Below are 142,276 nucleotides of genomic sequence, written 5' to 3' on the forward strand. Positions count from 1 at the left end.
CAGACAGCAGCCTTGCTCTGTGTGAGGAGGGCAAGGCAGGAGCCAATCAACACACTGATCTGTGTCACATGACTCTGTTGGGTCCTGTGCATAAACAGTCAATATGGCCACCACCCAAGGGGCAGTTTAGATTTCCACTCAGAACAAGTATATAATTTTAATCTATGGTTCAAATGTGTAGTCCTGACACTATCCTATGCCAAAGGGACCTCTTTTCTGTATTTTGCAAATATATGTGATGTACACTCACCTAAAGGATTATTAGGAACACCTGTTCAATTTCTCATGAATGCAATTATCTAACCAACCAATCACATGGCAGTTGCTTCAATGCATTTAGGGGTGTGGTCCTGGTCAAGACAATCTCCTGAACTCCAAACTGAATGTCTGAATGGGAAAGAAAGGTGATTTAAGCAATTTTGAGCGTGGCATGGTTGTTGGTGCCAGACGGGCCGGTCAGAGTATTTCACAATCTGCTCAGTTACTGGGATTTTCACGCACAATCATTTCTAGGGTTTACAAAGAATGGTGTGAAAAGGGAAAAACATCCAGTATGCGGCAGTCCTGTGGGCGAAAATGCCTTGTTGATGCTAGAGGTCAGAGGAGAATGGGCCGACTGATTCAAGCTGATAGAAGAGCAACTTTGACTGAAATAACCACTCGTTACAACCGAGGTATGCAGCAAAGCATTTGTGAAGCCACAACACGTACAACCTTGAGGCGGATGGGCTACAACAGCAGAAGACCCCACCGGGTACCACTCATCTCCACTACAAATAGGAAAAAGAGGCTACAATTTGCACAAGCTCACCAAAATTGGACAGTTGAAGACTGGAAAAATGTTGCCTGGTCTGATGAGTCTCGATTTCTGTTGAGACATTCAGATGGTAGAGTCAGAATTTGTCGTAAACAGAATGAGAACATGGATCCATCATGCCTTGTTACCACTGTGCAGGCTGGTGGTGGTGGTGTAATGGTGTGGGGGATGTTTTCTTGGCACACTTTAGGCCCCTTAGTGCCAATTGGGCATCGTTTAAATGCCACGGCCTACCTGAGCATTGTTTCTGACCATGTCCATCCCTTTATGACCACCATGTACCCATCCTCTGATGGCTACTTCCAGCAGGATAATGCACCATGTCACAAAGGTCGAATCATTTCAAATTGGTTTCTTGAACATGACAATGAGTTCACTGTACTAAACTGGCCCCCACAGTCACCAGATCTCAACCCAATAGAGCATCTTTGGGATGTGGTGGAACGGGAGCTTCGTGCCCTGGATGTGCATCCCACAAATCTCCATCAACTGCAAGATGCTATCCTATCAATATGGGCCAACATTTCTAAAGAATGCTTTCAGCACCTTGTTGAATCAATGCCACGTAGAATTAAGGCAGTTCTGAAGGCGAAAGGGGGTCAAACACAGTATTAGTATGGTGTTCCTAATAATCCTTTAGGTGAGTGTATTGTAATTAACCTTACTTGGCCTGTACATGTAGTGCTACCACCTTTAATAACCTGGTAAGGGTTGGATAACTAACCCATGAAGTTAAGCAGGCAGTTACAGTGACTATAAAACACCAGGAGGTGGCTATGGCTTACAAATGTCTCCTTACTTATGATAGAAATTTGAAATGAGAGGTGAGTTGAAACATGTGGCATGTACGTATGATATGAATGTATAAGGGTTGGGATAAATGTAATGGTAATGTGTAAGTGATGGAGACAGTGTTGGTATGTTGAAAAATGTACCTAGCATGTCACTTGTACAGATGGGTGTATTTTTGGGTTGGTATTATGGTGTAATTAGAAAATGGAAGGAAATGTGTCTGCAGATAAGGAAAGAATTGATAGAAATGATTAGTTTTGTGCAGTTTGACAGGAAGGCAGTGTTTTTTTCAATAATTTATTTAATCTTCATTCCTCCAGGTAAACCAAGTGAGGACAAATTCTTATTTTCAAAATCAACCCGGCCGAAACATTGATACAGTTAAATTACAAAGCACACTCCAGTAAGACACAGTACAGGGCATGTGGCAATTAAATCTAATAAGAGAGATGTATAAAATGACAGAATTAGGCAGTGCAATTTTGCAGATGTCAATCAGCAAAGAGTTAGGCCTCTAATGAAAGACGCCAGTGACAGAGCTGCGATTTGGATTAGGGCCGCAGCTTGCCCTCAGTCACAGTATCTGCCCTGTGTGGGTGGACAGGGTTCAGGATGTGGACTGTAAATGTTTTAAACATTTGAATGTTGTCTTTATTTCAAGATGATGTCATTCGCAGAGGAGAAGCATTCAATTCATTCACTCAATCAACTGATCAGACCAGGTCAGTCAGTGGGAACTGGGCTGGAACAGAAGACCGGGGACACTGCGGCCCCCAGGAGCCTGAGAGCCCTTCTACAGTCAAAAGACTAAGACCATCTTTACCCTGGAGTTGAAGCCACTACTGTGTATCTACAGCAGAGATTGGAATATTTCTCAGACACCCAAAACAGGCCCCTGTGGTACATTTAAAACACAAGGGCTGCATTTCAAATGTGTTGCCATCTATAATTCATGCTTTTATTTGGTATTTATTTTATATGGTAGAGATGAAATTTTCGTGGGTAGAGATGGAATCACAGTAACAGAGAGAGAGAGAGAGAGAGAGAAAGAGAGAGGGAGGGAGGGAGGGAGGGAGCGCTACACAGTTACTGAAGATTGTTGCTGGCTGCACTGCCAGCTCTTGGACAGGCCAGGTAACAGCACTGGACTGCACCTCTCAGACCAACTTGTTAACCAATTTTCATTACTGAACAGCGGCAGAAGACTCTGAGATTAAAAACAGCACCAACACACAGTGTGACAATCCCAAGCTTTTTATTGACTTTTACAGGAACTGTTTGTGTAGTTTTGTGATAATTGCAGCTTAATTGTGTGATAGTGTCCATTGCGATACATTGTTTTACATTGTACTACATTATGTTTGCTGTCCTTTAAACTGAGAGGGCAATCTCTGCCCCTCTCTCATCTCCCCCTACCCCTGTCTCTCCCCCCCATCTCCCCCAAATCTTTCTCTACCACTCTCTCCACCACCCCCTCCTCTCCCTACCCTGGTCTCACTCCCCCCCAATTTCTCTCTCTCTCTCTCTCTCCCATAGCCCCATGCTGGGATCGGCCACTCGTCCGATGAACAGCGGCACACCCGCTCCCTCACTCCACAGCACCAGGATGAAGGGATGGAGGGCGGAGAAGTGAGGGAGGGATGTATAGGAAGAGTTTGACGCTCCTTCCCCCACTACCCCATCCTCGGAGAGTGAGACCAGAGTACGGTGCTTGGAGTCGGAGAGAGAGAGGGGGAGGGAGGAGGAGAGACCACACAGGTTAGGGGTGTCGAAGAGATCCTCCAGACCTGAGATGAAGAGAGAGGGGTTGTTAGTACAGTATACACTCACCTAAAGGATTATTAGGAACACCATACTAATACTGTGTTTGACCCCCTTTCGCCTTCAGAACTGCCTTAATTCTACGTGGCATTGATTCAACAAGGTGCTGAAAGCATTCTTTAGAAATGTTGGCCCATATTGATAGGATAGCATCTTGCAGTTGATGGAGATTTGTGGGATGCACATCCAGGGCACGAAGCTCCCGTTCCACCACATCCCAAAGATGCTCTATTGGGTTGAGATCTGGTGACTGTGGGGGCCAGTTTAGTACAGTGAACTCATTGTCATGTTCAAGAAACCAATTTGAAATGATTCGACCTTTGTGACATGGTGCATTATCCTGCTGGAAGTAGCCATCAGAGGATGGGTACATGGTGGTCATAAAGGGATGGACATGGTCAGAAACAATGCTCAGGTAGGCCGTGGCATTTAAACGATGCCCAATTGGCACTAAGGGGCCTAAAGTGTGCCAAGAAAACATCCCCCACACCATTACACCACCACCACCAGCCTGCACAGTGGTAACAAGGCATGATGGATCCATGTTCTCATTCTGTTTACGACAAATTCTGACTCTACCATCTGAATGTCTCAACAGAAATCGAGACTCATCAGACCAGGCAACATTTTTCCAGTCTTCAACTGTCCAATTTTGGTGAGCTTGTGCAAATTGTAGCCTCTTTTTCCTATTTGTAGTGGAGATGAGTGGTACCCGGTGGGGTCTTCTGCTGTTGTAGCCATTCCGCCTCAAGGTTGTACGCGTTGTGGCTTCACAAATGCTTTGCTGCATACCTCGGTTGTAACGAGTGGTTATTTCAGTCAAAGTTGCTCTTCTATCAGCTTGAATCAGTCGGCCCATTCTCCTCTGACCTCTAGCATCAACAAGGCATTTTCGCCCACAGGACTGCCGCATACTGGATGTTTTTCCCTTTTCACACCATTCTTTGTAAACCCTAGAAATGGTTGTGCGTGAAAATCCCAGTAACTGAGCAGATTGTGAAATACTCAGACCGGCCCGCCTGGCACCAACAACCATGCCACGCTCAAAATTGCTTAAATCACCTTTCTTTCCCATTCAGACATTCAGTTTGGAGTTCAGGAGATTGTCTTGACCAGGACCACACCCCTAAATGCATTGAAGCAACTGCCATGTGATTGGTTGGTTAGATAATTGCATTAATGAGAAATTGAACAGGTGTTCCTAATAATCCTTTAGGTGAGTGTATGTTAGTATATGACCACTGACTGACTGCCTGCCTGATATTCTACATTCTACATTATATGCCCCATGAAAGAAAACCTGCATGGGCCCCACCTCTCTATGGCCCTCTCGCTCTCAGGGCCCCCTGAATCATCACCTTTTAACCCTTTACCACGCTGCTGCACTCACACAATACACACACAGTACACAAACACACACACCTAAACACACTTACCCAGTGACCGGAGCAGCTTTGAGTCAGACTCCCACTCCAGACTGAGACGAGGCAAGACCACCTTGGCAACCTGGGGGTCTGCAGTCACCATGGAGACGGCCAGTTTCCGTAGAGCTGTTGCCCCCCCATCCCCCGTCAGTCCTTGCTCCACCTCCCTGAGAGAAGCGAGGGAGGCAGAGAGAGGGAGGAGGAAGAGAGCACTGACTCCATCAGAGAGGGGGAGCCGGGCCACCTGAGATAGAGAGAGGGGTTAATACACTGATTGACTGATTGGCTGACTCCCCACCCCTCCCTCTCTCTGTGTACCTGTGCTTGGAAGTGCTCACTGCGCTGCAGTGTGATGTTGTGCACAATGCTGTTCATCAGGGGCACATGCACTCTCACCCCGCCCATGGCAATGAACTCCCCCACCTTCGTCTCAGAGAGCTCAAACCCCTCCTGCCACTGCCCTGAGAGAGCGAGGGAAAGGGAGAGGGTGGTAAGTAGAGTACGTTACAGTACCTCCTAGTGCAGAGCCAGCTCCAGTGCAGTGCTGTTACCTTGCCTATACACTGGGTGGCAGTGCAGGCAGCATAAATCCTCCGTAACTGTGTAAAGCTCCCTCTCTCTGTCTCTCCGTCTCTCTGTGTCTCTCTCTTGCTGTATCTCTCTCTCTCTCTCTCTCTCTCTGTCTCTGTCTCTCGCTGTATCTCTCTCTGTCTTTTTCTCTCACAGGACAACATAAAACAACAGCAACAACAACAACAGTAATAATAATAATAATAATAATAATAATAATAATAATAAAAATCACAGTATACTACTACTACCAATGATAACAGAAGTTTGAGTATAACAACAATATCTATAACAATATTAATAACAGTAAGAATAGCACCTCAGTACCATTGTAATGCGCAATGTCCAGTAGCAGAAGCTGTGTATTTTTGGGCACAGAGTGCAGCAGGTGGGTGATTTGCCCATTGGTCTTCTTCGATGCCCAATCATTGATCAGCTTCACGTTCACCTCAGTCAGAGGCTCAGGCGCCCCCTCATAGAACTCCTGCGTTTGGTTGATGAAGAAGTCATGCAGAATCAGCTCTAAGACAGACAGCAGGGACAGACAATCAGAGATTGAATCTGTCAGTCAGTCTGTCAATGTGTCAGTCAGTCTGTGTATCAGTGTATCAGTCAGTTAGTATTATGGTGTTGCAGTGTCAGTAATGTTACCTGGTGTGTAGTAGATTCTGGAATCTGACATGAAACTCTTGCCAAGCTCCCCTTCCAGCCTCCTCATCTTCTCATGGATGCAGTAAAAGTCCTGTGGCAGCGACAGTGCCCTCTCCAGCACAGAGCGGGTATGACCACGAGCTCCTGTAATGAGATGAGAGAGAGAGAGAGAGAGAGAGAGAGGAGAGAGCATCATAAACACAAAGAGACACAAATACACACACAAAGTTTTTTATCATCTCTTGGTGCTCTACAATACAACAGTGTGTCTTTCTCATTCTCTGTCTTTCTCTAAAATCAATGAAAATTAAATAAAGCTTTAATTATTGCATACAGTATACATAATATTGTGGACATAATGCCTCCTCCTCCATCTCTCCCTCCCCCATCTCTCTCACCCCTTTGTATATCCCTCTTTTTCCTTCTTCCTTCCCTCCCTCCCTCCCCTTCCTCCTCCTCCACTTCCCTCCATCTCAACCCCACCTCCTTCTACATGCTCCTCTCCCTCTCAGCCTCCCTTACCTCTCACGCAACCCCACCACCTCTTTCTACCACTCTCCCTCCTCCTCCTCTCTACTCCCTGCATCTCCCTCCCTTCCTCTCGCTCTCCCTCTCACCCAGCAGGAGGTGTGCCAGTGCTCTGGTGATGCTGACTGGTGAGAAAAACAGGTTGTCCCAGTGTCGTGTGCTGGCCAGATTGTAAAGCCTGAGGGCCAGGTGAGTCAGAGCCGCACTCAGAGTCTCCTCCCCTGAGGCAGAGGGGCCCTCCTTACACTGCGGCCACGGTGATGGGGGGTCAGCATGGCAATTGGGGGAATGGGATTCTGAAAAGAGAGCAACACTTACTGTCTGAAACACTGACGCACTGAATGACTAATTCACTGACACATACACAGACTGACACACTGACACACTGAATGACTAATTGACTGACATACACAGACTGACGCACTGAATGACTGAATGAAACAGACACACTGACTGACACATTGTCTCACTATCTGAGACAGTGACTTTCTGACTGAGACTGACACAGATACACTGATTGACGCACTGACTGACTCTTCCCTCTCTCTCTCACCTCTCAACAACAAATCGAAGTCCTCTATCTTCACCTCTGTCTCTCTCACGGCGTGACAGTGGTACCTGCCCTCATCACTCTTGCTCAGATTCGCGATGATCAGAACAGAGCCGAAAGCCGTGAAAGTGACACCCGGGAACTGGGGGTGGCCTGCGGGGGGGTAGAGGGTAGAGAAGAGCCGATGGGGGGAGGAGGAGGTGGGGAGGGGGCTGTAGGACCAGCTGAAGTTCGTAGAGAGTGAAGAGCCGGAGCCACAATCCAGCTGAAAGGATTGGCCAGCTTGACCATAGATTGGCACTGTACTGCCCTGAGAGAGAGAATTGAATTGAATTGAGAGAGAGGGAGGGATAGGGAGAGAGAGAGAGGGAGAGGGAGAGGGAGAGAGACAGGAGGGAAGAGAATGAGTGAAGATGGAGAGGGAAGGGGGAGAGGCAGAAGAGGATTATTATTGTATAACAGCATGATTAGAATTAGTAATAATAGTACAATATATTTTTTTACCTCTATGAGAAGCAGAACTGTGCAGAGACACAGTAAAATATACATCCCTGTAACTGAGAGAGAGAAAGGGAGAGAGAGAGATGTTTAATGACATCAGTGTATAAATCAGTTAATCTAATCGTCGCTCTCTCTCTGTCTTACCTCAGTGTGTCAGTGAGCGCTCTTCTGTCTCTCTTTCTCTGTGTGACTCTTCTGTTCTCTGCACTCTCTCCTTTTATCACTCTGTCTCATTCTGATCTGATTGGATGCTGCTATTGACTCCACTGAGATCAGAACGGGGTCTACTGCCAGCAGATTTCATAATTTCTGATTTCATCACAACTGATCTGAATCAAAGAGAGATACTTACAGGAAAGTATAGATTGTGTGTGTGTGTGTGTGTTTTTTTATGTTTAAAAAAGTGTCTCTCTGTGTGTGATTGTGGAGGGTGTGAGGGTGTTTATGCGAGCGTTTGTCTGTCTCTGTCAGTGAAGGTGTGTGTGTTTCTCTCTGTCAGTGTGCATGTGAGTGTATGACTCCGTGTGTGTGAAAAATTAATTTCAACAGTTACAATCCTTAGAGAGAGCGACTCTGGGCTGTGTTTGGGTTCACAGCTGAACCTCTTGATGTCAGAGGAATTAATAACATTTAATGCAGGTCAACAATCCTTGTTTATTGTTTCAAATTTAACAACATTTTCTTTTTTATTCTTTCAGTTCTATTTTGAGGTGCTCGCACCGTAGAGCTTCAAAAACATTTCATATGAATTTCAGAAAATTAATTTCCCTCAGGACCAGTGTTGGCATTTATTGTAATTCTACTTTCTTGTAATTCTGCCTCTTCTGACTTGTTGACCTGCAGCGCTGTGGGACACAGCAGCTCCCAGACTGCCTTGCGCTCCCGTTTCTATTGTTTAAAGTGGCGCTGTGACACTGTGAGTCTCTCCTCTATCTGTTCTTCTCTCTCTGTTAAACAAAGGCAGTGGAAGGGTTTGAGTTGTTCTAACTCTGCTTTCATCTGTCCATCTTTCTCAAACTTCCTGAGTTCGCTCTCTCTGGCACTAGCTGATGATCTCAGGTTAAAACATTGTACTGAGACAGGCCCGACATGAGCTGGACTGAGACAGACTTTTTCAAGGTAGTGATACATTATATATATATATATATATATATATATATATATATATATATATATACATATAGTTACAGGTATTGAGGGTTTACCAATATACAGCTCTGGAAAAAATTAAGAGACGACTGCAGATTTTTCGTAAATCAGCATCTCTACATGTATGGCAGCCATTCCATTCCATTCATATTTAATTTGGAATTTAGGAGAAATGTTGTCAGTAGTTTATAGAATAAAACAAAAATGTTACTTTTACTCAAACACATACCTATAAATAGTAAAACCAGAGAAACTGATAATTTTGCAGTGGTCTTTTATTTTTTCCAGAGCTGTAATTCAAATGTTCACATCTTCATATAAAAACATGCCTCTATTTTTAAGATTTTAAGAGTTTTAAGAGAGTCTAAAGAAGGGAAAGCTAGAAACCTTGACATTTAAACGATTTTGAGAGAATTGCTGGGACATTGGGACATTTCAATTAAATTTTGGATTCATGGTCACCATATTCTTTCAAAGTTGCATGTATTTTGTCATAGCACACTGTATTGCAGTCTGATGCGGTGCTTTCTCCAGCAGGATTATTGTGATCTTTTCAAACACTTTTAAATTTCTTACGGCTCCATGCAATTGATCCTGTGTGGCACTTTCTGACCATACATTAATAACTGTTCAAATTTAACCATCTAGGTAAACACACATATTCTTTCTTGGGAAAAGTTTCTACTGCATCTCTCACATCGATAGTGTTTGCCATTATTCTAGTTACAATTTCAAAATGCTGTGACTTTGCGTCTGGCTATGTAAGGGGATATAACAGTATGTCCATTAGACCAGTTTGGGAATCAGCTGCCCTGCTAACACACAATTGTGGCAATGTTGTGTGTTAGCTGGGTGGTGTGATGTATGAAACACTGCCTCCTGAATCTAGTTTGGGCACATGCAGAGGTGCATCTGAGCCACAGTGCAAATGCCCTGGACTAAAATTGACAGGTCAAGGTGCACCTAAACATGGCCAGTGGAAACAGGGCATAACACAGACAAGACTGGACTGAGGCAGGCTGGATGCCAGCTGGACTCTGCCTGGTCAGTGAGTGTGGGAGTTAATGGGAAAGTTACCACCATATATATTTGGGAATGTTTTGTGCAATGATGGGGCAACAGGAGTTCAGGAGTTCAGTGTCTCTCAGAGTGTGTGTGGATAGCGCAAACCGGGGAGGACACAGGTCCCGGTTAAACAAACATGGCAGATGGGACATTCCGCAACCTTCCAGAACATTCTATCACGTTCCGCCACACTGTGCAGCGCTGATAAGACCGGGACAGCTCTGGGAAGAGACACAATTACAACTCTTGTCCCCCACCTCCCTCGCCCTCGCCGTCTCTCATGATTTCCCTTTCTCTCTCCTCTCACTCTAACTCTCTTTCTACCTCCCTCTCTCACAACTCCAACATAACACATAAGCAACACAATACAGGGCAATGTTCTAAAACACATTTATTTAATAACTGACAAATACACCGATCAGCCATAACATTATGACCACTGACAGGTGAAGTGAAAAACACTGATATTCTCGTTATCATGGCACCTGTCAGTGTGTGGGATATATTAGGCAGCAAGTGAACATTTTGTCCTCAAAGTCAATGTGTTAGAAGCAGGAAAAATGGGCAAGCGTAAGGATCTGAGCGACTTTGACAAGGGCCAAATTGTGATGGCTAGACGACTGGGTCAGAACATCTCCAAATATGCAGCTCTTGTGGGGTGTTCCCGGTCTGCAGTGGTCAGTACCTATCAAAAGTGGTCCAAGGAAAGAAAAGCGGTGAACCGGCGACAGGGTCATGGGCAGTCAAGGCTCATTGATGCACGTGGGGAGCGAAGGCTGGCCTGTGTGGTCTGATCCAACAGACAAGCTACTGTTGCTCAAATTGCTGAAAAAGTGAATGCTGGTTCTGATAGAAAGGTGTCAGAACACACAGTGCATCACAGTTTGTTGCGTATGGGGCTGCGTAGCCGCAGACCAGTCAGGGTGCCCATGCTGACCCCTGTCCACAGCACGTGAGCATCAGAACTGGACCATGGAGCAATGGAAGAAGGTGGCCTGGTCTGATGAATCATGGGTTCAAGGTGTTGACTTCCCCAGATCTCAATCCAATCGAGCGTCTGTGGGATGTGCTGGACAAACAAGTCCGATCCATGGAGGCCCAACCTCACAACTTACAGGACTTTAAGGATCTGCTGCTAACGTCTTGGTGCCAGATACCACAGCACACCTTCAGAGGTCTAGTGGAGTCCATGCCTCGACGGGTCAGTGCTGTTTTGGTGGCAAAAGGGGGACCTACACAATATTAGGCATGTTGTCATAATGTTATGGCTGATCGGTGTATATAATAACAATAATTATTACAACAACCACAATAATAATCATAATCATAATGCAAAATGCAATAATGCAATTACATTTAAGGCAGTTTCATCCAGTTCAGTCTGGGAGTAACTGATTTCAGCAGTCTCAGTCACAGTCTCCCTCTCCCTTCATGTCAATCTCATTCAATGTCCTCTCCCCCTCCTTCTCTCAGATCCCTCTTTATTGCATTTATTTCAGAAGTTGTATTCCCCTCCCCCACTTCTTCTCCCTCCCCCTCTCTCTCACTCCAACTCCCCCTCTCCCTTCATGTCAGTCCCATTCAATGTCCTCCCCCCCTCCTTCTCCTCCCCTTCTCTGCCACTCTCTCTCCTGTCCACCTCTTCCTTCCCATTCCTCTCCTCTGTCTCACTCTTTCCCTCCTTCTCCCCCTCCATCAACACCTCCCCGCTCATCTTCTCTCCCTCCACACTCTCCTTCTCCCTATTCTTCCTCCTCTCCTCCTCCTCCCCTACTCCAATCTCCCCTGCCCCACCCTCTCCCTTCCCCTCTCTTTCTTTGTCATCTGCCTCACTTCCTTTCCCCTCCTCCTCCCCCTCTTTGCTCTCCTCTACCCCCTCCTCCTTCTTCTCCCCCTCCCCCTCCTCTTCCTTCCCCTCCCCCTGTCCATCCCTCCCACCACTTCCCCCTGTTTCCTCCTCTACTCTCTCCCCTTCTCCCTCCTTATCCACCTCCTTCCTTTCCCCCTCCCCCTCATTCTTCTCCCCCTGTCCATCCCTCCCCACACCTCCCCCTCTCTCCTCCTCCTTCCCCTCCCTCTCCCTCTCCCTCTCCTTTTCCATCTCCCTCTCCCTCTGTGCACGGGTGCAGTGTGTGTACAGGGCCTGCAGGTAGGTGAAGACACAGCGGGGGTCCGGCCTTCTGCCCATCAGCAGCATGTCCCCCACCTCAATCAGAGGCACACAGTCCGCCTCCCTCCTGAGAGAGGGAACGGCAGAGGGAAGGAGGTTACAATAGACAACAGACTGACAGACTGACTGCACAGAACCACAGACACACAGAAACATACAAAGACAGACAGGCATACAGACAGACAAACACAAATAGACAGACACTCACTCTGCCGTCTCAAAGGCCAGTGTGAAGTTCTTCTCTCTCTCGGTCGCTTTCAGGGAGGAGAAGTCGAAGGAATGAGGGAAGAAGTGATGAACAAGTGCACAGAATGCCAGGCCGTCTGCCCAGGAGGAGGAGAAATTATCCACAGACACACCCTAGGAGCGAGAGAGACAGAGAAAGCAAGAGAGCGAGAGATGGGGAGAGAGAGAGAGAGAGAGAGAGAGAGAAGTCCAGTGAGAAACAGAGCACCCCTCTCCGCCCAGGCACAGTAGGGAACTGCAGCTCACTGCACTGATACTGCTACTACTATTACTACTACTAATGCTAGTACTATTACCACATCTACTACTACTATCAATCTCTACTTCTACTACAACTACATGTATTACTATATGTACGAATACTACAACTGATGATACAAATACTATTACTACTACTAATAATAATAATGAGAGTATTGTCTGTACTGGGTAGTCCTGCGTCTTCTTGCGACACCACTGGAGGAGCCTCTCTTTGATTGATGCACCATCGGCCACGCCCCCAGCCCGCGACCTCTGCACTTTGAAATTGGGGACAACTGGAGCCCTGAGAGAGAGATGTATATATGACCACCTGACTGACTGAATGGACACTGCTGTACGCACACAGTGACACACAAACTAACTGACTCACACACATAGACTAACACATTGACAGAAACTCACAAATGCAGAAACACATGCACAAAGACTCTCATACACACTCACTGTGGACAGTTCTGTTGCAATTTGTTCAGGATCTCTCTCTTACTGGAGCCTCTGACTGAGCGAGAGAAGGTTTTGGGGTGAGAGAAGGAGGAGGGGGAAGCAGAGCAGTGTGGTGTCTGGGAGGTGCTCTTCCTCTTCTTTTTCTCTCCTTCCTCCTTTCCCTCTCTCCTCTCCTTCCCTCTTTCTTTCTCCCCTCTGTGTGCAGGGGACACGCCCCCTGCCTCAGGGTCCCCACCCTGTTCCTGGGGGGGTTCAGAGATCACTTCCTCTTTTGTTGCCTCCTCCTCCTCCTCCTTGGCCACGCCTCTGTTTGTTGCAGTGTCCAATCCTGCTGCTTCTGAAGCTCTGGACACGCCCCCCGTAGCAGCACCAGAGACCACGCCTGTTTCCTCCTTATTGGACTGTCTGTCAGATGCAGTCCTGGCCATTTCCAGGGAAGCCCCGCCCCCTCCAAAGTTCTCAGGGGCACAATTGGCTCCACCCTCCTCATTTACAACCCCACCTCCTTGATCTGAACGCATGCCCGCTCCCTCCTGTTAGTAAAGAAGTGGAGAGAGAGAAAGAGAAGAAAGGTAATTTTAACGATCCAGTGTGAACAGCGCCCTCTTCTCTGTACAGGCCCAGCAGGGGTACTGCAGCTCACTGTGCTGATACTGTTACTGTGTATACTGTTACTATTTATGCTGTAGCTACTGCAACTATTACTGTTTGTTCTGCTTTGGTTACTGTTTATATTGCTACTGTTACTACTGCTTCTGTTACTGTTTATACTGCAACTGATACTGTTGCTACTACTACTATTAATACAGAAATTACTATGAATACCATCAGTACATCAACAACAACTACTGCTACTTCTACTAGTAATCATCATCATAAATCTATTACTACTGCTACTGATAATCAAGGCCGGGTTAAGCCATCCCAGGGCTAAGTTTAAATTCCGAGACCCCCCCTCCTCCCAGCCCGACACGCCAACATACAGTATGTATTATATATGAACATCTCTGCACCCGCCGCACAACAGAAGAATGCGAGTTGCCAGAGGTCCAGTCACATCCTATTCCATAACTACACAGCACTCACAACTAACACAAAACACAATTCCAGAGATATTGGCTACATCAGTTTCACTGCTATTATTAGTAGTCAGGGTAATTTTGGTGTCTTTTTCAACAACTCATCTGTTTAGGCTTGCTATTGAAGTTGAAGTTGACGAGCTTTTGAGCTCCACTGTCATATTTTCTGATAGATTGATTATTTCACATATTGAAAGTCTGTGGTCACAACCAGACAACTGAACAGAAAGGCAGTGGGAACGCACACACATTTCAAAATCAACAATGCATGATAGCTACTACGGAAAAGCAGAAAGGACAAAGGCCCCACAACAAATACACACATAAATTCCTACACATTAAAATTTTTCCCGATGTCAACTGTGCTCTCTGGGGCCCCCTAGTGGCCAGGGCCCTGGTCTGCAGCCCCTGTAGCCCATTGTTATTCTGGGTTTGCTAATAATAATGAAAATTATTTTCACCTCTTTGCTGTGATTGGTGGGTTCCTGGCTTTCTGATTCCCCCTGGTCAGGAAGTGATGCATCACCTGCCCTGTGCTCCACTTCCTGTGTCTCAGAGTCCATTTCCCTTCATGAGGAGATTAGTTCATTACCCCATTGATAACACACACACTATCACTGTATCTCTCTCCCTCTCCCACTCCTTGCCCCTCTCTCTCTCTATCCATATCTTTCAGTCTCCCTCTCCGTCTCTCAAATTCAAACTCAAAATGAGCTTTATTGGCATGACAAGTTTACACAACTGTTGCCAAAGCATTTAGAGACACTATCTCTCTGTGTTGGTTTCTCAGTAGCCCTCTCTCTGAGACTAATTAACACTGATTATATTATCACACAGATTCCCCCCCCTCTATTTCTCTCTGTCTGTTCCCTATACCCCACTCCCTCTGTTTCTCTCTGTCTGTCAGTTCACCCCTCACCCTCCCTCTCTTTCTCTTAGTAATAAAGGTCAGATCCAAAACTCCATGCATCTGAAAATAGACTCTGACATACCGACACTGCTCTGACATACAGCTGTTACACTGACACACACTACACAACACCAATGATGCTCTGACATACAGCTATTACACTGACACACAATACGCGACACTGGCAAAACACTACACACAAATTTAAACAAACTACACAACACTGACACTCTACACTGCACAACACTGAGAGACACTACAAAACACTGACACACAGTACACTACACTGTAATGCATTGTACCACAATTTCAAGTATTCCACTATGGTGCACCAAACTAACACACATGGACACTGCACTACACTGCATCACACCACACTGACACACATATACACACAAGTGATTACAATAACACACACACACTGCACTGTTACAAAGACACTACAGTGAACTGAACCAGTACAATACAGTGCACTACACAATACTACAACGTATTACAACAAGCTACATTACAGTGTAGTACAATATACTTGTGCTAAAGTACATAACACAATGCAATATCACACCAGACAACCATAATAGAGTAACACAATGAGCTATGGACTCTGTCAATCAGAAAGATGTGTTAAAAAGTAAAAAAAGAGTTTCATTCTTACCTTCTGTCTCTCAATTGCACTGTAGTGTCCAATCAGTCTCTCTGAATACAATCACCTCCCCTCTCTGCGTCAGTGTTAATGCACTGTAGTGTCCAGTCAGTGTATTAATCCTGTCTCTCTCTCAGTGCAGTGCTAATGTACTCTAGTGTCCAGTCAGTGTGTCTGTACTGTACTGTACTAACCCTCCCTCTCTCTCTGATTGTCGGTCAACACAAAGCAGATGTCTATAAACGTCTTTATAAATAACTTATATCCCCCTTTCCCCCTCTATCTCCCTCCCCTGCTATCTATTCCGTTGCCCAAAATAAACCTCACCCTTTCCCTCTCTCCCTTGCTGTCCATGTCACTTTCTTCTTCCATCTGTCCTCATTCCTCTCTGCCTCTTCTCCTCCGTTTGTCCTTCCATCTTCCCCCCCCCCCGACACTCTCCAACTTTTATCGACCTTTCTCTGCATCTTTCTATCACACAATAACTGTTCATTCTGCAGATGAAGGGTGTTGATACATCACATAATAATACATAATAATAATAATACGTCATTGTTGTCTTCATTATCCTCAGTTTTATTTTGGCACAGGTTTAAAAATGACAAGAAACATTTTAGGATTCAAAGCCAGGCAGACAGTCAGACTCCCAAAGAAACACAGAAATAGATGGACAGACGGATGGACGGACACAGACAGACTTGTACAAACAGGTAGACAGACACAGAAAGAGACAGACAGACAGACAGTTATAACAATGTCAGTGTTGTTCCACAGTGGGGTGACAGCGCCACAGGCTACATTAACACTCGTCTGAAAAGTGTTTACTTCAAAGGCAATCTCTCCACCCCTCCCTGCCGTCCCCTCCCCTCCCTGTCTCAGTGCTAACTGCACAGCTCACAGCAGCACAACACAGTGTGTGATACATACACCGAGTGTGTTACAAACTGTACTGGACTCACCTAGACTGGACTGGACTGTATTCAATTACACTGGACTGCAGTATGGAGGGTCATTAGTGCTTATTTAAATATATTTTGTATTTGCAAAAGACTATAACTCTATATGTCTATCAAGTTGTCCCACAGACGGACTACCTGGCATTTGGTGTGCAGAGAATTGTGGGTCTCTAGTCTTATCACATTCAGATGACAAACACGGTAAACGAATATAGTCCTGAAAGCCAGTGATCGTATCTGAATCCCCCAATCAGGAAGCACGGAAACCATGCTGGAAGTGCGTGTCAATGCTGGCACAAATGATGCTCCTGCAGTGTGCTGGGATATATGCCATTACTAGGTGACACTGTATTGGTTCTGGATTATACTGTACTGGACGGGACTGTACAGCACTATACTGGAATGGACTGGGACACAGAGGCGGAGGCAGAGAGAGACAGGGCTGCAAGTCCGATATTCACACATTTATACCACAGGGGTCAAAATTCAGCACAACACAGGTCACAGGTTAAAAGGTCAAAAGGTCCCCAGGTCACAGGTCATGGGTGGAAGGCCAGAGGTCACTTCTCAAAGTAGGGCAGGTAGAAGAATCTGAAGCCCCTCCTGCCCCTGACAGCACAGTAGATAAAGATCACATGATAGACTGAAAGAGAAAAATAGAGAAAGAAAGAGGAAGAGATAATTAATATGACTGACTAACTGACTGATTGACTGACTGACTGACACATTGACTGACTGTTTTTTATTTACCTCCAGGAATCAACAGCAGGAACCCAGGCACAAAGAAAATGGCGCTGGAGACACCTGGAGGAGAGAGGGGGAGAGGAGAGAGAGAGATTAATTTACAGTCAGTCAGTCAAGTGTATCAGGCAGACAGGCAGATAGACTCCTTACCCGCAGAAGGGTTCACCTGTATGGCTACACCTGTGAATATAAGAGCTGAGAGAGAGAAAGAGAGAGTTACACAAAACCGCACTGTTCCTTTACATTCAGTCACAACACAGACACACAAAATGGCATCGACACACACTCACAAACACAGACAGATACACACATACTGACACATTGTGACACATTCACACATTGTTCCACACAGCCACACTCACACACACTGCTACACACATACTCACCAAGTCCAGTGATCAGCAGGAGGAATGAAGCAACCACGACTCTCCTGTTCTTCAGGATCAGAGGGTGACGAGTCCAGCTGCACAAGCAATATCAATCAGGGAGACACAAATGGACAGAGTCATGCAGACTGACAAAGGGACAGGGACAGAGAGAGAGAGACAGACGCGGACACTCAGACAGACTGACCTGAAGCACTCTCTGTAGGACAGCTGGGTGCCTGAGCTCAGTGTGCTGAAGGACCACTGAGAGAGAGAGACACTGCCTGCCTCCCTGAGAGAGAGAGAGAGAGAGAGACACAGAGAGAGGTTAATACATTACAATTCACATACTGACTGTCTGGATACTACAGTACATTAACACTGTACTGACACACACACCTGATTCTGAAGAGGTTATTGAAGGTCGTGTTTCCACAGTTGCTCAAACCATCATCATCATTCTCCAGGTTCTGGACAGGCAGACAGACAGACACACACATCAGTCATTATATCAGTCCTTGAGTCAGTCCATCATTCAGTCAGACTGGCAGTGTCTCTCTCTCACCTGGTACTTCAGGCTGCACTGCTCGCTCTGGCCAGTAGAGGGAGTATTGTTGTTGCTGCAGTGGGAGGCAGAGCTGGAGTTGGTTGGCCCAACATTGGCTGACTGCCGGACAAAGCTGAGGGATCCAAACCGACAAGTCCCATCAGCTCCCTCTCCCCCCCCACCCCCGCCACCCCCCGGGACCCCCTCCCCTTCATCCTCCTCCTCTTCCTCGGGGTCCAATGAAAATGCATCATCAATCGAGAACTGAGTCGCCATGACAACTCTGACAAGCCCCCACCCTCTCTCCCCCCTTGAGTACCCCTCCCTCTAACACCAAGGCAACCAGGCAGCCAATCACAGACAGTCAGACACTGAGGGAGAGGAGAAAAAAGATAATTATTATTACTGTAATTATTATTTATTTCTTAGCAGGCAATACATATTGTTATTGCTCTTATTGTTCTCACTCATCACAGGAACAAATGCCATTGGAAATAATGGTGGAATGTTGAGAACTTTGCTCCACGCAGACTGAAGTGTGACATCATATGGTCGAGATCTAATCCAGTCACACATCTGTTCGATAGCCAATCAGCCATGAGGATCTCCAGCCCTTGGAGGAGATGCGTTGATTTTACAATGTAATGACGATCACAGACAGAACCTTTGTCTGTTCCCCCTCAATAATTTGGATCCTATCTGCATGCTTGTGCTGCAGTCATTTCGCTTTACTGTCCTAAGCTGCCATGAATATTATAATTCATGGAGAAGACAGATTCCCTATCCCCCATCTAGAAAAGCCTAAGTCAAGGAAATGGGCTTGACAGAGTAGTAGTAGTAATAATAATAATAGTATAGTACTGTATAGATGCACATGGTACAGACACTAAGTGTAATCATAGCATATTATGATTATTATTAATTGAGATATGATGAGAATACCTGATCACACAGTGGATATAGCCATAAAGACCAATTAAGCCATCTTTGCATCATAACCCCTTTAATATGCAAACACAGGCCTAATAAGGAGAATACTTGTACAGGACAGACAAAATGCATCACCATGTACTGTACTGTCTGTCTGTACTATTTAAGTATGTGCTGTATGTGTGTATGTCTGTATGCACTGTGTTTCTGTACTGCAGTATGTATGTTCTGTATCTAAACTATACTGCACTGTCTTTATGTATTGTACTGTACTATGTCTGCATGTAGTGTGTATCCAAACTGTACTGGGTGTGTTTGTACTGTAATGTACAGTGCGTCTCAATTGCATTATGTATGTACTGTACTGTGTGTCTGCATTTACGGTGCGTCTGTACTGTACATTGTGAACTGTGTGTCTGTATGTACTGTGTGTGTGTGTTGCTCTTTGTCCGTGTCTATCTCTGCGCATGTGTGTGTGTGTGTGTGTGTGTGTCGGAGGACAGAGGTCCCGGCCTGTATGTCGGGTGTGTGGCTGTATAACAATGTCGGAACACACAGCTATAATAACTCGTACTCACTGCTTCCTCCACGGCTCTGCTCTCCGTCTCATCCGCAGTCCAGGCCCGCTCACTCTCCACTAGTTTCCGACATTCAAATTCCGCCCGTTTTACTCCCTCAAAACTTTTGTTTCCAAAACTTTTCCTTCTGCTAGTGATGTCTGGATCATGCCCAGGCTCACTCAGATACTCGAAGACCCGAGTAATCGATCGTCGATGTCTGCTTGTTACTGCGGAACCCAGGCCGCGAACTCACTCAGCCATCTTGAATGATAATACGATCTCTGTACTACACACACGAACTATAAATAACATGAAACCTAGCCTATAAAACGACTTATAGAAAATCAAACTAAAAACGTGTTGAATGAATAAATAAACTATTAATTTTTTAACATTATGTTTATTGGGTTTTTGTTTTAGAACAACACCTAGGCTACATTGCAGTAATTATACATAGGCCTATTATACAGAATATAATGCAAAATAATATAGCAAGGAAACAAATATATATATATATATATATATATATATATATATATATATATATATATATATATATATATATATACACACACATACCTATATGTACATAGAGATACACATACATACGCATATACCTATAAAAATATACATGAAAATAATAGCAAAATAACAACAACAACAACAACAACAACAACAACAACAACAATAATAATAATAATAATAATAATAATAATAATAATAATAATGATGAAATAATCCTAACAATAACGATAGGGTCCCAGTAACTTCATTGCTTGTCCACATTGAATTTCGTCTGCCAGGTGAATATTATCTAAGTCTCTTTGAATAGCCTGTGCTGCCGAGATTGTATCTGCTGAGCCACCTATTTTAGTATCATCTGCAAATGTGACAAGTTTGCTAACTATCCCAGAGTCCAGATCATTAATATAGATTAGAAAAAGCACAGGCCCTAATACTGATCCCTGTGGAACTCCACTAACAACCTCACTCCAGTTAGAAGCGACTCCTCTAATCGACACCCTCTGTTTCCTAGACATCAATCAGTTCATAATCCATCTACTTACATTACCATGAATACCTACAGTCTCCAATTTTAGGTCTTTAGTGTACAACCTTATCAAAAACTTTCTGAAAATCTAAGTATATCATAATCATATGCTTTCATGTGAGTTACAGCTGCAGTTGCATGTTCAATAAACTTTAATAAATTAGTAAGACATGATCTGCCTCATCTAAACCCATGTTGACTATCTCCAAGAATATGGCTTTTCATTAAGATGGTCCTCTATTTTCTGTCTAATATTTTTTCCAACATTTTACAGGTGATGCAGGTGAGACTGATTGGTCTGTAATTTCCTGGCTCAGTTTTGTCCCCTTTCTTGTGGATTGGTATGACATTTGCTGTCTTCCAGTCAGTTGGCACATCCCCTGTTCTAAGTGTCAATTGGAATATTTTAGTTTGCAGCCTATTAATAATTTCCCTCATTTCTTTAAGTACTGTTGGAAATATCCAATTTGGCCCAGGTGATTTGTTTGTTTTAAATTCTGCTAGTCCCTTTAGTACCTCCTCCTCATTTATCCTGATCTCTCAGAGTTGGACTGTACTGATTGTTAACCTGTGGCATGTTATCTGTTTTTTAAAACCTCTTTGAAATAATCATTTTGAACATTTGCCACATAATGTTATTTTTGAAGACCCTTCCAGTTTTAGCTTTTGGTGTTTCACTGTATCCTATATTGACCTCTTGCGTTTATAGTATTGAAAAATGCGCTTTGCATTAGTTTTAGCTCCAATAGCGGTTTCTTTTGATTTCCCTCTGCTTTCCTGATCACTCTCTTAACATCTCTTTGCAGTTCTATATATTCTTTATTTAGTTTTGTCTCACTCTATTTTGTATGCGCTATACAACATTTTCTTTCTCTTGATATTTTTTTGCATACTTCAATGAAACCATTTTGGCCAATGATTTTTGGGCCTCAGTTTGCTAAGTTTTGGTACACATTTCTCCTGAGCCTCAAGTAGTATATAGAACTTGTCTCTCCCAGAGGACTTTATAAGCCGGTAGCAGCCGGTGTTCAGCAGATCCTGTCTATGATTCAAAACCATTCGGATTGCACGTTCTGAGAAGACGCAGCACTCTGCATTTACCTGGGGAAGCAGAGCTTAATCTTTCTGTTAGTCTGCAATATAGTACGAAGCTGTCTAATTAAAGCTATAGTTTGTGTAGTAATTCAGAGAATGACTGGGGTCCAGCACAGGTAGATGTGAGCAGCAGATAGCAGAGTCTGCCTATGGCTAAGTATTACCCTGGCATAACCAGGACATAACCAACTGGCATTACTTTGAGCAGAAACCTTTATTATATTATATTATATTGTTTGCATAGCTTCCCCAGAGATGTTTGGAGTGGCTCCCTTGCAGAGATAATTAAGATATATGTGATTGACTTCATTTCTGGTAATAGACAAAGATTTTTTGCTTTCTACTTTTGTACAAGTCCATACAGGAGTGTGTGCACCATGGGTGTATTATAGTTGTCCTGCTTCTATTTTAAGAGACTGCAGCATTGGAAGTGGAGACTGGAACACCTGCTGCCTAGAAATTGTATCCAACTTACTGGTTTTTCCTCTTACAGCCCTAGGCAGCAGCAGCACTTGTGGACTGACACCTGGCAGATGAAATTCAAGGTGGACAAGTACAAAGTATTACATGCAGGTAATCAAACAGAAGTATTTACAAGTTGCCACAGACAGACACAGGAGAGTACAGGTGAGAGGCAGCCATCTTGTTGTTTTCCTAGTTTCAGTCCAGTCTTAGCATTGCTCATTTTGTTTTAACTTTGCCTTAATTGAAGTTTGCATTGTCTGTAGTTTGCCTTAATTGAAGTAAATTCAGTTCAGCTGCTGCATTGGAGAAAGTAAATAGGTTGTAGAAAGGAGATTTAGTCAAAGACTAGCAGGAATTCTGTTGCAGGAGGAGCCAGGTGGGGCCAGTTAGGTGTGAATTGGTGGCAGGTAGACAAAAGCTACTTAAAGCAGCTGTTGAGAAAGATTGAGGACTAAAAAACAGTGGCCAAAATGGTTCAATAGAAGTATGCAAAATATATACGAAGAGAAAGAAAATGTTGTATAGCACATACAAAAGGGATGGAGATGAAACAAAATACATAGAATATGTTGAGCTGCAAAGAGATCTTAAGAAAGGGATCAGAAAAGCAAAGAGGGAAATAAAAAGAAACATCTATTGGAGTTAAAACTAATGGAAATAGCATTTTGCAATACTACAACAGCAAGAGGTCAATAAAGGAGGAAGTGAAACAGATAAAGGGCAAAAATTGAAGTATCTTGTAAAGTGAACAAGATGTGGCAAATATTATAAATGAGTATTTCACAGAAGTTTTTAAAATGGATAACATGCCACAGGTTAACAACCAGTCCAGTCAAACCGTAAGAGAGATCAGGATAAATGAGGAGGAAATACTAAAGGGACTAGCAGAATTAAAAACAAACAAATCACCTGGGCCAGATGGCATATTTCCAACAGTACTTAAAGAAATGAAGGAAATGTATATATTGTTAACTAAAATATTCTAAATGACACTTAGAACAGGGGATGTGCCAGCTGACTGGAAAATTGCCAATATCATACCAATCCACAAGAAAGTGGACAAAACTGTGCCAGGAAATTACAGACCAATCAGTTTCACTTGCATTACTTAATACAAAACCATCTTAATAAAAACTATATTCTTGGAGATAGTCAACATGGGTTTAAATGAGGCAGATCATTACTAATTTATTCTGCAGCTGTAGATCATATGAAAGCATATGATATACTTTTCAGAAAGCTTTTGATAAGGTTCTGCACCAAAGACTGATCCTCAAATTGGAAGCTGTAGGCATTCAGGGTAATGTAAGTAGATGGATTATGAACTGGTTGATGTATAGGAAACAGAGGGTGTCGATTAGAGGAGTCACTTCTAACTGGAGTGAGGTTGTTAGTGGAGTTCCACAGGGATCAGTACTAGGGCCTTTGCTGTTTCTAATCTATATTAATGATCTGGACTCGGGGATAATTAGCAAACTTGTCACATTTGCAGATGATACTAAAATAGGTGGCTCAGCAGATACAATCTCGGCAGCACAGGTTATTCAAAGGGACTTGGATAATATTCAGTTGTGTGCCGACACCTGGGAGATGAAATACAATGTGGACAAGTGCAAGGTATTACATGCAGGTAACAAAAATGTCCACTATAATTACACTATGGGAGGAATAGAACTAGATGAAGTAACACATGAGAGACCTAGGAGTCTATGTGGACTCCTCACTTTCTCCATCCAAACAATGTGGGGAAACAATAAAAAAGGCAAACAGGATGTTAGGGTATATTGTCAAAAGTGTAGAATTGAGAACAAGGGCAGTGATGTTCAGACTGTACAATGCACTAGTTAGAGCTCATCTGGATACTGTGTACAGTTCTGGGCTCCACACTTCAAGAAGGATATCGCTGCTCTAGAGGCAGTTCAGAGGAGAGCAACCAGACTTATTCCAGGTCTGAAGGGAAAGTCCTACTGAGAGACTGAGGAACTGAACCTTTTCACCCTGGAACAGAGGAGACTATGTGGGGACTTGATTCAAGTCTTCAAAATCATGAAGGGCATCGACCACATGAAACCAGAGGAGCTTTTCCAGATCAGCAGGGACACACGCACCCGGGGACACAAATGGAAATTGGGCTTCAAGGCATTCAAGACAAAATAGGAGACTCTTCTTCACACAGAGAGTCGTCACAATCTGGAACAAACTCCCAGCGATGTGGTTGAAGCTGAACATTTGTGAACATTCAAAAATAGACTGGATAGGATCCTTGGATCACTTAGTTATTTATGGACACCAAACGAGCACGATGGGGCGAATGGCCTCCTTTCGTTTGTAATCTTTCTTATGTTCTTATGAAAACAAACCAGTGATTTGAGTTAGACTTGTGTTTACTTGCCTGTCTTTGCATTTCCCCAGTGTGGCCATCCTCCATTTTGGTGGAATGTGCTGGAGTTTTTTTATGGGGTCATAGTTAGGGGGGAAAGAAAACACGGAAAAGTATTTTTATTCATTTTAGAGTGGGGATATTAAAGGCATAATATAATTTTTAGTAATACTTTTCTATTATACTTTTAAAACTTTTGGATCTAGATTATAGTTATACTATTTTGTAAGTATGAATCTGAGATTCTTTCCGAGAAGTGTACAGCAATAGATAAAAGTATCTAAAAGCTAAATTTATATCTTGAGGATTTTGATTATTTGGATTATCCAGCAGTTTAATTGTAGTGAACATTCTATTAGTTTTTCCAATTTGCCAGCCCAAAAGTCTCCCCATTTTATCCCTGTGTTCATAATAATGCTCTCAAAAGAGCCAAACAGCAATTTCAGATTTGAGTGGTGAGTGTATTAAAGGCTAGTCATTTTGCTGATAGTTTTTGCTTTTAGGATTTAAAATGCCATTTTAGCAAAGTACTTTTTCCTTTATCTGCAGTAGAAGCAATTTATCTGGCCCCTTAGATAAGCCTTCATTATATCCCATAGGAGTACATGTGAGGTTGAAGGGTTCCGATTAGTATGCAGAAAAATATAAATATTTTCATTGATAAAGTTGGTGAAGGTAGAGGCATTGAGTAACCTTTTTGTATACCAGAGGTGGGTATAGTTAATGGAAGTGGGGAGTGATCTGAGATTGTTTGAGCTAAATATGCACAATGAGTTATAACATGTCCTTTAGTTGCTGGTAAGAGGAAGAGATCATGGCTGAAGTAACTATCACATGCTGATGGATTTGAGTTTGACAAAGATCAGACCAAGTGCTTTCATTCCCTTTTCAAAATGGCTACCCCCCTTGCATGAGAGGAGAGTGGAACACCCTACTCAGTCCTGCTTCAGTTTTGAGTGTTCAGAATATGTAAGGTACATCTCCTGTAAAAAGGCTATGTCTATATTATGTTTTTTTTTATAATTCAGTATTAATTTGTGTTTGATAGGGTGGTTAATACCTTTGACATTCCAGGTCAAGCAGTTATATAAAGCACAATTGGTCATGGTTAGATTCAGAGAGCAATATCAATTATAAAGCAATTCCCCTGAACCATAGTCCTAGAATGCTATCAGCCCACATGAAAATTTAAATATATGATTCTATGTCAATTGACCCGTAGAGTTCTTGGAGTTTAAAGTATCTTGGAGTATGATACAACCTCAACCCCCAAAGGATATAAAACACTGAACTAAGGCATATACACCGATCAGCCATAACATTATGACCACTGACAGGTGAAGTGAATAACACTGATAATCTCGTTATCATGGCACGGTCAGTGGGTGGGATATATTAGGCAGCAAGTGAACATTTTGTCCTCAAAGTTGATGTGTTAGAATCAGGAAAAATGGACAAGCGTAAGGATCTGAGCGACTTTGACAAGGGCCAAATTGTGATGGCTAGAAGACTGGGTCAGAGCATCTCCAAAACTGCAGCTCTTGTGGGGTGTTCCCGGTCTGCAGTGGTCAGTACCTATCAAAAGTGGTCCAAGGAAGGAAAAACGTTGAACCGGCGACAGGGTCATGGGCAGCCAAGGCTCACTGATGCATGTGGGGAGCGAAGGCTGGCCCATGTGGTCCGATCCAACAGACGAGCTACTGTAGCTCAAATTGCTGAAAAAGTTAATGCTGGTTCTGACAGAAAGGTGTCAGAACACACAGTGCATCGCAGTTTGTTTCCTATGGGGCTGCGTAGCCGCAGACCAGTCAGGGTGCCCATGCTGACCCCTGTCCACTGCCGAAAGCGCCTACAATGGGCACGTGAGCATCAGAACTGGACCACGGAGCAATGGAAGAAGGTGGCCTGGTCTGATGAATCACGAGTTCAAGGTGTTGACTTCCCCAGATCTCAATCCAATCGAGCGTCTGTGGGATGTGCTGGACAAACAAGTCCGATCCATGGAGGTCCCACCTTGCAACTTACAGGACTTAAAGGATCTGCTGCTAACGTCTTGGTGCCAGATACCACAGCACACCTTCAGAGGTCTAGTGGAGTCCATGCCTCAACGGGTCAGGGCTGTTTTGGTGGCAAAAGGGGGACCTACACAATATTAGGCAGGTGGTCATAATGTTATGGCTGATCGGCGTATATATTAGAAGTGTTTGAAATATAAGTATTATTATTAATGAAATTATTATCAATTATCAATACCCCGTTCTCCTCCTACCACCTCCGTGTTTCATACTGACCTACCTTCCATCTCTTCTTTCTCACCCTTCTCTGACTTTGAGCTCTCCTCACAGGTGTGCCCCAAGGCTCTGTCTCCTAGCACACTCCTGTTCTTCATATATATACACACACACACACACACACACACACATATACACTCACCTAAAGGATTATTAGGAACACCTGTTCAATTTCTAATTAATGCAATTATCTAACCAACCAATCACATGGCAGTTGCTTCAATGCATTTAGGGGTGTGGTCCTGGTCAAGACAATCTCCTGAACTCCAAACTGAATGTCTGAATGGGAAAGAAAGGTGATTTAAGCAATTTTGAGCGTGGCATGGTTGTTGGTGCCAGACGGGCCGGTCTGAGTATTTCACAATCTGCTCAGTTACTGGGATTTTCACGCACAACCATTTCTAGGGTTTACAAAGAATGGTGTGAAAAGGGAAAAACATCCAGTATGCGGCAGTCCTGTGGGCGAAAATGCCTTGTTGATGCTAGAGGTCAGAGGAGAATGGGCCGACTGATTCAAGCTGATAGAAGAGCAACTTTGACTGAAATAACCACTCGTTACAACCGAGGTATGCAGCAAAGCATTTGTGAAGCCACAACACGTACAACCTTGAGGCGGATGGGCTACAACAGCAGAAGACCCCACCGGGTACCACTCATCTCCACTACAAATAGGAAAAAGAGGCTACAATTTGCACAAGCTCACCAAAATTGGACAGTTGAAGACTGGAAAAATGTTGCCTGGTCTGATGAGTCTCGATTTCTGTTGAGACATTCAGATGGTAGAGTCAGAATTTGGCGTAAATAGAATGAGAACATGGATCCATCATGCCTTGTTACCACTGTGCAGGCTGGTGGTGGTGGTGTAATGGTGTGGGGGATGTTTTCTTGGCACACTTTAGGCCCCTTAGTGCCAATTGGGCATCGATTAAATGCCACGGCCTACCTGAGCATTGTTTCTGACCATGTCCATCCCTTTATGACCACCATGTACCCATCCTCTGATGGCTACTTCCAGCAGGATAATGCACCATGTCACAAAGGTCGAATCATTTCAAATTGGTTTCTTGAACATGACAATGAGTTCACTGTACTAAACTGGCCCCCACAGTCACCAGATCTCAACCCAATAGAGCATCTTTGGGATGTGGTGGAACGGGAGCTTCGTGCCCTGGATGTGCATCCCACAAATCTCCATCAACTGCAAGATGCTATCCTATCAATATGGGCCAACATTTCTAAACAATGCTTTCAGCACCTTGTTGAATCAATGCCACGTAGAATTAAGGCAGTTCTGAAGGCGAAAGGGGGTCAAACACAGTATTAGTATGGTGTTCCTAATAATCCTTTAGGTGAGTGTATATATATATATATAGAAATTCAACATAAAATAAAATTTACACTTGGCCAAAATTAAAAGAAGGACAAAACAGTGTTTCCAATAGTAACATTAGTGACCATATACTGACCACCATTTGTTTAATTTTTTGTGGTTAATGGATTGTAATTGATTTAGGTTGAGTAGTAATTTTGTGGGAAGGAAGGACACAAGATTGAGGCAAGATTGAGGCAATTCATCAATAAGATGTTTCAGTGGTTTATTTACACCACAATTTACACAATTTGTGATTTGGTGTGGTTTAAATGTAAAGAGGTTTGACTGAGAGAATGATGGTCTGGTTAAACACCCAAAAGAGTTATGCCGATTCCTGTAGTGCCAATGCAGAATTACAATTGGAAGTATAGTAAGACATCTTGCTGTGTTACAGACCAACCTGCCAAGTAGAGACACACAGAGATTCACAAAAAGTGTAAATTAATAGTATTCTAGGGCTATTGTCAGAAGTGGGAATACGCATCCTTAGACATGTGCAGACAGTCTGTGTGTCTTTACACTTTTTTATTAAACAGCTGGCAAAAGATCCCAGGTCCTACAAATATCTCCTAACACCAGATTAGAAAGTGTAGAAGGTGGAGGCCACAGTTGTGTTCTTAATATTATTGTAAATGTCCTTAATGTGTGTGTGTTTGTATTGGTGGGGTGTTCATCTTTTCACAACAGGAGAAGCATCTTTGTGCAGTAATAGCAGTTGATCACAAGAGGGAACTATTTCTCTGTCAGTTAAATTAAGTTCAGTTCAATGCAGTGTGGCCCTATGCAATCCATTTCCATCCCACTCAGCCTTATCCAGTCTCCTTCTGAGACGCACACTGCCATTCTCACACACATTCATACACTCATTGACTGTAATCACAGTAAGAACCAGCAATAGAACTGGATCAAGGGTAACAATGAGCTATGACTCAGCAAAGCAGTCAAGCAAAGCAGTTTATGCTAGGTGTGTAATATGTGCTGTAAGAAACAAATGTACGCTGGAGGTTTTCAGTATTGCAGTACTCAGTCCACTCCGCTGCTGCCCACAATGCACCTGTGCTATGTGTCCCTTTATCTTCATTAGTCTGTAGAGTCCATGGATGTCTTCCCTGTGAACCTGCTGAAGACCTTCCACTTGGCCTGAATACAGTGTGCACAGCAGCTGCAAGACAGTCTGTTACTGTCACTTTGCAGGCACACTGTCGCTGAGTGATCAGTTGCAAACGGCATCGCTGTAGCAGGAGATGAAGTTCGCAGGATACGTGTTCCCTATAGGGAATGGTCAGAGGTGCTGTATGGGACTGTTACATCATCATACATCGGCCCCTCCACCTTCACACAACTCAGCTACAGCATAACAACACAACTCAACACAAGTTATCATAAAGGTTGAATGGGCACACTTAGTAAAATATTACTTTTATTTTAATATCAGTATATAGGCATTAAATCATACTGACAAACTGGCTTTGTCGTTCTCTCTGAAACCACTCACTCTCTCTCTCTCTCTCTCTCTCTCTCTCTCTTTCTCTCTGTCTCAGTCTCTCTCTCTCTCACTGCAAAATAGGGATAAAGCACACACTGATCTAAGGAATTAGAAGAGGTCAGTCAGAATGTATCTCTGTGTTAAATATATAGTGTTAAAATCTCCATTCATATAATCTCAAAACTCTCTGCATAAAGAAATTAGAAATATCTCTATATAATTAGATGTTCAACCATCTCATAGTCTGTTTTTCATTCTATCACTTTCCTTTCATATTCCCTCCCTCTCTCCCTCTCTTCTCTCAGTCCCTTTCTCTCTCTGTGTCCCTCTCCCACGTCCCTTTTTCTTTATTTCTCTCTCTCTCCCTCTCCCTTTCTCTCCTCTACCCCATCTCCCACCTCTGCCCCCCCCTCTCTCTCTTCTGTAAGTCCTTTTCTCTCCCCCTCCCACTATCTCAGTGTCTCACTCTACTCCTCCTTTTGGCTCTGCGTGCCCCAGGTCCTCCAGTCCCAGAGTCCCCCACAGTCCTGCTCAGCGCTCCCAGCTCCAGGGTGGCTCTGAGCAACCAGGAGGACAGCTGCCTCAGGACCCAGAAACCCCACCTCTTCCAGTAGAAGATGGAGGGAGGAGGGAGAGAGGGAGAGGGGATACCGTTATTGCGCTCTCCCTTCCTCCCATTCTCCCTCCTTCCCTCTCCCCCTTCCCCATTCTCTCTCTCCCTCCCTCTTTCTCCCTCTGCCCCTCTCCCACTCCCTCCCTCCTTCTCTCCCTCTGTCTGTGTCACAGTTGCAATTCCCAGTCTCTCCACTAGAAGTCTCTGTACACTGCCTCTCAGGTCGCCCAGTCTGGAGATCAAAGTCTCTAAACTGCTGAAAAATGTCAAATTCCTCTCATCCTCCTCATTCATCTCTCCCTCCATCTCTCGCTCCCACCGGGTCAGCTGGGCCAGGAGGTTGCTGAGGGAATGCAGTGCCGTGACAAGCGTCTCTAGCCGCTCAACAACCGTCGCCCCGGGAGATGGTATGGGGGGCAGAGGCAGGGATGGTGGGGCATGGTCGCGGTGATCGAGGGAGTCTAGGGAGTCGTCGGTCAGACCATGTCTCTGTTTCTGAGACAGAGAGCCAGAGATTAGCATGGTGGAGTATAGGATAAATACACTGACTGACTGGTACAGACTGGTACAGCGTGAGGGTGTCTGTCCTGTGCAGACATGCCGTGATTTTGCGCACGGCACACAGAGCCACCTGAGAGCAAGGGAGAGGGTGTGTGAGGGAGAGGGAGAGGAAAGAGAGAGACAGGGAGAGGGAATGAAAGAGAAGGAGTGGAAAAGGAAAGTATACAATGTCTGTAAATACATGTTCATGTCTGACATGTATAACTGCTGTATGTATTCTTCCCCATCACCCACTGGAGCTGGATGTGGATGTTTTTTGGCAATAAAGCTGTTCTGAATTTGAATTGGATTGGAGAGGAAGGGAGTGGGAGAAGCATTCGTATTAGCAGTAGTAGTAGCAGCAATCAGTGGCGTAGGTTTGGTTTCAGAATCACTTTGTACTGCACTTATATTTTGTAAGTTGCCCTGGATAAGGGTGTCTGACAAGAAATATATAATAATAATAATAATAATAATAATAATAATAATAATAATAATAATAATGATAATAATAATAATAATAATAATAATAATAATAATAATAATAATAATAATAATAATAATAATAATTGGGGGGGGAGTCCCGTAATCCACTAGTCCCCTTGTCCCCCCTATCATTTTCTCAACATTGGGGGTGATGCGTCAGCAATAATAGTAGTAACAATAGGAGCAGTATTAGTAGAATAATAGTGGTAGCAATAGCAGCAGTAGTAACAATAGCAGCAGTATTAGTAGTATAACAGTAGTAACAATAGAAACAGTATTAGTAGCATAACAATAGTAGCAATAGCAACAGTAGCAGCAGTATTACAGTAGTAGCAATAGCAGCAGTATTAGTATACCAGTAGTGGGAATAGCAGCAGTATTAGTAGTATAAAAATAGTGGCAATAGCAGCAGTAATGAGAGCAGTATCTGTCAGACCTTTAATATGTAAATATGAGTCCAAAAAGTGTTAAACATAAACGCTTGTTAAACATAGTCATTATTGATATATAAAAGTGGTTATTTATTGCGTAGTCTGTTGCCTAGAGAAGCTTATCACCTTCGGCCTCATATAGCCTAGTACTGAACTGTGTAATACTCTGTAATGTTAATACGTTGTTTTAACAAGTATGAACTTTAATAGACTGTAGTATAGTGACCTGCGCTGCACTGTGCTGTAATACACTGTATTGTATTACCGGTGTGATACACTGCACTGTAACGTGACAATACACAGTAATACAACACCGCGCTGCGCTGTAACACGACACTAAAGCACAGCAGAACTCAGTCTGTACCGCTTTTGTACCAAATATTAAAAAATAATAATTACTCAGTTTAAATCACTTACAAACACCTCGGCGAGCTCCGTGGCGTCTCGGTGCATGAGGCGGGCGAGCCGCACCGCCTTGCCTGCCCCATCTCGATCCCTGTCCCGCAGCCGCCGAGCCCACCCCACCGCTCCCACCGCTCCCACCGCTCCCACCGCTGCGGCCATAGCGGCCACGGAGAGAGGGACAGAGGAGAGAGTGGAGGAGAGGAGAGGCGATAGTAACCCCAATCCGCAGGGTAGAAAGTCGTAGTAGTTAAGTGGCCCAGCGACAGATACAGTTGCAGAGAGACCGGTTGATGCTGTTGAAACAGACTGATAAACTCTCTCCCTGAGTTTCTCCCACTCTCGCCCAACGTTGTTTCACTTTAAAATCCCTCTCTCTTGCTTCTCAAGTTCACAGGCTGGTTTAGAGAGGGAGCTCTCCGCAGCTTCCAGATCCCTCTATCTCCTCCAATATCACATTCATTCTCTCTCTCTCTCCCTCTCTCTCTCTCTCTCTCTCTCTTTATGGGCTGTGTAAATGGAATCCAGTCCAATGGAGGGAGAGGTGAGAGAGGGAAGGGCAGAAGGGAGAGGAAAGGGAGGAATGGAAAGGAGGAAGAGAGAGAAGGAAGGTTTATGTGGGTGAAATTGCACATTGTTAGGTCATTGTTTAGTTTTATTATGATTTTTATTGTAGAATTGCTATTGTAACAGATACTACTACCACTACTTTAATTGCTACTGATACTGATACTACTAGTAGTAATATCAGTGCTATTTGTGCTGTTGCTAATCCTCAACTCTAATCTGATGAATAGGATCAGAATTCCTTTCAAACTCCCACACACTACCCCCGTGTCTCTCTCTGTTCTGGATGAAAGGCTATATGGTGTATTGTATTGACAAAGCCCTTCATGGTGAGGTCATGGAATGTGTGCAAGTTCTGGAATGTCTGGCAGGTCAGTAATAGGGGGAGTGGAACAGGGAGGGAGAGAGCACGTCCTGTTATTCTGCTCTAAATACACATATATATATGGGAGATATATATCCTTTAATTTGAAAGCAGCATAGCAGATTTTAACCTCCTCTCAGACCACTAAAAATATCCATTATACTGGGAGAGGAAGAGTGGACTGCAACCAAAGCTGCTAAATACGTGACCGCCTGCCCTGACCTAACGGACAGTGTGTGACACCATGCCTGCCACACACTGTCTGTTACTTGCCTGTTACTGTTAAATGGGGGAGGGGGGGATTTTATCCATATTCAAATCTATGGATGTTTTTATATACATTTGTATACGTTTTTGTTTTGTTTCATTTTATTGTATTATATTAGAATAGAGAGAGAACGGGAAGGGAAAGGGACCTGGTCTGTTTATATTTGGGCTGTGTGAGGGTGGGGGGAGGGGGTATATATGTGTCTTATTAAAATATTGTTTATTATTATTTATGTAATGATTTGGCAATACCAATATACTGTTGTCATGCCAAAAAAGTAAAATTTAATTTAATTGAATTGAGTGAGGGAGAGGGACAGGCAGGGTGAGAGAAGGGGACTGAGGAAGAGGGAGTGGGAGAAAGGGAGTGAGAGAGGGAGGGAGAGAGAGAGACTGAGGGAGAGGGAGGGAGGGAGAGAGAGAACATAATAACATAAGAAAGTTTACAAACAAGAGGAGGCCATTCGACCCATCGAGGTCGTTTGGTGTCCATCAATAACTAAGTGATCCAAGGATCCTATCCAGTCTATTTTAAAATGTTCCACATTTTCAGCTTCAACCACATCGCTGGGGAGTTTGTTCCAGATTGTGACAACTCTCTGTGTGAAGAAGTGTCTCCTGTTTTCTGTCTTGAATGCCTTGGAGCCCAATTTCCATTTGTGTCCCTGGGTGCGTGTGTCCCTGCTGATCTGGGAAAGCTCCTCTGGTTTGATGTGGTCGATGCCTTTCATGATTTTGAAGACTTTGAAGACTAGTCTCCTCTGTTCCAGGGTGAAAAGGTTCAGTTCCTCAGTCTCTCAGTAGGACATTCCCTTCAGACCTGGAATAAGTCTGGTTGCTCTCCTCTGAACTGCCTCTAGAGCAGCGATATCTTTCTTCAAGTGTGGAGCTCAGAACTGTACACAGTATTCCAGATTACTATTATTATTATTATTTTTGTCATTTAGCTGACGCTCTTATCCAGGGCGACTTACATTTGTACTCATTTATACAGCTGGGCATTTCGCTGGAGCAATCTAAGTGGAGTACCTTGCTCAAGGGTACAACAGCACTGCCTTCCGGTCATGAGTCCAGAGCCCTCTCCACTACTCCACAGTGCTGCCTTGCCCAGATGAGCTCTAACTAGCGCATTGTACAGTCTGAACATCACTGCCCTTGTTCTCCATTCTACACTTTTGACAATATACCCTAACATTCTGCTTGCCTTTTTTATTGCTTCCCCACATTGTTTGGACAGAGAAAGTGATGAGTCCACATAGACTCCTAGGTCTTTCTCATACGTTACTTCATCTAGATCTGTACCTCCCATAGTGTAATTATAGTGGACATTTGTGTTACCTGCATGTAATACCTTGCACTTGTCCACATTGAATTTCATCTGCCAGGTGTCAGCCCACAACTGAATATTATCTAAGTCCCTTTGAATAGCCTGTGCTGCCGAGATTGTATCTGCTGAGCCACCTATTTTAGTATAATCTGCAAATGTGACCAGTTTGCTAACTATCTCAGAGTCCAGATCATTAATATAGATTAGAAACAGCAAAGGCCCTAGTACTGATCCCTGTGGAACTCCACTAACAACCTCACTCCAGTTAGAAGCAACTCCTCTAATCGACACCCTCTGTTTCCTATACATCAACCAGTTCATAATCCATCTACTTACATTACCCTGAATGCCTACAACTTCCAATTTGAGGATCAGCCTTTGGTGTGGAACCTTATCAAAAGCTTTTTGGAAATCTAAGTATATCATATCATATGCTTTCACGTGATCTATAGCTGCAGTTGCATGTTCAAAAAATTCTAATAAATTAGTAAGACATGATCTGCCTCGTCTAAACCCATGTTGACTATCTGCAAGAATATAGTTTTCATTAAGATGCTCCTCAATTTTTAATATGTCTAATAATTTTTCCAACATTTTACAAGTAATGCAGGTGAGACTGATTGGTCTGTAATTTCCTGGCTCAGTTTTGTCCCCTTTCTTGTGGATTGGTATGACATTTGCTGTCTCCAGTCAGTTGACACATGCCCTGTTCTAAGTGTCATTTGGAATATTTGAGTTAGCGCACTATAAATAATTTCCCTCATTTCTTTAAGTACTGTTGGAAATATCCCATCTGGCCCAGGTGATTTGTTTGTTTTAAATTCTGCTAGTCCCTTTAGTACCTCCTCCTCATTTATCCTGATTTCTCTTAGGGTTTGACTGGACTGGTTGTTAACCATGTTATCTGTTTTTTCTTTTGTAAAAACCTCTGTGAAATACTCATTTAGAATATTTGCCACATCTTGTTCGTTTTCTAAGATACTTCAATTTTTGCCCTTTAACTGTTTCACTTCCTGCCTCTTGCTGCTGTAGTATTGAAAAAAGCTCTTTGCATTAGCTTTAGCTCCAAGAGCTATGTTTCTTTCTATTTCCCTCTTTGTTTCCTGATCCCTTTCTTAAGACCTCTTTGCAGTTCAACATAATCCTTGTATTTAGTTTAATCTCTATCCATTTTGTATGTGCTACACAACAACATATTTTTTTGCATATCTCTATTAAACCATTTTGGCCAATGATTTTGCAAAGTTTTAGTACAAATTTCTCCTGAGCCTGAAGTAGTATATTCTTAAAATATAACCATCCATTTTCAACTAACTCTGTATCCAGTGTGCTCCAGTCTAACTCTTCTAAGTGCTGCCTCATACCTTCAAGGTTTGCTTTTCTAAAATTGTAGACATTGTTTTAGACTTGGTCCTTGTTTTTTGAAAGTATGCCTCAAAACTAACCATATTGTGATCACAGTTTGCCATTGGTTCTCTAACTAGTGTCCCTCTGACTCTATCTTGGTCATTTGAAAATATCAAGTCAATGTATGCACTCTCCCTGGTTGGTTCCCTGACAAACTGAGTTAGAAAGCAGTAATTTACCATCTCAACCATTTCTATTTCTGCTTCTGTAGTCCCCACTGGGCTTTCCCAGTTGTCAGTGCTTTTGAAGATGTGCATCTTTTCTTGAATTGTGGCTGTTTGTTTTGTTGTTTGTTGGTGCTGAATGGTGTGGTTGCTGTGTTTTGGTTTCTCTATGTTGTGTGTCTTGGATTGGTTTTAATTTGTTGATGTTCTTTCTGGCCAGGACACTCCTGTAAAAGAGATTTTTAATCTCAGTGAGTTTCTTTTCCTGATTAAATAAAGGTTATACTCCTGGCATTGAGGTACAAATATTTCAGTACTTTCCTACTAGTAGTTTCCCTCTATTTTTCTAACCTTAGTGGAACATCTCCCATTGTCAGAGCTCCCTGCCCCCCTGGTCCCTAGTTTAAAAGATTTTCAATTACTCTGCACATACGCTCTCTCAATGCATTAGCCCCCCCTTCTCTTTAGATGTAGACCATCCGGTTTGTACAGGTCCCATCTATCCCAGAAGAAAGACCAATGCTCCATAAATCTAAAACCCTCTTTCCTACACTTAGATTTCAACCACGTGTTAAACTTTCTAATCTCTGCCTGTCTCCCTGGCCTGGCACGTGGTACCGGAAGTATTTCAGAGAAAACTACCGTGGAGGTTCTGCTCTTTAGTTTTGTTCCTAACTCTTTAAATTTGTCTTGTAGAACCTCTGTCCTACCTTTTCCTATGTCATTGGTTCCAATGTGGACCATGACCAGTGGATTCCCCCCGGCTTTGGCCAGTAGCCCGTCTACTAGGTTAGGGAGATCTGCAACCTGAGCACCAGGCAGGCAAGATACCATGCGGGTCTCCTTATCACTAGAACACACTGTGTGATCTACACCTCTAAGAATGGAGTCTCCTACTATAACTACCTCCCTCTTCTGGGGGGGAGTGGGCACCATGGTGCTCAACTGTCCTCCCATCACCCTCTGAGCTGTCACTGTCCAACTGAGTGTCCAGTAGTTGGAACCTGTTGGGCATTTATAGCTCTTGGGGTGTCTCTAAGGGATGTGCGCACCCTTTTCTGCGGTTACGACCTACTGTGACCCAGCAGTTCTCTACGCTGTCCTGCTCTAAGGTCTCGACTCTCCTAGGTTTTGGATGAGTTCATCCAGGAAGGCAATCATTCTGCAAACCTGACATTGTAGTGGCCACATGCTTCTAAATTTAGTAAGTTGTTGGTGCCCTAAACACCATCTCTTGGTTTTTGTCCCCTAATTCAACTGCTTGACATTTTTTTGTTACCGTGAAACAGCACAGCTCTTTCTCTGCAGCTGCTTAAATACCTTTGTATTCAGCTTCTGGCCACCAATTGACACCTCACTGACTCACTGACTCCACCTCCAGATTCCCAAACTAGGTCACCTTTCCTTCAAACTAGTCTAAACAACACAACAGCTGGACTGAATTAACTACAATTAAGGCAAACTAGGAATAAGATTTACTTCAATTAAGGCAAATCTAAAAACAAGATTAGGTATGGTAAGACTTTCTGAGAGTAAAAACACAACAAAATAGCTCTCTCTCTCTCACCTGTCCTGTGTCTGACTTGGGTAACTCCTAAACACTTAGAAAGCAAAGATACTGACTGATACATTTATGATGAATTCTCACAGTCCCTTTACATATTAGTTTATAGGAACTCATGTGCCAATAGATGGGTATAAGTATCTGTGATTTTCCTGGTGCATTCTATCATCTACGGGATTTTATAGTAGCCTTTAAACTTAAAAACATGAATATATGATATTTAGCATGTATAATTATAATTTATTAAACATGAATAATTAAATCAATAAAAATAATAAAGGCGAATACCAATACATTCTGAGCTTCATCTCGTTGTAGTTGCACCTCAGTGTCACACTGCCACTGAGAGCACTGATTACCTGAACGTCACTTCCTGCAACACTGAGAAACCCTCCTCTGAGGTATTAATGTAACCATAATTGCAATGAAGACTTAAACACTTTAAAAGTTACTAAAGTCATAGAATGGAACAGAAAAAAACACAGACACTTTACTTATACACAACTCCTAACACACAAGTATATATAAACCAGTCCTTTAAGGCACTGGTTCCCAAACTTTCTGGGTGGCGCCCCTCCAAAAACATTTGGGTCACAGCTCGTCTTATCCCCCCCGCCATGTCCCACACATTCATATTTATATTACCATTTATTTATTTTTTGAAAGCTCTAACGTTTACCAAGGATGAATATACTTTAAAAAAAAATTGCATTTCACTTTTCACAATTTTGCCATTTACATTGTAATCTCTCTATGCATGAACCTATTCTTACTCCATCTAGTACGGATAAGCCTAAATCAACGTATTTACAGAAGATACAGTAACGCTCTCTTTCCATTTATACAATTTCACTAGTTAATATATATATATATATATTAAGGATGAGACCGAATTGTCGAAAATTCAACTATTCATTAAAGATGGCCACTATCGACAAGTGAATCTAACATTCGATAGTTAAAATAATAATAATAATAATAATAATAATAATAATAATAATTTTATTTTAAAGCCTATAAGGTTGTTTCACTCTCTATGTAGTTTTAATGAAGATTGACGTGAGGGCGGGATTTGTTATTTCTTGTCTGTGATTGGCTGACAGTGACAGATCAACGCAACTCTGCCAATGGGATCGGTGGATTCTGGACCAATGGTTCCTTCTCAGAGGATTTCTGCGTAGAAATACTTTGACAAAATAAATGAAAACACTGTTAAGTGGATAATATGTGCAGTGGAATTAATATACCACAAATCTACAGCTGGTATGTTAACCAACCTAAAAGCCAAACACCCTTCTGTGAAACTAGCAATGACAGAAAAGGAAAGAGGAGCAACAACACATTAATATTACATACACAGCCAGCTATTGCTATATATTTTGTTTTCACTGGAAATTGAACGTACAGGTATGTTTCCGAATTTATTTAATAAAGTTGTTGTATTATTTAGGATTTTAAAATAAAGTACAGAACTTCTTGCAATTGCAAAACATGTCACGTTGCATTATTTCGCATTTAATGCGTTTCCAAAATATTGCAGCAGAGTCCTGGCGAGCTCGTTTCCCACTCGATGACATTTTGGAGCTGCAGGTTATTCTGATGTATTTATTTTACCGTAATTATCACTTCATATAAACTGCTGTGTTTTGATGTGAAACTAACCAATCAGCGGCTCACAGACGCTGCTGCCTGACATCCTCTATTCTGATTGGCCAGGACTGCAGATGGAAGAATCCAATAACCGAGACCCAGTTCCACTCCTGTGAGTCGGACAGTGCAGTTTGTCAAAGTGTTTAAAAAGTCGTTTCACAGAGATACGTTGATCCAGAAGAGACCAGTTTATCCAGTGCGATTTCAGCGGCGCGGCAATCAACAGTTGTCAGATGCCCTCGGGGATTTCTTGTGTGTCGTGTTGACTTTGTACCCGTTCAGCTCTTTCCGCGGCGCCCGCAGTTTGGGAACCCCTGACCTAACAGACAACTGCAGTAATAAATCATTCAGTCCAGAAATGCAGTACAATATTTTATTTACATTACTTTTTTTTTTTACAATATTGTAATAAACCATTAACAGTGAACATGTGCTTCTTTCCATAAGGGCATTTACACTGATCAGCCATAACATTATGACCACATGCCTAATATTGTGTAGGTCCCCCTTTCTGCCGCCAAAACAGCCCTGACCCGTCGAGGCATGGACTCCACTAGACCTCTGAAGGTGTGCTGTGGTATCCGGCACCAAGACGTTAGCAGCAGATCCTTTAAGTCCTGTAAGTTGCGAGGTGGGGCCTCCATGGATCGGACTTGTTTGTCCAGCACATCCCACAGATGCTCGATTGGATTGAGATCTGGGGAATTTGGAGGCCAAGTCAACACCTTGAACTTGTGATTCATCAGACCAGGCCACCTTCCTCCATTGCTCCGTGGTCCAGTTCTGATGCTCATGTGCCCATTGTAGGCGCTTTCGGCAGTGGACAGGGGTCAGCATGGGCACCCTGACTGGTCTGCGGCTACGCAGCCCCATACGCAACAAACTGCGATGCACTGTGTGTTTTGACACCTTTCCAAAGTTGTGGAATGGTTTACCTTTGTCTGTCAGAGCTTCAACATCTGTCAATAAAACCAGTCTCAAGACGTATTTGTTTAGTGAAGCCTTTGGAACATTATAAAGGTTCTTGTAAACAATATATCTAATTATTATTATTATTATTATTATTATTATTATTATTATTATTATTTTTAAAGCACTGTATTGTTTTATTGTAATTGTACAGTACAGCACTTTGGTACACTTTGTGTTTTTTAAAGTGCTTTATACATTTTGATTTGATTTTGATTTGATTCTGTCAGAACCAGCATTCACTTTTTCAGCAATCTGAGCTACAGTAGCTCGTCTGTTGGATCAGACCACACAGGCCAGCCTTCGCTCCCCACATGCATCAATGAGCCTTGGCCGCCCATGACCCTGTCACCGGTTCACCGCTTTTCCTTCCTTGGACCACTTTTGATAGGTACTGACCACTGCAGACCGGGAACACCCCACAAGAGCTGCAGTTTTGGAGATGCTCTGACCCAGTCGTCTAGCCATCACAATTTGGCCCTTGTCAAAGTCGCTCAGATCCTTACGCTTGCCCATTTTTCCTTCTTCTAACACAAACTTTGAGGACAAAATGTTCACTTGCTGCCTAATATATCCCACCCACTGACAGGTGCCATGATAACGAGATTATCAGTGTTATTCACTTCACCTGTCAGTGGTCATAATGTTATGGCTGATCAGTGTACATTTTAATGTTTTTCTTTTTAAGGTAATCCATATAAATCAAAATAAATATATCCCCCTGTGGTATAAAATAAGTTATCTAGAACAGTAATCATGTTTGTATGTATTGTTACAAGCACATGGTTTATGTAGAGATATTGACTGCACTTTCATGAAACACGTCAACCTTCCAGTAAAAGCCCCTGACTCATAATTGTGCGGTGATATTTTAACTTTAGTTAGTATTTATTGTATTGAATTAAATCGGTGTAAACCCCTTGATGAAAATCACAGTGTTCAGAAACATTAAAAAATACAACTATACTAAAAGTTATAAATAATAGACACCGGAACAACGTAACCTTAACATTTGGGTTAACAATAATAAAACGAGTCCCTTCTACAGTTCTGAGTTTGTCTCAATATATTTTTCGGCAAATATGATTATGATTATTATTAATAATAATAATAATAATAATAATAATAATAATAATAATAATAATAATAATAATAGGTAATTGCAACGAACTCGCAGAGTTAATACAGAGCTGCGCACTAAACACGGCTTATCTCCAGGGCACTGCCTTCAGTTCTAAGCAATTGACCCATTAACCCTAATAAATAATGCATTATAATTTAAACTGATGTCGGTTAAATGGCGATTATTGGTTCCTCCATGATATACACATTTTCAGTTGCACACCTTCATTAGGCTTTTTATGGGTCTTCTGTGCATTTAGAAAAAGAACAAAACAACACAAAAAAACAGCAGTTTTTCAAAACCTTTGTTTTGTTCTCCGTTTCCATTAGATTGCAGAACCTGTGGTGTAACGACAGCGGATAAAGAAGCAAAAGCGCCGAATAACGTGGAGTGTAGTTATAAAATATAGTTTTAAAATACATTGTTTACATTGAATCCGGTACAATGTCTGCTGACCCAACAGTGACGGTTATGACGGTTTGTAACTTATATCCAAGAACTTTTATGTAGTAATGCGAGATATACAAATGACACTTTTAATTTAGATGGTCTGTGTGGGACATCTGAAGTGTCGTTTGCTGGTGCAACAACACGTTGTGTTTCTTATGACTGCAGTACACAAGTCTCAGGCACTGTAGGCGCGCAGACGCCTCTATTCCCGTGTTCTCCGCTCCCTGCGCTCCTCCCTTCGCAGCGCCTTTAGCCCTTTAACCCTTATATTGGGTACAGCGGCGCTAGTGTTCAAACGCCGTCCATTTCCGTTACGAGAAGAATCTGCAGATCGAAAGAACCTTCAAACGTTCGAAACTTCTTACACAGTATTCTCGTCTGTACATTTTGCTATGTGTTTTTATCCAAACCGCAGATATATTTTTACCGTATGCGTGAAAATAAGAGCAGCGACGTCTATTTTCTAGTGTTTTTGTCGAGTTCAGCTCGCGGGCTAATGTTCCCCGCACGAGCAACGTACATCAGCTGAGACTTGAAAATATAAAAATCACTTCGTCATAACTGCTAGCTATATAATTCACATTTCTGCAACCAGCCGAACAAAACGGCAATGTAATTTATTCTAACCTTGTAAACACCCTAGTGCAGTGGTTCCCAAACCGGTCCTGGGGGACCCCCTACCCTGCTGGTTTTTGTTCCAACCGAGCTCTCAATGACTTAATTGAACCTTAATTGAAGTAACAATCTGCTTAGATTTTACTTTTTAAATTGTGTAAGAAAATAGTTGTTTCTTCAATACGTTTTTTTAATATAATTCTAAACTTAAAACCCCTACTGTTTAAAATAATTAAAAGTCTCTGATTTAGGAAATTATTAGTTCAATTAAGGGTTCAATTAAGTAATTGAGAGCTCGGTTGGAACAAAAACCAGCAGGGTAGGGGGTCCCCCAGGACCGGTTTGGGAACCACTGCCCTAGTGTTAAGGTGCGGGTGTCTTCGTCTGCAATCAACTCGTTGTCAGTGCAGCCGCGGGAACTCTCATATTTAACACTCACTCCGGAGGGTATGTAACTGGCTGGGTGACAGTTGTACAGAAAATAGCTCCAGAATCAACATTAACACTTTAAAAATAACACTGGAAAATGTGCTGTGTATTGATTTGTATTAATGCACTTTTTAATGATTTTGTAAAATGTAAGTAGCCCTGGATAAGGGCGTCTGACAATAAATACAATAACAAACAGTCAAACTATCAAACAAATAATAATAATAATAATAATAATTGCCTATGTACATTTATCAAATATACTATTAACTCTTATACTACAACCATTATTATTATTATTATTACTAATAATACATATTACTACTACTTGTGCTACTATTAGTCTTACACATTCTAGTACTGATAATAATGATCATAACTGATAATAAAATGGTAAACATTCTAGATGACAGAAGTATGTGAAAATACTTCTCCACTGTTGTCCCATTAGGTACATTTTATCTCTGGATCACCCTGATAGACGTGCAGTGCATTTAATATAATACACATAGCAGTACATACAATGAAATATAACAAAATAGATTATAAAAGAGATGTAAAACAATATAATACAGTACAATATATTACAGATAATGTACAATACAAAATAATAGAGCTTATACACAATACAGTACAAGATCATGGAGATAATATGCATTGTAGTACAATAAAATACAGCATCTCTATTCAGTGCTTCAGTTTTGTGTACAGAATGTAGTCCAGACACTGCCTCTCTCTCAGTCTCTCACCTTCAATCCCCTCCCCCACCCAAATACTCTCTCTCCTGTCCCCACATGAGCTGGCGCCGGGGGCCAGTCCGGAGGCTCTTCCCGTCCGGAGAGACTATGAGGCAGGGGTGGGCTGATGCTGGGTCAACACGGACATCCGCTGGAAAGAAAATGGGAGGGATGGAGGGCTCAGTACAGTATAATGTAATGAAGAGAGGAGCAGGATCAGATATGGTCACTTTATAAGGTAAAATTAACTTACTTGCATACATGCTGACATAGTCCAGACCTATGAAGACAAAAGGAGGGAGATCAGACACAGATACAAATACAGACACAGACACACACCGTTAACACACGCAGACACTCTCTCACACACATACTTTCACACACCCAGACTGACCTGTCAGTGCAGTTTTCACAGGATTAAATGCAAACACTCTGACTGAAAAACACAGAGAGAGAAATATTCAGTAGGTTAGTCAGTGCATTAAACAATCAGTCACTCAGTTTGTCAGTGTGTCAGTCAGTCAGTGTGTCAGTCTGTACCTGGTCTGATGGCTGCGTTCAGCTCCTCTCTGCACAGCCTCTGGAACTCGGTGGTTATAGAGGTCAGGGCAGAGGTCACAGCACCGAGGGAAACACTGACCAGCTGACAGACGGGGGGGGGCTGACTGACTGGACACCCTGAAGAGAGAGAAAGAGATGAAATGTGAATGAATGCAATGAAATTTATACAACAAACAGGAAACTTCCTTGTCCATCTAGCTCTCCCTCACTCTCTTCCCCTCTCCCTCCATCTCTCTCCCTCTCACCTGTAGACTGTCCCCTGGCTGTGGTTCCTTCAGCTTCCTGCCCCTCTCTCACAGCTCCTCCATCTCTGTCTCAAGTCTCTGTCTCATCTCTCCAGCCTCCCTCTTTCTCTCTCTCTCTCCCTCCCTCCATCTCCTCAATGAGTGATCCCAGCTGTTCCCTCAGTGTTGCCACCCTCGCCTCTAGCTGTTCCAGTGCTTGCATGCATCCCCCTTTCTCTTCCTCCACAGAAAGCTATAAGATGAGAGGAAAAGAAAGAGGGAGAGAGAGGGGGGGTTTAAATGGCTGAAAGAGAAGTGTGGAAAATTGCGGTGTGGAAGGGGAGAAGGAGGTGCTGAGATAGGAAGGGGAGGACAGACAAAGAATGAGAGACAGAAACAGAGAGACTCAGAGACACAGAGAGAATTAGACAGCAGCTCAGAAACAGACTTACACACTCACGCACACGCAAACAAACACACCCACACACAAACTCATTCACACTCTCACACATTCACATGCACATACAGTCATACACACTCACCAGTAACAGTAATCCCACACACAAAATGTGTCCAACAAGTTTACAGTTTACATTATCTCCCTCTCTCCTTCAGTTTCATTTCTCCAGTATCCCCACACTCCTCCCTACCTCCTTATCGGCCTCTCTCTCTCCTTCAGTTTAATTTCTCCTGTATCCCCACACCCCTCCCTACTTCCCTGTATGCCTCTCTCCTTCTGTTTAATTTCTCCTGTATCCACACACCCCTCCCTACCTCCCTATCTCCCTCTCTCTCTCTGACAGATACTCACTCTGGCTGTCTCAGTGGCTCGGCTCAGAGACTCCAGCAGACTCAGTCTCTCTATGATCCCCTCCTCTATTTTCTTCAGCAGGTCATTCATTTTCTGCTCGGAGGAGAAGAGAGGAGAGTAAAAATCCACGTGTGTGGTACCACCCGGTCCAGTTATTACAGTCCAAACCAGTACAATCCAGTACAGTCCAGTATTGTCTAGTTCAATCCAACACAGTCTAGTACAGTGTAATATGGTACACGCTAGTACAGCAGGGGTCTCCAGCCCTGGTCCTGGAGAGCTACAATGGAGTACAGTGCATTGCAGTCCAGCAAAGTCCAGTCCAGTATATATTCTCAGACTCACCTGTGTCTGTGTCTGTGTCTGTCCCTTTCCTCCTCTGATGTCCCTCAGTCTGTGTCCTCTGAAGACCAGGCTGTCTCTGTGCTGTTGTGCGTGGAGGACACAGAGAGACAGGAGACACACAGAGCAGGACACCAGAACCTGGGACTTTACAGGAGCTGGACATGAGTCACAGACCGGCAGGGTCTCCACCACCACTTCTCCCACTCTCACTCCCTTTCCTTCTCGTCGAGGGCCCCTCAGCTCCTCCACTATGTGATCCAGGCTGTGGTTCTTCTTGAGTGATGGCCGGTGCCTGAAAGTCTCTCTGCACTGGGGACAGGTTGCCCCATTCCCACTTCCACTCCAGTATTGCCAGATGCAGTGGCAGCAGAAGTTGTGTCCACAGGGCAGGGTGACCGGGTCAGTGTAGAGGTCAAGACACACCACACAACCCAGTATCTCCTCCAGAACACACTGGTCACGTGGCAGGGTGGCCATGGCCAAGGTGTGTCTGTCTGTGCTGTTGCTGTGGTTGTTGTGTGACTGTGGTTGGGTCAGGTTTGTGGTGTTGTTGCTGTTACTGTTGTTGTTCAAGTGAGTAAGTATTCACTGAGCTTTAAGCTTTAAACTTGGCTTCCCCCTATCATAGAGAGAGAGAGAGAGAGAGAGAGAGAGAGAGAGACGGGGTGGAAAGTCAACAACAAAACCTTTAAGTTGCTAATCCATAAAGCAACAATAACAACACAACACACAGTCATTCAGTCAGACAGTCTATCAGTTAGAGAGAGAGGGAGAGAATAATAATAATAATAATAATAACTTTATTTGAAATAATTGGGTGCTGATTGTCCATGTCTCTTTCACTGTGACTCGGTCACTGTCCCAGAGCAGAGCAGGGGCCCAGGGCACAGAGCACCAGCCCATAGAAACACAGGCTTGCTTGTGCTCCACATTTGGAGATGTTGCGAACTGCAATCATGTATATGTACCCATAAGGAACACACATATATCTGTAATCCATGGTAAAGCTAGAGTTGCCAGTAGCTTTGCTGTATTCATTATAGTAACACAGGAGACCCTGTAAAGTGGCATTGTACACTCACCTAAAGGATTATTAGGAACACCTGTTCAATTTCTCATTAATGCAATTATCTAACCAACCAATCACATGGCAGTTGCTTCAATGCATTTAGGGGTGTGGTCCTGGTCAAGACAATCTCCTGAACTCCAAACTGAATGTCTGAATGGGAAAGAAAGGTGATTTAAGCAATTTTGAGCGTGGCATGGTTGTTGGTGAGAGACGGGCCGGTCTGAGTATTTCACAATCTGCTCAGTTACTGGGATTTTCACGCACAATCATTTCTAGGGTTTACAAAGAATGGTGTGAAAAGGGAAAAACATCCAGTATGCGGCAGTCCTGTGGGCGAACATGCCTTGTTGATGCTAGAGGTCAGAGGAGAATGGGCCGACTGATTCAAGCTGATAGAAGAGCAACTTTGACTGAAATAACCACTCGTTACAACCGAGGTATGCAGCAAAGCATTTGTGAAGCCACAACACGTACAACCTTGAGGCGGATGGGCTACAACAGCAGAAGACCCCACCGGGTACCACTCATCTCCACTACAAATAGGAAAAAGAGGCTACAATTTGCACAAGCTCACCAAAATTGGACAGTTGAAGACTGGAAAAATGTTGCCTGGTCTGATGAGTCTCGATTTCTGTTGAGACATTCAGATGGTAGAGTCAGAATTTGGCGTAAACGGAATGAGAACATGGATCCATCATGCCTTGTTACCACTGTGCAGGCTGGTGGTGGTGGTGTAATGGTGTGGGGGATGTTTTCTTGGCACACTTTAGGCCCCTTAGTGCCAATTGGGCATCGTTTAAATGCCACGGCCTACCTGAGCATTGTTTCTGACCATGTCCATCCCTTTATGACCAACATGTACCCATCCTCTGATGGCTACTTCCAGCAGGATAATGCACCATGTCACAAAGGTCGAATCATTTCAAATTGGTTTCTTGAACATGACAATGAGTTCACTGTACTAAACTGGCCCCCACAGTCACCAGATCTCAACCCAATAGAGCATCTTTGGGATGTGGTGGAACGGGAGCTTCGTGCCCTGGATGTGCATCCCACAAATCTCCATCAACTGCAAGATGCTATCCTATCAATATGGGCCAACATTTCTAAAGAATGCTTTCAGCACCTTGTTGAATCAATGCCACGTAGAATTAAGGCAGTTCTGAAGGCGAAAGGGGGTCAAACACAGTATTAGTATGGTGTTCCTAATAATCCTTTAGGTGAGTGTATATTTGACAGTACAAACATGTTTACTGTAATTATTCCAGTACTACTGTAATATCTGGAAGAGTAACTGAATTAGAAATGAGTGTCACACCCACTAGGCCACTCTACCACAACGAGGACCACCCTCCCTGGCAGGATGTTGTCGCTCCTCTGAAGTTTCCTTCATGTTGGCGGTGCTGTTTGATATTTTAATGGCGATACAGCTGGAACGTATTCAAAGAAGTAACAGGAAAAGGAAATCACATAAATAAGATCAGAATTCAGATTGTCTGCCAGACAGTAGAAATGTTATACCTGTAGGCTTATTCTTAGACCTTTATCTGCATAATACTCATAATACTGAAATATTCTTCTTTTTTTTTTAAGTGGAGAAAGAGAGACAAAGACAGACAGGGAGAAAAATCTAAAACAATCAATAAGTTGGAAATCCATAAAGCAAAAATAACATCAACACAACACACAGTCAGTCAGTCCATCAGTCAGTATATATGTCAGTCAGTCACTCAGTAGCTGGTAAATAAGACTTGAGTCACCTACAGATAATGCTATTTAAATGTGTATATTTAATTTGAATTTCAAGAGATTTTATATTGTTGTTATTTCTTCTTCTTCTTCTACTACTCAGTATTATTATTAGTAATAATAAAAGTATTATATTGTTTTTATAATCATCTTTACTATCATTGATAGACTGGTAGTGGACAAAAAATTGAATGAATTATTAAGCAAATAACATCCCAGCATGCTTAGGGTCATATATAAAAATGCTGGACAAGCTTGGTTGACTGTAATTATGGCTAGCTTGGGTGCAAGAGGAGACCCAAGTGACTGTGAAGGAGGTGTGATGGCTGGAGAGTGTTTGGTGGTGGTGGTGTCGGTGTCGGTGTTGGAATGAAATGCTGAGGGAAAGACCTCATCAGCAAAGGGCAGCAGTGGACGAGGCACCGAAGTGCAAGTCAAGAAAGGTGAGTCTCTGCAGATCGTCCTGTCCACAGCAGCACATTGTGTTATGTTATCCATATGCCATGGCCTCTTCAGTCACCAGATCTGAACCCAATTGGGCATCTATGAGATATTCTGAGCCAGCGTTTTCCCTTTCTATCAGGCAGATGCATTTGCAAGAAAGGTGCAGCATCCCTCTGGCAGGATTTCAGATGTTGGCAGACTCTATGCCATGGCACATACCTGTGGTGGGCCAAGGCCCTAATGAGTTTATATTGGTGTTCCACTTTTTTTGTCCACTACCGGTATTGTCATCATCATTATCATAATTACCATTACTGTAATCTTGACAGAAATAGTATTTATAGCCAAGGATGTTGGCTTTATTTCCCAGTTACACAACTGCACACTGATCCATTGTTCAGCATTGGCCCTTGATTGCCAAACACCAAATTAACTGACTCATGCAGGGGTTTATGTAACAGAATGTGCATTCCAGGAAGAGGTGGTTTGTGTGTGTGTGTGTGTGTGTGTGTGTGTGTGTGTGTGTGTGTGTGTTTCTTCTTCTTCTAATTATTTTATTCTTCAATGCCTTATTGTCCCTACTATTAATAGTATAATTATGTATTTTTAGTGTAGGGTAGTGAAAAGTAGCTTGCTGTAATATAGTAGTACTACACTGTAGTATTCTGTATTGCTCTAGTGTAACAACAACAAATAATAATAATAAATCATAAATCACTCACTCAATAGATTGAGTATCCGCCGAGACACAGAACGATCGAGCAATAAGCAAACAACAGGAAAACAGACTCCACAATATTCGCAGCTCCCGACACTTCAGGACACTCTCTTAGCTCCGGGTTACTGTAGCTACTGTAGTGCCCTGTCAATCAGTCAATGTATATGTAATGTACTGTCTGTCGTGCAGCATTGGTGCACTGCAGTGAACAGTTACCGTGGCTATAATGTACCCTGTCCGTCTCTCTTCCCCTCAGTGCAGTGCTCAGGTACTCAGGGAGATAAGGTAACGTCCAGTCAGTCACAGAAGTACAGTAAAACAACACACAACCACCTACCTAAATCTTTCAGTGGAGTGTCGCCTTCTGTCACCTTATAGCCAGGCAACTATAAAGTGGTACCTCTCTCGCGGTGCCTCTCTTTGTTTTCCTTGTTTTTGTCTGTGTTGACCGGGGAGGAGTTGAGAAGCAGGTGGGATGTACGTCAGGAATGTGGACAGGTCTGCTCAGACAGGGAATGTCCTGCGCTGGAGCGGCGAAGCGGAACAGAAGAACAGGCCGCTTCACTGCACAGACCTCGGGGACACCTCGGCGTGGTCGTGCCAGTCCAGGGGGTTTCCACTGTGGCTCAGCGGCACCTCCGCCTGTGCCCTAACTGGTGTCAGGAGGCACAGTTTCATACATTGACCAAATGAGCTTCCCTATCAGGCTGAGCTGCCGATAGTCTGGAAAACAAAATGAGCTACTGCTTGGAATGAAAACATTAGGAAGCTCATCCTGTCGGACACAAGGGACCTGTCAGAATGGGCTACCCTGTGTTTTTCAATTCATACTGTCTTATAACCCTTAAAAACCCAGGTCGCTCATCCTGTCATCTATGTGTAAATAGAAAATGTCACCCGTGGGACATTGATACTTAATTAGCTTGGTTTTACGGAATGTTTTTTCTGGCTTTGTATTTATTACACGTATTTGTTCATATACATTTAACACATGCTTGTTTGATTTTCTTAATTTTCGCACTTGATTTTGTGATTTATACACTTATGATTTTTCGGTTTTGCACGAGTTTGTTTGTTGATTGATTTTCACAGATTAGCTTGTTATTAACTACCGTCCTTTAATGGCGTAATAACCGACAGCTGCGGTAGCCTTTTAGAAAGGGTTTGTTCAACTGAAATGAGAGCTGAATGAAGTGAGAGAGTAGCAGAGAACAAGACCCGGAGACCTAAAACGTTATCCTTTTAAGAACGCACATTTGTGTATTGTATCTTTTGTATGCGTTTTGTACACTCTTAGAACAAATGTGTTAAAAACAACACATGATGTGTTGTCCTTAATCACACTCAGTAATGTGTTAAAACAACACCTGTTGTGTTAAAGTTAACACAAGCTGTGTGTAGGAATATTAGCACAAATGTGTTATTTCATGAACACTGTAATATGTTAGTTTTACTCATCACGTTGGCTTAGATATATTATTAATTTAACAAAGGAATCTATGTGGAAGTTGTTTAATGTAAACAGATAAACCTTAATATAAATTATTACTATTGCAAACATGTAGCAGATGTCTTTTTCTTATTAAGTAAATTATTCAGTACAAAACAAAATTACAATCAAACAATTTATGCAAGACATAGTACAGTATATACAGTAAAATTAAGTCAAATGATTGCACTTATTTACCCTAAAGATGCTGTTCTGAAAATTAGTTGTATCATGTCAAATAATGCATAATACAATAATTGTTATATACAGCGTATTATGCATTAAACATCTGTGGGATAATCCACATTTTAAATGAAGTTAACATCTGTTAAACGTCTAAATATGGATATTTTAAATATGTAAATAACATGAATAAATATGTTATACATTCAATGTTGGCAAGTGTAACAGCCGCACATAGAGACTCCGAGCACTGATATCTTGGCGCTGCTCAGATGAGGCTCAATGCGCTTCCGTGTGGAGGAGACACGTCTAGTACACAGCAGGCCTATGGACAGGTCGAAAGTGAATTAATGACAATGCATCACTTTCTTTTTGATTAAACGATTATTTAAACCTCACTGTATAAATTGCAGTCCCCCCGAAACACAACCCAGAAACACATTGTAACGCACTGGGGGTGACGGCCGCGGCGGGGCGGGACTCGAACCCGGGTCTCCCGCGTCACTGAGGACTGGCTTCACAATGGACACAATATTAATTCTCGTTTTAATAGCGGATATAAAACTATTACTAAACTACCACTAAGCTGTCCTTATATCGCCCCCGTAACACTAAACCCTTCAAAACAATCTGTAACACGTTATATCTGTACGGAAGGGCCCTGGGGCCATGGCAAGAAAACACAACAAGAATGTCTCCTGTTAAACCCGTTTAAATGTCGAGTTTAAAAAATGTCGAAATGCGGAGTGTTTTTGTTTCACATGGTACCGGGCTCTTCCGCGACGTAAGAAAGTTTACAAACGACCCATCCTGCTCGTTTGGTGTCCATTAATGACTACGTGAAAAAATAATTGTGTTACCATTGTAAAATTAACTCCGAGGATTAACACAAATTGAGGATTAAAATAAATGAATGTTACTCACCTCTGTAATCCCGTGGCCACAGAACAGGTTGTGTAGAAAGTCCAGACACTGTGGGAGGCGATTGGTTGACACATTCGCAGAGGATTGTGGTTAAAAATAAATAACGCACTTCCATTGTGTTAGAAGAAAGACAGTACTATTAACACATTTTTTGTGTAGACTTTCAACACAAAATGTGTCATAGTACTGCTATCTTTGGTGTAACTGGATTTTAACTTTTTCCCAATAACTTCATTTCCATGGACACTGGGTGTACTTTTTGGACTGAGTTTGGAGACCGCATCTATATCTGGATAACAGCAAACTCTACAGACCTCGCTCTAGCAGTGGACTAGACCAGTGGTTCCCAGCCCTGGTCCTGGGGTACCCCCTACCCTGCTTTTTGTTTCCCCAGCCGAGCTCTTAATTACTTAATTGAACCTTTAATTGACCTAACAAAGCAATATACCATTCAATTAAGTAATTAAGACCTAGGTTGGAACAAAAACCAGCAGGGCAGGGGGTACTCCAGGACCAGTTTGAAAACCCCTGGACTAGACAATCTTGAAGTTTTTATTCCTCCTGCAGAGACTATTTCTTTTGGACAGTTGTGGATTTAAGGGACTTTAAGGGACTGCGCGAGTTCCCCTCTAAATACACTCACTTTATATAAATAAAGCACCTTCTTGGACAGTGCCACCGTGTGGTAAAAACATAATACTGCCGCTCAGAATCCTTACTACTACTACACTAGTACTACTGCTACCATCACCACCACCACCATCACTACTACTACTACTATTACTACTACAAATAATAATAATAATAATAATAATAATAATAATAATAATAATAATCTGTGAAAGTGACCTTGGGACCATTACTGAAATGGGAATGTGTATCTTCAGACGAGATGAGCATGCTCTGTGCGTGTCCATTTGTGTGCACTTCTCAGCTGGAGTATAATTAGAAAAAGCCCTTCATAATTTTAAAAGGCATTCTCGCTCTCTGTTTTTCTGCGTCTCCCTATCTGTCCATCTGTCTCTATATCCATCTTTCTGTTAGTAGAGACAGAATGCTATTACAGTCGCAGCACATTTTCCTTTCAGAGAGGGGGAGGGGTTGTGTATGTGTGCATCTCTGGCCCTGTGAGTTCCTGTGTGTGTGTCTCTCTCTCCATATATATCATGATGTGTGTCTTTGTCTCTACACACACAGATACACTTATATAATAAGTGTCTGTATGTGAGTATGTGGATGGATCAGTGTGACACTGTGTGTGTATGTCAGTGTGTCTTGTCTCAGGTTTATTCTATGTAACTATGTTAAGAGTGTTAACCAATAAGAGTGTCTTATTTTCATGTGTCAGATAAAATTATAAATACATATAGAGACACATGTATTTATACATGTGTGTAGTGTTTGTACCATTTGTGGACATTTGTCACAGACACCCAGAGAGAGAGATTTTTGTGTGTCAGAAACTGGCAAACTTACACTCATTCACAATCTCTCTCTCTCTCTCGTCCCCCAGTCCTCCCAGGCCACAGTGTCTCAGCCCCAGAGAGAAATTGGATTTGGAGTTTCATTCGATAAAGTGCTGAGTTTGTATTTTACTGCTTTTCCTGAATCAATATTCCTCATCAATATTTTAATATTACAATAAAACACACACACACACACCCCATCAATCCATAAAAACAGAGAGCAACTCTGATGAAAACATCGCACGGCTCCAGCGGCCCGACCGGAAGCCGGAAGCGCGCTTGGACGCGGAGGCGGATGTTGTTGTTGGCGAGGCAGGCATGGCGGGAATGGCGGGCTCGGGGAGCGCTCTGGTCGGATATGGGATCTCCTCCGAGTCGGAGAGCGATGAAGACGGAGTGGAGACAGCGGAGAGGTTAATACACACGCAGAGACACATACACAAAGAGGATCATTAATAATAACACACACGTCGGCATAGAGATTATGGCTTTGGATTTGTGTGCAGTACGATCAGAGGTGCAGTTACATTACTGCACAATCCATCTAATACAACCTGCAGCAATACACAGTATAGTATTAGTACATTACAGCAATCCATAATACAATCTGCAGCATGCTACAGCAATACATAGTGCATTACAGTACAACACATGACAGCAATACAGTGTAAAACAATACAGTGTAGGTTGAAGTCGACAGGCTTTTTTAGGTCTGCCGTCAAGGCAGTAAATAATATATTAATTAAATAATGATGATGTATAACAAGTACCTTCGTGAAACTTGAATCAACTGGCAGTGCGATAATGTGCCTGCATTTTGGCTGTCCTCCAGGACACTTTTTAACTCCCGACTCATCATATGGCACTTAGTGTCTGTCCTGTGCACCCTGTGTCTCCTGCTGGCCTCGCATTTGCGCATTAAAGGATTATGCTGTTAAACGGGCACATCAGTCTTGGGGTCTATTTAGGAAAACTGCTCTGAGCTCGGATGTGTGGTCCTGTAGTGTTATATACAGGGCGTTTTCAAACTGCGATGCCCTATGTGTCCCTGCAGATTCACGTTATAGTAATTGAATTCACAATTCATAAATCCACAAATAATGATCAAGATTTGTTAATATGGTAATTTAATAAATTGATGCATACAAAAAAACTCGAAGCATTTGATTTAGGTGTTTATATTGTTTCACAGATGCCCTTATTCAGGGTGACTCACATTGTTTATACACACAATTACCTGTCGATACAGCTGGGTTTTCACTGGAGCAATCTAGGGGCAGTGCCTTGCTCAAGGGTACAGCAGCAGTGTCCCCCGCCTGGGACTGAAGCAACGACCCCTGACCAGCCCTGACCGCTACCCCACGCTGCTGCCACACATGCCACAATACACCACTGAATGCCAACATTTTGATAGCCATTTGATTGTGCTAATATTCCACAGGAAAAAAAGATAATCCTAAACTATGTGTATTTCTGAACAAACGTAATAAATGTGGGAGCAATTCCTACATCAGGTAAACTGAAAAAGGAATATCTACCCCAAATTGTTGATTTGCACAAGACAAACATTGTACAACTGGTAAAGGTGCCTGACAGAGTACCTGTAGTTAGTGATGAGTCTACAGATGAAAAAGATCCAAATGTTTTGCTAATCTGTTAATCTGAACTGTATGAATTACTTCTTGGTGCCATTGGGCATTGTGAAATCTTTTAACAGTTATTTTAATGATGTGAATGGATTTATCTCTGATAATGCTAGTTAGCGTATATGATCAAGGTATACAGTTACATTTTTCAAGGTTTACTGCCAAATTCAATACACTTAACTCACAATGCCCAGATTACAGCCTCTGTCAGCTCAATTTTCAATTTCTGGGCAAATCATTTTCTGGTTGGAACCGCTAACAAAATGTGTATATTGCCCAAGCAGAAAACTACATTTTAGAGACCACCTGACAGAAGCAGCCCAACAGAGTCTGTACTTTAGCCATAATGTTGCCACCTGAGCCGTGTGTAACATGATGGGGCACTTGGTATTCTGCTGTTTAATATCATTCAAACTCATCCCTTTTTATGCAGGCTTCGAGGGAAATTAAATGCAAATATTTCACCAAACACTGCAGTGCTAAAGAACCTCTTGAACCTCTAAAGCCGGTGAATTATTTCTGAATATATGAGGAAAGACTAAAATATTTTTGTCTGTGGTTATCAATTCTGTAGATGCTGGAAGAAATGTAAATTCTTATGGCCAAGTGTTGAGAGAACAATGTCAACCAACTGACGATGATTACATTTAATAGGACACTTACATGAAAGGGCCTTTTCTTCCCCTCATGAAACTGTAAATGACAGTGAATGTGCTGCTTGTGAATAAGATGTATTATTATTATTATTATTATTATTATTATTATTATTATTATGTTTGTAATGTGTATGTTACAGCATTGCTGTTATGAATTCAGTATTTTATATACATTGTTCTGGGAATCAGTGCTGTTTGTTTATTTATTTATTATATATTTTCATGATAAATGATGTGTTCCTGCTAGTAAATGGAAACATTTAAATTATTTACATATTCTAACAAATAATTTAGAATTAAAGCAATCCTAAGATTATTAATCAATCAGTGGTTTAATTAAGCAGACTGCATGGCCACCTTGTGTAGGGAGGAGTGAAGTGCAGCCTTAGAAAGCAGGTCCCATAAAGAGCAGGGCACTAGTTATATAATACAGTGTTTTGTAATATATACTACAGCAGGGGTGTTTAATCCTGGTCATGGAAAACACCAATCCAGCAGATTTTAGAGGTCACCCTTGTATCACTGAGTAAGTATCGCTGGAAGTATTTAATCCTGATCGATGAAGCAGGTGGTGTGGTAAATTCAGTCCTTTAGAAACTGTTGGAGGAATTATCTGAATACCTGCAAGATTAATAACTCATATGTGCTCCCAGTATTACGAAATTGGTGATTTAGGGTGACCTATAAGAGTAAGTGGATAGGGGCTCTCCAGGACCAGGATTGAGCACCCCTGTACTACAGTGTAGTACTGTAGTGCTAGACATTAAAGTGTAATATACTCTTGTGTTATATAATACAATATAGTGTAATCTACCTATTCTACTATACAATAATGTACTGTAATGCTGTATAATAGTGTAGTTTCTAACAGTATCTCGGACTCCATCACACTCTCAAATTCTCCATTTCTGTTTTTTTTCCTCTCTCTCTGTTAATGTCTCTGTCTCTCTCTCTCTCTCTCTCACACACACACACAGTGAAACCATGAATGAGCAGAAAGGCGGAGGAGGAGAGACAAAAATGAAGTCAGAGGGAGCGAAATACACAGCCAGAGAAGGAGCGAGAGAGACGGACGGGGGGACAGTGGAGAGAGAGACACATGGACGCCGAGATGAAGCAGAGAGAGTTGGATGGTCCGAGAGAGAGGGAGAGAAAAAGACAGTAAGAGGGTCTCTGAGAAAGAGAGAAATTAAGCATGAAGGAGAGTCCACAGCAGAGAAAGAGAGAGAAGGAGAGAAACACAGAGAGTCTGAGGGAGAGGGAGAGGGGAATGGCAGGAATTTCTTACTGGCTTCTGAAGATGATGAAGATTCTTCAGAATTGGACTCTGAGGCAGAACCAGGACCCAGCACCTCAATCAACCCACAACTGGCCCCCAACACTGGAACCCTCCCCCCCAATTCCTCCTCTGCCACTCCCCTCAGGCTCCTCCCTGCGCCAGTCCTGGCCCCTTTGTCTTTGGGAGAGGCCAGCGTGTTCTCGAACCCGTTCCGCGAGAACGACAGACGGAGACTCAGCCTGCTGGAGCACCACGTCCCCCTGTCCCTGTCCCGCACCCCTCCCGTCTCCGGCCCCGGGGTCCCGCGGGTCTGCGTTGGCTTTGCGAAAACAGGGCGCTGTCGGTTCGGGCAGCGCTGTAAATTCCTGCACGCCGAGGACAATCTGGGGGGGACTGGGGGACAGAGTGACAGTGGACACAGCCAGGGTCAGAGTGGACAGGGACACAGTGGACAGAGCCAGAGTCACAATGGACAAAGTCACAGTGGACACAGACAGAGCGGACACACTCCCAGTCCCAGTCTGAACTCCAGCCTGGGACCGGAAGGGGGTGCACAGAGAAGGAGGAAGGGGGCAGGGCTGACAGACTCTCTGACCCCTCCCAAACGAGCCCTGAAAGCATACTCCATGCAGAGAGAGAGAGAGGGACATTGGGACTGAGAGAGAAAACATGGCTGGGACTCAGAGGGAGAGATTTTTTGAGAGCAGCAGTAATAATGTGCGGTGTGTGATGGTGTGACTGTGTGTCTGCATGTGTGTAAAGTCAGATAATTAAACACAACTGTATTATTGTGAATTTACTGTACTCAGGCATGCTGTATTGCTACTGCAGTGTCTTACAGATCTAAATCATTCATAATAAATAATTTATTCTGTATTGGTGACTCTTGTTTTGTGCTGTTGAGTTGGTCAGGGCTAGATGCCCCTGCGCTTCTGTACAGTAACTTTCTGCTGTAAAATATTCTAAGGTACAGCATATTTCTCTACAATGGAGGAATTTCTCTATGGAGGCCTGTGTCTCCTAACAATATCCATGCATAGTCTGAACTCATCCAAACAGACCAGGGTGCAGTACATTCTTGTGTTCACCATTTGACCTAAGGCCTGGGCAGAGGGGGCCATGGTAAAGCATGAGCTCCTCATGCATGGAGCTCATGCCATAGAGGTGTTCCACTATGATTGGTTGAGAGGATCACTATAAACTTGCAAAATCAAAAAAGGAGAAAAGGACAAGCAGAAAGACCAAAGAGAGACTGGCACAGCAGCCTGACCAGATGGACCTAAGCTGCCCTGTGCAAGGTGGAGACTAGGGGTATTATCCCTTCTTTTCTATAAATCAAAAGAAGCTTAATATTGTTTTAGAAATATAATCAAATTATATTATTTACATTAATACTGTCACATAAATTATTATCGATTTTTATTACTTGATTTTCTGTTATGCAGATTCGCTGAAAACCAAACCTTGTTTCCAGGGTCAAAGATAAAATCTTTCCCTGACCCCCACACACACACCTGTCTCTCACACAGAAATCCAAGAACTCCAGAGACCCAAACATGAGCAGAAACACTTATTTATTGTCTTGTCTGTTATACAGTTGCTTTAATGTGCTAACAGGGTTATACACTGGATCTGACAGGGAACACAAATAACAGGGTTTTGGGGGAGGGGGAGGGGGAGGGATGGAGGGGATGAAAGGTGGATAGAGTAATGGGCTACAGTAATCTATACAGAGTATTGAAGAGAAGAAAGGGTACAGTCTATATATATATATATATATATATATAGTGTGTGTGTGTGGGTCTATATACATTGCTATAACCACTGATACTGGGACCCCTGCTGTTCCCTCCTCTTTCTCATCCCTCAGTCCTCCTCTTCTCTCCTCTTATTCCCTCACCTGGCTCTCTGTGCTGTGCTAACTTGGAGTGCGTTGTGCTGCAACACAGTAAACTGAGCACACCGTTATACTCGAGGCAAGCCGCTCTGTCACCATCCATGTTTGTCTGCAGTCTGTAGGACAGGGAAGTCAATGTATAGAAATATCAATGTTTAAAGTGTCTCTGTGTGTCTGAATCTGTATGGTTTTAAACTAAAACCAGGTTTGTTTTAGACAGTATATTAGACTGCAGCTGTTACCTGATACCAGTCATTGTGTGTGTTGAGTGTTTCAGTAATTGTATCAGTATTTGAGTCTGTAAAAGTGCCTGTGTAACTGTATGTCAGTGTCTTACTGTATGAGCGTCTCTGTATCAGTGCATCAGTGTTTGTGTCTGTCACCAAGTGTGTGCAACTGTGTCTGTCAGCATCAGAGTGAGTCTCTCTCTGTGTCAATGTCTCAGTGTGCGTCTGTGTCATAGTATATAGATATATACACGTATTACTGTACACGTCTGAAGAAACTGTCCCCCCCAACAAGCCATTCCTTTCTTTTTCAATGTGTCGTCTTGTTCCTGCTCATGAACAGGATTCACTTCCCTCTCCTGCCTCCTCTCGCATGTCTTGGTCTTCAATTTGCTTGGTTCAGTCTCTCAATTGCTTTAGGTTTTGCTTCCTATCATCTTTATCTTTCTCTCTTTGTCCACTGAGTGTCCCAAGATTAAATGCACGCTCTCCCTCTCTCCCCCCTCCCCACCTTCTCCGGTAGTGTTGCTATTTCTGTAGTCATTACTGTGCTAACCCCTACCCACTCATTCCGTCTCTCATCTCCAGTAGATCGCTGTACCTGTATCTGTTACTGTGTACTCCTCCATCGCTCCTCCTCATCCCTCAGTGTGACTGTACCTGTATCTTGTTTAGATGCTCTCCCTCCTTTCCTCTTCTCCATCCCCCATCCTCTCCTCTTCTCCATCCCTCCCTCATCTCTCCTCTCCTCTCCCATCCCATCCTCTCCTCTCCTCTCCTCCCTCACTCTCTCAACCCTCACAGTGTCCCCGTGTTCTCTCTCCCTCCCTCTGCATTCAGCACCAGCCCAAGAGAGGAGGGGGCTGAAGACGTGGTGCAGCACGAGGAGGAGGAGTGGAGGGCATCATTGGAGCCCAGCCCTCCCTCTCCCCCTCGCTCCCCTCCTCCCTCCATCCCCGTTCCTCCTCCCCCACCCAGTCCCTCCGAGGAGGGGAGAGAGACAGAGACAGGAGCGAGAGGGGGAGGCGAGAGAGGGAGGGGGGAAGAGGAGGGAGGAGGAGGAGGGTGGAGAGAGGTGTGTGGGTGATGGAGGGAGAGAGGAAGGGAGAGAGGAGCTGGAGGGAGAGCAGAGGAGAGAAGGATGTTGCTGCCCACTACTCCTCCTCCTGCGTTCTCCCCTGCCTCCCCCTGCTGGAGAGAGAGGGCCTGCAGTGGAGGCTGCGGGGAGACAGCAGTAGCAGTGCAGGTGGCAGGAGCAGGAGGGGGCACTTGCATGTGAATGTGAATCTGTATCTGCTCTCCATGGGCACACAGGGGCAGCTGCACAATCTGCTGCTGCGAAGAGGAGGAGGAAGGAGGCATCGGAGGAGGAGGGAGGGAGTGAGAGTGGGACAGCGAGAGAGGGAGGGAATGGGGATGGGGGAGGGCAAGAGAAGGAGGGAGGGAGAGCGAGAGAGGGACCTCTAGTTGTAAGTTGAGCTCTTGCTGCTGCTGCTGCTGCTGCTGATGCTGCTGATGTTGCTCTTGTTGCTGTAGACCCAGACTATTCACACTCAGTGCACTGGGATCCAGACTGGCAGTGGGAGGGGGGTTCACACTCGGACTGGGATCCAGACTGGCCTCCAGATTCAGGTCCCCCACTCCCACAGACATAGCACCGGCCGGGTCGCTCAGCCCAGCCTGGGCCAGGGCACCACTACAGCCCCCCCCACCCTGCCCCTCTGCCCCCTCTGCCCCTGCTGCTCCGCCCGCCTGCAGGAGCTCCATCTCGGCCCCACCCCCGGTGATGAGCGCCCCGGCATTGGCGGCTAGGGCCTCGGCGATGAGCACCTCCGGGTGGCTCTTGGCCTTGTGCGCCACCACACTGTCCTTTTTCTCGAAGCGCTTGCCGCACAGGCTGCAGGAGAAGCGGTACGAGGCATCGGCGTCATGCTTCTTCATGTGCCAATTCAGAGAGGCCTTCTGGCGGCAGGTGAACCCGCAGATCTCACACCTGGGGGGGGGGGGGTAGGGTTAGTGTATCACCAATTCATGTGGTGGTTTGACTGACTGACTGACTGACAAACACACACACACATACACATATACACACACACACACACTCACTGCAGTGGCTTCTCCCCAGTGTGGATCATGCGATGCACAGCCAGGTTGTGGGAGCTCTTGAAGGCGCGAGCGCAGTACTCGCAGATATAGTCCCTCTGGTCTGAGAGAGAGAGAGAGAGATTGTTAGTGCAGTACAATACAGTGCAAAAGAGTGTGTGTACAGGTGAGTGTTCAGTACAGGTGTGATTGTGATTACAGGTGTATTGCTTTATTTGTCTATGCAGTTGTTTCCACAGCCTGAACATTCACTGTACAGTACTGCCTCTCAGTATACAGGTGAGTGTTCAGGTATATTACATATACAGGTGAGTGTTCAGGTATATATACACAGGTATATATGCAGGTTTGTACAGGTGAGTGTTCAAGTATATTATATATACAGGTGAGTGTACAGGTGTTCAGGTATATATACAGGTGAGTGTTCAAGTATATTATATATACAGGTGAGTGTTCAGGTAAAGGTGGGTGTGCGCACCTGTGTGGTGCTTGGCGTGGCGTAGCAGCTGTTTCTGCAGTCTGAAGAGCCTCCCACAGGAGGGGTGTGGACACACGTACTTCTTCTTCAGCAAGTGCTGGTACTTAATGTGGTGCTGAGACAGAGACAGAGAAAGAGAGGGTTAATACAGTACAGAACAGACACACTGACTGAACACTGTACAGAGAGAGAGAAATGCAGATACACAGACACGAATACAGTCAGGACATTACCACTGACCTGCAGGTAGCGGGGGTGTGCCAGGACTGTACCACAGCCCTCCATCTCACAGCGCACATACTGGATGGGAGGCTTCTTCCTGCGGGAGACCCACGGGAACATCACACATCATCTAGTCGTTAATGAACCAATTTACCAACAAGAAAGCAATTAACCCAATTAACAGCTTGTTTACGTACCGTCTCTTGGGAAGACGAGGACTCTTGTCATCCTTCCGCCGCCGCCCCCTCCTGGACAGAGAGAGAGAGAGAGTCAGTCAGTGTGTCTGTCAGTCAGTCAGTCAGTCAGTCAGTGTGTCAGTAAACAGTTCTCCCTCTCCCCATCTCTCACTTCCTGGGTGGCTCGCTCTCCTCCCCAAACTCGTTCTCCTGCTTCACGTCGATCTCTCCTTGCCTCTCTCGTTCCCTCTCTCCCTCCTTCTCTCCCTCTGTCTTGATCTCAGGTGGCCTCCTCTCCTCCTTAGTCTTGGGGGGCCGCCGGCGAGGCTTGGGGGGGTCCCTGAGAGAGAGGTAGAGGGAGAGAAAGAGAGTAGGTCTCTCTGCAGTACACTATAATATGATACACTACAATACAGTACAGGTAATACCTGCACTTATTACCTAATCGGTCCCTGGAAGGGCATCGTAAGTCGAACCCTTTTTTCCGAGATGCACGGTGTTATAAATGATGGATCCGTTCCTGGAATCTCATACCCTAAAAATACCCAAATTGACTACAGAAACAGGGGACAACTATAAAACAGTGATATTTGACTTAAAACAAACATATATATATATGTCACCTAAAGGATTATTAGGAACACCATACGAATACTGTGTTTGACCCCCTTTCGCCTTCAGAACTGCCTTAATTCTACGTGGCATTGATTCAACAAGGTGCTGAAAGCATTCTTTAGAAATGTTGGCCCATATTGATAGGATAGCATCTTGCAGTTGATGGAGATTTGTGGGATGCACATCCAGGGCACGAAGCTCCCGTTCCACCACATCCCAAAGATGCTCTATTGGGTTGAGATCTGGTGACTGTGGGGGCCAGTTTAGTACAGTGAACTCATTGTCATGTTCAAGAAACCAATTTGAAATGATTCGACCTTTGTGACATGGTGCATTATCCTGCTGGAAGTAGCCATCAGAGGATGGGTACATGGTGGTCATAAAGGCATGGACATGGTCAGAAACAATGCTCAGGTAGGCCATGGCATTTAAACGATACCCAATTGGCACTAAGGGGCCTAAAGTGTGCCAAGAAAACATCCCCCACACCATTACACCACCACCACCACCAGCCTGCACAGTGGTAACAAGGCATGATGGATCCATGTTCTCATTCTGTTTACGCCAAATTCTGACTCTACCATCTGAATGTCTCAACAGAAATCGAGACTCATCAGACCAGGCAACATTTTTCCAGTCTTCAACTGTCCAATTTTGGTGAGCTTGTGCAAATTGTAGCCTCTTTTTCCTATTTGTAGTGGAGATGAGTGGTACCCGGTGGGGTCTTCTGCTGTTGTAGCCCATCCGCCTCAAGGTTGTACGTGTTGTGGCTTCACAAATGCTTTGCTGCATACCTCGGCTGTAACGAGTGGTTATTTCAGTCAAAGTTGCTCTTCTATCAGCTTGAATCAGTCGGCCCATTCTCCTCTGACCTCTAGCATCAACAAGGCATTTTCGCCCACAGGACTGCCGCATACTGGATGTTTTTCCCTTTTCACACCATTCTTTGTAAACCCTAGAAATGGTTGTGCGTGAAAATCCCAGTAACTGAGCAGATTGTGAAATACTCAGACCGGCCCGTCTGGCACCAACAACCATGCCACGCTCAAAATTGCTTAAATCACCTTTCTTTCCCATTCAGACATTCAGTTTGGAGTTCAGGAGATTGTCTTGACCAGGACCACACCCCTAAATGCATTGAAGGAACTGCCATGTGATTGGTTGGTTAGATAATTGCATTCATGAGAAATTGAACAGGTGTTCCTAATAATCCTTTAGGTGAGATTATATATATATATATATATATATAGGGTTACTGGAGAAAATTAGGACATGGGGTTAGGACGATAATATAGAATTGTATGTAATGGGGGGGTCGTAAGTCAGGGGCTGCCTTGCTTGCTCTACCTCTCTGTCTCTGGTTTGTAGTTCTGGTCTTTGGGGTCGTCTCTGAAGGGGGGGTCTTCCTCACTGATCACCACATCATCCTCCTCCTCACTGGAGAGAGAGGAAATAGCAGATAGTGACACTACAGTACAATAAAGCAGGTGGTCCAGGGGATCTACAGCCCTAGTCCTGCACAGACACAGTCCAGTCCAGTATTGCTTCTGAATTCCAAATTAAGTAAAGTTGTATTACCTCACTCCTGCTCTGGACAGCAGATCCTCAACTGTGCCTGAGAGAGTGAGAGATTTATATAGTGGAGTACATCACAGACCATACATACAAGGTACACACTGCCTGACTGAACCTGTACTCCCCCTCTCCTTCTCTCACCTCCATATCCCGCAGTCTCTGGATCAGGCTCAGCTTTGCAGACCAGTGCTGGGGGGCTGCGGGGGAGGGGCTCTCTGTGCCGTGGGGGGGCGCGAGGGCGGCGGGTCCGAGAGGGACGAGAGCGAGGGAGAGAGTCCTCTACTGAGAGAAGGAGAGGGTTAGTACAGTGGAGTACAATACAGACACACTAACCAAGTGACATGTGCGACGAACAGAGTGACGGACACTTGCTGACAGGGGCGGACAGAGTGACGGACACCCGCTGACGGATGGAAAGAATGACTGACACGTGCTGACAGAGTGACCGGCAGAGTGACCAAAGCACTGAAGGACAGGGGAAATGACAGACGCTGACTGAGTGAGTATATCAACACTGAGAAACAGGGAATGACATTTCACCTTTCTCTGTAGAGTCTTGCTTGTCTTCAGAACTGCAGAGAGAGAGAGAGAGAGAGAGAGAGAGAGAGAGGGTCATCAGTGGAAACAGCGCCCAACACTAAGTACGTTATAACATAATTCATATGCAAACCGATCCCAAAAAGGAAAAAACAGACATAGTGTGGTATAGGAGGACAGCTAAGAAGTGTCGGACTTTTCCAAGTCTACACAGACTTTGTCAAAGTTTGATGTCTGTGTGAAATCAGACAGAATATATGTCACAGGGTTATGCAGCTTCTTGAGCCTCTGAAAGGGGACTGCGCTGGAGCAGACCCATCTTCACAACATCAGCAGAGACGGAGACAGTAGGCAACACAATATGATCTTCACTCCACATTATTACTATTTATATTTATTTATTGGCAGACACCCTTATACATGCTACATGCTACTGCCACCGAGTCTGGGGGGTGTACATTACACCACAACCTTTGAGTCTTATTTTTTCTGTGAATGACAAGTTATATACAATAACGTAATAAAACAATGATGAGAAAATGTTGGTTTATTATTTTTATTTTACTTTGTTAAGAAAGGCTTTAGATTTATAGATTAAACATTACTATGAATATTGTTTGAATGTTTGAATGAATATAGGTTGGTCCTACAGACCTAGACGACTATTCAGTGTTAGGGAGAAGTCTGTGAAAGAAGCTGTATGTTTTCTCTAAGTGCTTCTGAGATTAAGCATGCGAGTGGCGTAACTTTCCTGTCAAAAGTTGGGGGGCCATTCACCACGAGTGCGAAGGTGGGGGCGCAAGTGCTGTCCAGTGTTCGGGGGTGGTCAAAGGGAGAGGGACATGTGTAGGGGGGCGATTTCACTGGCACACTATGCAAATGATATCTATGATTGATCATATTTTTCATAAACTGGGGGAATGGGATACATTGATGCTCTCTCAATATAGGGGGGAACCAGTCCCCCTTACCCATGCCTAATCCAAGTCTTGTAAAGGTGACATCATCATCATATCATCATCATCATAATATTGACAGCAGTGTGTAGTATGGGTTAGGACTCTGGACTTTGTAGTGGAGGGTCATGGCTTCAGTCCCAGGTGGGGGCCACTTCTGCTGTAACCTTGAGCAAGGCACTGTACCCAGAATGCTCCACTACAAACCCAGCTGTATAAATGGGTAATTGTGTGTAAAAACTGTAACAATTAAGTCATCCAGGAGAAGGGAGTCTCTTGAGAAATTTAATAATAGTTAAGGAACTGTTACAGGTCTGTCTCAGATTCATACATGGATACTTGCTACTAATTAAGCAACACTAATTGGGATTCATTAAAGATATGAGTATGATATTCCCACTTTTATAAACGGCCATGAAATTACTCATAAAAGTAATGAAACTAGACTACTAGCAATATTGTGTAATAATATTGTCCAGATTGTCACTGCTGTGCGTTTCTCTCGTACAGCTCGACTGACGGAAAATATGTCTTTAAAAAAGGGGGGAGAGAGAGAGAGGAAGGAAGCAGGCAGACAGAGGGAGAGAGACACACAGACTCACACCCGGGCAGTTGTGTTGTGTTATTGTGAGTAGATAAGTGTTCGTGTCTTTCAGGTTAGTGTAGTGACACTACACTTGAACCGCCTATATTGACACTGCTAGCTTAAATATTAACATCAGCAATAATATTAATTACACACAATATACATAGTGTAACACTATTATTAGTGTTATCAATATTGCAGTAGTTTCAGCAGCTGCGCATGTGCCTTTTCTTCTGTTTCTTAAACTCCTCCAGTCGACTCACCGCTCCGCTGGGCCTCTCTCAGCCTGGGTCTCTCCCGAGTTCTCTGCCCGGGCTCCCGCGTTCCTCCTGCGGCGCGGGTACTCGGCCTTCCTCCGGCGAGCAGCGGCGGCCGCAGCAGGTCCGTCAGCGGCCTGGGCCTGGGCGGCTGCCTGGGCCCCGCTGTCGGCGGCCCTCTTCTCTCCCGACACAGCCACCCCCCGGCTGGTCCGCTCTCTCAGCACCCGTCCGGACCCAGGCTCGTCCGAGGCCGTGACCGCAGCCGAGGCGTGGAGTCGGCCGGCGCCCCGCTCTCGCAACACTCTGCCCTGGGCCGGTGCTGGACTGGGGTCCCCGGGCAGAGCGGCCTGTGATCGCTCGCAGCCTCCCCCGGCCCCAGCGCCCCCAGCCCTGGTGGAAACAGAGTTCATGAGCCCCGCTCCCCGCTCCCTCTGGGGCGGCCTTGAACACCTATGATCTTTTTCCAATGTATTATTGATTTCGCAAGAGTGCGCTTCTACGACCCGCTTGCACACATTTGTACAGACCCGAATAACTCTGTATTAATATAAATATAGATTCGCCCTCTCCTGCTCTGTAACCACCACTGCAGTAATTGTAAATCCCGCCCGTGTTTGTATGTTTTGTGAGAGAGTTTTAAAGATGTTGTTAATTTTTTTTGGTTATTATTATTGTTATTATTATTTTTTTAAAGCCCCAGATACCCGTTTTTCTGCAGTCTTAAAGCGATAGATCCCCGTTAAGTGCCCGGGCGCCTCAGTACAGTCGGGCGGCCTGTCTTTGTGTCGCTTCTCCTTTAAGAACCGAACGCTCGGAAAAAACACACAAGTCCCCCCCTCGTTCTACCCAAACAGTCTCGCAATTGCGTGGCCTGACGGGAGTGTAGTTTTAGCGGCGAGGACCTGCCTTGGGGAGTATAAGAAAAACTACAACTCCCAGACACGAATAAAATGTCTCTCTGAAGTGCCCCCTGGCTGGCTGGCCAGTAAAACACGTGGGAAGCGTAGTTCTTTAAGCATATGTGTTTGACGTGACGTACATAATTATTAATAATGATTAATAATAAAAATCTTGTTTTGAATTGTTATTTTAAACTTATGAAAAAATACAGTAATTGTTTTGTGTATTTGGTTCTTTTTGGCTTTGTGTATTGTTCTGATTATGATTTTCAGAATTTTAATGTTTAGACAATTTTAGAACTGATTTTAAAAATAACAATAAGTATTACAATTTCATTTGTTTTATATATGCAATGTAAAATATTACACCAAATAAAACAGTAATAATGAAATTAATGTGAAAACATGCAGAATCTTGTTCTCTTGCAATATATTTTTATTATTATTAGGATTTTTTTTTATTATTATACTCGATCATACAGTGGAAATAGCCTCAAGGACTAATCCTTCCGTTTTAAAATCATAACCCCTTAAATATGCAAATGACAAGTGTGATACAGGGCAATCAAAAAGTTACTCAAAACTACATTCCAACATTTCAGTAGTATGCAGTAGCATATTGGACGTAGTATATTATTATTATTTGTTATTTCTTAGCAGAAGCCCCTATACAGGGCGATTTACAAAATACAAGAGCATTATACAAATATAGTGAAGTAATTACACACGGTTTTAAGATAATATACAGTAAATAGTATATATGAAGTAAATAAGTCCTACATCCTAGATCCTATTAATAATAGTAATAGTAATAATAAAGTGCAGACATGGGCTGTATTTGAACCGCATACTACATACTGCTTAAGTACACACTGCATGATACATACTGATATTCTGACTAGTACAGTACGCAGTATGAAAATGAATGATTCAGCTGACCGTGAAGCACGATGGGAATTACATGCTCATAATCATGTTCATAATCATGTTCCTTTTCATACTCATGTCCAAAATAATCATGTTCATAATCATCTTAATGTTCATAATCATGTTCATAATCACGCTCGCTACGAATCGTTTCTTGTTGCGACGTCAACTTCGGAAGCTCTCGGCTGTATCTGCGAGCAACGAGCCATTATGGAAATGTTCACCAGAAAAGTCGGTATAGTCTCACCCGTACTGCATGTTTTGGAGAATGTAGCAAGCCATCCGGGTACTTTTACCATACTGCAAATTCATATTCTGCGTCCAATATGCATACTACTGAAAAGTGTAATGCAGTACGTGTAGTATGGTAAGTATGCGGTTTCGAATACAGACAAGGTGTGAAGTCATTGATAAGAGCGAAGGGGAAGGGGGCACTGCGGAAAAGACAATAAACAACTCTAGCAATGTAAAAGCAAAAAGTATGATGAAAACATTATATAAGGGCAGTATTACAGGAAAGCTAAGCTGCACAGGGAATAAATTACCAAATTACAGGTACACTATGAATTTGAAGAATGGTAAAAGTACCCGGATGGCTTGCTACATTCGCCAAAATATGCAGTATACAACCAGAGCTCACTACAGTGAATACTGCATCCCATCATGCTTCACATGAGGTCACATCACACACACACACACACACACACACACACACACATATATATATATGCTCCCAGTAATGTAAATGTAATGTTACAATAATTTATATAGTTTTATATTGTTACTTACATGTTGTTTTTTTTCTTTTAGAGTTTTCTTCATCTGCAAGGGATGAAGGTGGGAGAAGAGGACTGTCCTTGTTCTATTACTGTTCTTAAAACCAATCAGTATTTTTTTTTTAAATTGTAGTCTTTTTAAATTAAAATTTTGTTTGTTGAATCTGGAGATTTCCTCCTGTTAAAACAGGAGTTTTTCCCCCAGTACTGTGGAGAATATTTATTTGATTTGATTTGATCTTGTTAATATAACAATAATTAAAACTTTCAAAGTTCAAACAAATCTTGACTCGATATTCCATATTTTACAATCTGAAAGTGAAAAAGTGTATTTCTTCAGTGCCTGGGCAACACTGGATGCCCAGCAGCAATTGCAACAACGTAAATCTGATGCATCTAACCCCATGGGCTATTCAATATGGGTCTGTACACTGCATTTCACCCCCCTATGTCTGAGTTACAATCCTTATTTTTTTCTGGAATTGCACAAATACACCAGCCAGCAGTGAAAACGTGTATTTGTCCTATATTTATATATTAAATATAAAATGGAATATAAATATAAATAAACATAATAAGTAGATATGTACAGAGCACCTTAGATTATGATTAAAAAGCAACGTAATTCTTATGTTATTTTAATACATGTTTGACCGTCGTTCAATCCTCTTCAACTCCCAAATCGGAAGATGCATTTTGTTGCCAGCAGCTGTTGCTCACTTCACACAGGGATAGTACACTTGAATCATCTTCATGTAATGTACTACTTACTAGTCAGAAAACCAGTATGTAGCACGCAGTATGCACGTACGCAGTATGTAGTGGGGTAGTATGCGGTTTGCGCTGAGAGACGGGTTTCTTCCGCACCAGCAAACACAGCACTAAGCGCGCCCCCGCCAGCACCGGCGTACACGTTCACGTAGCAGCGTGTGCTACCATTGGCTGACCCCGGGCCTGAGGGAAGCACTGGCGGGAAACACGAAAGTGCGCAGCAGCGGCCTGTTTGCCATTTTGTTTTAATGGATTTAATTGTGTGCTTTCACTAAAATCACAGCACTACCGACGGAGAAAGACAGCGACATAGAAAGTGACTGTTAACGCACATGATACAGCAGGGCAGACATTACGGTTTCCTCTCATTGTTCACAGGTGTCGGATACCTGTTGTCTGAATCTGTGAGTTAAAGGTAATCGAGCAATTCGGGCTGCAAAAGTGTCACAAGACTTCCGGTTAGCAGTCGCACTCTCATTCGTGTATTATTATGATTATGATTATTATTATTATGGTTATGCTAATTGTTAATTTGCTAGTTGTAAATATTCTCTAATATAATCATCACGGTCATCTTAATAATTAACCTATTTTTTGTTTTTCAAATGTATAGTTTATTTAATTAATAAAGGTAGTTTTCCTATTGCTGCAGGAGCGCTAGTTTCCTGTCGTTTGTTAGGGGTTGTCTAATTTCTCTTTTTTCTCACTCTTGTTTCTATTACTTCAAGTGTCTGCATCGGATCATTTATTGTTATCCAGAAATGTCCAGGAAAACTCCTAGGAGTGTGAGTGTGTGTGTGTGTGTGTGTGTGTGTGTGTGTGTGTGTGTGTGTGTGTGTGTGTGTGTTAGTGTTAGAGACAGACTGTCAGTGTGTGTGTGTGTGTGTGTGTGTGTGTGTGTGTTAGTGTTACAGACCGACTGTCAGTGTGTGTGTGTGTGTGTGTGTGTGTGTGTGTGTTAGTGTTAGAGACAGACTGTCAGTGTGTGTGTGTGTGTGTGTGTGTGTGTGTGTGTTAGTGTTACAGACCGACTGTCAGTGTGTGTGTGTGTGTGTGTGTGTGTGTGTGTTAGTGTTACAGACCGACTGTCAGTGTGTGTGTGTGTGTTAGAGACAGACTGTCACTGTGTGTGTGTGTGTGTGTGTGTGTTAGAGACAGACTGTCACTGTGTGTGTGTGTGTGTGTGTGTGTGTGTGTGTTAGAGACAGACTGTCACTGTGTGTGTGTGTGTGTGTGTGTTAGAGACAGACTGTCACTGTGTGTGTGTGTGTGTGTGTGTGTGTGTTAGAGACAGACTGTCACTGTGTGTGTGTGTGTGTGTGTGTTAGTGTTACAGACTGTCAGTGTGTGTGTGTGTGTGTGTGTGTGTGTGTGTGTGTTAGAGACAGACTGTCACTGTGTGTGTGTGTGTGTTAGAGACAGACTGTCACTGTGTGTGTGTGTGTGTGTGTGTGTGTGTGTTAGTGTTAGAGACAGACTGTCAGTGTGTGTGTGTGTGTGTGTGTGTGTGTGTGTGTGTGTTAGTGTTACAGACCGACTGTCAGTGTGTGTGTGTGTGTGTGTGTGTGTGTGTGTGTGTGTGTTAGTGTTACAGACCGACTGTCAGTGTGTGTGTGTGTGTTAGAGACAGACTGTCACTGTGTGTGTGTGTGTGTGTGTTAGAGACAGACTGTCACTGTGTGTGTGTGTGTGTGTGTGTGTGTGTGTGTGTTAGAGACAGACTGTCACTGTGTGTGTGTGTGTGTGTGTGTGTGTTAGAGACAGACTGTCACTGTGTGTGTGTGTGTGTGTGTGTGTGTGTGTTAGAGACAGACTGTCACTGTGTGTGTGTGTGTGTGTGTGTTAGTGTTACAGACTGTCAGTGTGTGTGTGTGTGTGTGTGTGTGTGTTAGAGACAGACTGTCACTGTGTGTGTGTGTGTGTGTTAGAGACAGACTCACTGTGTGTGAGTGTGTGTGTGTGTGTTAGAGACAGATTGTCACTGTGTGTGTGTTAGAGACAGACTGTCAGTGTGATTGTGTGTTTGTGTGTGTGTTAGAGACAGACTCACTGTGTGTGTGTGTGTGTGTGTTAGAGACAGACTGTCACTGTGTGTGTGTTAGACAGACTGTCACTGTGTGTGAGTGTGTGTGTTAGACAGACTGTCACTGTGTGTGAGTGTGTGTGTGTTAGAGACAGACTGTCAGTGTGAGTGTGTGTGTGTGAGTGTGTGTTAGAGACAGACTGTCAGTGTGAGTGTGTGTGAGTGTGTGTTAGAGACAGACTGTCAGTGTGAGTGTGTGTGTGTGTGTGTTAGAGACAGACTGTCAGTGTGAGTGTGTGTGTGTTAGAGACACTGTCACTGTGTGTGTGTGTTAGAGACACTGTCACTGTGTGTGTGTTAGAGACAGACTGTCAGTGTGAGTGTGTGTGCGTGTTAGAGACAGATTGTGAGTGTCTGTGTGTGTGTGTGCTAGAGACAGACTGTCAGTGTGAGTGTGTGTGTGTGAGTGTGTGTGTTAGAGACAGACTCACTGTGTGAGTGTGTGTGTGTTAGAGACACTGTCACTGTGTGTGTGTGTTAGAGACACTGTCACTGTGTGTGTGTTAGAGACAGACTGTCAGTGTGAGTGTGTGTGCGTGTTAGAGACAGATTGTGAGTGTCTGTGTGTGTGTGTGTGCTAGAGACAGACTGTCAGTGTGAGTGTGTGTGCGTGTTAGAGACAGATTGTGAGTGTCTGTGTGTGTGTGTGCTAGAGACAGACTGTCAGTGTGAGTGTGTGTGTGTGAGTGTGTGTGTTAGAGACAGACTCACTGTGTGAGTGTGTGTGTGTTAGAGACACTGTCACTGTGTGTGTGTGTTAGAGACACTGTCACTGTGTGTGTGTTAGAGACAGACTGTCAGTGTGAGTGTGTGTGCGTGTTAGAGACAGATTGTGAGTGTCTGTGTGTGTGTGTGTGCTAGAGACAGACTGTCAGTGTGAGTGTGTGTGTGTGAGTGTGTGTGTGTTAGAGACAGACTCACTGTGTGAGTGTGTGTGTGTTAGAGACAGACTGTCAGTGTGAGTGTGTGTGTGTGTTAGAGACAGATTGTGAGTGTCTGTGTGTGTGTGTGTGTTAGAGACAGACTGTCAGTGTGAGTGTGAGTGTGTGTGTGTGTGTGCTAGAGACAGACTGTCAGTGTGTTTGTGTGTGTGTGTGTTAGACAGACTGTCACTGTGTGTGAGTGTGTGTGTTTGAGAGACTGTCAGTGTGAGTGTTTGTGTGTGTGCTAGAGACAGACTGTCAGTGTGAGTGTTTGTGTGTGTGTTAGAGACAGACTGTCAGTGTGAGTGTGTGTGTGTTAGAGACAGACTGTCAGTGTGTGTGTTAGAGACAGACTGTCAGTGTGTGTGTGTGTTAGAGACAGACTGTCAGTGTGTGTGTTAGAGACAGACTGTCAGTGTGAGTGTGTGTGTGTGTGTGTTAGAGACAGACTGTCAGTGTGAGTGTGTGTGTGTATGAGTCCTTGTCTGTGGTTTCTAAAGTGGGTTCACAGATTCCCCCCCCATCCCTCTCTCTTACAGTCGTATAACAGAAGACTGCAGTTTCGGGACAAAGCCCAGCCAAGTCTGGACCAGTTTTTGAAAAATGTAAATATCCCTACTGCCCCAAATTAAAATATAGGGGTCTCCAGCCTAGTTTTTATAATAATATGAATGTATTATTATTATTACAGCTACTACTGCATAATTCTTATTGTGCTACATGTAATTATGCTTTTGTCTTTTTACACAGAACTGCCCAACACCAAAGGACAAGGAGAATGATAAGCCTCAGGTAATTAAGGTTATAATTTGATTACATTGATTTCTGCAATGCTATGTAATTACTATGGGATTATACCTTTTTCCTTTTTACGCAGAACTGTGGAACACCAGCGGCCACACAGGTCAAATCAAATAATCAAATAATTAGCCAAATTATTTTCAAGGAATGGATACTTTCTGCAATCCCAATTAATTACTTTATAATTTTTGTCACAGAACAGTTACTCTCTGGTGTTTGTGTAGTTTGTTTTATGAATAATAAATGAGTACCTTATCCAAGATTATATTTGTGTTTTCTGTAGGTCTGAATATAAATCATTTTAAAAATCTATTGTTTTTATGTAGTTAAGCATTGTGTTCAACTCCTACTAGTTACTGGTACTCTTATATATGCACACACACACACACACACACACAAATGGAGGAGGTCAGGGGATAAAATTAACTTTTTAATTTAAAAAAAAAAAAAAAAAATTTGTAACTGACCAACCAATATGTTTTTATTTTTCAGTGTTTATGTATTTTCATTACATTTACAGCAATGTGAGCTGGAACGAAAATGCCTTAACATTAGTGTCCTTGTGTTTTCCGGTCACAACAGCTAAATACAAAATGTATATCTATCTAGCTAATTTATACAATCTAATTGAATAAATGATTTACTTTTCCACATTTCCAAACCACACTCAACACTGACTGCCGGTCTACATTTGGAAACATACCTATACGTTCGAGTTACAGCGAATAAAAAATAAACCACAATAGCTGGCTGTGTATGTAATATTAATGTGTTTGTTGCTCCTCTTTCCTTTTCTGTCATTGCTAGTTTCACAGAAACCAACACATTCTTATAGAAAGCACAAGACTAAAGGAAGCAAAATGTAGTCATGTCATTTAAGAACTGCAATACATTCGCCTGCTGTGTGTCTGTCAGATAGACGCAGAAAGGAATATTTATCAGAAGTGTTTAATTGCTGACAGACCTAACATTTATGCATGTACACTACTGGTCAAAAGTTTTAGAACACCTCAGATTTTTCCAGTTTTAATTTAAATTTACGCAGTTTAATGTCTCAATGTAAAGCATAGAACAATTAAACAATTGGAGATAAAACAATAAATAATGGAATCATTTTGTTTAACGAAATGTAACCCCTTAAGTTGACAAACCCCTCTGGTAAATAGGCACCAAATCCCTTTGTTTGAGACTCTCAGCTTTCTAACGAGTGAAGCATTCTCTGATGAAGCATTACGGGGTGTTCTAAAACTGTCAACTGGTAGTGTATGTGCATGGATATTTATAATAATAAAATATATAATCTTTTAATTTTACTCCTTAGTCACCAAAAAGTAAGAAAATGAAGCGGGAAGAGAGACTAAAACATGACAAACCCCACTGTTTCACTTACACCTTTGACTCTGGGAAGTCTTACAGTGTGACCTGCAGTTCAATAGGGACAGTGCTAGATGCGCTCAGGCAGAGCAAGAACTTCCGTGACAGAGTGAAACTCTTCCCTAAGAAGCGGGAAGATCTGGTCATTGTGGGGAAGGAGCACCTGATTGGCATTGTCAGCCCCCACTGTCCCTGCTCCTTCATACCAGACCATGAGAATTTTCATCTGAAGCTCATCAAGCGGCAAGATGGCAGCTCTAAGCCTCCCGATGCTGCTGCTCTTTGGGTGGACACCCCAACAAATAGGGTGCTGTTCTTTATATTGTGTCAAGGTAAAGAGCTCACCAGAGACCGTTTGGTGCTCAAAAACCCCCGCCTGGTAAAAGAGCATTACAGACTCTGTGTCTATGCCTTCAGAGGGGAGAAGCTGATGGACACCCTGAGTAGAGATGGACGATTCAAACCAGTTGTGTTCAAAAAAAAGAGTGAGCTCTGTGAGACGAAGACACAGCACTGCGTGGAGCTGTCCTCACTGGTGGATGACCTGAATGAAAAAGAGTACGTCCTGACTATGTCTGTGAAACCCAGAGAGCCAGACAGCCAGGAGCTGCTTTCTGATGATGGGGGTCACTCTGAGAACAGTCAGACCACAGCTGATGCTAACAAAGAGAACAAGGAGAAAGAGAAAGAGATGAAGGAGAAGGGGAATGAGGAGGAAAAGAAGAAGGAGATGGAGCAGGAGAATGAGAAGAACAAGGAGAAGAAGAAAACAAAGTTCCAGTTGATCCCTGACTCTGGTAAGGTTCTCCAGCTCCTGCGCTCCCAGTTCAAGGGTCTGTTGGAGACCCTGAGAGAAAGGGAGAACATCAGTAGCTTTTCAAAAGTCCAGGGGCTGTTCCGTGAGGAGTTTGGCAAAAGTACGGCCCTGTTCTCCGAGGTGTGGAGGGTGAAGCTGCTGGGAGAGTTGAGCGACTCAGCCGGTCAGGTGCTGGTGGAAGGGAATCCGGTGGGGTCAGGGTTCCTGCTTTTTGATCATTGCGTCCTGACCAACGCCCACGTCCTTGAGGGGTTCCTGGAGGACTGCAAGAGGAGGCTGCGCAGGCAGGTGAGCGTCACGTTCCAGCACCTGGAGACTGGCTCCCTGGGGAAGAGGCGGGCGGCCAGGCCGGATCTGGTGGCCTTTGACCGGTCGGTGGACTACGCCTTGATGGAGCTGCAGCCTGGTGCTCCGCTCCCCGCTCCTCTCCTGGGGAGATTTGACCGGCCCCCAACCCGTGGAGGCATCTGCGTGGTGGGCCACCCTGAGGGGGGGGTGAAGAAGGTGGACCCGTGCCTGGTGATCGAGTTTGAGAAACGCAGGGAGGCCGTGGACAGGCACCACTGGGAGAACGTGCGCTACATCCAGCTCTTCACTGAGTCGCCGCGGGATTTCCGGGAGCTGAGTGACAAGGGGAAGCTGACCTATGACTCCTGCTTCTTCCACGGCTCCTCAGGGTCACCTGTCTTCGACAACCTGGGCCGGCTGGTGGCTGTGCACACGGGGGGGTATGCTTATAAACTTCCCAAGGGCACCACCAAGAGTTTCATTGAGTTCGCTGTGTCTTTGTGGGATATTCTGAGCAGCATGCTGAAGCAGCTAGTAGCTGGAGCTGTGGAGCAGGAGAGAGAGAGGATGGAGACGGAGAGAGGGGAGCATGAGATGGGTGAGGGTAGAGGGGAGAGCACCTCTCTCAGGGTGCTGCTGCAATTGGCTGAGGCGTCAAGTGGAAACGGGGAGCTGGGGGCTGTGCTGACAGAAGTGAGCCAGGATGAGCAGTTCATGAAGGGGCTGAATGATCTGGGGGGGCTCTATGGAGTGGTGGGACAGGGAGAGGAGGGGGAGGGCAGTGGGCTCATTGGGAATAGGGGGGAGGTGACCGTGGAGACCTTCCTGAAGTTTCTCAGGATGTGTGCTGGAGAGGAGGGGGAGCAGCAGCTGCAAGAGCAGGGGGAGAGGGAGGAAGAGCAAGATGAGGAAGAGGAAGAGTGGGAGGCTGAGGAGAGGGAGGTTCTGATTGTGGAAGAGGAGGAGAGAGGGATTGCAAACAGAGAGATGCAGAATGAGGGAAGGATTCAAGGGCAGAGTGAGGCCCCACAGGAGGGGGTGGCACTGTGTGAGCAGGAACCCATGGAGGTGGAGTAGAGAGTGAGTATCCGGTTATGTCACACTAATCTGCCCCAAGTCTAAAACACGATTTTTATGATTATTATAATTGGCTGTAGAAGCAGAGTTTGGTAGCTCAGTCTTCATGTTCCTGTTCCAACTTTAACTCAGCTTTAAATGATTAAGCTTACAAGAAGTCACAGAAGTGAAGTGCCTTATATTATGTGTATTTTTCATATTTTTCCCAAACTGGTTTCAAATAATGAAAACATCTCTGAACGACCAATGACATCAATTAAGGGCTGTGAGCGAGTTGGCTGGAGCACAAACAGTCAGCTCTTAGGAGCCTCAGACTGCTACTGTAGTAGTTGTTTTTGCAAATAATTACAACCCAATTTCAGTTTAATTTATTTGATGCTTTTTAAAATGCTGTTTCAAATTACTATTACATATTGTTGTGAATATGAGCAGCAGCAAACTCCTATTGGACAAGCCTGCATGAGGAGACAACTTTGTCCAATGAGGAAATGGAAAGTCATTCTTATGTACTGGATGACACTGCAGATAACTTTTGTCTGAAAATCTTTCTTTTTATTTACTTTTTTTAACAAGATAAAAAGGTGAATGCCATAGTAGTTTATTAGTAACAGCTGCAACTAGGACCATGCATGGGGCTGTCCCACAAAACAGTCCTAAAAAAGTAAGAAATACAAACATTTTTATGCTGGCAACACAAGAGATAACAAGAATCACATGATGTGTAAGTCTGCTTCTTTCTGCCTGGCAACTCGGGTGGAATACCCATATTTGGTCAAGAACGAGCATTCTTGAGGTCAATGTATACAGGGGCTTCATATACACTCACCTAAAGGATTATTAGGAACACCATACTAATACTGTGTTTGACCCCCTTTCGCCTTCAGAACTGCCTTAATTCTACGTGGCATTGATTCAACAAGGTGCTGAAAGCATTCTTTAGAAATGTTGGCCCATATTGATAGGATAGCATCTTGCAGTTGATGGAGATTTGTGGGATGCACATCCAGGGCACGAAGCTCCCGTTCCACCACATCCCAAAGATGTTCTATTGGGTTGAGATCTGGTGACTGTGGGGGCCAGTTTAGTACAGTGAACTCATTGTCATGTTCAAGAAACCAATTTGAAATGATTCGACCTTTGTGACATGGTGCATTATCCTGCTGGAAGTAGCCATCAGAGGATGGGTACATGGTGGTCATAAAGGGATGGACATGGTCAGAAACAATGCTCAGGTAGGCCGTGGCATTTAAACGATGCCCAATTGGCACTAAGGGGCCTAAAGTGTGCCAAGAAAACATCCCCCACACCATTACACCACCACCACCAGCCTGCACAGTGGTAACAAGGCATGATGGATCCATGTTCTCATTCTGTTTACGCCAAATTCTGACTCTACCATCTGAATGTCTCAACAGAAATCGAGACTCATCAGACCAGGCAACATTTTTCCAGTCTTCAACTGTCCAATTTTGGTGAGCTTGTGCAAATTGTAGCCTTTTTTTCCTATTTGTAGTGGAGATGAGTGGTACCCGGTGGGGTCTTCTGCTGTTGTAGCCCATCCGCCTCAAGGTTGTACGTGTTGTGGCTTCACAAATGCTTTGCTGCATACCTTGGTTGTAACGAGTGGTTATTTCAGTCAAAGTTGCTCTTCTATCAGCTTGAATCAGTCGGCCCATTCTCCTCTGACCTCTAGCATCAACAAGGCATTTTCGCCCACAGGACTGCCGCATACTGGATGTTTTTTCCCTTTTCACACCATTCTTTGTAAACCCTAGAAATGGTTGTGCGTGAAAATCCCAGTAACTGAGCAGATTGTGAAATACTCAGACCAGCCCGTCTGGCACCAACAACCATGCCACGCTCAAAATTGCTTAAATCATCTTTCTTTCCCATTCAGACATTCAGTTTGGAGTTCAGGAGATTGTCTTGACCAGGACCACACCCCTAAATGCATTGAAGCAACTGCCATGTGATTGGTTGGTTAGATAATTGCATTAATGAGAAATTGAACAGGTGTTCCTAATAATCCTTTAGGTGAGTGTATATATTATATATTTGTTTGTCCAGCACATCCCACAGATGCTCGATTGGATTGAGATCTGGGGAATTTGGAGGCCAAGCCAACACCTTGAACTCGTGATTCATCAGACCAGGCCACCTTCTTCCATTGCTCCGTGGTCCAGTTCTGATGCTCACGTGCCCATTGTAGGCACTTTGGACAGTGGACAGGGGTCAGCATGGGCACCCTGACTGGTCTGCGGCTACGCAGCCCCATACACAACAAACTGCGATGTACCGTGTGTTCTGACACCTTTCTATCAGAACCAGCATTAACTTTTTCAGCAATTTAATTTACACTAGCTTGTCTGTTGTATTGGACCACACAGGCCAGCCTTCACTCCCCACGTGCATCAGTGAGCCTTGGCTGCCCATGACCCTGTCGCAGGTTCACAGCTTTTCCTTCCTTGGACAACTTTTGATAGGTACTGACCACTGCAGACCCGGAACACCCTGCAGTTTTGGAGATGCTCTGACCAGTCGTCTAGCTCTTGTCAAAGTCGCTCAGATCCTTACGCTTGCCCATTTTTCCTGCTTCCAACACATCACCTTTGAGGACAAAATGTTCACTTGCTGCCTAATATATCCCACCCACTGACAGGTGCCATGATAACGAGATTATCAGTGTTATTCACTTCACCTGTCAGTGGACATAATGTTATGACGGTGTATATGTCATATTAGACCAAAAATCCTATATTACACTGGTTCTTATTAAACCCTGTTATTCTGTATCTAGATATACACTACATGGACAAAAGTATGTGGACACCTACTCGTCCAACATCTCATTCCAAAGTCATGGGCATTAATATGGAGTTGGTCCCCCCTTTGCTGCTGTAACAGCCTCCCCTCTTCTGGGAAGGCTTTCCACTAGATGTTGCAACATTGCTGTGGGGATTTGCTTCCATTCAGCCACAAGAGCATTACTGATGTTGGGTGATCAGGTCTGGCTCACAGTCAGTGTACAAATTAATCCCAAAGGTGTTCAGTGGGGTTGAGGTCAGGGCTCTGTGCAGGCCAGTTCAAAACAAGTTCTTCCAACCCAATCTCGACAAATTTCTGTATGGACCTCACTTTGTGCACAGGGGCGTTGTCATGCTGAAACAGGAAAGGGCCTTCCCCAAACTGTTGCCACAAAATTGAAAGCTCATGATTGTCTAGAATATCATTGTATGCTGTAGTGGTAAGATTTCCCAGCAGTGGAACTAAAGGGGCTGAACCTGAACCATGAAAAACAGACCCAGACCATTATTCCTCCTCCACCAAACTTTACAGTTGGCACTATGCATTCAGGCAGGTAGCTTTCTCCTGGCATCCACCAAAGCCAGAATTGTCAGCCGGACTGCCAGATGGTGAAGCTTTATTCACCACTCCAGAGAATGCGTTTCCACTGCTCCAGAGACCAGTGGCGGTGAGTTTTACACCACTCCAGCCGACGCTTGGTATTGTGCATGGTGATCTTAGGCTTGTGTGCGGCTGTTTGGCTTTGAAAACCCATTTCATGAAGCTGCTGACAAACAGTTATTGTGCTGACGTAGCTTCCAGGGGCAGTTTGGAACTCGGTAGTGATTGTTGCAAACGAGGACAGACTATTTTTACGTGCTATGTGCTTCAGCATTCGGCAGTCCCGTTCTGTGAGCTTGTGTGGCCTACCACTTCGTGGCCGAGCTGTTGTTGCTTGTAGACATTTCCACTTCACAATAACAGTATTACGATTGACCGGGGCAGCTCTAACAGGGCAGAAATGTGACGCACTGACTTCCTATCACTGAGACGCATTGAAAGTCACTGAGATCTTCAATACTGCCAGTGTTTCTCTATGGAGATTGCATGACTGTGCTTTATTTTTGTATTGCCAAATACACTAATTAGAAGGAGTGTACATAGAAGAATTGATGCTGTTTTGAAGGCAAAGGGTGGTCACACCAAATATGGATTTGATTTAGGTTTTTCTTCTGTTCACTCACTTTGCATTTTGTTAATTGATAAATATAATCTATTAACATCTATTTTTTAAAGCATTCTTACTTTATAGCATTTTTTCACACCTGCCTAAACCTTTTGCACACTGCTGTATAATGGAAACTGGATAATGGAAATTAGTAAAAATAAATAAATATATGAATCAAAAATTATCAAATGCATACACAAAAACACAGTTGTACACATAAGAACATGCACACTATGACACACACCACTGTTACCTTAGTTGAGATTACCTCTGATGTGATCTGGAATCTCTGGTTTAACTATCGTGTGACATTTACTGGAACTGGAATTTGTTCACTGTCCACGTTTCCTGCCCATTTGCTACAGTCTCTATTCTGCATTGGCACTTTACACATAATTCCCAGTAAAAGTTTGTTTTATCAACTCTTCTGCTTGTGAATTTATGCAATAACACAATGAGTCTAAAAGTATTGTGAAGAAAAACTGTACTGCTTCTGTTCTTCATCAATTATTTTCCCACAACTTTAGTCTAGTTGTTCTGTAACCCCTCATTTTTTAACTGTTGCTGTGTAACTGACCTTTTCATTTTTATATATTCTTATATCAGGGCTGAAAAAAGAAAGAATAACAATGTTCACATACTCATTTTCTGTATGGCTTTCAGTAAGATTTTCTATGCCTGTACATTATTAATCAAATAGGCAGGGTGGGGTGGAGGATTATTTTGAGAATAACAGTTGTATATTACAATGTTTGAAATGTCATGCTATTGTATTTATAATGAATTAATAGGCCTTGTGATTTTAAAAACAGATTATGGTTTCAAACACTGATGTGTAACTTAAATCTGCAGGTAAATTTCAATAATTGAAGCACTGCTGTACATTTTTTGTTTTGTAGAACACCTAGGTAGCTGATGGGAAGGCTTTCACATAAATTACTTTTATTTTTCTTGGTATTATGAAGTGACAGACTTATGTTGTCATCGTATATATATTGTTAGACATCCAATACATTACTATACATTTTATTTTTTTATACTGGCTTTGTGTCGTACTCTTACTCCTCTGCTCTGCAGTTGGGTGGGATCCACCAGTGTGGACATAAAATTCAAGCAGGTTTAAACAATGCACTCAATTTTTGTCCATTGCCTGTAATTGTTTAATATAAAAGCTCACATAGTTGTGTACATTCATATTTTTATATGCATAGACAAAACCTTAATAAATATCACTAATTTTAAAAATAATTTGAGTATAATAACAAACCCATTAAATACATATTTTTAGAAAATGTGTATATGGTGTATTTGTTTTACATATTTTATTGTAATAATCAGCAGACATTCCACAGCTGGGAAATAATATTGTATTCATATAGAATCACTAGATGGGTCCCACCTATATGTCCCAGCTCTATGAGTGGCAGTATGCAAGCTGGTGGCCATATTGCACAGGGACAGAAGTACAGTGACTATAACGCAATGGATAGAAGTTGAGGAGTTTATTGTTTAAACATTTATTTGTAAGTAAAACATTATAACTACAAATATTACATGAAAACATGTTTACAAACATGTTTTGTTTGTTAAAAAAACGTTTTTTAAATTACCTTATCCAATTAAGTGTAGGCTAAATCAGATTTGTTATATTAAATGAAAGTATGCCTTACCATTACCTTATGCCATTACCTACAAATAATTTACACTGTCAGACATAAATCGCTGTTTTCAATGTTTTACTCATGATTGTGATTTATAGACACAAACACATGCTATTTCTAACAAAGAATACAAATTGTGGATACAATATATATGTTTTTATTTAACACAATTTATATATTTGTTTTCCAGACCATTTATTGAAGGCAGTTTGCATGGCTTTAAACACATTTTAATTAAACATTTTGTTTCAATATGGCACAGTACTATATGTTTCAACTGAGTCAATTGTCTGTATTATACTGTTGCTTATTATACCTGTATAACCCTGCAATTAAACTGCCTTACATCTACAACAGTTTAGATGTAACTATTGCCATATTATCTGGTCCAATTTGTTCTGCCCCTTAATTTATTTTAAACTGTACTTTATCTTCTATGGCTCAGTTATTAGGATTGTAGTTATTGACTATTAATGTAGTAATTTGATTACTTCTGAAGTTATCATACATCAGGGGTGGCTAACCCTGGTCTTGGAGAGCCGCAGGGTCTGCAGGTTTTTGTTTTATTCAGATCGTTAACTGCTTAATTGAAACAATTATGGGTCTAAATTAGGCAAAATGTTCAAGATATCCATTGATTGGTAATTAAGAGAGACCTGGAAATCCTGCAGGATTGCGGCTCTCCAGGACCAGGGTTATTTATTATTTAATCCTACTGTAACTTTTTAAAATGCTGTTTGTAGGCCTATAGGTTATAACAACTGTAATTTGCCATGAAATGACATCTGCTAATAAACAATACATAAATACATAGTTGTAAAATAAATTACAACTGGTCATTTTACTGGAGCTGTTACTGCTTTATAGAATTGCACTGGCTGATTGACATGTTGACAGAATGTATTATTCTGTTATGCTGTCAGACCCATATTCTTTGTGGAATAATATCAGTCAATTGGTAGTCACTGTCACTCCCATGTCATGGCCACTGTCATAATCTCTTTCACTGTAAATATTCCTGTCATTGTCCTGATCTTGGTCACTGTAGATGTTGGTGTCAGGCCAGTGCCCTTGCCCTTGGTTCTGGTCAGTTTCCCTGGATGAAGGGGTGTCTCAGCAGCCCCTCTGCAGTGGGACGCTGCTTCTCCTCCACAAACACCTTCTTCAGGAAGTCCCTGCAGGAGTCTGACAGGCCCACAGGCAGCTTTAGCTCGGTTTTTCTGCCAAACTTAAAAATTGCAGCCATGGGTTCAAGATCTGCCCAGGGAGGCTTCTGTGTCAACATCTCCACCACAGTGCAGCCCACACTCCTGCATCACCACACACACACACACACACACACACACACACACACACACACACACACACACACACACACACACACACACACACACACACACACACACACACACACACACACACACACACACACACACACACACACACACACACACACACACACACACACACACACACACACACACACACACACCAGCTGGGCCACTCATTAATCATTATTAATAACAATAGGGCATTCAAATATACATTGAAGTAAATAATGCCTAATTAAAAAAAAAAAAACATTAGCTTTGTCAGAAGCACTATTTACAAAACAATTATAAAAACTAATCATATAGCATATTGCACTGCCTGGGCATAATTAGCCAATAGACAACCATGTTCTTGGTGAGGTTGTGAACTTTTAAATTGTACACACAAACCACCATTATAGCTGAACTCGGATTTTTTTTTCATATCAGAAAAAGCTACTTATTCATATAATAAATAATTCATTTGATTTCATCATTATATTGATTATCTACAGTTGGGCAAGCTATAGTAGGAACATTTGGTAAATATAATTGGCAATATTTTTCACATAGTTTGTGAAAAATGTTAAATCTGTATTTTCCTGCAAGGTGCAGTGTCAGCCATATTTTGCTTTCCTTGGATTGGTTGCATTAGTGACTACATCAGTAAAATCCCATACATGCCATGATCTTAAACAATTAATCCTTCTGGCAATCAATACATTGTTAAATTTTGTATTTGAACCACATACAGTAACCACCTGAACTAGTTTTAGGCAGGTGTGAAAAAATGCTGTAAAGTAAGAATGCTTTCAAATATAGACATGTTAATAGATTATATTTATCAATTAACTAAATGCAAAGTGAGTGAACAGAAGAAAAATCTACAGCAAATCAATATTTGGTGTGACCACCCTTTACCTTCAAAACAGCATCAATTCTTCTAGGTACACTTGCACACAGTTTTTGAAGGAACTCGGCAGGTAGGTTGGCCCAAACATCTTGGAGAACTAACCACAGTTCTTCTGTGGATTTAGGCAGCTTTAGTTGCTTCTCTATCTTCATGTAATCCCAGACAGACTCGATGTTGAGATCAGGGCTCTGTGGGGGCCATACCATCACTTCCAGGACTCCTTGTTCTTCTTTACGCTGAAGATAGTTCTTAAAGACTGTCGCTGTATGTTTGGGGTCATTGTCATGCTGCAGAATAAATTTGGGGCCAATCAGATGCCTCCCTCATGGTATTACATGATGGATAATTATCTACTTGTACTTCTCAGCACTGAGGAGACCATTAATTCTGACCAAATCCCGAACAGATACAATCCCCCTGCACACACTTATTCATGTACCGCTCTCCAGCCCTTCGGCGAACAAACTGCCTTCTGCTACAGCCAAATATTTCAGATTTTGACTCATCAGTCCAGAGCACCTGCTGTCATTTTTCTGCACCCCAGTTCCTTTGTTTTCGTGCATAGTTGAGTTGCTTGGCCTTGTTACCATGACAGAGGTATGGATTCTTGGCTGCAAGTCTTCCATGAAGGCCACTTCTGACCAGACTTCTCTGGACAGTAGATGGGTGTACCAGGGTCCCACTGTTTTCTGGCAATTCTGAGCTGATGGCACTGCTTGATATCTGATTGCAAAGGGAAGTAAGCATGATGTGTCTTTCATCTGCTGCAGTAAGTTTCCTTGACCAACCACTGCATCTACAGTCCTCAAAATTGCCCGTTTCTTTCTGCTTCTTCTAAAGAGCTTAGACAGCACATCTGGTAACCCCTGTCTGTCTAGAAATTTCTGCCTGGGAGAGACCTTGCTGATACAGTATAACTACCTTGTGTCTTGTCTTGGTGTATAACTTTTGACAGTAAACTGTCTTCAGCAACCTCACCTTGTTAGCTGAGTTTGGCTGTTCCTTTTCCACTTCTGTTCGGCGGCACGCAGACTAGTTCGGGTTGCACGGAGAACAGCAGAGAGCCAAGGCTGAGGAGGGGAGGGACAGGCAGGACGAGACGTGAGAGGACAGAGAGAGTCAAGGGAGGAGGTGAGGGAGAACAAAGAGGAGGTAGCACGGTTGACAGATAGATTTGAAAAACAGTCAATGGAAGGCAAGAGAGTGAGGGCAGTGCAGGCGAGGGTGGAGGGGGAGACAGAGCGGAGATTACGGCGGAAGGTGACAGGGAGTGGGTGGAGAGGGGAGGGAGGGGAGGGAAAAGGGAAGAGATTCCATGACAGTTTGTGTTATTGTGTGCAGGGTTGCCAGTTCCGCTAATAAACCACGTAATTGGGCTTGTCCAATCACGTAGTCACTTATGATTTAGCTTTGCCCCTTGTTGGTAACTTTGGGCTTGTTTTAAACCGTGGTTGCTTTGTGAAAATGAGCAAAGGTGTCACAATACATTTCCATATTATTTGTTATTGCATCTTAAATGGTGTACAAATATTCTAATTAAAATTCATGATTCTAATTGGACATTGTATTGGCTACATTAGTTGCTTTGCAATACCATTGATTGACATTCATTGATTGACCTTAATACCAGCCAACCAGTTTTCCCCACTATTTAGTATTTTGAATCAGCTCACACAATTGAAAAGTTAGTGCTCCCATTTTGGTAGTAAAATAAACCTATCTATACAGTGAGGGAAAAAAGTATTTGATCCCCTGCTGATTTTGTACGTTTGCCCACTGACAAAGAAATGATCAGTCTATAATTTTAATGGTAGTTGTATTTTAACAGTGAGAGACAGAATAACAACAAACAAATCCAGAAAAACGCATTTCAAAAAAGTTATACATTGATTTGCATGTTAATGAGGGAAATAAGTATTTGACCTCTTCGACTTAGTACTTGGTGGCAAAACCCTTGTTGGCAATCACAGAGGTCAGACGTTTCTTGTAGTTGGCCACCAGGTTTGCACACATCTCAGGAGGGATTTTGTCCCACTCCTCTTTGCAGATCCTCTCCAAGTCATTAAGGTTTCGAGGCTGACGTTTGGCAACTCGAACCTTCAGCTCCCTCCACAGATTTTCTATGGGATTAAGGTCTGGAGACTTGCTAGGCCACTCCAGGACCTTAACGTGCTTCTTCTTGAGCCACTCCTTTGTTGCCTTGGCTGTGTGTTTTGGGTCATTGTCATGCTGGAATACCCATCCACGACCCATTTTCAATGCCCTGGCTGAGGGAAGGAGGTTCTCACCCAAGATTTGACGGTACATGGCCCCGTCCATCGTCCCTTTGATGCGATGAAGTTGTCCTGTCCCCTTAGCAGAAAAACACCCCCAAAGCATAATGTTTCCACCTCCATGTTTGACGGTGGGGATGGTGTTCTTGGGGTCATAGGTAGCATTCCTCCTCCTCCAAACACGGCTAGATGAGTTGATGCCAAAGAGCTCGATTTTGGTCTCATCTGACCACAACACTTTCACCCAGTTCTCCTCTGAATCATTCAGATGTTCATTGGCAAACTTCAGACGGGCCTGTACATGTGCTTTCTTGAGCAGGGGGACCTTGCAGGCGCTGCAGGATTTCAGTCCTTCACGGCGTAATGTGTTACCAATTGTTTTCTTGGTGACTATGGTCCCAGCTGCCTTGAGATCATTAACAAGATCCTCCCATGTAGTTCTGGGCTGATTCCTCACCGTTCTCATGATCATTGAAACTCCGCGAGGTGAGATCTTGCATGGAGCCCCAGACCGAGGGAGACTGACAGTTATTTTGTGTTTCTTCCATTTGAGAATAATCGCACCAACTGTTGTCACCTTCTCACCAAGCTGCTTGGCGATGGTCTTGTAGCCCATTCCAGCCTTGTGTAGGTCTACAATCTTGTCCCTGACATCCTTGGACAGCTCTTTGGTCTTGGCCATGGTGGAGAGTTTGGAATCTGATTGATTGATTGCTTCTGTGGACAGGTATCTTTTATACAGGTAACGAGCCGAGATTAGGAGCAGTTCCTTTAAGAGAGTGCTCCTAATCTCAGCTCGTTACCTGTATAAAAGACACCAGGGAGCCAGAAATCTTGCTGATTGATAGGGGATCAAATACTTAAATCCAGAAAAACGCATTTCAAAAAAGTTATACATTGATTTCCATGTTAATGAGGGAATTTTTTGTTGTTATTCTGTCTTTTAATGTTAAAATACACCTACCATTAAATTATAGACTGATCATTTCTTTGTCAGTGGGAAAACATACAAAATCAGCAGGGGATCAAATACTTTTTTCCCTCACTGTATAGTACTGTGCAAAAGTTTTAGGCACGTGTGAAAAAATGCTGTAAAGTAAGAATGCTTTCAAAAACTTACATGTAAATTTGGGGCCAATCAGATGCCTCCCTGATGGTAGTGCATGATGGATAAGTATCTGCCTGTACTTCTCAGCATTGAGGAGACCATTAATTCTGACCAAATCGCCAACTCCATTTGCAGAAATGTAGTCCCAAACTTGCAAGGATCCGCCACAATGCTTCACTGTTGCCTGCAGACACTCATTCGTGTACCGCTCTCCAGCCCTTCAGTGAACAAACTGCTGCAGCGAAATATTTCAAATTGTGACTCATCAGTCTGGAGCACCTGCTGCCATTTTTCTGCACCCCAGTTCCTGTGTTTTTGTGCATAGTTGAGTCACTTGGCCTTGTTTCCACGTCGGAGGTATGACTTTTTGGCCACATGTCTTCCATGAAGGCCACTTCTGACCAGACTTCTCTGGACTTGCGAAGGGAAGTAAGCATGATTTGTCTTTCATCTGCTACAGTAAGTCTACGGCCTCAGTGTTGCTCGTTTCTTTGTGCTTCTTCAAAAGAGCTTGGACAGCACATCTGGAAACCCCTATCTGCCTTGAAGTTTCTGCCTGGGAGAGACCTTGCTGATGCAGTATAACTACCTTATGTCTTGTTGCTGTGCTCAGTCTTGCCATGGTGTATGACTTTTGACAGTAAACTGTCTTCAGCAGCCTCACCTTGTTAGCTGAGTCTGGCTGTTCCTCACCCAGTTTTATTCCTCCTACGCAGCTGTTTCTGTTGCAGTTAATGATTGTGTTTCAACCTACTGTACATATTGAATTGATGTTAATTAGCACCTGTTTGGTATAATTGTTTAATCATACACCTGACTGTATATCTACAAAATCCCTGACTTTGTGCGAGTGTACCTAGAAGAATTTATGCTATTTTGAAGGCAAAGGGTGGTCACACCAAATATGGATTTGATTTAGATTTGTCTTCTGTTCACTCACTTTGCATTTAGTTAATTGATAAATATAATCTATTAACATGTCTATATTTGAAAGCATTCTTACTTTACAGCATTTGTTCACACCTGCCTAAAACGTTTGCACTGTACTGTATATAAATTGAGAAAATGAGAAATCGACGCCAAACATAAAGGTAAGAATAAAAACAAGAAATGTATGTTTTAATTTGTATTGTGTGGTTGAATGTAATATACTGCAAAGTTACTACATTTGTGTTATATACATACAACATCCATGCATAATGTTATTGTGTTATATAGTTGATATTTAATCCAATATCGAATGTATTGTCCATGTGACTGGAAATTATGCTCGTGGGGAGGTTGGGGTTGTTTTGGGCTTGTTTTTACAACCGAGGTTGCTTATTTCCTCGAGAAACTCTGGCAACCCTGATTATGTGAGCAATAGTGTGTTCCAGTTCAACTTACATTACGCAGCTTTGCTGACTATGTTCTTCGCTCTCAAATATATAATTGTACCCTTGTACCCTGCCTCGGAGTCTTCTGTGCGCCGACAACAGGAAAGGGGATAGAAGATAATAAAATAATGTAATCGCAAGGAAGCCTATTACACTAATATTTACTATTATACTACAACTATAATTATTTAAATTGTTCATTACAACTGCTACTCCTTCTAATAAATAGTAGGAATACCATTCTTATTATTATTATTTATTTATCGGCAGACACCTTTATCCAGGGCGACTTGGTTTATACTATAAGCAAATTATGCATTACAGAAAAGTAGTACAATCAATACAAAATGTAATTTAAGCATTACAAAAGTATAATCAATACAAAATTACAATTAGCAAATATCCTAATTCAATGAGGTAACAAGTGCAGACATGATGCTGTGAAATCCTAGGGATGTGCTAAAGGAAGGGTGGCATAAGGGAAATCACAGCAAATCTGGACCCAGGTCCACACTTGATGTGGTGTAACCTCAATCTGTCCAACAGGTGGGACTGTTGCCTCAGTATTTACTGTGCAGATCTGGATTGCATTGATAGTCTGTTTCCCACCCTGTGTGTACTAAACATCAGTCAGACAAGATAGGGATAATATACAAGACAGCATATTACAAAACAAGATAATGGAGATAATAACAATGCAGTACAATGCGTCTCTATAATACACTATTAAGTTCCTTGTAAGAATCTCAGTCCAGACCCTGCCTCTCTCCCAGTCTCTTTGTCCATCCCACCCCCTCTATCCCCTGTCCTAAATGCCTTTTACTCCCCTCCCCAACCTCACTTATCCTCCTCCTCCATTCTCTCACTTCCCCCCTTCCTCTTGCCCTCTACCTCTGCACCCCTCCCTCTCATCCTTTCCTGTTCCACATCCCCTCTTCCTCTCTTTCTCTTTTACTCCCCCTCTGTCTCTCTCTCTCCTATCCCCGAATCACCATCCATTCCCCGTCCTCCTTCATTCCTGGGCAGAAGAGAGGGAAGAGTGGCTCCCCACTCTGGAAGCATCCCTCCAGCCTCGCCAGGGGCTCCCCCTCCATCTCTGAGTCATAGAACTCCAGGGTCCCTCCGTCCCGGTCCAGAAAAACACCCACCACACTAGGGAGGGGCCCTCGACCCTCCAGCACTGTCACCGTCACTCCCTTCCCCTCCCTTCCTTCCTCCTCCTCCTCCTCTGCCCTCTCTCCTCTACCCAAACTCTCCCACCGACAGTCCACTCCACCGCTTCCCCTGCCTCTCCCCCCCCCACTGCCTTCTCTCTCTCCTCCCACCCCCCTCCTTCTCTGGCAACCTTTCAACTTTAACCCCTGACCCCTCTCACCCTCCAGCACCCAGTACCCCTCTTCTGGGATGGGCCCCTGCCTGGAGATCCCCCCCCGAAACAGCCCCACTCGCCACAGCCTCTTGTGGCCCACCTCCACCTCCCAGTAGTGGCAGCCCTTGGTGAACCCACGCTGAGCCAACGCACAGTACACACGGTCGAAGCGGTAGGGGCTGGGGGGCAGGGGTTGGCGCCGGGGGCCAGTCCGGAGGCTCTTCCCGTCCGGAGAGACTATGAGGCAGGGGTGGGCCGATGCTGGGTCAACACGGACATCCGCTGGAAAGAAAATGGGAGGGAGGGAGGGCTCAGTACAGTATAATGTAATGGAGAAGAGAGGAGCAGGATCAGATATGGTCACTTTATAAGGTAAAATTAACTTACTTGCATACATGCTGACATAGTCCAGACCTATGAATATAAACAGAGAGAGATCAGACACACACCGTTAACACACGCAGACACTCTCACACACATACTTTCACACACCCAGACTTACCTGTCAGTGCAGTTTTCACAGGATTAAATGCAAACACTCTGACTGTAAAACACACAGAGAGAAATATTCAGTCAGTTAGTCAGTGCATTAAACAATCGGTCAGTGTGTCAGTCAGTCAGTGTGTCAGTCTGTACCTGGTCTGATGGCTGCGTTCAGCTCCTCTCTGCACAGCCTCTGGAACTCGGTGGTTATAGAGGTCAGGGCAGAGGTCACAGCACCGAGGGAAACACTGACCAGCTGACAGACAGGGGGGGGGCTGACTGACTGGACACCCTGAAGAGAGAGAAAGAGATGAAATGTGAATGAATGCAATGAAGTTTATACAACATACATACATCTCCCTCCTTCTCTCCCTCTCTTCCCCTCTCCCTCTCACCTGTAGACTGTCCCCTGGCTGCAGTTCCTTCAGCTTCCTGCCCCTCTCTCGCAGCTCCTCCATCTCTGTCTTAAGTCTCTGTCTCATCTCTCCAGCCTCCTTCTCCCTCTCTCCCTCCATCTTTTCAATGAGTGATCCCAGCTGTTCCCTAAGTGTTGCCACCCCCGCCTCTAGCTGTTCCAGTGCTTGAATGCATCCTCCTTTCTCTTCCTCCACAGACAGCTATAAGATGAGAGGAAAAGAAAGAGGGAGAGGGAGGGGGGGTATTAAATGGCTGAAAGAGAAGTGTGGAAAATTGCAGTGTGGAAGGAGGCACTGAGAGAGGAAGGGGAGGTGGAGACAGAAACAGAGAGACTCTTAGACACGGAGAGAATTAGACAGCAGCTCAGACAGAAACAGACTTACACACTCACGCACACAAACTCATTCACACTCTCACACATTCACATGCACATACAGTCATACACACTCACCAGTAACAGTAATCCCACACACAAAATGTGTCCAACAAGTTTACAGTTTACATTATCTCCCTCTCTCCTTCAGTTTAATTTCTCCTGTATCCACACACCCCTCCCTACCTCCCTATCTCCATCTCTCTCTCCGACAGACACTCACTCTGGCTGTCTCAGTGGCTCGGTTTAGAGACTCCAGCAGACTCAGTCTCTCTATGATCCCCTCCTCTATTTTCTTCAGCAGGTCATTCATTTTCTGCTTGGAGGAGAAGAGAGGAGAGTAAAAATCCACGTGTGTGGTACCGCCCGGTCCAGTTATTATAGTCCAAACCAGTACAATCCAGTACAGTCCAGTATTGTCTAGTTCAATCCAACACAGTCTAGTACAGTGTAATATGGTACACGCTAGTACAGCAGGGGTCTCCAGCCCTGGTCCTGGAGAGCTACAATGGAGTACAGTGCATTGCAGTCCAGCAAAGTCCAGTCCAGTATATATACTCAGACTCACCTGTGTCTGTGTCTGTGTCTGTCCCTTTCCTCCTCTGATGTCCCTCAGTCTGTGTCCTCTGAAGACCAGGCTGTCTCTGTGCTGTTGTGCGTGGAGGACACAGAGAGACAGGAGACACACAGAGCAGGACACCAAAGCCTGGGACCTGACCGGAGCTGGACAGGAGTCACAGACCGGCAGGGTCTCCACCACCCCTTCTCCCACTCCCACACCGACCCGTTCTCCCCCTTCCACACCCACCCACTCTCCCACTCCCACTCGTCGAGGGTCCCTCAGCTCCTCCACTATGTGATCCAGGCTGTGGTTCTTCTTGAGTGATGGCTGGTGCCTGAAAGTCTCTCTGCACTGGGGACAGGTTGCCCCATTCCCACTTCCACTCCAGTATTGCCGGATGCAGTGGCGGCAGAAGTTGTGTCCACAGGGCAGGGTGACCGGGTCAGTGTAGAGGTCAAGACACACCACACAACGCAGCATCTCCTCCAGAACACACTGGTCACGCGGCAGGGTGGCCATGGCCAAGGTGTGTCTGTCTGTGCTGTTGCTGTGGTTGTTGTGTGACTGTGGTTGGGTCAGGTTTTGATGGTCAGGTTTGTATTGTTCATTGGGTATTCAACTTGGTTGCCCCTATTTGAGTGAGAGACAGAGGAAAATCAAAAACAAGACCTAAGTGTAACAAATCCACTCAATAACAATTATATCAACACAACATTCAATCAGTGTATCTGTGTCAGTAACTAGTTAATACAATTTGTCAACTAAAAACTTCAAATTGTTTATATTTCATTTGAATTTCAAAATATTTGTTATTGTTATTAAGTTATTGCTTCTGCAACTCATTATTATTATTAGTAGTAGTTGTGTACTATAAGTAGTAGTAGTGGTAATAACAGCTAGTAGTGGATATCATCATCTTTATCATCATCAATTGGGACTGTGTTTGGGAAAGGCCTGGCTTTTACAGAAGAGATGGGCTTCATCCCAACTGGAGATGATCCCTAATGTTACCTGATAATATAGCTAGTTGTCTCTTCAGAACACCGGGCAGGCTGTAGCCTCAAAGTCCTACACTGCAGTCTGCCTGTAACTCCCAGCTTACCTCGATACTAGATCCCTGACTGGGGGCATCCAATAAACTACATAGTCCTGAAATTAAATATAATCCCAACAATAATAATAATAATAATATTAATAATAATAATAATAATAATAATAATAATAATAATAATAATATCCTATTAAAACAGTAATTGTTCCTAGCCTTAGATATATCCCTTCCTCTAGGGTCACTAATAAAAAAAAATACACAACAGAAATTACCTGCTCACACTCATCATCACAATCACACACTAGATCTAGTTATTACCTATGGGGTTAAGATTCATCTTCTGCCAGGTCTTCCTACTACTCTAATTTAATAGAGACACATAATAATAACCCACACTCTCTTTTAACACAATAGTGACTTTCACTAATCAGCAGGTAGAGCCTTCAGAGGTCATCCCTCCCAGTATCACCTGCAATTACTTTATGGATAATTTCAATAGAAAAGTAACTGGCGTTAGAAGACAGAATTGGAAACGTACACAAATACTATAGCTGATGCATGCAGTCCTTCACAGTCCCTGCCTACCTTAGTCTTGTTTAACACAGTAAATCACCAAGAATTAGTCTTCTTAATTCAGGAGCGTAGGTTTGGTTTCAGGGTTGGGGGGGCGACATAGATTTTGGGGAGGGGCGTGGTGTGGTGTGGGGGCGTGGTTTGTGCGTGGCTGCCGAGTGGGATCGGTTTCATCATCATTCATATCAAGCAGACGGGACGCAATTAATATTGGGGGGCTAATTTCATATCCCATACAAGAGCTACTTGTTAATATAGAATGCAAAAATGTCAGCTCTTGTGCCAAATCACTTTTGACATAAGAAATAAACATGATGCAAACAGAGCTTAACTCACATTAATTTCACATAGTATATTGTACTGAGCCCAAAGTAATGTTTTCATTTTATACTGAACATCAGGTAGTCAGCTCTAACTGAAACAGTGGCGTCCGCGACTACATCGAGTGGGGAAGCAGAGTTGCAACCAGTGGCAGCTGGCCAATAGAGGGCACTAGGTCACCGCCCCCCCTGAGCCACACACACAACCACACATAATAATAATAATAATAATAAATTGATATAATATATGTGTAGCGTTATGTTGGGTGTATTTGGATAAGAGCATTTGGGCTCTGAGCTGAAGCACTGATCTAAAGAAGACCTCTCCCCCCCAAAGTTATCAGATTTCCTTAACTCATCAGCTTGGAACTGGTTTACATCAAAGTGACAGTTTTGGGGAGGATGGCACCGAGAAGAGGCCAAATAGGTTGGAATCCTGCTGTGAGGTGTCTGGAGAAAGGGGCCTGTAGATGATAAAAACTGCCTTTGTTCCCAACCACACAGACCTCATGCCGTGTGCTGTTATCTGAGCCCGAAGCCAGAGAGGCCTCTCTGCGACGAAGTTCAGATAAGTTAACAGTTTGGAGTTGATCATTCATGACATTTGAGAAATCAATTAGAAATGTTAATCTGTGATTCATAACTCTAGAATGTGTAATATCATTTAGTTTTCTTAAATATAAATGTGTGTTGCATTAAACTGTTTTGTTGATAATTTTAGAGATAAAATCTGTCAACGCCGAGAAATATCTTCTCATTCCTGTTTAACTGTTTAGTCTGAAATTGACCCAAGTTAATAGACATTAGATTATAGGTGGCCCTGCCTATCCTTAATCATTGAATAATAATCAGTTAAGGGAAATTGTGGTAACAAGTAATGATAGGATCTTTCTCGGCACCTAAGCGTAAATGAGACTGATATATATATAACGAGAAGTTACCTGACATAAATACTAACCTGCGTAGTTATTTAATGTCTGACTAATAATACTAATGAGAGACTCACCTTCGTCTTACTAACCGGTATTGTAGTCAATGTGTTTATAACCTTTTTTGTTAAACGATTTGTGTTATCATATGCGATCCCATGGTCTTTGATTTGGTCACGGAAGTGATTTGTCTTTGATTTGTTGATCTAGAGTTGAATTTTTAATTAGTTTTTCCCTTTTGTATAATTAGTGTAGTGCTACATTTAGTCTTTGTTTTTGAATAAATTTGACAATTTATATCTTTGGAATTGGTGTCTGCGTCCAATTATTACAGAAATTGAGTTCTACAAGATTCTAGGATTCGTGATAAGGTGATACTATAAATTCACTTCTTTAATTGAAATTTATAAGTGTACCTTACGCTACATAATTGGTGCCCCGTGTGAGGAATCTTAGACTGAAAAGAACTAATTTCTGTAATAGTTATTGGATAGCTTTGTCCAGAAATCCAGATTCCAAAGTTTTGAAACAAGAAAACTTTTGTAGGCGCGATACACTGCTTGTACTCTAGAGGGCGCTCTAGACTTGCACACGTGGTATGTGTATGATTTCCAAAGTCACAAAAGGTTAAGTCTGTTTTAGTTACTTGTGATAAATTGTTGGTATCCTAAGCGTTGGCATTAGAGTCATTAGGTGAATAATCGAGTACTGTTCTGTTGGGTTGTTACTGAATAGCCAAAACAATGATTACCCAAATGTCCCCATGTGAAGCATTGATTGTAAAGGTACCAGGAACAGAGATTCCTGAATTCCTTGGACGCCTATGCAGTTTGGACTTTGAAGTAGAGTCGCGTCGAACTCAGTTGGTAAACGACACTACGACGCAACTCGAAAAAGAGTCGATAGAGGTGGTGAAAGTTATGGCTAGCTTAGCACTTGCGAGCTCAAGGTTAGTGAACTGGAGCATAAGCAAGTTTGAAAAACTGAAAAAGCTAGGAGAAAAGTATGCAAAAGCGAAAGAAGAAAGAGCCAAACGGCATGGAATGGAATTAGAATTTGAAGGAAAGCTAGATATTTGTGGAAAACAAGTCATTGTGTTGAATGCTGAAAAAGAGGACTTAATTGAACAGAGAGAGCAATTAGGAAATGATTTAAGACAATGTCAAGATGAATTGGAAACAACTCTGATCTGAGGTTAAGTCCGGGGTACCACACTTATTTTCTCCTATAACAAGTTTTATTATTTATTTTAAATTTTGTATGGTTTATTTGTTTATTTATCTATTTTGTTGGTGTATGTTTCTCAATCTGTTAAATGCTCTGTGGCTACCCTGCGAAGGGAGTTATATAAATACAAATTGATTGATCTTCATTATAACATCATCATCAAAATTCCCTTCACTGTGTCATTTTCACTGTGGTACAATTTAGGGCTGAAGATGATGGATTATTTCCCTGAGTTACACAACTGCACATTGCTTTCTCCGTTGTTCTACGTGTGCCAAACTCCCAAGCAACTAATGAATTATATTATGTAAGAGAACGTGCATTCCACAAAGTGTCTGTCATCATCTTCTTCTTCAACATTTTATAATAAATAATAATAATAATAATAATAATAATAATAATACGACAAAGTTGCTGTGGACCCACTCACTCGATGAATTAAAATATTCCCAGAGGACGATCGGGAACTGGGGTGATAAAAGCCAAGAATGAGAGACTCCAGAATAGTCGCAGTTTTCACCGCACAGTTGTTTAGAGAGCTAGCTTTGACCCACACTGACACCCTCTCTCGGTGGTACTGTAGTGATGTGTCGGTCAGTGTGTACTTTACTGTATTAACCCTTTCCGTCTCTCTCCCACCCAGTGCAGTGCTCAACACAGGTACACACACTCTTACAAGTAATGTGTTGAAATTCTACACAAAAAATGTGTTAATAGTACCATGGTGAGTAACATTAATTTATTGTAATCCTTAGTTTGTTTTAATCCTCTGTTTGAGTGATTTTTACAATTGTAACAAAAGTATGTTTTTTTCACTGACTTATTAATGGACACCAAACGAGCAGGATGGGTCGAATGGCCTCCTCTCGTTTGTACGCTTTCATATGTTCTTCTTATGTCCTTAATTAATATCGCGAAAGAGCCCCGGGACCATGTGAAACAAAAACACTCCGCATTTCGACTCGAAATTGAAACTTGTAATCTTTAAAGTTGGGAGACATTCTTGTTCTGTGTTTTCTTTGAAATGGCCAGGGCTCTTCCATACAGATATAACGTGTAGACCAGATTTCTGTCAAGGGTTCTAGTGTTATGGGGGCGATTCGTCATTTTTTAGAAGGACAGTTTATAGTAGTAGTAGTATAGTAATAGTCTTATACCCACTATTAAAAAGAAAATTAAACTACAATATGCCGGTAATGTAATTTTGTAGCGATCCTGAAGCCTCGCTAGTCCTTCAGTGGCGCAGGAGACCGGCGTTCAAGTCCCCCCACCGCGCTACAATGAATGTGTCTCAGAGGGACTGTAAATTATAGAGTGAGGTTTAAATAATAATTGATTAATAGAAACGGATACATTATCATGTTACGTATTATGTCTTACATAAATTGTGATTGTAATTTTGTTCGGAACTGAATACATTACGTAAGACAAAGGCATCTGCTACATGTTTGCAACAATAATAATGTATGTTAGGGTTTCTCTGATTAAATATCTACCACATAGTTTCCTTTCTAAAATTAATATTTTGTTTACCTTGAATAGGCCAACGTGTTGAGTAAAACTAACATATTAGTGTTCATGAAATAACACATTTGTGCTAATATTCCTACACAATAATGCATCTCGTGAGTAAAACTAACCTATAACTGTGTTAATGAAATAACACATTATTAGTGCTAATATTCCTACAGACAACCTGTGTTAACTTTAACACACAATGTGTTGTCCTTAATTACACTCCGTAATGTATTAAAAAACATTTGTTCTAAGAGGGCACTTACATTGCCTGTCTTCTCTAGTGCAGTGTCGTCTTCACTTCAGTCACCTTGCCAGGTAATTAAAAACTATAACACTTTCTAGTTGTCTCTCTCTCTGTTTTCCTTGAGTCTCTTGTCTGTTGTTCTGTTCCGTGTCCTCTGAGCTGCGGTGGCGGCTGAGCGATCACAACAGGTCTGACTGGTACAGCAGCTTCAATAATCATAATCATGCCTAATACACCAGCGTGTTCAGAAGCAGCTCAGACATCGTGTGCATGCGTCTGTGCGTGTGTGTCTGATGTACGCGTGTGGGGGCTGGATCCGTCCCAACTGGGCATATTTTTTTTCTCGTTGTTCGTCATAAAAAGTCTTTGAACGGGTGAATTAATTCCAAATCAAATATTATTTTTCCAAATATGAAAGTGGCACTCCCTTGTTGCTTCCTCTTGCTAAATGTCTCACACACTTGAATCATCTCACACTCAGTGCAGCCTGTGACTTATGTAACAAGGATCTTCTCATAAAGTTATCTGTGAACATTGGTTTGATTCTGCGCAGGATGAACCTCCTTGTTCCTTGTTCCTTATTTTTCCAAAAATAAGTAATGGTTCCTTATATTCCTTATTCATTATTTATCAAAACATAAGTAATGGTTACTTATTGTTTATTCCATATTCCTTATTGTTCTCAAAATAAGTAATGATTACAAGATTTTTCACGGTTTCTCAACAAATTAAGAATGGATACTTATTTCTTGTTACTGTTTTCAGTTTTCTGCAAGATAAGTAATGTTTACTCAATCCTTATTCCTTATTTACATTTTTTCGAGAAATAAGTAATTATATTGTTCCCTGTTTTACAAGAAAGAAGTAATGGACACTTACAAACACATCGATAGAATAAATGACTACTTTACGGGCTGACAGAGACACACTGTGATGCGGTTTTTCAATGAGTGATGCTTACTTAATCTTTAAGTAATTAAAGGTCAAAAGGCGCTGCTGCCTCACGGCTCCAGGAGTTGCATGCTCTGTGAGGAGTTTGCATCTTCTCCCTGTGGCCCCGTGGGTTTTCTCCGGTTTCCTCCCACCGTCCACAGACATGCAGGTTAAATTGCCGTGTGTGCTGCCCAGCGTCCTGGGTGTATTCCTTCCCCGCCACCCTCACCAGGATAAGCGGTTTCAAAAATGGATGGATGAAATAGAAATTGACAATACTATAAAAAGTGAAAGGTTGATCAAATATGATCATAACTTCTTTATGTGTCCTAGTTTGTTAACAAAGTAATGATTTGGCCTACTTGTAGCGATTTACCACCAACCCCCATCCCACAAGTGACGAAGCTATGCCACTGATAAAACACAGTACACGCAATTAATTATTCTTTACCCACGGATAAAATAGCAATGATAACACTTGTCATAAGTTATTATTTATTCAGTTATGCTTTGGTAGCACGCAATTGCCGCAGTGATGTGTAGCAAGAGGTCTTGCTTTACAGACAGGTTGGGACGTGTTTAATTATTCGTGGTTTCATGGAGAGCCTAACTGTCCTGTTTTCTTGATGTTTAATTATCATTATGTATTTTTTGAGGAGCAGGAAACAGACATTAGTAACCATTCAGAAACAGAAATAAGTTATGATTAGTACTTATTTTTTAGCAACATTTTACTTTTTATAATATTGCCAATTGATATTTTATCAATGAATAACAAGTAGTGAAAACGGTTGCCTATTAGGCTAATCATTATCGATGTACTGAGTTTAAGACTAAAGTTCGAGGGAAGAACAACCCCCAAACACACTTTACTCCTGGTCCACGCACACTATCTGATATTTTTAAATGTATCTTTATTATTATTAATGCAATGCAAAACAATACAATACAGAGTAACAGTGAAAAATGCGCCAGAGGTCTATGATGGGTTTCTTATTTTGCAGAATAACTAAGAATACCCTTACGAAAATGAAATATATTGCAATATATTTTAAAATGTGTTTTTACAATAAATATATTTCAAAATATATTGCCATACTTATCATATATGTAGCCTTCATAGCAAAATATATTGTAGAGTATGCCACAGATAAAATATATTTCCTGGTATATTATATCATATATTATAATACTTATAATATTCACAATCTATACTGTAATATATTGTGTTTGCTGTTGCCCTAAGAGCAAATAATAGATCAAACATTCAAATAAGACAGTCATAAATTTGGGTAATTGTTAGAATATTTACTTTGTTAATAATGTGTATTATTGCAGTACAATTAAACAATTAAACAGTTACATTGACTTCATGTCACACATTCATTTTAGAAATATATAAACAATATAAACCTATAGGATCACCCAAAAAGCCTATGATACACACATTTAAATTGAAAGTTATGTGGATCCCATAGCTATAATGAATTCACATTTCAATCGTGTTGTTTCAGAACTATTTCACTAATGGTAATGGGGTTATATACAGCTCTGGAAAAAATTAAGAAACCACTCCAAGTTCAGAAATCAATGTTAAGTGGTCTCTTAATTTTTTCCAGAGCTGTATATAATCCCATAGTCTTTAACAAATCGCATTTCACAACCAGGGATAATATATATGACATCATCCTGGGGGGCCATGTCGAGATTGGAGCCGCAGACTCTGGTGCCATGGTGCAACAACCGCATCACCAGTGAGGCTTCAATGAGGCTGCATGACGCTATAATATATATTCGTCAATATGAGAATTTGCTGGCAAAACCACAAACATATATTGCATAGGCAAGTCAATAACTACATATTTCTGCTTAAGTAATTAAAAACCGATAACGGTTTAACGATGGTTTGGTTGTTTGCGAGATCATCTTTGGCTAGTGATGGAAAATTGTATTTTTCAACTTATATTATGTTATAGGGAGCGAATTTCCCTGCCACAACCAAGAAAGCACAGATGCGTGCAGCCCGTGTATCCTGAAGCAATACAGTGTAACTAGAGCTTTTCAGGACTAGCAATGATTGAGAACAGCCTGCGCATGCGTACGCTTTCGTTTGTGCTTTACAAAGTATCTAAAATCTGAAAGGGTCTTTATCCAATCAGAATCCACTCCGTATACATACCGTTACTTTTAAAACTGGATTGGTTTCTGAGAAGCCAGAGATGGTGGTTTTTATGATCGTTTTCTCGCTTTCGACAACAATGTCAGAATATGCTTTGGTTTAATCACAAGAAGAAGACAGAGGACGTGTCTCCACAGTGAGCACAACTCTGCTGAAAAACTGACCCGAAAGACTGGAAGAAAACAACTTGAGTGGCCGGACAGGGAAAAAAAAAAAACGCCAGAGGGATGACTGATGAGTAAAGTCTCAGGTGAGTAAATCATATAATTTCCTTAGCGAAATGATTTCTAAAAATGTAAAGTAGTATTCTGTATGCTGGTACTGTATGCTTCAACTAGTAATTCATTTTAATAAGACATATGAATTAGATGAATTAATGGCGAGCTGCCTAATTTTGTGAACTTTCTTAGTAGCTAATCTAGTATAATATTAATTCCAGATAAAGAAAGGGTCCTAATGGCACCTGAGAAGAACAAGAATGGCATTGAAGCTGCGTCAATATGAACAGGATCGCAAAGAAAACGTCTGTGAGGACCCAGAAACGAATCAAACAATCAAAGAAGGAAACGAAGGTACAAGTTATGACAATATATTCAGTTGGTGTATTGTATTGCTTTGGTAACTTCTACACACTGTATTGTATATAATCTTAACTAAAACAATGTGTTAACTGTGTCTACAATAAGAGTGACATGTTTTACAGTTAATATATGTATAAACTTAACATTCCCTTAAATTAAAGACTATATGTAGAGTGACAGAATATAACGACATAGGAGCATTAAAACACATTTTACAAGTTTACCTTTTACAAGTATATCAGCTAATTATATATATTTCTATAATTACAGAAAGTGATGAATAAAGCGAAAAAACTGCAGCAGCAATGAAATCAGCAGAGTCAATAATTGATTTTGGGCTACTAGTACATTTTTATTTCTGTGTGGATATGTCAATGTGGGTGTTTACAGGACGTGTGCAGTAGTGGGAAAAACTGGTTTGGTTTCCTGAGCATTATTCATTTTCAGCTGAACTGCAAATATCAGATGTCACCCAGAGCGATAATAATATTTGTTTATGCCAGCAGAACTACAAGAGTAAGCCGAGTGAAAATTTAAAAGACAGCAATGTATTATTGTTGGCAGTCACACAACATTCACACTCTGTCAAACAAGATAAATAAAAAGCAAGAATTTAATGCCAATTGCACAACAATGCACATTCAGTTTGTGTTTTTTCACTGATTTAACTTAACTATTACATTTTTTTAAGATACAAAATATACATTGTAACCAACCTCTACTTCAATTGGCTACTAACACAGTAAGTTACATGCCCTGCACCACACGGTGTTGCTTTGGCATGAAAGACAATCAGAGAAGTAGGACCATGCCAAGGAAGTGGGAATTTACATTTCTTAAGTGAGGAAGTGCTTCCGGTGTCACTTGCAATCCATGAGAGACTCAGCAAAGCCCACTACTACCTAGGAGCAGGCCTGGCTGCAACGTGCTGGTGCTGGTCTAATTTTCTTTTGGCCTCAGATCTTGGCGTAAATGCAGTGAGATAGTCATAAGGTCTTACACACAGCTCAAGCAGCTGCCATTGCATGGCCCTGCTAGAAGGGGAGCTCATGGACTATACCAAACCCATGATGAAACGTAATGGAAGTTACCAGCAACAATTAACCTGTAACAGGATGAAGAAAATCTCTCCGAATGAAAGGTCGATGTTGATGTATATGTTGTAAAAATAAAACAAGTATGTGTTTGTGTATGACCAAATAACCCACTCCCACTACACGGACTGCCTCCTAGACTTCATCAATGTTACATTTTAAAAATGTTTCACACCTTCACATTTTTCAATCCAGAAAATAATACATAATTGAACATAAGTATTTTTAATATTTTAAGTGTATTAAATGTTGCAGAAAGAAAACTTTAATATACATTTCTCAGTTTGTCAATTTTGAAAAAAAGACAGTGGCTAGTCCATTATTATTATTATAAAAAGTTCTAAATAAAATCTTCAGTGACTGTCTGGGCAGCAGTGTTTGTGGCATCAAGTGTTCTAGAACAGAAAGTAAGAAACAGTCAGTGAATCAGTGTCAGTCAGTCAGTGTGTCAATCAGGGTGTCAGTCAGTGCATCAATCAACACATCAGTGAGTTTCTGTGTCAGTCAGTCAGAGTATCAGTGAGTCTCTGTGTCAGTCAGCAAGTGTGTCATTGAGTCACTGTTTCATTCAATCAGTTTATTTACCTCGTAGACATTGTCATCGGGATCCTCGGGCTTGGGGAGTGCAAGGAAGTGCTGATGACAAGAGCGATAGCACTGAAAGAGGAAGAAGAGAGCGAGAGAGAGGATTACATTAATTTTGCAATACAATGAACACACTAACACACACACTAACACACACACATACACACACTCAGAGACCCACAGATCAAGACATACAAACACACAGTCCCATACTCATAGAAACAGTCACACACACACCCACCCACACCCACACATAGTCTCACACAATCACTCAAACTCACATACTCTCTCTCTCACACCAGATGACTCACCAGAGCAGCACCCAGCAACAGCACCAGTATTCCCAGTATGATGACAGCTATGGCCAGTGTGGGGAAGTTGGGGTCACTGGTCACCGGAACGACAGAGCTTCCACAACTGGATCGGATGACACACACACCAGGCACATGTACAGATAGACCCCAGGAGGTGCTTGAGCCCCTGCCATTTTTCCCTTAGACTCAAAAAGTTCCCTTTATCCCAAGCACCCCCCTCCTGCCAACAGAATGCACTGTCAGTGTGTCCCCTCCCTCTGGACCATACTTCGCCAAGACAGAGTGCACACACACACACACAGCAGTGAGGTAGACACACACACACAGGACAGAACAGTGTGGTGGACACTCACACACAGGACAGTGAGGAGGACACACAGACACACACAGGACAGGAGGCAGTTGTTATAGTAGGAGTGGGTCAATGGGTTATACACACACACATACTTACAGTATGTTTACAACACAGACGTCTTGAAATCTTGTTTCATTTGTAACAGTTTTCTTCATCTGTGTAAACAATGGAAAAGACTTCAGCACCAGGACTGGAGACCCTACTGTACTGCACTTTTTTGTAATATACGATACTGTATTGTATTATAATATAATGTTCTGTATTTTACTGTGCTATTGTAATATACTGTACTATATAATACTGTGTAATACTGCACTGTACTGTATTGTTATATGCTATACTATATTAAACAGCTGCCTATTGTGATATCACTGCTCAACTACTCTGTTAGTACATCCCAGCTGTATATATAATGTTCAAAAAAATTAAATCAATTAAACTTCAGGGATATCAATCTGTCCAGTTAGGAAGCCTAAGCGATTGTGAATCAATGTCACCTGTTTTGGTGCAAATGAAAGTGACAACAGGTGCACTGGAGAGGCAACACCAAGATAACCCCCAAAAAGGGAATGGTTTTGCAGGTGGTGGCCACAGACAATTGCTCTCTCCTTATCATTCCTGACTGATTCTTCTCTAGTTTTGCGTTTTGCTAGTGTCCTTGTCACTACTGGTAGCATGAGGCGATACCTGCAGCCCATTCAGGTTGCACAGGTTGTCCAGCTACTCCAGCATGGCACATTTATAGGTGCCATAGCAAGGTTTGCGATGTCTCCCAGTACAGTCTCAAGAGCATGTAGGAGATACCAAGAGACAGGCCGTTACATGAGGAGAGCTGGACAGGGCTGTAGAAGGGCATCAACCCAGCAGCAGGACCGGTACCTGCTCCTTTGTGTCAGGAGGAACAGGAGGAGCACTGCCAGAGCCCTACAAAATGACCTCCAGCGGGCTACTGGTGTGCATGTTTCTGACCAAATTGGCAGCAACAGACTCCATGAGGGTGGCATGAGGGCCCGATATCCTCTAGTAGGACCTTTGCTCACAGCCCAGCACCGCGCAGCTCAATTGGCATTCGCCAGAGAACACTAGAATTGGCAGGTCCACCATTGGTGCCCCATTCTCTTCACAGATGAGAGGAGGTTCACACTAAGCACATGTGACAGACGTGAAAGTCTGGAGATGCCCTTGTGAACGTTATGCTGCCTGCAACATCATCCAGCATGACCAGTTTGGTGGTGGGTCAGTGATGGTCTGGGGAGGCATATCCTTGGAGGGTTGCACAGACCTCTGCGTGCTAGCCAACAGTACCCTGACTGCTGTTAGGTACCGGGATGAAATCCTCAGACCCATCGTCAGACCTTATATTGGTGCAGTGGGCCCTGGGTTCCTCCTGGTGCAGAACAATACCCAGCCTCATGAGGCCAGAGTGTGTAGGCAGTTCCTGGATGACAAAGACATTGATGCCATTGACTGGCCCTCACGTTCCCCAGACCTGAATCCAATTGAGAACCTTTGGGACTTTATGTATGGGTGCATCCGCCGCCGCCAAGTAGCGCCACAGATTGTCCAGGAGCTCACTGATGCCCTGATGCAGATCTGGGAGGAGATCCCCCAGGACACCATCCGCAGTCTCATCAGGAGCACGCCCTGACATTGTCACATTATGAGTTGCCATGATGAAATTCATGCAAGTTGGAACAGCCTTTGATTTCAATTGTTTACTATTTTCGGTGTGAGTTTGAATCCAGCCCTCAATCGGTTGGTGATTTTGGTTTCCATTGACCATTGTTACATCATTTTGTTCTCAACGAATTACACAATGTACAGTAAAGATTTTGATATTTAATATATTTTGTTCTTCGAGATCCGGTGCGATATAAGTGTTCCCTTAATTTTTTTGAGCAGTGTATATATAAGGACGGGTGACAAATTAAAGGAAAAACCTGACTAAATGAGTGGAGGAACATAAGGAATGCAGATGCCTATAAACAGCTGTACTGCAGGATACAATTAAGCAATTAACATCCTATCATGCTGTGTGGCATGTATATAAATGCTGAGCAGGCCCAGTTTTGGATCAAGATGGCAGCGCATAAACCCCATGTCAAAGACAGTTCAGTAGTGCAAAAACCATAGGCACTGGTCTACATAGATGTGAAAAAAGTGATGTGGTCAGATGAGTCATCCTTCACCATATTCTCAACAAGTGGGCGAGTGCATGTGTGGTGAACACCAAGAGAACAGTACAGGCCTGAATGCTTGACCCCTACAGTGAGGGGTTCCGGAGGCTCCGTTATGCTGTGGGGACATTTTCCTGGCACGGTTTGGGTCCACTTGTCCCCTTAGAGGGAAGGGTCATTCGGAGTGATCACCTTTATCTTATGGTGAAATATTTCAATCCTGATAGTACTGGTTTCTTCCAGGATGACAATGCCCCCCATCCACAGGGCATGAGGGGTCCATTTTATATACCATTTTATATTTTTTTTATGTGTTGTTTTCTTCTTTATACATTTACTAAATTAAACTGAATCTAACACCCCTGATATATATATATCAGCCAATCAGCAAAGAGGTTGGTGAGTCTCCCTCCCCATGACTAATCAGCTGTGCCCCCTCACCTGGCTCGTTCTCACCCCCCAAGTTCCTCATAACAAAATATTGTCTTCTGAGTACGGCTGTGATCAAGTAGTTTTATTACCCATTTCTTCCTATGATATAAAAACAACACCATGGAGGACTCTGATAGGCTAACTGTGATGTTGCCTTACAGAGTTCTGTGTGAGGCGGTGTGCTCTCACCTCCCCCTGCACTGCAGCACAGAAATTCCCAAACGTATTGAAGCAACTGTTGTTAATTCCCACCAGGAGCCTGCATTCCACAGGAAGAACTGAAGTATTCCCAGATGTCAGAGGAAGAGTAGTGGGAGATTTAGATGTGGTGGTAGTGTGAGCTGTAGTACTGGTACTGGGAGCTGTAGTTGCGGTTGTAGTGGGAACTGCAGTAGTTGTAGTGGAAATTATAGTTGCGGTTGTAGTGGGAGCTTCAGTTGTGGTGGTAGTGGGAACTGCAGTAGTTGTAGTGGAAATTATAGTTGCGGTTGTAGTGGGAGCTTCAGTTGTGGTGGTAGTGGGAACTGCAGTAGTTGTAGTGGAAATTATAGTTGTGGTTGTAGTGTTAGCTGCAGTCGTGGTGTTTTTGAGAGCTGCTGTACTGGTTGTATTGGTGGTTTTGGGAGCTGCAGTAGTTGTAGTGGTAATTATAGTTGTGGTTGTAGAGGGAGCTGCAGTTGAGGTGGTTGTAGTGGAGGTAGTGGGAGCTGTAGTCATGGTGGTAGTGGGAGCTGCAGTAGTTGTAGTGGGAATTATAGTTGTGGTTGTAGAGGGAGCTGTAGTTGTGGTGGTTTTGGGAGCTGTTGTAGTGGATGTAGTGGGAGCTGTCGTTGTGGTGGTAGTGGGAGCTGTTGTGGTTGTAGTGTTAGCTGCAGTCATGGTGTTTTTGAGAGCTGCTGTACTGGTTGTATTGGTGGTAGTGGGAGCTGCAGTTGTTGTGGTAGTGGGAGCTGCAGTAGTTGTAGTGGTAATTATAGTTGTGGTTGTAGAGGGAGCTGCAGTTGTGGTGGTTTTGGGAGCTGTTGTTGTGGTTGTAGTGGAGGTAATGGGAACTGTAGTCATGGTGGTAGTGGGAGCTGCAGTAGTTGTAGTGGGAATTATAGTTGTGGTTGTAGAGGGAGCTGCAGTTGTGGTGGTTTTGGGAGCTGTTGTAGTGGATGTAGTGGGAGCTGTCGTTGTGGTAGTGGGAGCTGCAGTAGTTGTAGTGGAAATTACAGTTGTGGTTGTAGAGGGAGCTGCAGTTGTGGTGGTTTTGGGAGCTGATGTAGTGGGAGCTGTCGTTGTGGTAGTGGGAGCTGCAGTAGTTGTAGTGGAAATTACAGTTGTGGTTGTAGAGGGAGCTGCAGTTGTGGTGGTTTTGGGAGCTGTTGTTGTGGTTGTAGTGGAGGTAATGGGAACTGTAGTCATGGTGGTAGTGGGAGCTTCAGTAGTTGTAGTGGGAATTACAGTTGTGGTTGTAGAGGGAGCTGCAGTTGTGGTGGTTTTGGGAGCTGTTGTAGTGGTTGTAGTGGATGTAGTGGGAGCTGTAGTCATGGTGGTAGTGTGAGCTTCAGTAGTTGTAGTGGGAATTATAGTTGTGGTTGTAGAGGGAGCTGCAGTTGTGGTGGTTTTGGGAGCTGATGTAGTGGGAGCTGTCGTTGTGGTGGTAGTGGGAGCTGTTGTGGTTGTAGAGGGAGCTGCAGTTGTGGTGATTTTGGGAGCTGTTGTAGTGGTTGTAGTGGATGTAGTGGGAGCTGTAGTCATGGTGGTAGTGTGAGCTTCAGTAGTTGTAGTGGGAATTATAGTTGTGGTTGTAGAGGGAGCTGCAGTTGTGGTGGTTTTGGGAGCTGATGTAGTGGGAGCTGTCGTTGTGGTGGTAGTGGGAGCTGTTGTGGTTGTAGAGGGAGCTGCAGTTGTGGTGATTTTGGGAGCTGTTGTAGTGGTTGTAGTGGATGTAGTGGGAGCTGTAGTCATGGTGGTAGTGTGAGCTTCAGTAGTTGTAGTGGGAATTATAGTTGTGGTTGTAGAGGGAGCTGCAGTTGTGGTGGTTTTGGGAGCTGATGTAGTGGGAGCTGTCGTTGTGGTGGTAGTGGGAGCTGTTGTGGTTGTAGAGGGAGCTGCAGTTGTGGTGATTTTGGGAGCTGTTGTAGTGGTGGTACTGGGAACTCCAGTAGTTGTAGTGGGAGTTGTAGTTTTGGTTGTAGTGGGAGCTGCCATGGTGGTTGTAGTGGGAGCTTCAGTTGTGGCTGTAGCTTTAGTGACAGTGGTGGTGACACCATCTTTCAGAGATATTAAGTTAAATGCTGTTGAAAATGACAAGATAATCCACTTAGTAATGACTTACTACTTTTGCTGCCATCTGTAAAATGATCTATTGTTGATAGGCTCTCAGATAGAGACTCAGTCTGTTACAGCAGCTGCACTGACTCTACAGCACTGTACTGCAGATTACCCCATCAGTAGTGCAGTGTTGAAAACTATACACTTAATATTATACTTTCCTATATGTCGACTATAGTATATGGTATAGTTGATGTAGAAGGAGTGGAAGTTATTATTATGTATAAAGTTTCAGGCAGGTGTGAACAAATGCTGTAAAGTAAGAATGCTTTCAAAAATAGACATGTTAATAGATTATATTTATCAGTTAAATAAATGCAAAGTGAGTGAACAGAACAAAAATCTAAATCAAATCCATATTTGGTGTGACCACCCTTTGCTTCAAAACAGCATCAATTCTTCTAGGTACACTTACACAAAGTCAGGGATTTTGTAGGCATACAGTCAGGTGTATGCTTAAACAATTATAGCAAACAGCTGCTAATGACCATCAATTCAATACATAGGTTGAAATATAATCATCAACTAAAACAGAAACAGCTGTGTAGGAGGAATAAACTGGTTGAGGACCAGCCAAACTCCACTAACAAGGTGAGGTTGCTGAAGACAGTTTACTGTCAAAAGTCATACATCATGGCAAGACTGAGCACAGCAACAAGACACAAGGTAGTTATACTGTATCAGCAAGGTCTCTCCCAGGCAGAAATTTCTAGACAGACAGGGGTTACCAGATGTGCTGTCCAAGCTCTTTTGAAGAAGCACAAAGAAACAAGCAACGTTTCAGGACCATAGACACAGTGGTCAGCCAAAGAAACTTACTGCAGCAGATGAAAGACACATCATGCTTTCTTCCCTTTGCAATCGGAAGATGTCCAGCAGTGCCATCAGCTCAGAATGGCAGAAAACAGTGGGACCCTGGCACACCCATCTACTGTCCAGAGAAGTGTGGTCAGAAATGGTCTTCATGGAAGACTTGCGGCCAAAAAGCTATACCTCCGACATGGCAACAAGACCAAGCGACTAAACTATGCACGAAAACAAAGGAACCAGGGTGCAGAAAAATGGCAGCAGGTGGTTTGGACTGCTGTAGCAGAAGGCAGTTTGTTTGCAGAAGGGCTGGAGAGCAGTACACGAATGAGTGTCTGCAGGCAACAGTGAAGCATGTTGGAGGCTCCTTGCAAGTTTGGGGCTGCATTTCTGCAAATGGAGTTGGGGATTAGGTCAGATTAATGGTCTCTGTGTCTCTGTTGAAGTACAGGCAGATACTTATCTATCATGCAATACCATCAGGGAGGCATCTGATTGGCACCAAATTTATTCTGCAACATGACAACGACCCCAAACATGCAATGAATGTCAAGAAGAACAGTCCTGGAGTCCTGATCTCAGCATCATCAAGTCTGTCTGTTGATAACATGAAGAGAGAGTAGCAACTGAGGCTGCCTAAATCCACAGACAAACTGTGGTTAGTTATCCAAGATGTTTGGGCCAGCCTACCTGCCGACTTCCTACAAAAACTGTGTGCAAGTGTACCTAGAGAAATTGATGCGGTTTTGAAAGCAAAGGATGGTCACACCAAATATTAATTTGATGTAGGTTTTTCTTCTGTTCACTCACTTTGCATTTTGTTAATTGATAAATAGAATCTATTAACATGTTTATTTTTGAAAGCATTCTTCCTTTAGAGCATTTTTTCATACCTGCCTAAAACTTTTGCACAGTACTGTATATATATATTGCAGGTGCCCTTATCCAGGATGACAGTTTACACAAGGTTTCTTAAAGCATTAGAAATGTACAATAAGCTATGGGGCGCCAAATGTAAAACATCGCCTTTTTTTTTTCCGAGTGTCTTTTTTCATAGACTTAACTTAAATCTTGTGTTTTTTTCCATTTTTTTTCCCTTTGACTGCCCTACTGGCACAGACAGACACACACACACACACACACACACACACACACACACACACACACACACACACACACACACACACACACACACACACACACACACACACACTGCAGATACCTGTCAGGTTCGCTACAGTATTTTGTGACTTAGATTTAGGATTTAGTTAAATAAATATCGTTCCTTTTAAAAGAATACGTACATTACACTTTAATTTAAATAAACTCAGTTGAAGCGTATGGCCAGTCGTGCAATCCAAAAGGTTGTTGTTCACAAGCGTAACTTTACTGACGTTCAGCAACCTTATCATAGCTTATTTGAATAATTACCGAATTGCGTATTTGAATAATTACCTAAGTGCTCATTTAAATAATTACTTAATTGAATAATAGCCTAATTGCCGAAAGAGAAGGCATGGCCCAATTAGAAAAGTTTGGAGCAGTGCCAAGTATACAATTAAGTGTATAGCTGTTTTGTAGTATTACTATCTAGTGGTTGCTTTACGTGAAAACAAATAATATGAAGTAACTGATCATTAATAGTTGACAAGAAGCGAGCTGTATGCAGTTACCAACAAGAGAAACAGATTCTAAGCTGAACACAGATGTGTTTGTGTGGAGCTGTGAAGTATCTGCGCATCTCATTTGAAGAGCGCAACATATTTTGCCGAGCCAGGCAGAAGGAACAGGCATTCTCATACAGAGAGGAGATTGTGATCCCAACCTCTCAAATCTCAAATTTGTGAACAAATCAGAGCCGACATGCATCAGGCACCCTTATTTGTTGTATATACAGATATCCTCACTACAGCAAAGCAAAAGAAGATTAAATAATAACACATGACCACATCAATATGTGGACAAAACATATGTATGGCTGAACGAAGTGACAGTACGTTATGTTGATCTGGGAAAAACAGAAGTTTGAAAAATGTAAAAAAAGTGTTATTTTTAAAAATACACAAATTAAGGTTTACTTTAAATTAACCGAGTTGAATCGAAAACGATTTTTAAAAGTTTTACGTTGAAAAGGTTATTTTTGTAGTCCTACTGAAGTTCAGCGACCTCATCATTTTTTATTTGAATAATTACCTAATTGAATAATGGCATAATTGTTTAAAGATAAGGGTGTCCCAGTTAGGATAGTTTGGAGCAGTGCCAAGTATCGTTTTAACAGTAGCTTATACGCGTTGTAAAATGATTGCTTGCTTCATGTTTCGTTGATAATGAGTGAGCTGTATTATGCGTAATACTTCCATAATGAGACTCGTCAGGTTACTATCTTATGATATAACTTACTATTTTATTATTTGTAATGAATTATTTGCTATTTGCCATGTATCAAAAGATACATATCTGCAACTGTAACGCCAGAAAGCTGATGCATTGCTTATGTATACAATTACAAACAAGAGAAACAGCGATATAGTATGCAAACAATCAATATGTTTGACCTCCCTTACTCACCGACAGCCAGCAGGAAACACGCATTATGTCTAAACGTCTTCATCATCTCCCGCCGTCTCCTCCTCACAGACCTGCGGAACAGAGAGAAACCAAGGCGTTGGCTAATGACTAAATTAACGCATCAATTAATCCATCGACTAATCAATCGCTGTCCTGTTAAGTTGTATGGGTCGGTTTATTTTATAAGGTTTGCCAATGAGAGGGATGAAATGAGAGTGAGAAACGGAAAGAGAATGGGTGAGGTCTAAATGAGAGACAAAATAATATGAAAAACGAGAGGGGGAATGGAAGTCCCCGAGTTGGTATTCAAATGGATTACTATAGTTTAATAAACCGAAACAATGCTATTTGCTATTTAAGAAAAAAGACAACTATCTGCAACTCTAACGCAGTAGGCCTATTTTTCCAGAAATAACGCAATATTAGGTCTTATTAACGCTTTTATATGTCAGTGTCGCTAGAAGTTTCCACACTTCTGGTTTATTTGCAACGCTGCATATTCATCTTTTTTTAAATTATTATTATTATTATTATTATTATTATTATTAATAATAATAATAATAATAATAATAATAATAATAATAATAATAATAATAAAAAAATAACAACAACAATATTTCTTTTAACATTAAAAACACGCTGAGTGAGGTGGAATGAGGGGAGGACACGAGTGCAGTCACTCATGCTGCTGATGCAGTGTTGCAGTGTTGCAGTTGATTTGCGCAGTTTATCGGCTCATCCCGCCGCGACCCCGCTTTGCTCTAAAGCAGTGGATTTCAAACCGGTCCTGGAGTACCCCCTGCCCTGCTGGTTTTTGTTCCAACGTAGGTCTTAATTGCTTAATTGAATACTTAATTGACCTAACAAAGCATTCAATTAAGAAATTAAGATCTAGGTTGGAACCAGGGCAGGGGGTACTCCAGGACCGGTTTGAAAACCCTTGCTCTGAGCAATACAGAGCAAACACACAGCTTGCGTTCGTGTGGTGTCGATTTTATGTCACAGGGATTAAAAGAGGGATAGAAATAATGACAAGATAAAGAAACGGACACATATTGTTTTTCTCCCAAAGAAACGTAAGAGAGTAGGAGAGGTGTAGAGAGAGAGAGAGAGAGAGAGAGAGAGGGGGGGGGATATATAGAGATGGGTTATGAACTCACCCTAGGCTAGTAATAATAATAATAATAATAATAATCTTACGATTTCCCTCCTTCTACTATTAGTAATAACAGCAGTGACATCAACAGCAATACTACCACGTCTACTGCTTCTAATACCGCTATAACAACTACCTAATGGCCTACTACAAAAAATGACTTATGCAAGAATTAGAAATTAAAGACGTAATACTAGTTATTATTATAAATATAATGAAAAACAATAATCACTTTACCTTTGTATGTAACTCACTCTTCAATCTCTCTCACTCTAGGTTGTTTGCTTTGTGGGAGAGGAGAGCGACAAGCGGAGAGGACGATCAGTAAATGGTGCGCTTCACTAGAAGAAAGAGACGAAAAGAAAAGAGAGGCGAGGGAGGGAGGGAGGAGAGGTGCTTATCGTGTGTATCAGTGTGCGTTTGTGTGAATTGTATTATTTGTATCATCAGCATTATCATCATCATCGTTTTCATGATCATCATCATATTAGTAGTAGGCATATAGCTTATATACCATATAAGTAAATTGAAGAAAGTTGTTAGGTCAATTAAGATTGCAATACAATATTAAACTAAACTAATAATCGGTCTGAATCAACATTCTTTTTAAATCGAAAATTTGACAAAATCTCGAATATGTCAATCATGAGTCCAAACTTGAATTTTTCCAATTTTATTATTTATCAAACATCATTTGGGAAAAGTATTCATTCAATTAACGGTATCAGTTAATTAAGAGCTCTGCTTGGTCACATAGCGGTTAGCAGAGCCCCCGAGCAAAAAAAAAAAAAAAAAAAAAACAACAACAAAAAAATAATTCTGAAATTGTACTTTGTATTGATTGTAGTACTGCACTTTTGAAATGATTAAACTGAAATGTGTACACAGCAAATTTGGTATTGTTAAGTCAACTCAGAGAGTGTTATATTTACCGATCAGAGTGTAATTAACACTCTTAATAGTGTTAAGATTGACACTTTTCAGTGTAAAAGTTTAACACTTAAAGTGTTCATTTTACAAGGACACAGATCAGACACTACTTGAGTGTTAAAATTACACCAATCAGTGTTCTCAAGTAAAACCATGAGTTCTGTTGTAAAGTAAAAAAAAAAACAAATTTACACCATAAGTCTTAATATTTAACACCAAGAGTTTCTATTTAAAGTTAGTTTAGCACTTCTTGGGTGTTCAAATTACACCATGAGTGTTCACATATAACACTAAATTATATTTAAGTTGTAGAGTGATAATAATAATAATAATAATAATAATAATAATAATAATAATAATAATAATAATAATAATTTTATTTTAAAGCCTGTACGGTTGATTGGCTTTCTATGGAGCTGTAATGAAGATTGACGGGAGGGTGGGATTTGTTATTTCTTGTCTGTGATTGGCTGACAGTGAAAGATCTGCGCGACTCCGCCAAAGGGATTGATGCAATTCTGCAGATCTGCGCAGATCTGAGATTTCTCCGAGTTTCTGCGCGGAAATACTTTGACAAAGTAAATGAAAGCTAAACACCCTTGTGCGAAACTAGCAATGACAGAAAATGAAAGAGGAGCAACAAACTAATATTATTAAAACACACACAGCCAGCTATTGCTATATATTTTGTTTTCACTGGAACTTGAACGTACAGGTATGTTTCCGAATTTATTTAATAAAGTTGTTGTATTATTTAGGATTTTAAAATAAAGTACAGAACTTCTTGCAATTGCAAAACATGTCACGTTGCATTATTTCGCATTTAATGCGTTTCCAAAATATTGCAGCAGAGTCCTGGCGAGCTCGTTTCCCACTCGATGACATTTTGGAGCTGCAGGTTATTCTGATGTATTTATTTTACCGTAATTATCACTTCATATAAACTGCTGTGTTTTGATGTGAAACTAACCAATCAGCGGCTCACAGACGCTGCTGCCTGACATCCTCTATTCTGATTGGCCAGGACTGCAGATGGAAGAATCCAATAACCGAGACCCAGTTCCACTCCTGTGAGTCGGACAGTGCAGTTTGTCAAAGTGTTTAAAAAGTCGTTTCACAGAGATACGTTGATCCAGAAGAGACCAGTTTATCCAGTGCGATTTCAGCGGCGCGGCAATCAACAGTTGTCAGATGCCCTCGGGGATTTCTTGTGTGTCGTGTTGACTTTGTACCCGTTCAGCTCTTTCCGCGGCGCCCGCAGTTTGGGAACCCCTGACCTAACAGACAACTGCAGTAATAAATCATTCAGTCCAGAAATGCAGTACAATATTTTATTTACATTACTTTTTTTTACAATATTGTAATAAACCATTAACAGTGAACATGTGCTTCTTTCCATAAGGGCATTTACACTGATCAGCCATAACATTATGACCACATGCCTAATATTGTGTAGGTCCCCCTTTCTGCCGCCAAAACAGCCCTGACCCGTCGAGGCATGGACTCCACTAGACCTCTGAAGGTGTGCTGTGGTATCTGGCACCAAGACGTTAGCAGCAGATCCTTTAAGTCCTGTAAGTTGCGAGGTGGGGCCTCCATGGATCGGACTTGTTTGTCCAGCACATCCCACAGATGCTCGATTGGATTGAGATCTGGGGAATTTGGAGGCCAAGTCAACACCTTGAACTCGTGATTCATCAGACCAGGCCACCTTCCTCCATTGCTCCGTGGTCCAGTTCTGATGCTCATGTGCCCATTGTAGGCGCTTTCGGCAGTGGACAGGGGTCAGCATGGGCACCCTGACTGGTCTGCGGCTACGCAGCCCCATACGCAACAAACTGCGATGCACTGTGTGTTTTGACACCTTTCCAAAGTTGTGGAATGGTTTACCTTTGTCTGTCAGAGCTTCAACATCTGTCAATAAAACCAGTCTCAAGACGTATTTGTTTAGTGAAGCCTTTGGAACATTATAAAGGTTCTTGTATACAATATATCTAATTATTATTATTATTATTATTATTATTATTATTATTATTATTATTATTATTAAAGCACTGTCTTGTTTTATTGTAATTGTACAGTACAGCACTTTGGTACACTTTGTGTACACTTTGTGTACCGAGCTCTCAATTACTTAATTGAACCTTAATTGAAGTAACAATCTGCTTAGATTTTACTTTTTAAATTGTGTAAGAAAATAGTTGTTTCTTCAATACGTTTTTTAATATAATTCTAAACTTAAAACCCCTACTGTTTAAAATAATTAAAAGTCTCTGATTTAGGAAATTATTAGTTCAATTAAGGGTTCAATTAAGTACTTGAGAGCTCGGTTGGAACAAAAACCAGCAGGGTAGGGGGTCCCCCAGGACCGGTTTGGGAACCACTGCCCTAGTGTTAAGGTGCGGGTGTCTTCGTCTGCAATCAACTCGTTGTCAGTGCAGCCGCGGGAACTCTCATATTTAACACTCACTCCGGAGGGTATGTAACTGGCTGGGTGACAGTTGTACAGAAAATAGCTCCAGAATCAACATTAACACTTTAAAAATAACACTGGAAAATGTGCTGTGTATTGATTTGTATTAATACAATTTTTAACAGTGGCGAACCGTCCCTTTCAGTACTGGGCCTTCTATACCTCCACCCCCTCAAAAAAATAACAAATAAATAAATCACTAACAAAAAATAAGGGGCGTCCCTGGCCATTTTTTCGCTTTAGGCAAAATAATTTTGACTGCTCCATCTTGGAAAATCGCTGTCACGCGCGCACACGCACACTATCGGACGTCACGGAGGCAGTCCCTTTATGAACAGCAATCATTCAACTAGTGTGTGGAAACAAAATGCAACCAGTTCAACGAGATGCAACAATGTAGCCAAACCAGCAATACAAAAATCAGTTTCACTTGAAGACGAAATCCATCCTGCTGTGTTTTGGTGTTTTTGTGCAGCCTTGGTTAAACTGCTAAGATTATCGTTGCCTTTCCAATTCCACGCACCCTTGTCGGTCCCAAAACAACCCCCCAGCAGTAGAACCTCTTGTGTCGTTCCCAGTTGCTAGCCTGGAAATGGCGAACATATCCCGCTTTTGCCAGTTGATTGGGCTGGAGATGTTCGGGCGTTGGGCGGCTTTTTTTTTTAACAATGTCCATCTTTTCAATAAACGGTCGTCTTGAAAAGGGCACTGAGAATAAATCCGTGACAATATCATCTCCACCTGCTGCCATCTTCGACGTCGGCTATCAATAGCTAGTTAGCAACACTAAGCTAGGTCTCGTGACGTAAGCAGGTCTTCTAGAATACCCTGGAGCCGTGGGAAATCTGAAGCAAGACGCCCATTGGCTACAAATCCAAATATGATTGGTTGATCAAGTTGTCAATCCAAACGTACACTCTCATTCCGTTTAATGGTCAGGGCATTCTATCAAGGAAATAGAATGCCCTGGATGGAAGATATTCTCCCCAAAGACTCCGTAGTAAAATATCTTATTGGTTTTGTGTTGGGAAAAAATGCAACCATTCAAATGCGCAGTGTATGGACAGAAAACAAGAAACAAGTTGGCAGAATTTTATTTTATTTTTTGGAATTCATCACATACGTTTTTTTATTTTTTCATCTGAGGATTCCAGGGCCTTCTCTGAATACATTGAAAGGAACTGACAGTTCGCCACTGCTTTTTAATGATTTTGTAAACTTTAAGTAGCCCCGGATAAGGGCGTCTGACAATAAATACAATAACAAACAGTCAAACTATCAAACAAATAAATGATAATAATAATTGCCTAAGTATATTTATCAAATATACTATTAACTCTTATACTACAACCATTATTATTATTATAATTATAATAATAATTATTATTATTACTAATAATACATATTACTACTACTTGTGCTACTATTAGTCTTACACATTCTAGTACTGATAATAATGATCATAACTGATAATAAAATGGTAAACATTCTAGATGACAGAAGTATGTGAAAATACTTCTCCACTGTTATCCCATTAGGTACATTTTATCTCTGGATCACCCTGATAGACGTGCAGTGCATTTAATATAATACACATAGCAGTACATACAATGAAATATAACAAAATAGATTATAAAAGAGATGTAAAACAATATAATACAGTAAAATATATTACAGATAATGTACAATCCAAAATAATAGAGCTTATACACAATACAGTACAAGATCATGGAGATAATATGCATTGCAGTACAATAAAATACAGCATCTCTATTCAGTGCTTCAGTTTTGTGTACAGAATTGTAGTCCAGACACTGCCTCTCTCTCAGTCTCTCACCTTCAATCCCCTCCCCCACCTAAATATTCTCTCTCCTGTCCCCGAATCACCATCCACTCCCCGTCGTCCCTCACTCCTGGGCAGAAGAGAGGGAAGAGTGGCTCCCCCCCCTGGAAGCATCCCTCCATCCTCGCCAGGGGCTCCCCCCCCCTCTCCGAGTCAAAGAACTCCAGGGTCCCTCCGTCCCGGTCCAGAAAAACACCCACCACACTAGGGAGGGGCCTTCGACCCTCCAGCACTGTCACCGTCACTCCCTTCCCCTCCCTTCCTTCCTCCTCCTCCTCCTCTGCCCTCTCTCCTCTACCCAAACTCTCCCACCGACAGTCCACTCCACCACTTCCCCTGCCTCTCTCCCCCCCACTGCCTTCTCTCTCCTCGCACCCCCCTCCTTCTCTGGGAACCTTTCAACTTTAACCCCTGACCCCTCTCACCCTCCAGCACCCAGTACCCCTCTTCTGGGATGGGCCCCTGCCTGGAGATCCCCCCCCGAAACAGCCCCACTCGCCACAGCCTCTTGTGGCCCACCTCCACCTCCCAGTAGTGGCAGCCCTTGGTGAACCCGCGCTAAGCCAACGCACAGTACACACGGTCGAAGCAGTGGGGGCTGGGGGGCTGGGGGGCTGGGGGGCAGGGGCTGGCGCCGGGGGCCAGTCCGGAGGCTCTTCCCGTCCGGAGAGACTATGAGGCAGGGGTGGGCCGATGCTGGGTCAACACGGACATCCGCTGGAAAGAAAATGGGAGGGAGGGAGGGCTCAGTACAGTATAATGTAATGGAGAAGAGAGGAGCAGGGTCTTCAGATATGGTCACTTTATAAGGTAAAATTAACTTACTTGCATACATGCTGACATAGTCCAGACCTATGAATATAAACAGAGAGAGATCAGACACACACCGTCAACACACGCAGAACCTCTCTCACACACATACTTTCACACACCCAGACTGACCTGTCAGTGCAGTTTTCACAGGATTAAATGCAAACACTCTGACTGTAAAACACACAGAGAGAAATATTCAGTCAGTTAGTCAGTGCATTAAACAATCGGTCAGTGTGTCAGTCAGTCAGTGTGTCAGTCTGTACCTGGTCTGATGGCTGCGTTCAGCTCCTCTCTGCACAGCCTCTGGAACTCGGTGGTTATAGAGGTCAGGGCAGAGGTCACAGCACCGAGGGAAACACTGACCAGCTGACAGACAGGGGGGGGGCTGACTGACTGGACACCCTGAAGAGAGAGAAAGAGATGAAATGTGAATGAATGCAATGAAGTTTATACAACATACAGGATACATCCTTGTCCATCTAGCTCTCCCTCACTCTATCCCTCTCTCCCTCCTTCTCTCCCTCTCTTCCCCTCTCCCTCCATCTCTCTCCCTCTCACCTGTAGACTGTCCCCTGACTGCAGTTCCTTCAGCTTCCTGCCCCTCTCTCGCAGCTCCTCCATCTCTGTCTCAAGTCTCTGTCTCATCTCTCCAGCCTCCCTCTCCCTCTCTCCCTCCATCTCCTCAATGAGTGATCCCAGCTGTTCCCTAAGTGTTGCCACCCCCGCCTCTAGCTGTTCCAGTGCTTGAATGCATCCTCCTTTCTCTTCCTCCACAGACAGCTATAAGATGAGAGGAAAAGAAAGAGGGAGAGAGAGGGGGGGTATTAAATGGCTGAAAGGGAAGTGTGGAAAATTGCAGTGTGGAAGGAGGCACTGAGAGAGGAAGGGGAGGTGGAGACAGAAACAGAGAGACTCTTAGACACGGAGAGAATTAGACAGCAGCTCAGAAACAGACTTACACACTCACGCACACGCAAACAAACACACCCACACACAAACTCATTCACACTCTCACACATTCACATGCACATACAGTCATACACACTCACCAGTAACAGTAATCCCACACACTTCAGTTTCATTTCTCCTGTATCCCCACACCCCTCCCTACCTCCTTATCGGCCTCTCTCTCTCCTTCAGTTTCATTTCTCCTGTATCCCCACACCCCTCCCTACCTCCTTATCGGCCTCTCTCTCTCCTTCAGTTTCATTTCTCCTGTATCCCCACACCCCTCCCTACTTCCCTGTATGCCTCTCTCCTTCAGTTTCATTTCTCCTGTATCCCCACACCCCTCCCTACCTCCTTATCGGCCTCTCTCTCTCCTTCAGTTTCATTTCTCCTGTATCCCCACACCCCTCCCTACCTCCTTATCGGCCTCTCTCTCTCCTTCAGTTTCATTTCTCCTGTATCCCCACACCCCTCCCTACCTCCTTATCGGCCTCTCTCTCTCCTTCAGTTTCATTTCTCCTGTATCCCCACACCCCTCCCTACTTCCCTGTATGCCTCTCTCCTTCAGTTTCATTTCTCCTGTATCCCCACACCCCTCCCTACCTCCTTATCGGCCTCTCTCTCTCCTTCAGTTTCATTTCTCCTGTATCCCCACACCCCTCCCTACCTCCTTATCGGCCTCTCTCTCTCCTTCAGTTTCATTTCTCCTGTATCCCCACACCCCTCCCTACTTCCCTGTATGCCTCTCTCCTTCAGTTTCATTTCTCCTGTATCCCCACACCCCTCCCTACTTCCCTGTATGCCTCTCTCCTTCTGTTTCATTTCTCCTGTATCCACACACCCCTCCCTACCTCCCTATCTCCCTCTCTCTCTCTGACAGACACTCACTCTGGCTGTCTCAGTGGCTCGGTTTAGAGACTCCAGCAGACTCAGTCTCTCTATGATCCCCTCCTCTATTTTCTTCAGCAGGTCATTCATTTTCTGCTCGGAGGAGAAGAGAGGAGAGTAAAAATCCACGTGTGTGGTACCGCCCGGTCCAGTTATTACAGTCCAAACCAGTACAATCCAGTACAGTCCAGTATTGTCTAGTTCAATCCAACACAGTCTAGTACAGTGTAATATGGTACACGCTAGTACAGCAGGGGTCTCCAGCCCTGGTCCTGGAGAGCTACAATGGAGTACAGTGCATTGCAGTCCAGCAAAGTCCAGTCCAGTATATATACTCAGACTCACCTGTGTCTGTGTCTGTGTCTGTCCCTTTCCTCCTCTGATGTCCCTCAGTCTGTGTCCTCTGAAGACCAGGCTGTCTCTGTGCTGTTGTGCGTGGAGGACACAGAGAGACAGGAGACACACAGAGCAGGACACCAAAGCCTGGAACCTGACTGGAGCTGGACAGGAGTCACAGACCGGCAGGGTCTCCACCACCACTTCTCCCACTCTCACTCCCTTTCCTTCTCGTCGAGGGCCCCTCAGCTGGTTGCCCCATTCCCACTTCCACTCCAGTATTGCCAGATGCAGTGGCAGCAGAAGTTGTGTCCACAGGGCAGGGTGACCGGGTCAGTGTAGAGGTCAAGACACACCACACAACCCAGCATCTCCTCCAGAACACACTGGTCACGTGGCAGGGTGGCCATGGCCAAGGTGTGTCTGTCTGTGCTGTTGCTGTGGTTGTTGTGTGACTGTGGTTGGGTCAGGTTTGTGGTGTTGTTGCTGTTACTGTTGTTCAAGTGAGTAAGTATTCACTGAGCTTTAAGCTTTAAACTTGGCTTCCCCCTATCATAGAGAGAGAGAGAGAGAGAGAGACGGGGTGGAAAGTCAACAACAAAACCTTTAAGTTGCTAATCCATAAAGCAACAATAACAACACAACACACAGTCATTCAGTCAGACAGTCTATCAGTTAGAGAGAGAGGGAGAGAATAATAATAATAATAATAATAACTTAATTTGAAATAATTGGGTGCTGATTGTCCATGTCTCTTTCACTGTGACTCGGTCACTGTCCCAGAGCAGAGCAGGGGCCCAGGGCACAGAGCACCAGCCCATAGAAACACAGGCTTGCTTGTGCTCCACATTTGGAGATGTTGCGAACTGCAATCATGTATATGTACCCATAAGGAACACACATATATCTGTAATCCATGGTAAAGCTAGAGTTGCCAGTAGCTTTGCTGTATTCATTATAGTAACACAGGAGACCCTGTAAAGTGGCATTGTACACTCACCTAAAGGATTATTAGGAACACCTGTTCAATTTCTCATTAATGCAATTATCTAACCAACCAATCACATGGCAGTTGCTTCAATGCATTTAGGGGTGTGGTCCTGGTCAAGACAATCTCCTGAACTCCAAACTGAATGTCTGAATGGGAAAGAAAGGTGATTTAAGCAATTTTGAGCGTGGCATGGTTGTTGGTGCCAGACGGGCCGTTCTGAGTATTTCACAATCTGCTCAGTTACTGGGAGTTACAAAGAATGGTGTGAAAAGGGAAAAACATCCAGTATGTGGCAGTCCTGTGGGCGAAAATGCCTTGTTGATGCTAGAAGTCAGAGGAGAATGGGCCGACTGATTCAAGCTGATAGAAGAGCAACTTTGACTGAAATAACCACTCGTTACAACCGAGGTATGCAGCAAAGCATTTGTGAAGCCACAACACGTACAACCTTGAGGCAGATGGGCTACAACAGCAGAAGACCCCACCGGGTACCACTCATCTCCACTACAAATAGGAAAAAGAGGCTACAATTTGCACAAGCTCACCAAAATTGGACAGTTGAAGACTGGAAAAATGTTGCCTGGTCTGATGAGTCTCGATTTCTGTTGAGACATTCAGATGGTAGAGTCAGAATTTGGCATAAACAGAATGAGAACATGGATCCATCATGCCTTGTTACCACTGTGCAGGCTGGTGGTGGTGGTGTAATGGTGTGGGGGATGTTTTCTTGGCACACTTTAGGCCCCTTAGTGCCAATTGGGCATCGTTTAAATACAACGGCCTACCTGAGCATTGTTTCTGACCATGTCCACCCCTTTATGACCACCATGTACCCATCCTCTGATGGCTACTTCCAGCAGGATAATGCACCATGTCACAAAGGTCGAATCATTTCAAATTGGTTTCTTGAACATGACAATGAGTTCACTGTACTAAACTAAAAGTGCTCTGAGGAAGATAAGTCGAAACGCGTAAGCATTATGATGTTCACTTTTTCTCTAATAAATAATTTGAGACATCGGTGAATATGGACTGTTTTTAGACGGGAGCTGCTGTACCATATTAATATAATACGGATAATTGTTCTATATAAAATCCCTGGCATAAGGCACACCGCATTTAAGATTTATTAAAACGCCAGCTATTTTTAAACTTATGTGTATATGTATATATGTATATTATATTTTTATATATATATCCCATAACAACATAACACACGTAATAGTAATCACACAACACTTGCCCTGTAATGTGTTGCATTCTGCATATATTTACCATGACAGCCTGCATGTAGTATATGTTAGTTTTGCTTATTGAAGGATTAACAAAATACTTGTAGTTTGAATGTCTTTGGTCTTATTTTGTGGCTTGATTGGATAAAAACAAGAAATATCGATATGTATATTGTGTATCGCCTAAAATTTCTAAAAATAGCGATATTATTTTTAAGTCATATCGCCCAGCACTACTATGCACTAATAAACAGTGCAGAACAAAGGACGCCATGCTGAAGAAAACGTATTCTGCAGAGACTTCAGCAGTCGGAGCCAACAACGCACAGGATATTTTAATTCTGTACATGGGTTACCTGACGGGATGTCCGAGGGAGTGGCAGTCTGGCAGATGTGGAGGAGATGGAGCTAGTTAATGCCTATATGACTGACTTGCTGCGAGAAGGGGTCAAAGTCATGGGAGATCTCTCACAGTTTTGGTTGCAGCCAGACGCCATCTATGGTTGATGCAGGCGAAGCTCCAGGACAAGGAGAAGTTCGTCCTCCTTGATGCTCCCATCACCCTGGGCCAGACGTTCGGAGAGATGGTGGACTTCTTTATCAAACAGTCGGCAAAGGCAAAGGAGACAGTGTCTAAATATGCTAACCTCCAACAGCAGCACAGCAGCGCCTATGGCAGAGGCCATCTGCAGGTGAGAGGGAGGAACAGGCTCTCCGGGTGGAAGCCTAAGAGCAAGACAGACCCCCTACAGCCCCCTGCGAAGCCACAGGATCGTCCCTGAAGGGATGCGGCCTCCATCGCCAACAAAACAGACCGCTGTGATGTGAGAGAAACGAGCAATATGACTATTGGCCAATGAAGACTCTCGAGCAGGCTTCTACTTGGGGTATTTCCTGGTGCCAAAGAAGGATGGAGGCTTCAGGTCCATTCTCGATCTGAGGGGCCTCAACATGTTTCTGAGGAAAAGACCTTTCTGCATGTTGATAGTGCCGCATATCCTCCAGTCTGTCCGGCCGGGGCGACTGGTTCATGTCAATAGAACTCGGGGACAGTAATTTCCACGTCCCCATCCTCCCGGCGCACAGGAACTACCTACGGTTCGCCTTCCAGGACCAGGCGTATGAGTTCAATGTTCTGCCGTTCGGCCTTTCACTGGCTCCCTGCACATTCTTGAAGTCCATGGACGCAGCCTTGGCCCCTCTCAGGAGAAAGGGGATAAGGATCCTGAACTACCTGTGCGCAGACTCCAGGCTTCAGGCAGAGGAATATACAGAGGAACATGCATCACGTAATTGCTCTGGGTGTCGTAGTTCACATAGAGAAAAGCTCCCTCGAACCTGCACAGACGGTGGGCTTCTTGGAGATGCAGCTGGACTCTCAAAAAATGCTTGCCTACCTGTTCAGAGACAGAATCGAGTCATTGGAGAAATGCCTGGATCAATCGGAAGGGCATCGACTCTCCATCTGGTCAAATTTCAAAAGCTGTTGGGGCTGATGGCGGCCGCCTCGAATATTCTTCCCTTGGGCCTGCTGCACATGCACCCATTGCAATGCTGGGTAAACGCCCACAAGCTACACCCAGCGAGACACAAACGCCAACCACTGACGGGGACCTCAACGTGCTGGCAGGCACGAGAAATCTGGACAATCTGTGCCTCTGCTCCCCCCTTGGATGCCCACACAGATGGGGAAGTCATCACCGCAGACGCGTCTGGAACAGGCTGGGGCGCTGTCCGGAATGGGATGGGAGTCCAAGGAGTGTGGAGCGGCCTCTGGTCAGCCGCACACATCAATGTACAGAAGCTGCAAACGGTGCAACTGGCGGTGCACCATTTTTGCCATGGTCTGGCAGACAGACACGTCCTGGTTCGGACAGACAACACGTCAGTGATGGCCTACATCAACCACCAGGTAGACCTACACTCTGAAAACATCTCGGCGCACTCAACGAGGGGACAAGCCACATCGTGGGCTCTCTTTCATGGTGCCACACTTGAAGAACTGTGCATGCTGTGACCTGGTCCGGCCAACAGACCTTCACAAGGTTCTACCGCCTCAACGTGGTGGACCAGCTGCACCCAAGCTTGGGCTCCCAGGTACTTCAGACTCTGCTATCCTTGTCATTGTTGGTATAGGCTTAGTCAGGTGTCAGGACTCGCGACAGCTCTGGTATAGTCTTCCCATTAGGTAATGGCTGTCTTTCGATTTCAAACGGAAAGATAGGTTATTATCAGGGTTGGGAGGGTTACTTTTAAAAAGTATTGCATTACAGAATACTGATTTACCTTGTTTTGAAAATAATCTGTAACCTAATCCAATACATTACTCCAAGTCAGTAACATAATCAGAATACTTTTAAATACTTTTAAATACTTTTAAATACTTTTAAATACTTTTTGAAAACTTTTTTATTAAAAAAACAAAAGAAGCTGAGTTCAAGAAGTGAAACAAAATTTAAAAAATGTACACATTATACACATTCTAATATGGATGATGGATTTAAATTGTTTATTTGTATCCACAGTTCAAACTATTAAAATGGTAATTAAGATTTGCATCAGTTTAATTATCTTGCATAGTTATACTTTGCATTTTGTAGTAGTGTATGCATCTTTTGTAAAAACCTCTGTGAAATACTCATTTAGAGCATTTGCCACATCTTGTTTTCCAAGATACTTCCATTTTTGCCCTTTAGCCGTTTCACTTCCTCCTTTATTGACCTCTTGCTGTTGCAATATTGAAAGAAGCTCTTTGCATTAATTTTAGCTCCAAGAACTGTTTCTTTCTATTTCCCTTTGCTTTCCTGATCCATTTCTATGGGCTCAAATTAGCGCCATAAGTATCGCATAAAAAATATATATATTGTAAAAAAAAAAAAAAAACTGAGAAAAAATTGATGTTGAGATCAAAAATAAAAAAATCGAATGCAAAATGTATAGAATTGTAAACAAACAAACAAAAAAAAAAAAACGATAGCAAAATTCGCCTGCAGTCCCTGTCTTTGATTGCGATGCTGCAATTTTTGGTTTCGCCGCCAGTGATGAGGGTGGCCTGGTCTGGTGATATCTGGGTGGGATGGGACTCGACTGTCTCGGTTTTAACAGCAGCGCCGATTCAGCGACTCATTAAATACCCTGTGTGTGCCTTCCTTTCTGGAGAGTACCTGCGAGGAGATGGATAGGGGGAAGCAGACTGCACCCTCACCGGTGAAGCACTGGAGAGGAGGAGAGACCCATGGGGGGATCTATGTGGAGCTGAGCCTGCAGATGTGCGGCGGGCAGAGCTTCCGCTGCGGAGGCTCATTGAGGCTCTCGGCGGTGGGGAGTTCCTGGCCCTCTTGTGGCATGTTTCCTCCATAAAGGCTGCACAATGCTCACAGCCCCCTTCTCCTGTCCGTGCATGCTGGGCGTGTTCATCTCCCAGACATCGCACACAGAGGTCGTGCCCATCATCAGAGCGCAGCTTGCTCTGACACCGAGAAATCCAGTGAAATGCCCCTTTCGGCTTCATCCCAGACAGTAAGAGATCTGTCCCGATGTCTTCTTCATCCAGACCTTGGAAGGATATACTAAAATACACCTGCCAGAATCACCATGCTATTTTTGCTATTGTTTGTTGGACTGTTTTAGCCATTGTGCCAATATATGTAATTATTCATAAAAGATGTTTTGTTTGATTTAACCACCTCCACTACTACTTAACTGAAGTAAGCCCCTGTCAAATCTGTTTTTTCTTTTGCTTGCATTTGGCTGGCCATGATGTGTCCCGCAGGCCTAATCTGATGTTGCCCTGTATTTACGGTCTACTGTCAATACTATATTGAATCTCACCACTAGATGGTGAGCTCGCATCACTTTTAGTCTCTTAATACTATTTATTATACTCTTCAACACTATATTAGGATTATGATGATTGTTTTTATGATGATACTTCAGCAGTAATTGACAGGGAAAGCTGATTGTATCAAGTTAATCTTTTAATGATAACTGTAGGATAATTAGCAGCAGTAGCATATAGGTATATATATGAAATGATATATCTATGTATTGGTGTGTGCTTGTGCATTATATCCAATATTTTCTATTGTTATTGGTTTAAAGTCTCTTTTCTCCCTCTCCTTCTCTCCCTCCCCCCTGACAAATCTCTTCACACTCTCCCTCTCCTCCCTCTACATCAGTCTTCAATAATTAAGAAGACAACAAAATGGAGAGACAGAAAGAGAGAGAGAGAGGCAGGCAGGAAAACAGGGGAGAGAAAAAATGGGGGAGATTTTATAACCAATCTTCAATAACAAAATGGGCTGCTTTATTGTAAAAAATATATCTTTCTGTTTATCTACAGACCACGGTCAATTTACATGTGCAATTAAAATGAGCAATTAACCAAGGCAATTTACAGGACTTTGCAAGGAGAATTAATAAACATCCAGTTGTAGAATGTTGTTTCTCGCGTCCAGTCATCCGATCGTGACTCCTGTCCTCAGGCACCCGTTTACTTTACCTTCCTAAGTGGTTTACCTGCACCCACATGCTAACGAGGTCCTTACCCTCTCTCACATGAAGAATTTGACATTCTTCAAGAAAGAGTGGACATTCTTCAGGAAATGATTCTCCAGAAATACCATCATAATTACTATGGGAAATGGCCAAAGTAATACTGAGAGGAAAAATAATATCATACTCATCATATAAGAAAAAAAATACAAAGACTTGAAAATGATCTAGAACAAAAACTTAAACTACTACAAGACTCATATACTAACAATATACTAAACAGTTCAAAACAAATTAAGAGAAACCAGACTCAAACTCGATGACATTTTAAATTAAAAAACAAAGTTCTTGATAGAAAGACTCAGACATAACAACTTTGAATTGAATGATAAATCTGGAAAATAACTGGCAAACCAACTCAAGCAAAATCAACCAAAATCAACCATTCCAGATATCAAGGACTCAGAGGGAAATATCAAACAATCTCCACAAGACATAAATAACACATTCCGCATATTCTACAGTAATTTATATTAATCCCTAAGTATACCAAGCATAGCAGCTATCGACTCATTTTTAAACAACATAAGACTCCCAAAGCTCAACAAAGAACAAGCAGATAAGTTGGATACACCTCTCATAGCAAACAATTTGGAAAAAGCAATCAATTCTATGTCAAACAATAAGGCTGCAGGAGGCGACGGCTACCCTATAGAATTCTATAAACATTTCTGGCAAACAATCTCACCATTATTTACCAAAATGGCATCTGAAATTAAACAATCCTAAACGATTCCGCCACACATGAATACAGCCCTTATCTCAGTACTACTTAAACTGGACTAAGACCCAACACTGTGAACTAGCTATCACCACCTGTCCTTAATAAAGATCCTTAATAAACAGATTTTAAGATTATTTGTAAAGCTCTAGCCACCCGATTAGAATCTGTAACTGTGCTGTTTATCCACCCCGATCAAACCGGCTTCATCAAAGGTAGACATTCTTCAAACAACATGCGTTGCCTATTCAATTTAATGAATATAACAAAACAAAATTAATTAAAAACAATAATGGTATCATTAGATGCAGAAAAAGTTTTTGACAGAGTGAACTGGATAATTCTATTGGCACTGAAAAAATGTGGGTTTGGAGAATACTTCATTCACTGGATAAAGACACTTTACACCTCACCAATGATGTCGGTCATTACGAATGGAATTACAGCTCTGGAAATAATTAAGAGACCACTTAACATTGATTTCTGAACTTGGATTGGTCTCTTAATTTTTTCCAGAGCTGTATACATGTATAACTATATTTAATTTAACCCAGTCAACCAAATACAGATTTTTCCTCGCTTTTGTGAGGTGTACTTTGTGAACTCCTCGTTCTTTTCAGTTAAAATAAATCTATCTAACAATCCTGTTTCGGTCTGCATTGGTTGTTTTTGCGTCATTGAATCAGTAAATGGAATGAACTAATTGAATTGATTAACCAAACTGAACTGAATGAAATGAATCGAGTCTAAGATACGCTCTCACGGTCTGCTGAGTCTGTCCAATCAGCGCTCTCAAGCTGTTGACCAATGACGCGGATCTATTAGACGAGAACACGCCCCCAATATAAACGGGGCGTGGTTGGGCATAAATGCGTTAGAAAAAAAATGACGCGTCTCAGCAAGCAGTGCCATCATGCTGCGCGCTAAACATTAGGTTACTGCCACCCTCCTCCTCTCACCCACACGCACAAGACAGCTGTGATCCAACGCACTGTCTGGCTGTCAACATTAGTAACGGTTTTAGCAGGAGTCTTGTTACCTATCAACAAAAAGGTATTAGCTAGCTACTGTAGCAGCCAATCAGCCAGAAAATGGCAAAAAGAAGTATCACTTTAAAAAAAAAAAAAAATTTAAAAAAAAAAAAAAAAAAATATATATATATATATATATATATATAAGCCATATCTGGCCCGTGGATTGGTCATTTTTTTTTAATATGGCCCCCAAGTTGATTGAGTATGACACCCCTGCACTAGCTGCTGCAATAAGACAAAATGACAACATTTCTAGAATTCAAACTCTTTGTACAAAGATTAGGCTCTATGCGGATGATATATTAATATGATATATTAAGTCAATACAAGAAGTTATTAAAGTCCTAAACACATTCTCTGACATATCTGACTACTCTATAAACTGGACAAAATCTACAATCCTTAATGTGGAGACTCCAGGAATGCTGCAGCCCAAACACCTACTCTTCCATTCACCACTGGCAATATCAAATACCTTGGCATCAATATCACCACCAATTTGTCAGACTTATTCCATCTTAATTTCACTCCACTTATAAAAAACATAGAAGGTGATCTGAAACTATGGATGAACTTACCACTCTCTATTATTGGTAGAAATACAACAGTTAAAATGTCTATTCTACCCAAAATTAACTATCTCTTCACTATGGTCCCAGTACAACCTACAAGCAATTGGTTCCAAAATTTAGATTCAGTAATTACAATAATAATTTTACTGGAAGAATAAAAAACCTCGGATCAAGTTAACTGCACTACATAAAAGTAAGCTACAAGGAGGTCTGCATGCACCAATTTTTTTATCATTACTACCTGGCTAACCAACTACAATATATTACAAAATGGCTATACTCAAATAAACAAATCAATCCGTGGATAGAAATCGAAGAGTTTGTATGCAAAGAAATTTAAATTAAAGACTTACCTTTCATAAGCCCAACTGTCCTGATTAATAAAACGCCAATAGTCTTCAGCATTTGGAAAAGGAAAGGTATCACACATTTACATCATATTTTTGAAAATAATAACCTCCTTGCATAATAATTTGGAACAGAAGTTTGGTATCAGTAAAGAACAATATCTCCAATTAAAAAATGCTATCAAATCAAAAATTAATATGATCAATAGCAATCTACAACCCCCCCCCAACACCCATTTTATAGAAACAATGGACAAATTAACCCTCTCCAAGAAACCTATCACACCTGTCAGCCACAATTCACCTGTTCACCACCAGAGGTCATCATCCCCTGAATACTAACCCTGCAATCACCCAATTAACATTCCTACATACCCATGTGCACTTGTCCCAATAACCCTCTACACTCATTGGTTCTACCTCTCCCTACCAGCTCCACTGTCGCCAGTCTGCCCTGCACTTAAACCCCTGTTTGTGCGTCAGTCACTGCTAAGTCTCATCTCCTTCATTGTAGCATTTCTAAGCACTACCGCTGGCTTGTGACCTTATTGTTTACCTGACCTCCTGCCTTTGCTTGTTGACCACCCCTTTGGATTGCCTGTGGAGGGGTTAATGGGGGATGGTAAAGAAACAGTTTTTTTTAAACTGTTAAAGTGATGAAATATACAATAAAGTTGTCCCCCTGAGTGGTGTGGGGGAGGAGAAAAAAAAGAAAGCTGTAGTTTCAGCGAACATCTGTTAAAAATTGTAAAAAACTATTATTATTGTAGGTTTGACCTGAAATTCTGAGATTTTTGTATTGTTTCATAAATTAATTTTACTTAAATCATAGCTGGTTGTTATGGGGCAGGTTTTGTTAAGGAAAAAAACATTTATTTTGGAGGCACTGAGCATCCTGTTTGGTGAAGTAGTAGACCCATTAAAAAGTCACAAATGTGTTACAAACCATGATATAACCAGAGTAACTTATAATACTAGGGTAACTTACAGTTGTTACAATATGTCACATTATTTTAGAATATTTTTTTCTCACTATTTATATATATATATATATATATATATATATATTTATGAGATATGAAAGAAATGCAGACAGCACTGATGTTTCATGACATTATATATATGTTATTGGGAAAGAAGTCAGGTGAACTTTTTGGTGCTTTTTATCATCTCAGGGAAGTAGGCAGCTGCAGGGTCTTGACATTTTGAACACAGGCATGTGCACAACACGGAAATATCACCTTAAAAAATGACAAACAATCATCCCTTGCCCTCCATCTCTCACCATCCTCAATGACAACAACACATTTTTCACATGCCTTCTACTGATGGGAAAATTGAGAAAGAGGTGGAAAGAGCCATATGAGAAATGAGCAGGGAGGGGGTACAGGTGGAGAAATGTTTGAGCTGACGTCAGAAGGAAAGAGACAGAGAGCGATGTGAGACAGGTGGGTGTTACCGGGGGGGTTATCCCTGATGTCAAAAGGAACAGAAACAGAGAATGATGAGAAATTAATCGAAGACAATAATAAAAAACAAGTATATGGTTTGCAAGTCCTCCTCTCTCTCTTTCCCTACTTCTTCTTGTTCTTGTTTCCAAAATAAATGCATTAAGAGCCTCTCTCTGTCTCTTTCATTGTGTCACCCTCTGCTGCACTGTACTATACTGTTTCATACTGTATACTACTGTGCTCTACTGCACTGTACTGTTTTACTGCACTTTACCAAACTGTACTGTTGTGTTTACTGCATTGTGCTGTGTTCTGCTGTTTTACTGCACTTTACTGTACTGTGTTATACTCTATCAAACTTTATTGTACTGTACTGTTTTCCTGTACTCTGCTACACTATACTGTATCATAATGTTTTACTGCACTGTGATCTACAGTATTGTACTGCATTGAACATAAGAACATAAGAGAGTAGGCCATTCGACCCATTGTGCTCATTTGGTTACCATTAATACCTAAGTGAGCCAAGGATACTATCCAATCTATTTTTAGCTTCAACCACATCACTGAGAAGTTTGTTCCAGATTGTGACAACTCTCTGTTTGAAGAAATGTCTCCTGTTTTCATTACACAACACAAACACTCTGACTCTGAAGAAAGGAATGTGTTACTGGCATAAGGAAGAGGAACATTCTGTTTATTACTGGTTTAGAGATAGAGAAGGGGGGAGGGGAAGGGAGGCAAAGAGTGAGAAAGACAGAGAGAAGAGGTGCAGGAACTCAGAGTGTGAGTGTAGAGAAAGAGGTTTAAGGATTATTATTATTATTATTAGAGCTTGTGTACTGAACTGTATTCATAATACACCTGGATTAAGAACATAAGAAAGTTTACAAATGAGAGGAAACCATTTGACCCATCATGCTCCTTTGGTGTCACATCCGATCTATTTTTGAATGTTCCTAAATTGTTGGCTTCAACCACATCGCTGGGGAGTTTGTTCCAGATTGTAACAACTCTCTGTGTGAAGAAGTGTCTCCTGTTTTCTGTCTTGAATGCCTTGAAGCACAATTTCCATATGTGTCTTCAGGACCTTGTGTCTCTGTAGATCTGGAAAAGCTCCTCTAAATTGTAGCAAGGATGTGGCTGCTATAATGGGGGATTTGAATTTCCCAAACATAGACTGGGAAAGACCAGTTGGGACTACAGAAGCAGAAATGGTTGAGATGAAAAATGACTGCTTTCTAACTCAATTTGTCAGGGAACCAACCAGGGAGAGTGCATGCATTGACTTGATCTTTTCAAATGACCAAGATAGAGTCAGAGGGACACTAGTTAGAGTTAGAGATCACAATATGGTTAGCTTTTAGGCATTCCTTAAAAAAACAAGGACCAAGTCTAAAACAATGGTCTACAATTTTAGAAAAGCAAACCTTGAAGTTATGAGGTGACACTTAGAAGAGTTAGACTGGAGCACATTCTGAGCACGACTGCCCTCTTGTCTTCAAGCAACAGCCTCCTCTGAGGGTCCAATGAGGCACCTTGTCCCCCACCATGGAAGTCTGATGAGGCACAACCCATCCCAGAAGCATCTCACCACGGAGGGTCAACGGGGCATCCACACCCAAGGTTTGACGAGCCATCACAACCCAAAGCCTGTTGATGGTCCAAACCCTCCACCCCCGATGGCCAGCGAGAGGCCTCCTCCAGAGGGAAGAGCACAGTCAGCAGCACCGATAAAGAACTTTCTGATCTCCTTGCTGCTGTAATAACTATACTGCCTGGAGGGGAGGCAACCATTAGGCCTAGGTCCTAAGCCTTGGACCCCCAGAGATTCATTTTCTCCTACATGCCATCCATAGGAGTTTTTTTGTTTTTCTCTCTTCCGTGCCTAAATGGTTTATTTACTTATATGTTCACTCACTTTAAGCTAGATAATGTAAAATGTTTACAGGTCTATATTTGATTTTATTGTATTTATGTTTTTGATTTTGCTGTACGTTTGTTGTATGTTTACCAGTCTGTAAAGCGCTCTGTGGCTACCCTGGAAAGGTCGCTATACAAATAAAAATTGATTGATTGATTGATTGACATTGGATACAGATTCAGTTAAAATGGATGGATATATTTTAAGAATATACTACTTGAGGCTCAGGAGAAATTTGAACCAAAACGTAGCAAACTGAGGACCTAAAAACATTGGCCAAAATGGTTTAATAAAAGTATGCAAAAAATATATCAAGAGAAAGAAAATGTGAAGTGAAACAGATAAAGGGCAAAAATTGAAGTATCTTGGAAAATGAACAAGATGTGGCAAATGTTCTAAATTAGTATTTCACAGAGGTCTTTACAAAAGAAAAAACAGATAATCTTAATGAAAACCATATTCTTGGAGATAGTCAACACGCGTTTAGACGAGGCAGATCATGTCTTACTAATCTATTAGAATTTGTTTAGCAACTGCAGCTGTAGATCACGTGAAAGCATATGATATGATATACTTAGATTTTCAAAAAGGTTTTGATAAGGTTCCACACCAAAGACTGATCCTCAAATTGGAAGCTGTAGGCATTCAGGGTAATGTAAGTAGATGGTTTATGAACTGGTTGATGTATAGAAACAGAGGGTGTCGATTAGAGGAGTCGCTTCTAACTGGAGTGAGGTTGTTAGTGGAGTTCCACAGGGATCAGTACTAGGGCCTTTGCTTTTTCTAATCTATATTAATGATCTGGACTCTGGGATAGTTAGCAAACTTGTCAAATTTGCAGATGATACTAAAATAGGTGGCTCAGCAGATACAATCTTGGCAGCACAAGCTATTCAGAGGGACTTAGATAACATTCAGTTGTGGGCCGACACCTGGCAAATGAAATTCAATGTGGACAAGTGCAAGGTAATACATGCAGGTAACAAAAATGTCCACTATAATTACACTATGGGAGGTACAGATCTAGATGAAGTAACGCATGAGAAAGACCTAGCAGTCTATGTGGACTCCTCACTTTCTCCATCCAAGCAATGTGGGGAAGCAATAAAAAAGGCAAACAGAATGCTAGGGTATATTGTCAGAAGTGTAGAATTTAAAACAAGGGCAGTAATGTTCAGACTGTACAATGCACTAGTTAGAGCTCATCTGGATACTGTGTACAGTTCTGGGCTCCACACTTCAAGAAGGATATCGCTGCTTTATAGGCAGTTCAGAGGAGAGCAACCAGACTTATTCCAGGTCTGAAGGGAAAGTCCTACTGAGAGACTGAGGGAACTGAACCTTTTCACCCTGGAACAGAGGAGACTACGTGGGGACTTGATCCAAGTCTTCAAAATCATGAAAGGCATCCACCACATCAAACCAGGGGAGCTTTTCCAGATCAGCAGGGACACACGCACCCGGGGACACAAATGGAAATTGGGCTTCAAGGCATTCAAAACGGAAAACAGGAGACACTTCTTTACAAAGAGAGTTGTCACAATCTAGAATAAACTACCCAGCGATGTGGTAGAAGCTGAAAGTTTGGGAACATTTAAAAATAGTCTGGATAGGATCCTTGGATCACTTAGTTATTAATGGACACCAAACGAGCACGATGGGTCGAATGGCCTCCTCTCGTTTGTAAACTTTCTTATGTTCTTATGTTCTTAATTACAAATTCAATTCCATCTTAAAAATCTCCAAATTCCAATTCAATTCCAATTCCAAAGACTGAAACATTTACAATTCCAATTAAATTCCAATTAGAAAAATCACAATTCCAATTCATGAATTGGAATGCCTGGGTATATTGTCATGAATTCATGAATTGGAATTACAAGAATCATTAAGCATTCAAATTGGAATTGATCAGTTTAACAAATTATAACATTTGAGTTGGAATAAGCACATGAATTAAAATGTAAATTGAATTGAACCCCGGTCATTACTCCCCTTCTCTCTCTCTCTCTCTCTCTCTCTCTCTCCCTCTCTCGCACTAATTCAAATTCAAATTCAATTATTATTATTATTATTATTATTATTATTATTATTATTATTATTATTATTATTATTATTATTAATTTCTTAGCAGACACCCTTGTCCAGGATGATTTACAGAATATGAGCAATACAAATTGTCAAACAGTAAATACACACATATATACATACATATATTTATTGTCAACAATAAAAGTAGATTAAAAAATATCAACAACTTGATACAAATATAGAATATCAAGTAATACATGCTTCAAAATATAACTGTCTCAGTGCATTTAGTCTCTATCTTTCTCTCTCATTGCGTTCAGTCTCTGTATCTTTCTCTCTCCCTGTGTTCAGTCTCTGTATCTTTCTCTCTGTGTGTTCTCAGTATCTTTCAATCTCAGTGTGTTCAGTCTCTCTGTATCTTTCTTTCTCAGTGCGTTCAGTCTGTATCTTTCTGTCTCAGTGTTCAGTCTCTATCATTCTCATTGTATGCGTTTAATCTCTGTTTTTCACTCTGTGTGTTCAGTCTCTATCTTTCTGTCTCATTGCATTCAGTCTTTCTGTATCCATCTCTGCCTTGTTGAAGCTTCCTGTTGAGCTGAGTGTGAGGCCTAGACAGGTGTAGTGGGTGCAATGTTCGATGGTGCCGTTTCCCAAAGTGAAGTGGTACTTACTACCCTGATGCCTGGTCTTTTTTTAAAATATCATAATTTTTGTTCATATTTAGTGCCAAGGTCCAGGTCTGACAGTACTGCTACAGCAGGGTTAGGTGCAATTTTAACTGAAAATTAATTTACTGTGTACATTATATACTTTACTCCCGACACCATGCCATATTGAATTAAACTGCCTTTTAAAAATCTAAAAAACAAGCAAATATTTGTGTTTGTCTTTTAGGGTGTGTAGGGAGTAAATATGATCTGTAGTGTGGTGGTTTGGGAGGACGGCAATCTGACTCAGGATACTCTTTCTCTCTCTCTGTTCCTCCTCTTCTCTCTTGCTCTCTGTCTTCCCCTTCTCTCTCGCTCTCAGTGTCCCTCTTCTTCCTCTCTCTCTCTCTCTCTCTCTCTCTCTCTCTCTCTCTCTCTCTCTCTCTCTCTCGGCATGACATGTTTGTATTAGTATTGCCAAAGTATGTGATATAAGTGGTGCATATAAACAAGACAATATTTATAGAAAATATAGTCAAAATAAAAATATAGATTAAACATCATTAAGATAATTAAATGAATAAATAAGATAATAATTGATAACATGCATGAATAGATCAAGAGTAGTAATAAAAACAAAGTAAATATCAATAAATAACAGTTACAATATATCATAATAAATAAATAATAGTAATATGTTTAAAAAGCTAGACCAATAAAACGTTCCTCATTTGCAGTAAAGTCCCACTTCCAACACCTTAGAAAACAGCTCTAACCACTGGCCTAAAACCTAAAACCATTCAACACCGACACTAAATAAACCAAACCCTGCAATTCAGAACCTGCAACAATTCCACAAAAAGTATCTATATATGCATATATATAATAAATATCACAGTCTAAAAACATTCAATGAATACCACAACACTCTCATTCTAATAAAACCATACAAAAACAATCAAACCACAGCCACAAAAGTTCCAAATAACAATAAGATCACACAATGCTTTGGTGAAGGAGGGGGTGAGGGAGGGGGGTAAAGACATTGCAGAACACTTACATATACAGTTAGGTCCATAAATATTTGGACAGTGACATAATTGTCATCATTTTGGCTCTGTACGCCACCACAATGGATTTGAAAGGAAACAATCAAGATGTGCTTGAGGTGTAGACATTCATCTTTAATTTGAGGGTAGTTACATCCAAATTGGATGAACAGTGTAGGAATTACACCCATTTTTATATGTGGTCACCGCAATTTTAGCTGCTCAAAAGTTATTGGACAAATTAACATAAACATGAATTAAATTGTGAGTTTCAATACTTGGTTGCAAATCCTTTGCAGACAATTTCTGCCTGAAGTCTGGAACCCACAGACATCACCAGATGCTGGGTTTCTTCCCTGGTGATGCTCTTCCAGGCCTGCACTGCAGCTGTCTTTAGTTCCTGCTTGTTCTTGAGGTGTTTTGCCTTCATTTTTGCCTTCAGCAAGTGAAATGCTGCTCAATAAGAATCAGGTCAGGTGATTGACTTGGCCATTGCAGAACATTCCACTTCTTCGCCTTAAAGTCTTGGGCTGATTTCGCAGTATGCCTTGGGTCATTTTCATCTGCACTGTGAAGCACCGAGTTTTGAAGCATTTGGCTGAATCTGAGCAGATAATATAGCCCTAAACACTTCAGAATTCATCCTGCTGCTATTGTCAGCAGTCACATCATCAATAAATAAAAGGGAACCAGTTCCATTGGCAGTCATGCCCATGCCATAACACTAACTCCACCATGCTTCACAGATGAGGTGGTATGCTTCAGATCATGAGCAGTTCCTTCCCTTCTCCATACTCTTCTCTTCCCATCATTCTGGTACACGTTGATCTTTGTCTCATTAAATTAAATTAAATTAAACCAATGAAACACTCACCATGGTTTATCGAACACACTCTCTCACTTAAAACAGAATGCCGTAGATACAAAACTAGAGGTCTTCCATATGGCATGGAATGACAGTAAAATAAGATACAAGCTGGCCCTGTCCTCTGCTAGGTCTGCCTACTACTCCAATTTAATAGAGACACATAAGAATAACCCGTGTTTTCTTTTTAATACAATAGCGACACTTACTAATCAGCAGGTAAAGCCTTCAGAGGTTATCCCCCCCAATATCACCTGACTTCATGGATCATTTCAATAGCAAAGTTAAAGGCATTAGAAAACAGATAGAACTGAAAACATACACAAATACTATAGCCGATGCATGCAGTCCTTCATAGCCCCTGCCTACCTTGGACTCGATTTAACGCAGTAAATCACCAGGAATTGGTCTCCTTAATTACTAAAATGAAAACTAAACCTGCACATTAGACCCTATACCCACTAAACTGCTAAAACAATCTCTGCCATTAATTATTCACATAATACACAATATTATTAATGCCTCTTTATCCTCAGGATCTATTCCCGAATCATTTAAAATAGCTGTAATTAAACCAACTTCTTAAGAAATCCAGTGCTGACCCTAACCTACTTAAACACTATCGACCTCTCTCAAACCTTCCCTTCCTTTATAAGGTTCTAGAGAAAGTAGTTACAAACCAATTGCAAGCTTTTTTAACTGATTATCATCTGTATGATACATTTCAATTAGGCTTCCGTTCCGGCCATAGTACAGAAACGGCCCTGTTAAAAGTATTAAACGACGTGTTTCTGTCCTCCGACTTAGGGCACACCAGTATTATTATTTGATTAGACTTAAGTGCTGCTTTTGACACAATTGACCCCAAAATCTTGATACACCGCTTAGAAAACCTTGTTGGCCTGTCTCACAATGTTTTGTCATGGTAATAATCATATTTGTCAAACAGACTCCAATATGTACAGATTAACGAGAACCACTCAAATATACATTTTTCACTATACATGCTCCCTTTAGGTGATATCATTAGAAGCCATAATACTAACTTTCACAGTTATGCACACAGCACACAATTATATCTGTCAGTAAATCCTAACAATACCATAGACCTAGAAAAACGAATCTGCTGTCTGTCTGAGATTAAAACATGGATGACAAAACATTTTCTTATGCTTAATTCTGACAAAACAGAAGTCCTAATTTTAGGAGACAAAAATCTAACTGTTCATCATGCACTGACAAAACTGAGTAATGATAACTTTAATTTGTCCCCTAAGGAGATGGCACGAAACCTTGGTGTCATCTGTGATCATAATCTATTTTTTGAATCACACATTCAGAATGTGTCGAGATCTTCCTTCCTCCAGCTTAGAAACATTGCTAGACTAAGACAATTCCTCTCGTTACAGGACACTGAGAAATTGATACACGTAATGCCATTCTGTCAGGCAGCACAAACAGAGCTATTTCTGCACTTCAGTTAGTCCAAAATGCTGCTGCAAGAATCC

General features: G+C 42.5%; 10 protein-coding genes and 1 long non-coding RNA gene across 18 annotated transcripts; 3 read left to right on the top strand and 8 right to left on the bottom strand.

The window, feature by feature from the left end:
* Window positions 1–2,847: 2,847 nt before the first annotated feature.
* On the bottom strand, window positions 2,848–7,851 carry LOC136764434 (plasma protease C1 inhibitor). Its single transcript, XM_066718485.1, has 9 exons — window positions 7,799–7,851; window positions 7,658–7,710; window positions 7,157–7,463; window positions 6,693–6,899; window positions 6,076–6,219; window positions 5,752–5,946; window positions 5,173–5,315; window positions 4,867–5,098; window positions 2,848–3,396 (listed from the first exon to the last, which is right to left on the bottom strand). Exons 2-9 carry the CDS (start codon window positions 7,700–7,702, stop codon window positions 3,104–3,106), a joined length of 1,566 nt encoding a protein of 521 aa, XP_066574582.1. The 5' UTR covers window positions 7,703–7,710; window positions 7,799–7,851; the 3' UTR covers window positions 2,848–3,103.
* Window positions 7,852–11,411: 3,560 nt separating this feature from the next.
* LOC136763998 (smoothelin-like protein 1) lies at window positions 11,412–15,873 on the bottom strand. The gene is made up of 6 exons (XM_066717827.1): window positions 15,634–15,873; window positions 14,530–14,635; window positions 12,990–13,522; window positions 12,711–12,828; window positions 12,247–12,398; window positions 11,412–12,105 (listed from the first exon to the last, which is right to left on the bottom strand). Exons 2-6 carry the CDS (start codon window positions 14,629–14,631, stop codon window positions 11,412–11,414), a joined length of 1,599 nt encoding a protein of 532 aa, XP_066573924.1. The 5' UTR covers window positions 14,632–14,635; window positions 15,634–15,873.
* A 300-nt stretch (window positions 15,874–16,173) lies between these two features.
* Window positions 16,174–19,908, bottom strand: tmem134 (transmembrane protein 134). Its single transcript, XM_066718486.1, has 8 exons — window positions 19,742–19,908; window positions 18,252–18,604; window positions 18,086–18,156; window positions 17,895–17,978; window positions 17,708–17,784; window positions 17,472–17,516; window positions 17,328–17,381; window positions 16,174–17,220 (listed from the first exon to the last, which is right to left on the bottom strand). The coding sequence occupies exons 2-8, from the start codon at window positions 18,507–18,509 to the stop codon at window positions 17,138–17,140; spliced, it is 672 nt and encodes a 223-aa protein (XP_066574583.1). The 5' UTR covers window positions 18,510–18,604; window positions 19,742–19,908; the 3' UTR covers window positions 16,174–17,137.
* Window positions 19,909–29,780: 9,872 nt separating this feature from the next.
* LOC136764436 (ciliary neurotrophic factor) lies at window positions 29,781–33,136 on the bottom strand. The gene is made up of 2 exons (XM_066718487.1): window positions 32,351–33,136; window positions 29,781–30,971 (listed from the first exon to the last, which is right to left on the bottom strand). The coding sequence occupies exons 1-2, from the start codon at window positions 32,495–32,497 to the stop codon at window positions 30,318–30,320; spliced, it is 801 nt and encodes a 266-aa protein (XP_066574584.1). The 5' UTR covers window positions 32,498–33,136; the 3' UTR covers window positions 29,781–30,317.
* A 10,204-nt stretch (window positions 33,137–43,340) lies between these two features.
* Window positions 43,341–52,816, bottom strand: LOC136764437 (E3 ubiquitin/ISG15 ligase TRIM25). Of its 4 annotated transcripts, none has more exons than XM_066718488.1 (9): window positions 52,486–52,816; window positions 50,227–50,612; window positions 45,910–46,528; window positions 45,565–45,660; window positions 44,775–45,006; window positions 44,509–44,646; window positions 44,363–44,404; window positions 44,222–44,248; window positions 43,341–44,119 (listed from the first exon to the last, which is right to left on the bottom strand). In XM_066718488.1, the coding sequence occupies exons 3-5, from the start codon at window positions 46,384–46,386 to the stop codon at window positions 44,845–44,847; spliced, it is 735 nt and encodes a 244-aa protein (XP_066574585.1). In that variant the 5' UTR covers window positions 46,387–46,528; window positions 50,227–50,612; window positions 52,486–52,816; the 3' UTR covers window positions 43,341–44,119; window positions 44,222–44,248; window positions 44,363–44,404; window positions 44,509–44,646; window positions 44,775–44,844. The 4 variants fall into 4 exon arrangements, with proteins under 4 accessions (XP_066574585.1, XP_066574586.1, XP_066574587.1 ...); XM_066718489.1 differs by having other exon boundaries at window positions 45,565–45,657; window positions 52,486–52,812; XM_066718490.1 differs by lacking the exon at window positions 44,775–45,006 and having other exon boundaries at window positions 52,486–52,811.
* Window positions 52,817–54,238: 1,422 nt separating this feature from the next.
* On the top strand, window positions 54,239–58,408 carry LOC136764438 (uncharacterized). The gene is made up of 2 exons (XM_066718493.1): window positions 54,239–54,364; window positions 57,231–58,408. The coding sequence occupies exons 1-2, from the start codon at window positions 54,270–54,272 to the stop codon at window positions 58,189–58,191; spliced, it is 1,056 nt and encodes a 351-aa protein (XP_066574590.1). The 5' UTR covers window positions 54,239–54,269; the 3' UTR covers window positions 58,192–58,408.
* A 681-nt stretch (window positions 58,409–59,089) lies between these two features.
* On the bottom strand, window positions 59,090–68,017 carry zfp91 (ZFP91 zinc finger protein, atypical E3 ubiquitin ligase). 2 transcript variants are annotated; one of them, XM_066718495.1, is made up of 11 exons: window positions 67,168–68,017; window positions 65,366–65,397; window positions 64,967–65,104; window positions 64,829–64,865; window positions 64,598–64,687; window positions 62,808–62,975; window positions 62,657–62,707; window positions 62,478–62,556; window positions 62,238–62,352; window positions 61,763–61,862; window positions 59,090–61,649 (listed from the first exon to the last, which is right to left on the bottom strand). In XM_066718495.1, exons 1-11 carry the CDS (start codon window positions 67,572–67,574, stop codon window positions 60,455–60,457), a joined length of 2,412 nt encoding a protein of 803 aa, XP_066574592.1. In that variant the 5' UTR covers window positions 67,575–68,017; the 3' UTR covers window positions 59,090–60,454. The 2 variants fall into 2 exon arrangements, with proteins under 2 accessions (XP_066574592.1, XP_066574591.1); XM_066718494.1 differs by having other exon boundaries at window positions 64,967–65,107.
* A 2,530-nt stretch (window positions 68,018–70,547) lies between these two features.
* LOC136763999 (serine protease FAM111A) lies at window positions 70,548–77,900 on the top strand. The gene is made up of 5 exons (XM_066717828.1): window positions 70,548–70,952; window positions 71,266–71,322; window positions 74,083–74,148; window positions 74,294–74,335; window positions 75,666–77,900. Exons 2-5 carry the CDS (start codon window positions 71,299–71,301, stop codon window positions 77,898–77,900), a joined length of 2,367 nt encoding a protein of 788 aa, XP_066573925.1. The 5' UTR covers window positions 70,548–70,952; window positions 71,266–71,298.
* Window positions 77,901–90,269: 12,369 nt separating this feature from the next.
* LOC136764440 (E3 ubiquitin-protein ligase TRIM39) lies at window positions 90,270–100,080 on the bottom strand. Of its 2 annotated transcripts, none has more exons than XM_066718496.1 (8): window positions 99,639–100,080; window positions 93,764–94,387; window positions 93,419–93,514; window positions 92,801–93,022; window positions 92,559–92,697; window positions 92,425–92,466; window positions 92,310–92,336; window positions 90,270–92,204 (listed from the first exon to the last, which is right to left on the bottom strand). In XM_066718496.1, the coding sequence occupies exons 2-8, from the start codon at window positions 94,274–94,276 to the stop codon at window positions 91,531–91,533; spliced, it is 1,713 nt and encodes a 570-aa protein (XP_066574593.1). In that variant the 5' UTR covers window positions 94,277–94,387; window positions 99,639–100,080; the 3' UTR covers window positions 90,270–91,530. The 2 variants fall into 2 exon arrangements, with proteins under 2 accessions (XP_066574593.1, XP_066574594.1); XM_066718497.1 differs by having other exon boundaries at window positions 93,419–93,511; window positions 99,639–100,079.
* A 2,592-nt stretch (window positions 100,081–102,672) lies between these two features.
* LOC136764453 (uncharacterized) lies at window positions 102,673–105,763 on the top strand. Of its 3 annotated transcripts, none has more exons than XR_010821194.1 (3): window positions 102,673–102,981; window positions 103,171–103,303; window positions 105,294–105,763. It is a non-coding gene; the product is annotated as an uncharacterized LOC136764453 (long non-coding RNA). The 3 variants fall into 3 exon arrangements; XR_010821196.1 differs by lacking the exon at window positions 105,294–105,763 and adding an exon at window positions 104,999–105,087; XR_010821195.1 differs by lacking the exon at window positions 105,294–105,763 and adding an exon at window positions 103,583–105,003.
* A 13,841-nt stretch (window positions 105,764–119,604) lies between these two features.
* Window positions 119,605–123,592, bottom strand: LOC136764449 (E3 ubiquitin-protein ligase TRIM39-like). The gene is made up of 7 exons (XM_066718520.1): window positions 123,360–123,592; window positions 123,015–123,107; window positions 121,737–121,958; window positions 121,442–121,580; window positions 121,308–121,349; window positions 121,191–121,217; window positions 119,605–121,082 (listed from the first exon to the last, which is right to left on the bottom strand). Exons 2-7 carry the CDS (start codon window positions 123,102–123,104, stop codon window positions 120,787–120,789), a joined length of 816 nt encoding a protein of 271 aa, XP_066574617.1. The 5' UTR covers window positions 123,105–123,107; window positions 123,360–123,592; the 3' UTR covers window positions 119,605–120,786.
* Between the last annotated feature and the right edge of the window lie 18,684 nt (window positions 123,593–142,276).

Source organism: Amia ocellicauda, chromosome 12 (genome assembly GCF_036373705.1).
Source record: "Amia ocellicauda isolate fAmiCal2 chromosome 12, fAmiCal2.hap1, whole genome shotgun sequence".
Lineage (NCBI taxonomy): Eukaryota > Metazoa > Chordata > Actinopteri > Amiiformes > Amiidae > Amia > Amia ocellicauda.

Bases quoted from the DNA above. Each gene is read 5' to 3' on its own strand.
- LOC136764438 (XM_066718493.1), top strand. From the start codon at position 54,270: ATGGCGGGAATGGCGGGCTCGGGGAGCGCTCTGGTCGGATATGGGATC. The intron at 54,365-57,230 runs GTTAATACACAC...ACACACACACAG, and splicing joins GGAGTGGAGACAGCGGAGAG to TGAAACCATGAATGAGCAGA.
- LOC136763999 (XM_066717828.1), top strand. From the start codon at position 71,299: ATGTCCAGGAAAACTCCTAGGAGT. The intron at 71,323-74,082 runs GTGAGTGTGTGT...TCTCTCTTACAG, and splicing joins CCAGGAAAACTCCTAGGAGT to TCGTATAACAGAAGACTGCA. The intron at 74,149-74,293 runs GTAAATATCCCT...CTTTTTACACAG, and splicing joins TGGACCAGTTTTTGAAAAAT to AACTGCCCAACACCAAAGGA.
- zfp91 (XM_066718494.1), bottom strand. From the start codon at position 67,574: ATGAACTCTGTTTCCACCAGGGCTGGGGGCGCTGGGGCCGGGGGAGGC. The intron at 65,108-65,365 runs GTGAAATGTCAT...TCCTTCTCTCAG, and splicing joins GCAAGACTCTACAGAGAAAG to TAGAGGACTCTCTCCCTCGC. The intron at 62,557-62,656 runs GTACGTAAACAA...GGTCTCCCGCAG, and splicing joins CCTCGTCTTCCCAAGAGACG to GAAGAAGCCTCCCATCCAGT.
- LOC136764449 (XM_066718520.1), bottom strand. From the start codon at position 123,104: ATGAATGACCTGCTGAAGAAAATAGAGGAGGGGATCATAGAGAGACTG. The intron at 121,959-123,014 runs GTGAGTGTCTGT...CTCATCTTATAG, and splicing joins GAGCCACTGAGACAGCCAGA to CTGTCTGTGGAGGAAGAGAA. The intron at 121,083-121,190 runs GTAAGTTAATTT...TTTTCTTTCCAG, and splicing joins CTATGTCAGCATGTATGCAA to CGGATGTCCGTGTTGACCCA.
- LOC136764436 (XM_066718487.1), bottom strand. From the start codon at position 32,497: ATGGCCGCAGCGGTGGGAGCGGTGGGAGCGGTGGGAGCGGTGGGGTGG. The intron at 30,972-32,350 runs GTAAGTGATTTA...TCTCTGTCTCAG, and splicing joins CGGAGCTCGCCGAGGTGTTT to AAACAGAGACATGGTCTGAC.
- LOC136763998 (XM_066717827.1), bottom strand. From the start codon at position 14,631: ATGGACTCTGAGACACAGGAAGTGGAGCACAGGGCAGGTGATGCATCA. The intron at 13,523-14,529 runs GTGAAAATAATT...CTTTACTAACAG, and splicing joins CCACCAATCACAGCAAAGAG to GAGGGAGCGGGCATGCGTTC. The intron at 12,829-12,989 runs GTGAGTGTGTAT...TCTCTCTCTCAG, and splicing joins TTGCAACAGAACTGTCCACA to GGCTCCAGTTGTCCCCAATT.
- LOC136764437 (XM_066718488.1), bottom strand. From the start codon at position 46,386: ATGGCCACCCTGCCACGTGACCAGTGTGTTCTGGAGGAGATACTGGGT. The intron at 45,661-45,909 runs GTGAGTCTGAGA...TTCTCCTCCGAG, and splicing joins AGACACAGACACAGACACAG to CAGAAAATGAATGACCTGCT. The intron at 45,007-45,564 runs GTGAGTATCTGT...CTCATCTTATAG, and splicing joins GAGCCACTGAGACAGCCAGA to CTTTCTGTGGAGGAAGAGAA.
- LOC136764434 (XM_066718485.1), bottom strand. From the start codon at position 7,702: ATGTATATTTTACTGTGTCTCTGCACAGTTCTGCTTCTCATAGAG. The intron at 6,900-7,156 runs GTGAGAGAGAGA...CTCTCTTTTCAG, and splicing joins CTTCGATTTGTTGTTGAGAG to AATCCCATTCCCCCAATTGC. The intron at 5,099-5,172 runs GTACACAGAGAG...TCTCTATCTCAG, and splicing joins GTGAGCACTTCCAAGCACAG to GTGGCCCGGCTCCCCCTCTC.
- tmem134 (XM_066718486.1), bottom strand. From the start codon at position 18,509: ATGGCGACTCAGTTCTCGATTGATGATGCATTTTCATTGGACCCCGAG. The intron at 17,979-18,085 runs GTGTGTGTGTCA...TCTCTCTCTCAG, and splicing joins AATAACCTCTTCAGAATCAG to GGAGGCAGGCAGTGTCTCTC. The intron at 17,221-17,327 runs GTAAATAAAAAA...TTTCTCTTTCAG, and splicing joins CCTGCTGTTGATTCCTGGAG to TCTATCATGTGATCTTTATC.
- LOC136764440 (XM_066718496.1), bottom strand. From the start codon at position 94,276: ATGGCCACCCTGCCGCGTGACCAGTGTGTTCTGGAGGAGATGCTGCGT. The intron at 93,515-93,763 runs GTGAGTCTGAGT...TTCTCCTCCAAG, and splicing joins AGACACAGACACAGACACAG to CAGAAAATGAATGACCTGCT. The intron at 93,023-93,418 runs GTGAGTGTCTGT...CTCATCTTATAG, and splicing joins GAGCCACTGAGACAGCCAGA to CTGTCTGTGGAGGAAGAGAA.